Consider the following 144,179-nt stretch of genomic DNA (forward strand, 5'->3'; position numbering starts at 1 on the left):
TTTATTATTTAGCAATGATGAGAAATTTTCTTTTTGAAAACGTATTAAGTTAATTTGAAAAAAAAAAGAGGAGAAATAAGTAAAAATTAGTGCAAATGTTAAAAAGTGTGAAAATGGTACGGTCAGTCACTTCAGTTGCTCAGTTGCGTGTTACTCTTTGTGACCCCATGGACTGCAGCACGCCAGGCTTCCCTGACCATCACCAATCCCTCAGCTTACTGAAACTCATGTCCATTGAATCAGTGATGCCATCCAACCATCTCATCCTCTGTAGTCCCCTTCTCCTCCCTCCTTCAATCTTTCCCAACATCAAGGTGTTTTCAAATGAAAAGATCAGTTTTTGGCCTCAGGTTGCCAAAACATTGGAGTTTCAGCTTCAGCATCAGTCCTTCCAGTGAATATTCAGGACTGATCTCCTTTAGGATGGACTGGTTTGATCTCCTTGCAGTGCAAGGGACTCTCAAGAGTCTTCTCCAACACCACAGTTCAAAAGCATCAATTCTTTGGCGATCAGCTTCCTTCACAGTCCAACTCTCACATCCATACATGACCACGGGAAAAACCATTGCCTTGACTAGACGGACCTTGGTTGGCAAAGTAATGTCTCTGCTTTTTAATATGCTATCTAGATTGGTCATAGATTTCCTTCCAAGAAGCAAGCATCTTTTAATTTCATAACTGCAGTCACCATCTGCAGTGATTTTGGAAACAAAGTCTCTCACTGTTTCCATTGTTTCCCCATCTATTTGCCATGAAGAGATGGGATGGATGCCATGATCTTAGTTTTCTGGATGTTGAGTTTTAAGCCAACTTTTTCACTCTCCTCTTTAACTTTCATGAAGAGGCTCTTTAGTTCTTTTTCACTTTCTGCCATAAGGGTGGTGCTATCTGAATACCTAATGTTATTATTTTTCCCATCAATCTTGATTCCAGGTTGTGCTTCATCCAGCCCAGCATTTGGCATGTACTCTGAGTACTGGAAAAGGTCAGTCTTCATTCCAATCCCAAAGAAAGGCAATGCCAAAGAATGCTCAAACTACCGCACAATTGCACTCATCTCACAAGCTAGTAGGAGAAGGCAATGGCAAGCCACTTCAGTACTCTTGCCTGGAGGATCCCATGGATGGGGGAGCCTGGTGGGATGCAGTCCGTGGGGTCGCTATGGGTCGGACACGACTGAGCCACTTCACTTTCACTTTTCACTTTCACACATTGGAGAAGGAAATGGCAACCCACTCCAGTGTTCTTGCCTGGAGAATCCCAGGGACGGGGGAGCCTGGTGGGCTTCTGTCTATGGGGTCACACAAAGTCGGACACGACTGAAGTGACGCAGGAGCAGCAGCACAAGCTAGTAAAGTCATGCTCAAAATTCTCCAAGCCAGGCTTCAGCAGTATGTAAACCGTGAACTCCCAGATGTTCAAGCAGGTTTTAGAAAAGGCAGAGGCACCAGAGATCAAATTGCCAACATCTGCTGGATCATGGAGAAAGCAAGAGAGTTTCAGAAAAACATCTATTTCTGCTTCATTGACTATGCCAAAGCCTTTGACTGTGTAGATCACAATAAACTGTGGAACATTCTGAAAGAGATGGGAATCCCAGACCACCTGACCTGCCTCTTGAGAAACCTGTATGCAGGTCAGGAAGCAACAGTCAGAACTGGACATGGAACAACAGACTGGTTCCAAATAGGAAAAGGTGTATGTCAAGGTTGTATATTGTCACCTTGTTTATTTAACTTATATGCAGAGTACATCATGAGGAACGCTGGGCTGAAGAAGCACAAGCTGGAATCAAGATTGCTGTGAGAAATATCAATAACCTCAGATATGCAGATGACACTACCCTTATGGCAGAAAGTGAAGAGGAACTCAAAAGCCTCTTGATGAAAGTGAAAGAGGAGAGTGAAAAAGTTGGCTTGAAGCTCAACATTCAGAAAACAAAGATCATGGCATCTGGTCCCATCACTTCATGGGAAACAGATGGACAGACAGTGGAAACAGTGTCAGACTTTATTTTTTTGGGCTCCAAAATCACTGTAGATGCTGATTGCAGCCGTGAAATTAAAAGACGCTTTCTCCTTGGAAGGAAAGTTATGACCAACCTTGATAGTATATTAAAAAGCAGAGAGGAAGTGGTAACCGTCAATCACGAGGGGGAGACTCCAAACACTGAGCCTTGAGCTGGAGCGCAGCGTTTACCGGCGGGGCGGCCGGTTTTGTGAATGAAGCAATGGCTACAGACTCCCCTTTTAGTAAAAAAAAAAAAAAAAAAGCAGAGACATTACTTTGCCAACCAAGGTCCGTCTAGTCAAGGCAATGGTTTTTCCCGTGGTCATGTATGGATGTGAGAGTTGGACTGTGAAGGAAGCTGATTGCCAAAGAATTGATGCTTTTGAACTGTGGTGTTGGAGAAGACTCTTGAGAGTCCCTTATACTGCAAGGAGATCCAACCAGTCCATTCTAAAGGAGATCAATCCTGCATGTTCATTGGAGGGACTGATGCTAAAGCTGAAACTGCAATACTTTGGCCACCTCATGCGACGAGTTGACTCACTGGAAAAGACTCTGATGCTGGGAAAGTTTGGGGGCGGGAGGACAAGGGCACGACGGAGAATGAGATGGCTGGATGGCATCACCAACTCTGTGGACATGAGTTTGAGTGTACTCCGGGAGTTGGTGATGGACAGGGAGGCCTGGCGTGTTGTGATTCATGGGGTCGTGGAGAGTCGGACACGACTGAGCGACTGAACTGAACTGAACTGAACTGACTCTGAGTATAAATTAAATAAGCAGGGTAACCATATACAACCTTGACATACTCCTTTCCTGATTTGGAATCAGTCTGTTTTTCCATGTCCAGTTCTAAGTGTTGCTTCTTAACCTGTGTACAGATTTCTTAGAAGGTAGATCAGGTGGTCTGGTATTTCCATCTCCTTAAGAATTTTCCACAGTTTGTTGTGATCCACACATTCAAAGGCTTCAACGTAGTCAAAAAACCAGAAGCAGAAGAGAATGGTACAGTACTGGCCAAAATGTGGGAGGCCCTGACTTACCATGGCTTTTTTTTTTTGGAAGTTTGAAAATTCTTTATATTTCCAGATGTTGAGACAATATTGTTGAGAGTTGAGGTTACCTCTAATGGCAAAACCAGAGCCAGCTACTAGGCAGCCAGAATGCTATAGTAATTGAATGCATAGCCATTTCTCATTTAGCACAATCTTTGTTCTCCTCCTCAAGAAGCTATAGACATCTCTTTAGTTTGATTATCTGTCATCTGAACGAAGCTCCATCTACAACTGTCATGTCTTCTGAAGTTCCTTCAGTTGTTGCTTCTATATTTGAAACGCCATACATGGAGTCAGTTCTGATCAGCTGTCCATTTTTGCAACAGCATATTCACTCATAGAGTGCTCTCATTTTAGCCTGACAACTGCATGGATTTCTTGATTTTGAGGGGCTGGAGGAAGTGTTTCTAAATCCAGAAAATTTAGTGGTCTTTCATTTAGCATAAGCACATGAGATGGTGTTTTCAGTGCCAGAGGTTAAAGGGATTTTACTGCATAAGGGCAAGATCTACTGGTCTTGAAAATGGAATATTTTCATTATTTCAAGCTACCACAATTCTCTCTGGAACCTGCATAATCACACTAGCATTTGAAACTCCTTCTTGGAATCCTTGTTACAGGTAAGCATTTGGTTGTGCTACCTTTAATTTTTCCAGACCCTTATTCGCTAACACTTTTGGTGTATTCCATTTTAGACTGAATTTGACTAATTTCAGCCATCTCAGAAGCAATGGGAGAAGGAAAGGCTGCCTTAATTACTAAATGTGTACCAACTACTGCTTGCTTTTTGGCATTATTTGCTTCTGTGCCTCATATTAAATCCTTTAACTTACTTCAATATGCATGTCTCCATTTAGAGTGACTTGTGTGCCCCTGGGCTCTGGAGGGTCCTGGGGAAGGGCCACCACCCACCAGCTCCTGGGGAGCTTGGGTGGGTGGTCTCAAAGGCTGTTGGCCAAGTGCACAGAGGCACCTGGGCAAACCTTACCCTGGCTTCTTAACACAGACCTCTTGTAGGGTCAATAAGAGAGATATCTTGGAGCAAAGAGCCCTTTGGAAATCTATAACATCCTGTTTTAAGAGGTTAGTTTTGCCCTGAAACTACCTGCTTCCAGGACAGATATCTGGAGGGTTACAACCAAAGAAATTTTAAATTAGATTTGAGCCCTGGTTCTACTGCTGGGCTTCCTGGGTAACTCACCTGATAAAGAATATGCCTGCATTGAGGGAGACCTGGGTTTGATCCTTGAGTCGAAAAGATCCTTTAGAGAAGCAAAAGGCTACCCAACCCAGTATTCTGGCCCGGAGAATTCCATGGACTGTATAGTCTGTGGGGTTGCAAAGAGTTGAACATGACTGAGTGACTTTCACTTTCTGCTGCTGGAAGAGGAAATTATGGCTGCTGATATGGGGCCTGTTCACCTGGTTATCTGAGTCACATATCAGAACATCACATTCCCTTTCACATGCTTTGTGGCCTAGATTTCAGAAGATGTACATGGGTACAAGGCAACTGTTCTCAAGTCAGACAACCATATCATATTTAGGGACCTGCAAAATCTCAGAACAAAATTTGGCTGACGTTCTTCAGTTTCTTGTGAAGAAAATCTAAGGTATGGGAAGTCACTCAAAGACATCAAAGCCTTTGGGAGAAAAATCAAAGTCCAATCTGAGGCTCACAGAACTTCAAATCACATGTTCTTTAGCCTATGGGCACTGCAAGCCTGCATCCATTCTATGACTACCAAATCAAAGGTCAAGGCACAGGAGCAATATGCCCTCCCCTTGCATCCAAGAGCAATGCCATGGAAGTAGGTTCAAGTATAACCAACAGTCCTCCCTCTATGGAACTCCAGAAGAAGGTACATTATAGACCACTAAAGAGGAAGTGGTGTGGGGCAGAGAGTTGTGGACACACAGGACCACAAGTGAGCAGGACAAGACAATTTGCTCCTGAAAAAAAAAAAAAAAAACAAACTCTATAAGAGGGCAAGAGATGGTTTGTAAACCCTGTAACTCCACTGTAAGTCTTTTGAGAATTTCACTTGTCGACTTTTACTTACAAATGTGGAAAGCATTCCAAACAAATGAGCCCCTTAGTCCTAGAGATTTCTTTCCAGATCCTTCAAGTTCACCTCCCAGAGGCTTCCTCACCAGCCTACAAAATTCAGATGAGAATTCTGCATGAAGCATTCACCACCAGGCTTACTTGCACTGATGTAAGTGCTACAGCTACTCTTCGGAAAAACTAATGTCACAGAAATTGATACAATTCAATCATCCATGTCATAATTAACTTAGGTCTTCTTTATGGCCAATTCTAAAGAACTTTCCAGCTTTTTCATACACTCCATTTTTGAAACCAGATATAAAAGCGGCAATTAAGGAAAGAATCCATCCCATAATCAGTCATAGGTTCATTGCTTCAAATAGTTCCCCAACAGATTCCTGAGGGGCAACCCTACTCTGATGCCACATGTTACCTTTCTGTCCCCCTCCAACCTTGGACTGCAAGGAGATCTAACCAGTCCATTCTAAAAGAGATCAATTCTGGGTGTTCATTGGAAGGACTGATGCTAAAGCTGAAACTCCAATACTTTGGCCACCTCATGCGACGAGTTGACTCACTGGAAAAGACTCTGATGCTGGGAGGGATTGGGGGTGGGAAGAGACGGGGACGACAGAAAATGAGATGGATGGATGGTATCACCGACTCGATGGACATGAGTTTGAGTGAACTCCGGGAGTTGGTGATGGACAGGGAGGCCTGGTGTGCTGTGATTCATGGGGTCGCAAAGAGTCAGACACGACTGAGCCACTGAACTGTACTGAACCAGCAAATTTCTTGCTGAGTGCTTTCAGTGGCTCAGCACACATCTCTAGACTGCAGGTCTGTCTGTAACCCAACCAAAATGCCATAGATGATCTTGGGAGAGAAAATGAACATCCTGGTTCACTGGATTCTGTCTTAAAAAATAATAATTAGCTGTGCCAATCTTAGTTGCAGCATGCAGGATCTTCAATCTTCATTGTGGCATGTGAAACCTTTAGCTGTCGCATGTGGGATCTAGATCCTGGACCAGGGATTGAACCTGGGCCACCAGAGTTGGGAGCATGGAGTTTTAGCCACTGGACCACCGTGGAATTCCCTCACTGGACTCCATTCTTGCCTTTAGGATAGTTTCCATAGCAAATTTTTTTTAATGTTATAATTCCTCCTACTCTTTCAGTGTCATTTTATGCAGTTGTCGGACAAGACAACTATTTTCCACATCTTTTAGGTGAAATCTGCTGAAGCATCTGATCATGCTCATCTTTCTCCTCTGATTTAGAATTTCCTATTTCCCCTCCACCTCTTTCCATTTTCATCGGATAACATACATGTGTTCTTAGAGGTTCAGTTCTGAACTTATTCTCTGAGGCCACTACCATGACCCACTTGGAGACAAAGTTGGCCAGAAAACTAACAATTTGTGATAGTACATTGTCATTATCTGTGGATGTCTGTTTCTCTTCCACTAGCAAGTGAACAGTTTGAATGAAGCAGTGATATGATCTTAACAAGTAGGGATTTGCAGCACCTGCCTGGTGGTAGATTATTGGTAAATGATTGGTCAATGGAAACAAACCTGTCCTAAACATTTATAACCTGTGATGGTGACCCAGAGACTTCTCCTAGACATGATTGAAATGTGCTTAAACTGCTGCTTTAGATTTGTGAAAATAACCCATAGGTGTCATATGAGCTGTAGGGAGGCAGTTATTGATTAAGTAGTGTGTGTGTGTGTGCTCAGTCCTGTCTGACTCTTTGTGACCCCATGGACTATAGCCCACCAGACTCCTCTGTCTTTGAAATTTTCTAGGCAAGAATACTGGAGTGGGGTGCCATTCCCTCCTGCAGGGATATCTGTCTTGATCACTCACTCTTATTTTCTCTGGACTAGAATTCATGGCCTGATTTCCCAACTCTAGGATTAAATATACTAATACATTCCTAGGCACACTGAGAATAAACCTTCGTGAAAGACAAACATTCAGAAGCATCTCTGGCTGGCAGACCAGCCCAGAGGAGCAAATGGACAAGGAACAGAAGTCATAGGGTCATTACACTGCTTCCCTTCCATGACAATTATGCAAATAAAGTTTTGATTAGCCTTCTCCTCCTTAAAATATATATATAACTGAACCATCTTGCCTTACACCCGAAACTGACACAACATTGTAAACCAACTAGACTTCCATTAAAAAAAAAAAAAAGTGGTTCTTTTTCTCCCTTTGTAATTAGAGGTAGGTTATCCTTTTCTTTCCAGAGGGACTGAAGTCATCTATCCTTCTTACTTTTGCAAATAATGCTATTCTGGCCAATATTTGCCCACAATCCATGGGGCCATTCTTTTTTATGACTTTTCAGTCTGGCAAAAAAGAGCCTAATTACACACCTGTGAGGCTTCCATGTTGGCTGTGTTGATCTGGCTGTGTTTTCAGCTTCCCAGGGTATCAGCTTTTGAGGAGCTTCCTGCTTTGGTGCTCAGGGCTGCTGGCCAATGAAAAGGGTCTTCCCCATGCCATAGAATACAGTCATTCACAGAGACCTGACAATTCAAACAAGACCTTTTCTTGGTATGCTTTTGTTTTTGTTTTTTCCTGTCAGTTTCAAATTTAAAATATCAAATTTGCCAGATATGCGATGCAGTTCAAATGAATCACTGGTAAAAAGGAGACATTTTAATAGGGTTATCACTAAAATGCCCAAAGTGATCTTTGAAGTTACAGCCTAGACAAGCCAAGTGGTTTAATTCTGTCCTGGCAAATCAATACCTTTGTATGAAATTTCTAACAGTCATCAGGACATCAAATGTTTGTTTATTCTAACTTGTTCCCTCTGTCAGTAACTGTCAAGCTTGGCAATGATTATATGCATAAATAAAAAACCAAGTTATTTGAATTCTGACAAATATGACAAAACGGCAGTATCTTCATTTTTATTAATAAAAAATCTATATATTTTAATTCACTACTGTAATATTAGCCCCAGAAACATGTCTAGAATGCATGTTATACTCTGAACAAATATTGGTTGAATTAATTATTTCATTTAACAGATAAGAAAACAAAGCTCCAGTTGAGCTATTTCAAATCCTAAAAGATGATGCTGTGAAAGTGTTGCACAAAATATGCCAGCAAATTTGGAAAACTCAGCAGTGGCCACAGGACTGGAAGAAAACAAACCTTCCATCAAGAAGACTGAAGGTTTTTCACCAGATCTTGATGGCTCCCAATACACAAATGCAAACAAGCGCACACATACACATATAGAGTAAAGTAAAGGGCCTGGCTCACTTTTATGGTTAGGTCAAAGCAGAGGAACTGACCTTACATCTCCATTGGTATCAATTCTATTCTGTTCAGTTCAGTTCAGTCACTCAGTCGTGTCCGACTCTCCGCGACCCCATGAATCACAGCACGCCAGGCCTCCCTGTCCATCACCAACTCCCAGAGTACACTCAAACTCATGTCCACAGAGTCGGTGATGCCATCCAGCCATCTCATTCTCCGTCATGCCCTTCTCCTAACCCCCCCAACCTTTCCCAGCATCAGAGTCTTTTCCAGTGAGTCATCTCGTCGCATGAGGTGGCCAAAGTATTGCAGTTTCAGCTTTAGCATCAGTCCCTCCAATGAACATGCAGGATCTCCTTTAGAATGGACTGGTTGGATCTCCTTGCAGTATAAGGGACTCTCAAGAGTCTTCTCCAACACCACAGTTCAAAAGCATCGATTCTTCGGCGATCAGCCTTCCTCACAGTCCAACTCTCACATCCATACATGACCACGGGAAAAACCATTGCCTTGACTAGACGGACCTTGGTTGGCAAAGTAATGTCTCTGCTTTTTAATATACTATCTAGGTTGGTCATAACCCTCCTTCCAAGGAATAAACGCCTTTTTATTTCATGGCTGCAATCAGCATCTGCAGTGATTCTATTCTGTATGTCCATTAATATAACTTGAGATGGGACATATATTTATGGCTACATCATTGATCATGTTCCAATCTGACCAGCAAAAACTTGTTTTAAAATCAAAGTGTTCCCAAAACTTGCTTTAAAATCAAAAATTTTCACCATCTACTTTTTAAATTTTGTAAATGTAAAGGATACAGACAAGTACCTAGAAAAACACTCTCTATGTCTCACTATCACAAAATGTTGGCAACACACTCTATTTCATACAATAATCTTTTTCTGAATTAAAATGTGTATGCTTGCATTCATCCTTTCTGAATTTCAAGAGTTTGCTTGTTCCCTTATTTCTAGCCTAGCGTGATATTTTGAATATTCTATCCAACAGAACTATTTATCTTCCTCTGTAATACATGTGAATTTGATAAGCTTGCATGATATGTCTTCGCTTGAGTTGTGTCTTAGATTATAGAACAACACAGAACCCTATGGAAGACCACTAGATCATTCTGTCCCATTAAAAAGTGAAATATGCCTTGGGCATTGTTCTTTTAATATCTATAACTCCATGTATTTGCATTATCAACCAGCCAGTGTTTCTCAATCATGTCCCCAAGACTATTTAGAATTATTGTCGAAAAACTGAGAAAATTGTTAAACTGTAAACAGAATTTTGTTTAATGTTTTCTTATGTATTTCCTTATTTTCATGACTCTCCCTGAACGATAGTCCTGGGTTGGTGTTATGTATTCTATATACAGAAGTGTATCCTCAGAAAATGTTCTCTTACCTCTGGACAAGCCTAGGTTTCACTGTCCATCAAATGAGTATAGTAATAATCATCAATATGAGGAGAAATCCCTCATGTTAACAGCCTAGAAATGAGCTCACAATATACTGCGCTCAATACATATCACCATTTTCTTGCCCTTTCCTTTGTTCTCATCACTTCCATGTTTCCCATAAATCCTTAATACCATTTTTGTCTCCAGGACCGTCACTTGATCCAGACATCATAATGATTAGTATTCAGAATTAAACCAAACTAAAAGAGACACTGCTTTTTGCCAAACCAATCCATCCTATGTTTCATAATTGTTTTATTTTTTAATTTATTGTTATTCAATGGCTAAGTCATGTCTGACTCATATTTTTTTAATTTAAGAAGAGTAAAATTAACTCTCCTTGGTGAACAGCTCTACGGGTTTTGATGTGTGCTCAGTTGTATGAAATGTTTTTGTGACATCCTGCTCTATAGCCCTGGAGAATGCAATGCAGTCTATGGGGTCGCTATGGGTCGGACACGACTGAGCGACTTCACTTTCACTTTTCACTTTCACACATTGGAGAAGGAAATGGCAGCCCACTCCAGTGTTCTTGCCTGGAGAATCCCAGGGACGGGGGAGCCTGGTGGGCTTCCGTCTATGGGGTCACACAGAGTCGGACACGACTGAAGTGTCTTAGCAGCAGCAGCAGCACTATAGCCCGCCAGGCTCCTCTGTCCATGATATTCTCCAGGCCAGAATATTGGAGTAGGTTGCCATTCAGTTCTCCAAGGAATCTTCCTTATGCAGGGATTGAACCCATGTCTTCTGTGACTCCTGGAGTGGCAGGTAGATTCTCTACCAATGACCCACCTGGGAAGTCCTTTGATAAATGCATAGAGTCATATATCTACCACCCCACACAAGATACAGATGCATTCCTCACCCCCAAACATTTTCCTCATGCTGTCCCTGTGATTAGAGACTCTCTGGACTTAAATTCTGGCAAACTCTGATGTGTTTTCTCTTCCCATAATTTTTCCTTATGGTAAATCCAAGTAAATCACGGTAATCCAAGTCTATGCCCCAACCAGTAATGCTGAAGAACCTGAAGTTGAATGGTTCTATGAAGACCTACAAGACCTTCTAGAACTAACACCCTAGAGATGTCCTTTTCATTTTAGGAGACTGGAATGCAAAAGTAGGAAGTAAAGAAACACTTGGAGTGATCGGCAAATTTGGCCTTGGAGTACAGAATGAAGCTGGTCAAAGGCTAACAGAGTTCTGCCAGAGAATGCACTGGTCATAGCAAACACCCTCTTCCAACAACAAAAGGGAAGACTCTACACATGGACATCACCAGATGGTCAACACCAAAATCACACTGATTATGTTATTTGCAGCCAAAGATGGAGAAGCTGTATAGAGTCAGCAAAAACAAGACAGGGAGCAGACTGTGGCTCAGACCATGAAATCCTTATTGCCAAATTCACACTTAAATTGAAGAAAGTAGGGAAAACCACTAGACCATTCAAGTATGACCTAAATCAATTACCTAACGATTATACCTTGGAAGTGAGAAATAGATTTAAGGGACTAGATGTGATAGACAAAGTACAAGAAGAACTATGGACAGAGATTTGTAACATTATACAGGAGACAGGGAGCAAGGCCATCCCCAAGAAAAAGAAATGCAATAAAGCAAAATGGCTGTCTTAGGTCTTACAAATAGCTGAGAAAAGAAGAGAAGTGAAAAGCAAAGGAGAAAAGGAAAGATACACCCATTTGAATGCAGAGTTCCAAAGAAGAGCAAGAAGAGATAAGAAAGCTTTCCTCAGTTATCAGTGCAAAGAAATAGAGGAAAACAATAGAATGGGAAAGACTAGAGATCTCTTCAAAAAAATTAGAGATACCAAGGGAACATTTCATGCACAGATGAGTTCAATAAAGGACAGAAATGGCAGGGCCTAACAGAAGCATAAAATTAAAAAGAGGTGGTAAGAATACACAGAAGAACTATATAAAAAAGATCTTCATGACCAAGATAATCACAATGGTTTGATCACTCACCTAGAGTCAGACATCCTGGAATGTGAAGTCAAGTGGGCCTTAGGAAGCATCACTACAACCTAAGCTAGTGGAAGTGATGGAATTCCAGTTGAGCTATTTCAAATCCTAAAAGATGATGCTGTGAAAGTGTTGCACAGAATATGCCAACAAATTTGGAAAACTCAGCAGTGGCCACAGGACTGGAAAAGATCAGTTTTCATTCCAATTCCTAAGAAAGGCAATGCCAAACAATGGAAAACTCAGCAGTGGCCACAGGACTGGAAAAGATCAGTTTTCATTCCAATTCCTAAGAAAGGCAATGCCAAACAATGCTCAAACTACCACACAATTGCACCCATCTCACACACTAGTAAAGTAAGGCTCAAAATTCTCCAAGTCAGGCTTCAACAATATGTGAACCATGAATTTCCAGATGTTCAAGCAGGTTTTAGAAAAGGCAGAGGAACCAGAGATCAAATTGCCAACATCCGCTGGATCATATTACTTACAATTAGAATAGAGAAAGCAAAAGATTCATTTGGACCCACACATAGATCAGGACAGAAAGGCTGTAAGTAACACAAAGGTGAAGTGACATGAAACTTAGCAATCTCTATGGATAGTTCAGTTCCAATCTAGCCAAAATATTCTCTAACATGTCAACCTAAACCTACATAAACGCTAAGTAACTCAAGCATGTATTCAATAGTGATTTCCTTAAGCTCTGTTTAAGACTTTACTTAATGCATCCAGTGATGTACGCTGCCATCTGATATATCAAGATACCACTCTAGATCACGGTAGCTTTGACAGCTAGATTTGCCAGTGCTTCGAAGTACTCCCACCTCTTCCCTTTAAGGCCACAATTACTTGATCCCCATCTCAGATGATATAAAACATCAAAGGCATTAAAAAAATGTCTTGACCCAGCACTGAGATGGAACAAACCCTCTAGAGGGGGAATGATGCAAAAAAAAAAAAAAATCTATCTTAAATATGGTAAATCATAAGATGCAAACCAAGACAATTATAATAGAAGAAGAATATCTCATTTACTTTTAACCCAAAGCACTCAGGTCCCTTTTGCTAACAGAGTCCTGGTAAGTGCAAGGAAGGATTATTTTCTTCTCACTGCTCCTTACTCACCCTTGAAAGAAGCCTTTTCAAAAAATTTTTTAACTTTCTATTTTATTTTGGAGTATTGTTCTTTAACCTATACACTGAGCATATCATGAGAAATGCCTGGCTGGATGAGTTACAAGCTGGAATCAAGACAGACATGTGCAACATCAAAAATCGCAGATATATGGGTGATACCACTCTAGTCGCGGAAAGCTAAGAGGAAATAGACTCTTGATGCGGGTGAAGAAGGAGAGTGAAAGAGCAATCTTAAAACTAAATATTAACAAAACTAAGATCGTGGGACCCGGCCCCATTACTTCATAGCAAATAGAAGGGGGAAATGTAGAAGCAACGACAGATTTCCTCTTCTTGGGCTCTAAAATCACTGCAAATGGTGGCTGTAGTCTCATGAAGTGAGAATGTGATGGCTTCTTGACAGGAAAGCTATGACAAACCTAGACAGTGTGTTGAAAACCAGAGACATTACTCTGCCAACAAAGTCCATATTGTCAAGGCTGTGGTCTTACCAGTAGTGACATATGATTGTGAAAGCTGGACTGTAAAGAAGGCAGAATGCCAAAGAATTGATGCCTTCAAACTGTGGTGTTGGAGAAGACTTTTGAAAGTCCCTTGGACAGCAAGGATATCAAGCCAGTCAATCTTAAGGGAAATCAGCCTTGACTACTCATTGGAATGACTGATGCTGAAGCTGAAGCTCCAGTATTTTGGTCATCTGATATGAACAGCCAACTGTCCCTGATGCTGGGAAAGATTGAGGGCAGAAGGAGAAGAGGGTGTCAGAGGATGAGATGGATGTTTGGCATCTCTGATGCAATAGACATGAACTTGGGCAAACTTTAGGAGATGATAAGGGACAGGGAGACTTAGCAGATAAACTCAAACATGACTGAGTGACTGAACAACAGCAATAAATAGCTGATTAACAATGTTGTGTCCGTGTAGAGCAAAGTGATTCTGTTATACATATAGGAAAATTATTCTTTTTCAATTTTTTTTCCCATTTAGGTTTTTACATAATACTGAGCAGAGCTCCCTATACTATATAGTAGGTCCTTGTAGTAGTCATTGTCATTAATATTGCATGAAACAAGGAAGAGATCATGGAAAATAGAGATTTATCCTGAAAGCTGCAGTATAAGCCATGAGATGGAGGGAGGCCCAGGGAAAGACTGGGCACATGAGGCTGTCAAGGGATTTCAGTGAATTCCATGACCATGTGACATGCCATGTCTTCAAATCAAACTTACCGACCCAGAATAAAACCCAGAAAAAGAAAACAAATTTTATGAGTAGACCCAGATAAATAAAACTGTTTCTAATAGACTGCATTGATCCTGGGTGTTCATTGGCAGGACTGATGCTAAAGCTGAAACTGCAATACTTTGGCCACCTCATGCGACGAGTTGACTCACTGGAAAAGACTCTGATGCTGGGAAAGGTTGGGGGCGGGAGGAGAAGGGGACGACAGAGAATGAGATGGCTGGATGGCATCACCGACTCTGTGGACATGAGTTTGAGTGAACTCCGGGAGTTGGTGATGGACAGGGAGGCCTGGCGTGCTGTGATTCATGGAGTCACGGAGAGTTGAACACGACTGAACGACTGAACTGAACTGAATAGACTGCACATGTTCTATTCATAATGGCAGGGACCATCACTTTTTCAATAAAGATATTTTGCATATACGCCCTTTCTGCAGAACATTCTCTTTCTGTAGCAATTTTCTCATTGCATTTTAGTCCTGAGACATTTGCTTGTTGAGCCTGAAATCTAAGCAGAATGAGGTCGTCTTAAAATACATGTGAATAAGACTGAGATCATTGACTTAGTAAATCATCTCATTTCTCTGTCCTGCCTGAAGCTGGACCCACAAAAACAAAGGTAGTTTATTAAGGTCCCCTTTTAAATTTCTGCCATATTTTATGTTTTATTGAAGTATAGTTGTTTTACAGTCTTGTGTTAATATCTGCTGTACAGCTAAGCAATTCAGCTATTTATAAACATTTTATTTATATTCTTTTCCATTATGGTTATCACAACAAACTATGGAAAATTCTTAAAGAGATGGGAATCCCAGACCACCTGACCTGCCTCCTGAGAAATCAGAATGCAGGTCAAGAAGAAATAGTTAGAACTGGCCATGGAACAACAGACTGGTTCCAAATCAGGAAAGGAGTACAGCAAGGCTGTATATTGTCACCCTGCTTATTTAACTTATATGCAGAGTACATCATGGGAAATGCCAGGATGAATGAAGCACAAGCTGGAATCAAGATTGCCAGGAAAAATATCAATAACCTCAGGTATGCAGATGACATCACCCTTACAGCAGAAAGTGAAGAAGAACTAAAGAGCCTCTTAATGAAAGTGAAAGAAGAGAATGAAAACGTTGACTTAAAACTCAACAGCCAGAAAAATAAGATCATGGCATCTGGTCCCATCACTTCATGGCAAATAGATGGGGAAATAATGGAAACAGTGAGAGATTTTACTTTTGGGGGGGCTCCTAAATCACTGCAGATGGTGACTGAAGTCATGAAATTTAAAGATGCTTTCTCCTTGGAAGAAAAGCTATGACCAACCTAGACAGCATATTAAAAAGTAGAGACATTACTTTGCCAACAAAGGTTCATCTACTCAAAGCTATTGCTTTTCCAGTGGTCATGTATGGATGTGAGAGTTGGACTACAAAGAAAGCTGAGTGACGAAGAATTGATGCTTTTGAACTGTGGTGTTGGAGAAGACTCTTGAGAGTCCCTTGGACTGCAAGGAGATCCAACCAGACCAACCTAAAGGAAATCAGTCCTGAATATTCACTGGAAGGACTGATGCTGAAGCTGAAACTCCAAAACTTTGGCCACCTGATGGGAAAAACTGACTCATTTGAAAGGACCCTGATGCTGGGAAAGATTGAAGGAAGGAGGAGAAGGGGATGACAGAGGATGAGATGGTTGGATGGCATCACTGACTCCATGGACATGAGTTTGAGTAAACTCTGAAAGTTGGTGATGGACAGGGAAGCCTGGTGTGCTGCAGTCCATGGGGTTGCAAAGATTTGTACACAACTGAGCGACTGAACTGAACTGAACTGATGGTTATCACGGTATATTGAATATAGTTCCCTCTACCATACAGTAGGGCCTTGTTATTTATTCTTTACATTATAGTTTGCATCTGCTAATCCCAAACTCCCTCTCCATCCCTTCCCCTCTTATCTCCCCCTTGGAAACCACAAATCTGTTCTTTATATATTTCTATTTTATTCATATCCCTTCCTCTTTCTAGTGACTTATATTTGCTTTTAATTAAAAACATAGGATTATCTAACTTTCAGGCATTGCTTTATAGGCCTTAGGCAGTAGTATCTCCTGGCTGCACCGCCCAGAGTTACCAAACTTATGATTATTTCCTAAATAATCATTAACTTTTGGCTCCTGGATATCTTGAATGCCCAAGAAAATCCAATGCTTCAGGCAATTGTAAAGAACATGCACATTATGATATACTAGATCATTCATTCAATCTGTACTTAATGAGTATTATGTATCAAAAGGACTTCCCATGTAGCTCAGTGGTAAAGAATCCCTCTGACAATGCAGCAGTCACCAGAGGTGCAGGTTTGAGTGCTGGATTGGGAAAATCCCCTAGAAGAGGAAATGGCAACCCACTCATGTATTCTTGCCTGGGAAATCCTATGGACAAAGGGGCCTGGTGCGCTACAGTCCATGGGGTCTCAAAGAGTCAGACATGACTGAGTGACTGAGCACACACATGTATCAGAAACTGGATGATGCAAGAGTGAGTAAATAGTGGGTTTAACTTGAAGATGACCATCCATCAGCACCCAGACCTCAGGGACCTGAATTTCTTGTGGCTCTACCTTCCTCTTGATATGACTTAGCTCAAAGGCTTTTCTTATATCCATTCACAGCAGGAGTCTAGCAGCTAAATTCCTAACATCCACTTTCAGTACAGCTTCCTTCAGCCCTTAATGTATTCATTATGCATATAGATTAATTTTGTTTCTGAGGATTTGGCTTTTATATGTTAGACACTCTGCTTGAAGATAGATCACACTTTTTCTATTTATTTCTTCCATACTGATCACCTTGTAGGTAACCATGTAATTTCAAATGTTATTTTGTAGCTTGAAAGTCTACTCACCCATTTTGGAGAAATATCTTGCCAAAGGAAAGTATTTGGAAACAAGGTTATAAAGGTAAGTTGAGGCCTGGCTTTGTAGAGGACTCAATGATACACTATTGACCCCAAATTTATTTAATAGACAGCAGAGAAATAACTAAAGTTGTGGGGTTTTTTTTTGGCTTGTTTAGTTGTTTTAAGAAAACAGATAATCATGAAGTCTATGGAAAGATAATTTGATGAAAGAATGTAGTCTGGATTTTTGTATTGGAGAGATTATAATTTAGGAAAATTGCAGGTTAAAAGACAATCCCAGTAGTAAATGGATGATTAGTTATAATAGGATAATCTCCACAATCATGAATATTTAAAAAATGAATATAAAAACATTGAGTTAAAAAGTATTTCCTGACTGAATAAATGATAAATTAATTCAGTCAATGCTTTAACCATTCCTCCTATATTTCATTTCCTGATGAGTTTAAAATTTAATGACTATGGAAGACAAAGAACCCTGGAGTTCAGGCTGATCCTCTTTTTTAAATTTTTTAATTAATTTTAATTTTTTTAACTTTTTTATTGAATTACAGTTGATTTATGATGTATTAGTTTCAAATGTAGAGCAAAGTGATTCAGTTTTACATGTATATTTTATTTTTTGTTTCCCTTCTCATTTATTACATGATATTGAGTAGAGTTCCCTATGCTATAGAGGAGGTCCTTGTTGTTTATCTATTTTATACACTTGCGTGCCCTAAATCCCTTAAGTGGTGTCTGACTCTTTGCGAACCCATGGACTGTAACTCACAAGGCTCCTCTATCCATGGGATTCCCCAGGCAAGAATACTAGAGTGAGTTGCCATGCCCTCCTTCAGGGGATCTTCCTGATCCATGTATGAACCCACATCTCTTTCGTCTCCTGCATTGACGGGTGGGTTCTTTACCACTAGCACCACCTAGGATGCCCATTTTATGTACAGTGGTGTGTATATCTGATGACTGAGACACTGATATCTCAGCAAACGTGAAGCAATGTTCCCTCTTTGTCCTCACTAGCCAAATGATGATGCTGTGGCTTAGTAAAAGAATAAGTATCTTCTATTTGTATGCACTGACACTAAAGCAGTGGTCCCCAACGTTTGTGGAACCGGGGTCCAGTTTCATGGACTGGGGAGGGCAGACAGTTTTTTCCATGGACTGGGGAGGGGAGATGGCTTTGGTTACCCCTCCCGCTCACCTCCTGCTGTGTGGCCTGGTTCTTAACTAGCACTGGTCCATGATTGGGGGTTTGGGACCCCCACACTATAGAGTTCAGATAATTTACTTGAAATGCAAAGTTTACTTCTATTTCAGCTGACTTCCAGAACAAATATACAAGAACCAGAGAGAGCAAGGACATGATTTTTTAGCTATTTTTTTCCATAAAGAGGCACACTCTAGCTTCTTGATAGTGAGAAGAATAAAGATGAAATTTAAGAACATGGAGAGGAATGTAAATGATTGAAACAGTTAACATCCAGCTCTGGAATTGGCCCATTCTGACTAATCGTATAAAATCCACTTCCAACGAAGTATTGTTAATGCCTAGCTTCTCATACCATAGTTAGCAGGAGTGTTTGAAATCACAATTAACTGACTAATTTAATTTCTAAAATTGTGATGATATTTTCTTTTTGAGTGGCCCAAGTTTAAGTTATTAACACACTTGCAATTTATTTCTCATACTTTTCTTTTTATGAACAAATGTTCTCTGGTTTCAGAAAGGGCTAATGAACTTAGTGCATTAGATATTTTATGAGTTTATTTCATAGTGTTTTGAACCCTTGATATTCCATGTCCCATTTTGCTAGGCACATTTTCTCCTTCTCTGTAGATTTACAGAGACAATCAAAGTATGCATTGCATCTTAATCGCCAATGTGTAAAGGATCATTGGGTGTCCAGAAAGCCTTTTATTTCTTTTCTATCCTTGCAATTACTTTTTCTCTCCAAATACTATTTTCTAAAATGCTAATGTAGCCATGTGTGACCCAATGGGGTCTTAATATCTCAAGAACAGTGGGTCAGCTCACTTTTCAGGGTCTCAGGGAAGGAACAGGAGGCAGTTTTTTTATCCCCTTTCAGATGATGAGAAGAAATTTGTAAAACCAAGGCTGTGGGGAGAAGGAATTATCAACCGGGAGCTGGGATCTATGTACATCGCTATGAGAAACTAAAAGAAAACAGATAAAACTAAAACCATAACCCAGAAGAACCTCTCCCATATTATGTCAGAATTTAGTGCAGAAAAGAAATTACTATACCCACAGAGTCCAACTGAAAATTAACATTGGCAGAAGCTGTCTCCACCTGGCATTGCATATCTGTTTAAAAATTAATCTTTTAAATTGATATTTCCAAATAAATGTATAGTTAACAACATGCAGACAAAATTCTTTTTCTATGTTTCTTTTTTTTTAAAGACACACAGACACACACACAGCACTCATACAGTCTTCTTGTGTTCTACATTTTTCTAGCTTTTCAATTGCCATAAGCAAAAACTTCGGTGCTCAGTATACCAATCACACACATTGACCACTTAATACTTGAAGTATTTAATTAGACATATATGTAGGCACACATACATGTACGTACACATATACACAGGCTAGCAAAGAATTGGCCCTTTTGCTTGATTTTTAAGAATTGTCAGAAAGATACCTTTCTAGATAGTAATGAAAAATGGAATCGCAGCATAGATGGTTTATTTTAACTAATCTGTGAAATGTAAATTTTCAACTCCTTTACAATGGACCTCTGGAGAAGCAAGGTGGTGTAACTAATAAACCATCAGTGGGAATTAGGAAAAAATGACCTGTAGCAGTCAAAATTATGAGGAGGCCTCTAATCCACCCCTTAGAAATCTTGTAAGTAAATGTCATGTTTGACAAAGTAGTTCACGTTGAGAAACACCATCTGTGAGGAATATCAGAAACTAGGAGGAGATGTCACGCTTGATAAAGCTGGTAATGCCAATGCCCATCAGAAGAGCAGGCTAATATTTCAGAAGCTCAGGGAAAAGAAAGCTGAGGAAAAAAAAAAAAAATCAGTTGGAGGAAAACACCTGAGACCATTGCTAATGAAAACAGGCACTTGAGAAGCATAAGAGACCAAGGATCCTCTCCATACAAATAAACTAATTTTATCTCTATTAGGGGACAATACTTCCTAATGCTTGATATTTACTCCCTGCTTTCAGCTAGCATCTTTATTTGCCCTCTGACACTCATTAAACATTGTTTCTATGTACATACTAATGTACAACAGCCTCAGAGATTAGAAAAATAGGAAGTTAACAAGTCTGACACCTCTATTGTGCATACACTGTTACCATTCGATTCAATACATATATTTTAAGGGTGTTTTCTCTGGCAGGCTCTGAGCTGGGCAACCCAGGCATCCCCGTGTCCTCAGGGAGCTTTCAATCTAGCACAAATGCACATGGAAAATGATATTTCATGATAACCTAGAGCTGTCATTCAGCACAATAAGAATATGTAATCAGAATTGTCTGTGCAGGAGAGCAAGCTGGTCAATATGATAGCAAGACTTCATCAGAGATGTACTATGAAGTAAGTACTTCATCAGGTAGCAGGAATCTAGACAGGGCTATGACACATTCTTCAACTTCCATAAAGGTGTTTTCATATCCATATTTCCCTGAAACTCCAGACAAGTTCCACTAACAATCTTCATCAATGCATTATGCTATTGTACTTATTTTCAAAACAAACGTTAATATTTAGCTGTCTCCACTTAACTACAAATTCCACATTGGTGGTGATAACTGTCTAGTTTAACATTTTATCTGCAGTAATTATGACAAATTCACTTAGTTCAAAATTGGCTCACTAACAAACTGTTCTAGAAGACACTTGGTTTTTCTTCCCTGTACAAGTCTCCTCCTGACGCTCACTCTATGAGCAATGTTCTTTTTTATTTACTCAGAAAAAAAAAAAAAAAGAGAGAGAAAAATCTGAAAAAGGTAAACTAGGCCTGTTAAAAAGTTGTACTGAGACATGTCTCTGTTTCTCTCTTTGGAAAACAAAATTCTTCATGAAACGTTATAAATGTCTTTAATATATGAAACATGGAACACTTGCAGAGTTCCTGCTTAAAAAAAACAAAAACAAAACTTGCTTCAATATTTGCTCAGTGTTTCCTGAAGCTATAAGGATGAATGAGAACCTTGTCTCTCAATGTATCACAAATGAGTTATTGTAGTTTTGAGTAGAATTCAACAAACTAACTACTTCTGCCAAAAGATAGGTTATAAAATGGATTGAAATAACCTTTTCCCCTTGAAGAATTTTCTCCAGTATGAAAGAAAAAGCTTCTGCCTTTGTTTCTCTCCATAACTGGGAGTTGAGAACTGCTCAGACTTTGGGGAAACAAAACAAAAGGCCTCACAAAGCAAAAGGCTAGAACATGTCAAGAGAAGGCTGAATTTAGTGTAAGTATTTTCTGATTGCTCTTGAATATCATTTTGTAAAGGACAAAGGCCAATAGCTATGCACCCATCCTTCTGCTGAAATCCCTTCTGTCATAAAATTACTCTTGATTTCTTATTTTAAAAGAGTCCAAGTTAAATTTGACAAGGATTTTGTCCAAAACTTAATAATTTGAGTAAGTACAAATTACTCAAATTAGTAAATAAAGGACTTAGTAAATAAAGAAAAAATAAAGTAATAAACAGTATTTTCTAAATATGTTCTATTTACCAGAAAATATACTTGCCTTGGAAGGCCAGAATTTACCCTCACCAAGCTGCATTTAGTGATGTAAAAAATTTAAGTACTGTACTGGGTTGAGAAACATTTGGTATGTAAAAAAAAAAAAAAAAAGGTGGAATATTGATAATCTCTATAAAATATAGTGAAATACATGGCTAGTGGGACAAATATAATTGCAAAATCCCAGCCTTGGGACACATGGCTGTCTTGAAAATAGTTTTCTGGATTAGGAAGAAATAAATCATGATCTAACTATTGTGTGATCATGGATGATTTAAAACTAAAAGATGAGCATCTACTATAATTCAACATAAGACCAATTTTACCTTTTAGAAGGCAAACATGCTGACACCAATATTAGGCTTCGTCTTTTAATAATATTTCTAAGCATCATGTTGATGTATTTGTGTATCTTAGAAATAAAGTAAAAGTAGAGTGAAGTTGCCCAGTCACCTCTGACTCTGTGACCCCATAAACTATAGCCTACCAGGCTCCTCCATCCATAGGATTTTCCAGGCAAGAGTACTGGTACTGGAGGGTGTTGCCATTTCCTTCTCCAGGGGATCTTCCCAACCCCGGGATCAAACCCGGGTCTTCCACACTGCAGGCAGACACTTTACCATCTGAGCCACCAGGGAAGCCCTCTTAGAAATAGGATACTGACATATGTTCAGTAACTTGGAGAGAAAGAAAATTGGGAATTTTGGATTATAGTCATTTTTATTTTAGAGCAAAATCTTTTATGGTCAAATAATCCTGTATTTGGATTCCAGCAAATCCACTCGCTAATTTGGTAAGACAATGAGAAATCAAATGTAAATGCCTACTTTACAAATATATTGCATATATTTATGCAAGGACCCAGAGATTACCATACTAAGTGAAGTAAGCCAGACTGAGAATGACAAATACATCATTTATTGGTGGAATCTAAAAATAAGAAAGAAATGAATTTATCTACAAACTAGAAACAGATTCTTATTTACAAAACAGAAACAAAAATAGAAAAAAAAACTAATAATTAACAAAGGTGAAAGGGGGAAGGGATGAATTAGAAGGTTGGGATTAAAGTATGCACACCACTAATTTATCCCTTCTTCCCCTTCCCCTTTGGTAACCAAAAATTTGTTGGGGGACACTGTGATTGGGATTGACGTATATACACTATTGATAGCATGTATAAAATATTAGTGAGACCCTACTGTATAGCTCAGGGAACCCTACTCAGTCCTCTGTGTGACAAAATGGGAAGGAAATCCAAAAAAGAGGGGATATTTGCACAATATAGATGATACACATTGCTGTACAGTAGAAACTAAATGGATCAATGATAGAAAATATACCTTCCAACGCAGGAGACACAGGAGAGGTGAGTTCAGTCTTTGCGTCAGGAAGATCCCCTGGAGGAGGAAATGGCAACCCTCTCCAGTATTCTTGCCTGAAAAAAAAAAAAAAAAAATCCATGAACAGAGGAGCCTGGTGGGCTACAATTTATGTGGTCACAGTCAAATATGACTGAGTGACTGAGCACACACACAGCAGAAACTAACACAACACTGTAAAGCAAATAAACGTCCATAAATTTTTTTTCAGAAACATATACACACTGCTATGTATAAAATAAACAACAAGGTCCTACTGTAGAGCACAGGGAATTACACTCAATATCTTATAACACCTATGATAGAAAAGAATCTGAAAAATAATATATATATATGCATCTGTGTGTGTGTGTGTGTATAAATATACACACTGTTGAAGCCTCACTTGGAGAATTTTGAGCATTACTTTACTAGCGTGTGAGATGAGTACAATTGTGCAGTAGTTTGAACATTCTTTGGCATTGCCTTTCTTAGGGATTGGAATGAAAACTGACTTTTCCAGTCCTGTGGCCACTGCTGAGTTTTCCAAATTTGCTGGCATATTGAGTGCAGCACACTCATAGCATCATCTTTTAGGATTTAATATAGCTCAGCTGGAATTTCATCATCTCCACTAGCTTTATTTGTAGTGAAGCTTTATAAGACCCACTTGACTTCGGACTCCAAGATGTCTGGCTCCAGGTGAGTGATCACACCATCGTGGTTATCTGGGTCATAAAGATCTTATTTGTGTAGTACTTCTGTGTATTCTTGCCACCTCTTCTTAATATCTTCTGCTTCTGTTAGGTCCCTACTATTTCTGTCCTTTATTGTGCTCATCTTTGCATGAAATGTTCCCTTGGTATCTCTAATTTTCTTGACGAGATCTCTAGTCTTTCCCATTCTATTGTGTACCTCTATTTCTTTGCATTGATCACTGAGGAAGGCTTTCTTATCTCTCCTTGCTATTATCTGAACTCTGCATTCAGGTGGGTATGTCTTTCCTTTTGTCCTTGGGCTTTCACTTCACTACTTTTCTCAGGTATTTTTAAAGCCTTCTCAGACAACCATTTTGCCTTTTTGCATTTCTTTTTCTTGGGGATGGTCTTGATCACTGCCTCCTGTACAGTGTCACAAACCTTCATCCATAGTTCTTCAGCACTCTATCAGATCTAATCCCTTGAATCTGTTTGTCACTTCCACTGTATAATCATAAGGGATTTTAATTTAGGTCATACCTGAATAATCTAGTGGTTTTCCCTATTTTCTGCAATTTAAGTCTGCATCTTGCAATAAGGAGTTTATGATCTGAACCACAGTCAGCTTTGGTCTTGTTTTTGCTAACTGTACAGAGCTTCTTCACCTTCAGGTGCAAAGAATATAATCAATCTGATTTCAGTATTCACCATCTGGTGATGTCCTTGTGTATAAAGCTGTATTTTGAAAAGGCAGAGGAACCAGATATCAAATTGCCAACATCTATAGGGTCAAAGAAAAAGCAAAAGAGTTCCAGAAAACGTCTACTTCTGCTTTATTGACTATGCCAAATCCTTAACTATGTGTATCACAACAAACCATCGAAAATTCTTAAAGAGAAGGAAATACCAGACCACCTTACCTGCCTCCTGAGAAATCTGTATGCAGGTCAAGAAGCAACAGTTAGAACGGGACATGGAACAACAGACTGGTTCCAAATTGGGAAATGAGTGTGTCAAGGCTGTATATAGTCATCCTGTTTATTTAACTTATATCCAGAATACATCATACAAAATGACAGGTTGGATGAAGCACAAGCTGGAATCAAGATTGCCAGGAGAAATATCAATAACCTCATATATGCAGATGACACCACCTCTATGGCAGAAAGTGAAGAGGAACTAAAGAGCCTCTTGATGAAAGTGAAAGAGGACAGTGAAAAAAGCTGGCTTAAAACTCAACATTCAAAAAACAAAGATCATGTCATCTGGTCACATCACTTCATGGCAAATAGATGGGGAAACAATGGAAACAGTGACAGACTTTATTTTCATGGGCTCCAAAATTATTGCAGATGGTGACTGCAGCCATGAAATTAAAAGATGCTTGCTCCTTGGAAGAAAAGCTATGACCAACCGAGACAGCATATTCAAAAGCAGAGACATATTTTGCTGACAAATATCCATCTAGTCAAAGCTGTGATTTTTCCAGTAGTCATGTATGGATGTGACAGCTAGACCATAAAGAAAGCTGAGCACCGAAGAAATGATGCATTTGAACTGTGGTGTTGGAGAAGACTTTTGGACTGCAAGGAGATCCAACCAGTCCATCCTAAGGGAAATCAGTCCTGAATATTCACTGGAAGGACTGATGTTGAAGCTGAAATTCCAGTACTTCGGCACCTAATGTAAAGTATTGACTCATTGAAAGAGACCCCGATGCTGGGAAAGATTGAAGGCTTGAGGAGAAAGGGACAATAGAGGATGAGATGGTTGGATGCCATCACCGACTCAATGGATGTGAATTTGAGCAAGCTGCTGGTATTAGTGATGGGCAGGGAAGCCTGGCAGCTGAGACCATGGGGTCGCAGAGTCAGAAATGACTGAACGACTGAACTGAATTGAGTTGATATACATATACACACACACACACACACACACACATAGATTATTATAACTGAATCACTTTACTGTACGGTAGAAATTAACAGAAAATTATAATAAACTATACATGAAAATAAAAATATATTAAAAAGAACAGTATTCTGTAGACCAGTGGCCTCCAGGCTCTGAGTCATTGACAATTATCGGTTCATATCTTATTAGGAACCGGTCTGCACAGGAAGATATGAGTTTCATGCAGACAATTGAGTGAAGCTTCATCTGTATTTACAATCTCTCCCCTTCACTTACTTTACCACCTAAGCTCTGTCTCGTGTAAGTGCAGCAATGACATTAGATTCTCACAGAAGTGTGGGCCCTACTATTACCTGTGCATGTGAGAGATCTAGGTTGCTCGTTTCCCATGAGAATCTAACACATGATGATCTAAGGTGGAGCTGGTGTGGTGGTGCTAGCACTGGGGAGCAGCTGAAAATACAGATTATCATTATCAGAGAGGTTTGACTGCACAGAGATCACAATAAATTAATTGTTTGCAGGCTCATATCAAAACCCTATCAGTGAGTGGCAAGTAACAAGATACAGCTGGTGGCAGGTTTTGAGTCAGAATCTGACACTTATTTTATTCCACACATGGCCTGTCCATTATTTTATTTACCACTTCCATCTGTGCCTTTTTCTGCCACTGTGCACTTGTGTCAGTCACAGTTTTGGTAAGGCCACAAGCTAACCCCATCTAAACTGAGTAAAAAAAAAAGTTGCTGAAGTTCTTTCAAAAGAGGGGAAAGAGCCAATGATGAAACACCAGACTACTTTAAGACTGCCTACACAAAGGAAGCTGCATTTCAAAGAAAATATCAAGCGTCCTACTTAAGTGTTCATTTCAACACGTGATTCTCATTCTCAAAGACCTCTTTGTATATATGTGATGACTGGCTATCCAATGAACCCATGAAACCTTGAAAACTGCTTTGATTCATGGATACCAAGAACCCTGCAGTAAAAGACAAGACTTTGGAGTGTTTCAAAAGAAAAAGCATGAACTTGAAGAACAGGAGCAATTAATGAAGGCCACCACTTCATCAAATCTGTCTGCACTGAGAACATCATTCTTAGTGGCTAACCACATGGCTAAAGCTAAGAAACCCTTTACTATTTTTGAGAAGTTGATGCTGCCTGATGCCAAGGACTTTGTCATGAACTTTCAGGAAAGGCTGAAACTCAAAAGGTAACACATGTTCTTCATTTGACTAGCACCATATCTATACAGATTGATGAAATAACAGAGGATACTGAAGCACAATTGTTCGATAGGATTAATGAGTCACTGTGGTACTCAATCCAATTTGACAAGTTTACCAGTGTTGACAACAAGGCAACCAGGCTTGTCTTTATGGCATATATTTTTCAGGAGGATGAACATGAAGATATGTTATGTGTACTTCTGTTGCCAACCAACACCAAGGCTTCAGAACTATTCAAGTCCTTGAATGATTCAGTTCAGTTCAGTTCAGTCGCTCAGTCGTGTCCAACTCTCTGCGACCCCATGAATCACAGCACGCCAGGCCTCCCTGTCCATCACCAACTCCCGGAGTTCACTCAAACTCATGTCCACAGAGTCGGTGATGCCATCCAGCCATCTCATTCTCTGTCGTCCCCTTCTCCTCCCGCCCCCAACCTTTCCCAGCATCAGAGTCCTTTCCAGTGAGTCAACTCGTCGCATGAGGTGGCCAAAGTATTGCAGTTTCAGCTTTAGCATCAGTCTCTCCAATGAACATCCAGGATTGATCTCCTTTAGAATGGACTGGTTGGATCTGCCTCTTGAGAAACCTGTATGCAGGACAGGAAGTAACAGTTAGAACTGGACATGGAACAACAGACTGGTTCCAAATAGGAAAAGGTGTACGTCAAGGTTGTATATTGTCACCTTGCTTATTTAACTTCTATGCAGAGTACATCATGAGGAACGCTGGACTGGAGGAAGCACAAACTGGAATCAAGATTGCCTGGAGAAATATCAATAACCTCAGATATGCAGATGACACTACCCTTATGGCAGAAAGTGAAGAGGAACTCAAAAGCCTCTTGATGAAAGTGAAAGAGGAGAGTGAAAAGGTTGGCTTGAAGCTCAACATTCAGAAAACAAAGATCATGGCATCTGGTCCCATCACTTCATGGGAAATAGATGGAAAAACAGTGGAATGATTACATATCAGGAAAACTGAGTTAGTCATTTTGTGTTGGTGTATGCAGGGCCAGAGTGGCTGCTATGACTAGAGAGCTTTCTGGTTTCACTACTCAGGTCAAAAAGGTCAGTTCTAAATGTGAGTCTACATACTGTGTCATCCATAGAGAAATGCTGGCTAGCCAAAAAATGTCACCCGATCTTAACATTTTGACAGATATGATTAAAATCATCAACCACATTGAAGTACATGTCCTTAACTCATCTATTCACACAGCTCTGTAAGGAAATGGACACAGAGCAGCTATCTTCTCTTATACACAGAAATAAGATGGATTTCTAAAGGTAGATCACTGACCACAGGTTTTGCTTTACAAAGGCTGCTGCTGAGATTTCTTTTAGAAAAACAATAACCACTGGAAGCTCATTTCAGGGACACAGAATGGGTTTGCAAAACTTGCTTATTTATGTAACATGTTCACCATGCTAAGTGAACTCAAGCTGTCACTTCAGTGGAGAATGGCAACTGACAACTGTGTTCAAGTTCACAGATGAAGTGGCTGCATTCATAGCTGAACTGGAATTATGGGGGTGATGAGAGAACGTGGGGATTTTTGAGATGTTTCAAACATTAGCAGAGATTTTGGAAGAGACTGAGCCAAGGACTTCTTTCTCCCAGGGGGTGCATAATCACCTATCTCAGCTTTCAAAAGAGTTTGAACATTACTTTCCAAGCACAAAATACCCCAGACCTGGAAAGGATTGGATCTGCAACACATTTGTGAATAAGCCAAGTGAATCAACTTTGGTCCTGCTAGAAGAGGATTAACTGCTTGAGATCACAAATGATGGTGGCCTTATTAAAGTCAAAGCAGAATACCCTGAGATTGCCATAAAAAGCACTGAAAAGCCTACTGCTGTTTCCAACATCTGATCTTCGTGAAGCAGGGTTTTCTACAGTGACAACCAAAATGAGATTACAGAGTAGACTGGACATAAGCAACACACTTTGTGTGTCACTGTCTTCCATCACCCCCAGAAGGGACCATCTAGTTGAAGAAAGACAAACTCGGCTCCTACTGATTCTGCATTTTGGTGAATTGTATACTTATTTCATTATTTATCACAAAGTAATAATAATACAAATAAAGTACACAATAACTGTAATGTACATTACATCTGGAATATAATGGAATATAATGTGCCATCCCTCCCCTCTGGTCCATGGAAAACTTGTCTTCCATGTAATCAGTCCCTGGTACCAAAAAGGTTGGGGATGGCTGTCATAGATAGTCAATAAAATTCATAATGGACTGTGCTCCATGAGATAAGGTTATAATCCCCTGCTCTTCGCTTGTTATTATGACCTCATCACCCATCCCCTATTTTTACTTCCTTCCTTTCTTCACTGCTCCTTCCCACCTTGAATTCTGGTACAGCAGAGAGTGGTTAGATAGTAATGATCTTAAGTATTGCTGCCAGGGAAGTGTTTGATGTTTGACCCAGGAAGTAGCCAGAAGAGGGGAGATCTATTTTTGGATCAGAATTGGACACACAAGGGACTCGTCCAGTGAAAGAGGTTAAAAGTGCCTCCTGCTCACCGCATCTCACAGGGTTTATTGACCCACTTAGAGCTCAGCTCACAAAGAGAACAAAGACAAAGGCATGTGATGGAAGAGAGAATGAGGAAGAGAGTTATTAACATTGACCAAAGAACAGGAAATTCACGCTGCAGAGTACATGTGAGAAAAGCAAGTATGCAGTAAAAAGTCTGATAGGGCTCATTGTTCAGACACTGCACATGATGAAAACTAAGACCTTTTAGTTATAAATAATAAAGGCTAAGAAAAAATAAATGAACTTATAAAATGGCCAGACATGTAAACAGTGCACCTTTAAAATGCTGAAAGGGTGTGGAAAAAGGAACATTAATGCGCTTTGGGTGGGAATGTAAATTGGTGAAGCCACTACGGAGAACAGCATGGTGGTTCCTTTAAACTATAAAACTATCTAAAATAGAACGATCATAAGTAGAAGTAATCCCATTACTGGGCATACACCCTGAGAAAACCATAATTCAAAAAGACGCATGCACCCAAATGTTCATTGCAGCACTATTTACAATAGACAGGACATGGAAGCAACCTAAGCATCCACCAACAGATGAATGGATAAAGAAGATGTGACATATATATACAATGAAATATTACGCAGCCAAAAAAGGAATGAAGTTGGGTCATTTGTAAAGATGTGGATAGACACTGAGTCTGTCATACAGAATGAAGTAAGTCAGAAAGAGAAAAGCAAATATATACTAATGTATACATGAAGAACCTAGAAAAATGATACAGATGAACTTATTTACAGGGCAGGAATAGAGACACAAACACAGAGAACAGAATGAACATGTGGACACAGGGTGGGAAGGAGTGGGTGGGATGAATTGGAAGATTAAGAACGACATATGTACACTACCATGTGTAAAATAGATAGTTAGTGGGAACCTGCTGTTTAGCACAGGGAGATCAGCTTGGTGCTCTGTGATGACCTAGGCGAGTGGAATCAAGGGAGGGGGGTGGATGGGAGACCTAAAAGGGAGGGGACATATGTATTCATACAGTTGATTCACTTTGTTGTACAGTGGAAACCAATACAACACTTTTAAGTAGCTATACACCATTTTTTTAAAGGTATGTTCAGTTCAGTTCAGTTCAGTCGCTCAGTCGTGTCCGACTCTCTGCGACCCCATGAATCACAGCACGCCAGGCCTCCCTGTCCATCACCAACTCCCGGAGTTCACTCAAACTCATGTCCACAGAGTCGGTGATGCCATCCAGCCATCTCATTCTCTGTTGTCACCTTCTCCTCCCGCCCCCAACCTTTCCCAGCATCAGAGTCTTTTCCAGTGAGTCTACTCGTCGCATGAGGTGGCCAAAGTATTGCAGTTTCAGCTTTAGCATCAGTCCTTCCAATGAACACCCAGGATTGATGATATGTATTTATTCTACATGGGATTGTTTCACATTAAATGCTTTATCTAGATTCAGTCTGGTACATCAGACATTTCTCTCCTTTCTAGTAATCATTGCCTCAATTTAAGCAGTGTCTGTTCTTCAGCTTATTTTCTAAGTCTATAAAATTTTAGGGATTAGCCTGATGAACTCTATCAACATAAATCACTCAATTCTCAAAGATAATTATTATCTAATTATTACACAGCTAGTTTGGGGGGAGACTACCAATTTTTTAAGAAAATCTTCAAAATGTGGAGATACCAAACATTTTAAATGCCATTCCATCATCTTAAAGCTTCCAGCTTTTCTTCTGAGAAGTTAGTTGTCATTTCATTGTTGATATTTAAAACATGGCAGTATTTTTTTTTTGTTAATCTAGACACTTTTAAGATGTTCACTTTCTCAATGGCTTTCTTCAGCTTTACTGTTGTTGTTTAGCTGCTAAGTTGTGTCTGAGTCTTTCGGACCCCATAGACTACAGCCCACCAGGCTCCTCTGCTTATGGGATTTCCCTGGCAAGAATATTGAGGTGGGCTGCCATTTCCTTCCCAGGTGATCTTCCTGATTCAGGGATCAAACCTGTGTCTCCTGCTTGGCAGGAGGATTCTTTACCACTGAGCCACTAGGGAAACACTCCAGTTTTTTTTTTTAAATATGCCTATATATGCACTCTTTCTCTGTTTGTTTATCCTACTTTGCTTCATAGCAAATATCTTTGTATCTTTCATCAGATTTTGAAAATTCTTACCTGTTACCTCTTCAAACATTTCTGCCCTCGTTTTTCTTTCTAGCTCCTCTCTTTTTGAGAATTCAATTACATCCTTTGAACATTTTTTTCCACCCTCTCACAGAGAAATTTTCCATTTTCTCTCAGTATTTCAATCTTGATGATATCCTGCGAATCTATATTTTGCTTATTAATCCTCTATTCCATTGTGTCCGATTTGCTATTTTACACATCTAGTACAGTCTTAAAGTACTGACATGTTTTATTTATTTATTTATTTTGCTATACTACACATCTTGTGAAATCTTAGTTTCTCGACCAGGGATTGAACCTACCTCTCAGTACTAAAGCATGAAGTCCTAACCACTGGACCACCAGGTTCAGTTCAGTTCAGTTACTCAGTCATGTCCGACTCTTTGCGACCCCGTGAGTCACAAAGGCCCTGGAGTCCAGGCCTCCCTGGACCACCAGGTAATTTCCTAGATTTATTTAATCCTTGGATTCCCACTTGTTCTCTTTGTATAGATTATAATTCTTTGTTTAAGATGTCAATTATTCCCTGTATTTTCTCATATCAATTGTAGTTATTTTAAAGTTACACATGATAACTCCACTATTTAAATCACTTGTGACTGTGTCTATTGTCTGTTTTCTTTCTGGTAGTGCTATTTGATTGTTTTTGATTGTATGGTTAATTGTTTAGTGAAACTGTACTTTTGGACTGAAAAATTGTAGTGGTACCAAAACCTCCTTAGCTTCTGGCAGATAGTTTGAATAATATTGTATTAACCTAATTAGGGCTTGAGTTAGTAAACAAAATGTATCAGTCTTCAAATGGACTGAGCAATTTCTTTTTCTTCCTTACTCCTGAGATGTATACTAGGTTTCTTCTTTCTCGATTGGCCTTAATGTCTAATTTTCATTTTTCTAGCACTGTGAGACTACCAAAAGCCCACCAATCTGGTCATTTTAGCCTTCAATTTGTCCTTGGGTTCTCTATATCTTGCCTTGAGCTGCTTCTGAAACAGTGTAAAAGACTGTTTATTTCAATTTAAAAGTATCTTCCGTTATTTCTTCGTAAAATTTGGCTCCTCAAGTTTTGGTACTCTTGGTAGTTCTTCCATGACTTCAAATAGATGTTTTTCGGTATTTTATCTAACTTTCATGATTGTTCTCAGCAGGTAATGGTTATTCCACAAGCTAATTTATCCAGACTATGTCGTCTGCATACAAATTTTTACACCTAGGTGTATACTAATTTCATGAAAATAATTCACAGGAAATCATTTTTTGTTTCTAATTTTTAACTCTCTTTATTGCTGCACTTGTTTCTAATAATATCTTAGTTGATTTTAGATTTGGAGATTCAGTTTGTTGATAGATGTGGGTGATATCAATTCAGGGCTGTTTCTTTTTGTGTTACTTTCATGGAAAACAAAACATTCATTCAAAACAAGGCATAGTTTTTCGATACCTGAATTTAAAGAGTCTAAACTTTACTAAAGCCACCATTTTCCCCAGCTTAAATGCTTGCATATCTACACTTGTTACTTTTAGAATCACTTCTACTATGATTTGCACTTCAGTTTAATTTAAAGTACATTATTTTTGATGTATAGAATTGGAAATATGGAAAGATCGAAGATTTAGAATACTAGACTGCTGTAGAAAAGGCTGAGATGCACAGAGATGCCTGAAATTCAAACTGATTCCTCTAAGGTCCCTAAACCCTGGAATATCAAAATAAGAATTAAACCCCAAGATTCTCACATACCTCCTTCCTATTTTCTACTTCATCTTCATGGCAATGAAGGAATTAGAAGCAAGTTCGGGTTTTGTATGAGTCTGAAATGAGATAGGTACATGTTTCAAATTATCGCCACATGGTTTACTTCAATTGGTTAATAGCTTGACAATGTTGTTATGTCAAAACCTGGGTCTCGCTTTTATCCAAAGGCCATTATAAGAGGTAGAATCTAGAAAAATATGCACAAAAGACACTAGTCATGTTCCAAGACATATAAATGGTAATGAGTATACACCTTGGGGTGGGACTTTCCAGATTTTAGTGAAAGAGTCTACTGATAGAACAACCACAGCAAAGTGCTATTTTCACTAAACTAGAAAGGTTTTATTCATCTTTCCTCCATGAGACCCTTTTACTTGATCACTGATTTTTTTCAAAATAAACTGAAGAATCATATATAATTTCAGTTTCCCATATAGTTTGTCTTTTAAAAAAATTAATTAAAATGAGGGAGAAAGCAATGGCAAGCCACTCCAATACTCTTGCCTAGAAAATCCTATGGATGGAGGAGCCTTGTAGGCTGCAGTCCTTGGGGTCGCTAAGGGTTGGACACGACTGAGTGACTTCACTTTCACTTTTCACTTTCATGCATTGGAGAAGGAAATGGCAACCCACTCCAGTGTTCTTGCCTGGAGAATCCCAGGGACGGAGGAGCCTGGTGGGCTTCCGTCTATGGGGTCACACAGAATCGGACATGACTGAAGTGACTTAGCAGCTGCAGCAAGCCTCAGTTACTTTATCTTTAAAATGACTAGAAATGATAAAATTATATTGTGTGGATGTTTAGGGATTAAATAATATAAGGAATGTAAAGCTTTAGGCAATACCTAGTACCTGGTAAGCATTGACAAACTACTACCAAATTATTGCTCCATAAATGGTTTCTCCTGAGCCATCATGATCAATACATGTGTGCTTTCTCAGTCGCTCAGTTGTGTCCAAGTCTTTGCAATCCTATGGACTGTAGGGTGCCAGGCTTCTCTGTCCATGGAATTCCCCAGGAAAGAATACTTGAGTGGGTTGCCATTTCTTACTCTATGGTATCTTCCCCATTCAGTGATCAAACCCACATTTCTTCTATCTTCTGCATTGGCAGGCAGATTCTTTACCACCACACCACCTGGGAAGCCCTCTTGACCCTTACTCAAATAGGAAGGCAACTCCCAAACAAATAATCTATATCAACATCTGTTTCTCTGCCTTGGATGTTCATTAAATACTGAGAACTATACTATCCATACTGTCAATATGAAAGTGACAGAACATGCTCAAAGGAACAAAAAACAAAGCATACACACAATTCGTGTTCATTCTATTAATCTTTCCTATTCCATCTACTTTGCTTTTGTCCATTATCTCCTGATGCCACACACCTCTCTCATACACGCATTCTCTACTTCTAAAATAAGGATTCTATTAATTTTCAGAAGCAAATCACATTTCTCACTGTGCCAGATTTTTCAGTGCCAGACCCCCTTGAATGCCAGGCCAAGTTTGTATTCTTGAAAGTTTGAAGAAAAGGACTTGATCTGAGATTTAATATGATCAAAGCTGTGTGTTAGGATCTTCTACTTGACAGCAGTAAACATAGAAAACAGGGAAATGAGGGGAAATAAAGATTGCCTTACTCATGAACCAACATGATGGTCTAAAAATGCAGGAGAAGAAAGAGAAAAGGGAAATCTGTACATGCAAGTCAGGGAAGTATGGACAGAATATTTATGTCATGATGGGGTAAAAGAAAAGGAAATTAGAAGAGATAGCTCTATGAACCCACTCCAGTGTTCTTGCCTGGATAATCCCAGGGATGGGGGAGCCTGGTGGGCTTCCATCTGTGGGGTCACACAGAGTTGGACAAGACTGAGGCGACTTAGCAGCAGCTGTATGTATGTGCATCCAAATAATTGAAAATGTTAGAAGAGTTAGTAACAAGAATCAGAGATGTAAGAGAAATGACTACTTTTGGAGAAATGACTTCCCAGGTGGTTCAGATGGTAAAACATAAGCCTACAATGTGGGAGACCCCGGCCCTATCCCTGGATCAGGAAGATCCCCTGGAGAAGGATATGGCAACCCACTCCAGTGTTCTTGCCTGGAGAATTCCATGGACAGAAGAGCCTGGTAGGCTACAGTCCACGGGGTTGCCAAGAGTTGGAAGTGACTTCACTTTCACTACTTTTGGATGGTGAGATTATTTTGTATATATAACAATCTTTAAGTGTTAAAATATCACCCATAGAAAAGAATAAGCTGTCAATTTGTTGTTCATAGCTATATTGTCAGTGACAGAAATATGGTAAAAATCTATGAACTGGCTGATTGACAGTTTGGGAATAACTTAAGAAAGCGAATATAATTTGACATGCTGTTTGCCTCCCAAAATTCATGTAATTATAATCAAAGAAACTTGACAAACAAAACTTGAATTTAGTTAATAAGTAAATGCTCCAAATATGTGTGATTTGATTTTTTTTGTGAGTGATTTGAATACATGAAAATGGGATACTCTATCAGAGAATAAAATAACAAAGTGTTTAAAAGAAAGGCTAGGAAAATGTGCGCAATATTTAAATTAAAATTAGTATTTGTAATACATGAATGTTCTTATAAGTCACAAATTTAAATATATAACAATGCAGTAGAAAAAGAGCAAAATATCTGAATAAACAATTCATGGTAGAAGCACAAACAACCAATTAGTATTTTAAATAGATCATCAACATTACAAGTGATACCATTTTTGCTTAATGTAATAAAACAAGTAATATATTTATAATGGTGTTAATCAAATTCAAAAAGTAATATAAGCGGTATTTATAAAAAGCTACAATAAATTTAAGGAAAGCAATTTCTCATTATCTTTATAATTTAAAGTGTCTTAGCCATTAAACTCCAAAATTCCACTTCTAAAAATCTGTCCTTTCAAATATTGCAAGATAAGCATCTAAGAAAGTTGATTACAGAGTTATGGTTTGTCAGAGGATATAAATCAGAAGAAATTTAAAATCTATCATTATAGACATAGTTAAAAATTGGAGTATACCCATATGATGCAATACAATGAAAATAATAAATAAAAAATGGATGGGTCTTGACACCTTGATATAAATCATCTCCGAAGATCTATTATATCAATAATGCAAGTTCTTAAGTGCTATGGGTAATACGATCTCATTTATCTAAATATATATAAATATGTACATTCACGTGTGCCTGATGTGATTATGTGGTTGTGCAGGTGTGTCAAAGCCTTTGAATGTGCACACCTGCAGAAAAATACCAGGAAAGATATTCAAGGAACTGAAAACAATAGTTGCTTCAAGAAAAAAGGAAGCCAAAGTTTAAAGGAAAAAAAGTATGCATTTTAAGTGTATATTTCTGTTCTTAAATATTGTTTGTAAAGACTATGTTGGGGAAAAATGAGAGCCTTAAGAGCAAACAAATAAAATAGGTAGTTATTGGAAGAGAGATGACTGTAAAATCTCTGAGTTCAGGAGACATAATTTAGTAGAGAGGTAAGATTTTCATTTCTGCTATTACCCTTACTGGTAAATACATCATAGACTGTTGTAATGAATGTATTTAAAAACATTAATGAACAAAATTTCATGTTCCAACAATCTCTGAATAATTTCTTAGAATACATAATTCATCAAAATTATGGGAACTTTAGTTATCTCTTTTCTGTCCTGTTGGGAGTAATTGTGGCTTCTTTAGATATTTGGTAGTTGCCTTAGAGGCCTCAGTGAATTAAAAATGAGAGTTACATGGACAAGTTAATGCAACTAATTAAAAATGAGAAGGTAATTTTAGGCTAAGCCACTAACTTATGTGGACTCTAGCTTGTTTTACCTATATATTGTGAAAGGGAGACATTATATTGCATATAGAATATGCAATAGAAAATGCATATATTGCATTTAGAATTGCATATTTAAAGAGTTCTAGAATATCAACTATAATCTTCTGAAATTCTTTACCTCTTAAGTGCAATAATTCCCTCAAAATGCAAGCCTAAACTCAGGTTCTCCAGTCTCAACAGATCATTGTCTTAGTGTGAGTTCCTCCAGGAACAGACTCTGAAAAGGGAGATGATTTGAGTGTATGACATTGAAACATATACTTTACTATATGTAAAATAGATAAGCAGTGCAAGTTTGAGGTATGAACAGGTGATCTGTGAAACCTAGGGAGATAGGGTGGGGAGGGTAGTGGGAGGGGATTCAGGATGGAGGGGACACATGTTTACCTACGGCCGATTCATATAGATGTATGGTAAAAGCTATCAGAATATTGTTTAAGTGATTAACCTGCAATTAAAATAAATAAGCAATTAAAATTTTTAAAAAGGGATTTTCATTGCAGCAGTTTATTTGGGAAATAATCTCAGGAAATACCAGCAAAGAAGTGCAGTCTTGAGACACAGAATAGAAGCAAGCCAGGAAGAGTTTGGTTTGTGATCAAGTCAGTCACTACTGTGGGCATTGGAGTTGAGTCCACTGAGGGCTGACTTGAAGCTCTGGTGGTTATACATAAACTGCCTGTTCTTCAATGATAGAAACACTGTGACTGGCATAGTTAATGCTCTGGCATACCTGCCCTGTGCAAAGACCCAGCATGCCCCCACAGCCAGACAAAATGCCCCAAGGAACAGACTCAGATGTTTCTACTTAGGCAGGCTTCAGCTTGTAGAGTTATATGCTCAGGGGAAAACAGCAAGGCCCTGAAGTATCACCTATTTTTGAATAGTCAGGTCAATCACAAATGCTTAACAAAAAATGTTCTATGAGTTTCAGTGGGACTAACTATAGTCCCTGATGGTGCATATGCTCCCAAATCTGTACAGCTCTCCTTGGCATCCACAGGTCACTGTCTGATTCCAGAACTCACTGTGGGTACCAAAATCCAGGGATGCTCAAGTCGTTTACAGCTAGTCCTTAATATTCACAGGTTCTGCTTTTCCAAGTTTCACTAATCACTGGTTCAACCAACAGTGGACTGAACCAGGGAATACAAAAGTTGGGCTATAAGATTTTCTTTCTGTCCATCCTCCACCTTTCATTCTATATTCCTAACATCCTGGACTACTATTTCTGCTGGCAAGGTTTCTGGTGCAAGTGGAGTAACTCAGACCTTTGTTCCTGAGTCTTTGATCTAAACCCTGTCTCTATCAAATTCTCTCTCTTCATGGTAAGAGAGATCACATGGTAAGGATCACAGCTTTTACAGCGTAGTAACTCCTTCCTTTGCCCACAGGTTCCACAGTATGAAGATCCCAAGCTGACCAGGCAATGGTCATGGTATTAGGTATTCAAAGGAGAAGGATGTAATTTATTTACCACCAAGTAGCTTGCTGGTCTTTTGAAGAGGCAGAAGCATCCTGAGGGCTCAGTATTCATCTCTGCTGCTAATAGGTTGATTGCTCAGCCTCAGTAGCAGCCATATTTCCTTTGGTTAATGGGAACTCACACACTTGGATCCACGCATCCTCTCTATTCTGACTAGTACAGCTTTCTTCATAGTCCATTATGAATCACTGGACTTTCTTCTATCCACAAGGTGAGCAGGCTGGAAGATGATTCACCTCCTCTGGAAAAAATATATTATTCATCTTGTTGATTTGTGCCTTGAGAGGTGATCTTTCTTGGACATTGATACAAGTTTCAAAAATCTACAAACTTAATACCCTTTTGTCCAAAGAACTTTGTATCTCTGAAATTCTAATGTTGCTGGTTCCATGCTCCTCTCAATAAGCTGAGACATGTGCCTTCTGTGTTTTGCAGGCATTAAGCTAAAAGCTTAAATGTGGACATGCCAGTACAACTCTTGCACTACTTAGCCATTAAGGATATCACTTATCTGTCATCTCACACATGCTTCTGATTTGCCATTTGGGGTGTGGGTATGAGTATACCCTTTCCCCAGTGATCAATGATACTGGCACATAACTGTATTTTCTTTGAGTAAATCTGGTAGAATTTCTATTGGAGAGGTTTGCTGTAGTTTTCAAAAATGACTCTGGATCTAAGAACTAATTCAGATATGGAAACCCAGCCACGTCCATGCTTTTCCTTTGTAGTAATAATATCTGCAGTCTCTTCCTCTGTTCTTGATCTCTTGGTTCTTTCAGTAAAGCAGTTTCACCAATAGCTGCTCTTTGAGTTTCTAGTAGTGACCTGGTCCCTGTGAATCAATATATTCTTGGCGCTTGACACTGCTTAGGTTCACCTGTTCACTAACAGTTTAGTGCCATATTCTCTGTTGTTCTGTAATAGATGAACTTTAACACAGTTATTTGAGGCATTTTATCCATTTATCAATATTCTTCTACTGCAGTTCTGTCACTTCCACTTCATTTTCAATATGCCGTCATTCCATTTAAAGATCTGTTCCAGCAGTGTACTGAGGCTTGCTCAGCTATCCTTGTCAGGACATTAAACCCCAAGTTACAGAAATGTTCCCCCATATCAACCAAATTTCCATTCTCAATCCTTATCATTTCTCCATCATCAGGGTTCACAAACTCCAAAATAATTCCTGAACTGTTATCCTAGTTTTGCTCATCCTTATTAGACAGTTCCTTCAGTACTTCTGTAAATAATGTCTTTCTTCCTCTATCAGGAGCAGGAAGGCATATTGAGACTACTGCTGCTGCTAAGTCACTTCAGTCATGTCCGACCCTGTGGGACCCCATAGACAGCCTCCTACCAGGCTCCCCCATCCCTGGGATTCTCCAAGCAAGAACACTGGAGTGGGTTGCCATTTCTTTAGCAAGGAGAAGCAAAAATCACTACCTTCTAAGTGATTCAGGGGAACCTAGATGCTTCTGGCTCTCAAGCCCAACCATCAGATATGCACATCCCAGACCTGAGGACTCCATTTTTTCCTATCTGCATCCTGACTTTAGCAAAGAGAGACTTCTTAAGACTGTTCATCCAGCTATCTTTGCAAGTCTGCAACTATCTCATCCAGCTTTAGGAAATGAAAACCTTTAAATTTGAACTTTCATGGAGACATTAAATTGAGAGTTGATTAACCTAAACCAATAATTTTCTTCTGCCAGAGTTTCAGTGACTTTTAACTATAGTCAACCAAGCCTCTTTCTTTTAACTATCATTTACTTCCTATACCTCAAAGTGCTAGGGTTACTGCATAGACCACTGCATCCTCTTCTACCTCAATCCCAACTCTTCAACCATAGACAGAAGTCTTAAACTTTTTAATGTTATAACGTGTCAGGTGTTATCAACCTTGATCTTACACCAGCAATAAGGTCATCATTGCCATTCGGATAGTAGGTAATCCAAAGTTAGAAGGAATTCCTAAGATTTTCTTCTTAGAAATACTTCTAGTGCCAAAAATCTTGGTTTAGGTTTTCACTGGATGGTAGTCCAATTAGTTTATTTGGAAAGTGATTCCAGGAAATACTAGTCAATGTGTGGGAGTTTGAGACAAGGAAGAGAAGGAAACCAGTACAAAGTGGGGGCTTGGATAAAGTGAAAAAAAGGCATATTAAAAGGCAAGGTCAGAGAAATAATAGGGCCAGTTTATATACGGCCTTGTGCATGCATGTATGTTTTGTGACCTTATGTACTATAGCCTGCTAGGGTCCTCAGTCCATGGGTTTCTCCAGGTGAGAATACTGGAATGCATTGCCATGCCCTTCTCCAGGGGGATCCTTCCCTGATCCAGGGACTGAACCCACATTTCCTGCATCTCAGGCAGATTCTTTACTGACTGAGCCACCAGGGAAGACCATAAAGCCTTGTAGGTCATTCAGGATGGGGAACACATGTACACTCATGGAGTATTCAAGTCAATGTATGCAAAGCCAATACAATATTGTAAAGTAAAATAAATTAATTAATTCATTTCAAAAAACTTTGAATGTTGTTTAAGATTGGGAAATGCTATAGAACTTTTATCCGAGAATTAATTAATTTAATTTACATTTTAATAAGGAAACTTTGGCTACTTTAGTGTAAGTTTGGAAACGTTGGTGTAAACTGTGCATTGAATGAATGAGGACAAAGAAAAGCAGGAAGCTGAGTCAGGAGGTTTGAACAGGATGGCAGATGAGATAGGATGGTGGCTTGGCCATGAGCAGTAGCAGGGCCAGCGAAGAGAAGCAGTCATAGTCTGGACATATTTGGAAGCAAACTCCAACATGATTTGTTAATGCATTTGATGTCAGGTTTGAGAGAATAACTGTGCAAGAATTTCTTCAGGGTTTTGGCCAGAACACCTCAACAATTAACTGAGATAGCAAAAAGCAGGTGAAGTTGGGTTTAGTAATGACACAGGTAAAGATGTTCAGGATGCTCTTGGGTGTACAATCACAAAGGGAAGAGGAGTGGTTTGGTGTCGAGAACAACAATTTCAGTCAGAGTAGAAGGAGAGGATGAGGGGAGCACATGGGTCACGGTGTGAGCCCTTGACCATCCTGACTTGATGCCAAAGAGAAGAGAAAGAAGCAGCAGAAGAGAAAGAGAATGAAAAGCCAAGAAAACACATGGAAAATGAGAGTACAGAGCCATATCTTACTGATAAATGGTCAGGAAAGGGTACTTACAATACCATTATAAACTGTTTTGCTTTGTTTTTTTGCTATTGAGTTGTATGAATTGCTTATGTGTATTGGATTTCAATTCTCTATGAGACATGTAATTTTCAATATTGTCCTTTATGTACATTGCTAGATTTACTCTTTTATTTTGTTGAGGATTATTCCATCTATGTTAATTAGGAATATGGGACTCTAATTTCCTTTTCTCATAATATCTTGCTTTGATTTTGGTGTCAGGGTATTACCGACTTCATAGAATCAGTTAGAAAATGTTTTTTCTCTCCTATTTTTTGGAAGAATTTCCAAAATATGAGTATAATTCTTTAGAGGTTTCTTCAAATCAATTTTTCTTTAAATTGGCCACTGAGGCATCTGAGCCTGTCCTATTCTTGTGGGAGTTTCATAATTACTTATTCCATCTTTTTTTTTTTATTTTTATTGGAGGCTAATTATTTTACAATATTATATTGGTTGGTTTTGCCATACATTGACATGAATCCGCCCCAGGTGTGCATGAGTTCCCCCTCCCGAACCTCCCCTCCCACCTCCTTCCTCCCCTGGGTCATCCCCGCATACCAGCCCCGAGCATCCTGTACCATGCATCGACCCTGAACTGCCGATTCGTTTCACATATGATATACATGTTTCAATGCCATTCTCCTGGGCATACACACCAAGGAAACCAGAATTGAAAGAGACACATCTATTGACTTATTATAAATCTATTTTTAGTTTTATTTTTTCTTGATTCACTTTCAGTGGTTTGTGGCTTTCTAGGGATTTGTCCATTTCATCTAGATTATTAGATTGTTGGTTTACAATTTTTTATGGTATTACCTTTTTAAAAAAAAAATTAAGAAATTTGCAATGTCAGTAATAAGGTCCCCTTTTAATTCTTGATTTTCATAAATCAAGTTTTCTTTCTTTTTTTCTGGGGCATTTTAGCTAAACGTCTGTCAATTTTGTTGAACACTTCAAAGAACCAGCTGTGATTTTGTGACATTTACATTATTTTCTATCTCCTTTTGTTTTATTTTCACCCTAAACTTAATTTTTTCTGCTTTATTGGGTTTATTTACTCTTATTTTGCTAGATTTTTGAGGCAGAGAAGTTCAATAATTTATTTGAGATTTTTATATTTAATGTAGCCATTTACTGATACAAACAATCAGATAATGACAATCCTTTTTGAACATTGCTTTTAGGAAGATCCAAACCCATTCTGATTTCACTAGTGCATGCTAGGTTCCTGGCTTTCAGTGTGATTGTGAGAATATTGGTTTTCAAGGCTGCCATGGAGGTGAGGGAAGGGTGATGAGAAAAGGGCAAGTGAAATTCCATAAAGACTTTTGTTATTGCTAAGATTCAGCTATTTTTCTTGAATAAATGTTCCACGATTTTTCAAGCCTTTGACTAATTTACAGACTCCTCTAAAGGAGTTAATTCTGACAGCTTTTGATAATGTTCTCACTGCTTTTAAGGAGAAGTGAATTTTTAGAGGTCCTTGCTCCACCATTCCCACTGATAAAGAAAGGTTCACATACTGAGATATGGAGAAGCCATTCTGGCTTTTACATGAGTTAACGTGAATTTTATACCTGTTTGTGGCTTATCAAATAAACATTGTACGTTTACTTTAATTATTAAAGAAAAGAGTGCATTGGCCAAAAGTAAAGAAAGTCCATGCTAAACATGAAGAGTAAATGCTGGGGTCTCAGTGCTGGTACTTTACTGTTGATCAGACACCCTTCCCAAGTGCCAAAGCCATGCTGACTCACCGTACATATGCTGAGCTGCTTCTTTTTTTTAATCTTTAAGGAATGTATCCCTGCCTTGTTTTGATGTTCTTTGTTCTGACAAGACAGAAAACTTTGTTGACAACCATGCTTCTCCAGGCCAGTTCCTCAGAGTTATCTGAGAAGCTGTCTTCCAGGGTATAGTCCTCAATTTGGCTCATGTAAAACTCTTTCCTGTCCATATTATAGATTGTTTACTGATTATTTTTATCAACACCACTGATCTCAGTGTTTTTTTATTATTAACCGTGATTTGAGTACAGGTATTCCTGCGTGTTAACATTCAAGAGAGAACCTGATGGGAAATCAATGTGATTATTAGTTAGCAAGTAATTTGGGAATAACTACTGAAAATTATTTGTTTGTCATTCTGACTTTCACATGACTTAAACCACAGAAATATGCTTGCAAGTAAAATGTTGTGCAGAAGTTTAATAGATATGAAACATTCATATCAAAACTATCATTTTTTGAGGCAGAGGTGACAGACCCTGCGCATTTCTGCTTGCCCCTCTTTCTGTTTGTGGGCACCCTCAAGAAACCCAGGGATTTATTGGAAAATAAATGCAATCTGAGAAATAAAGTAACAGTTGAATAAAGCAGGTCCATGAAATCATGTGATGGGAAGGTGGCTTCCCTAACATCAACAGATGGAGATGTAGGTACTAGAATTTCTAGTCCAAGCCAATGTTTGGAAGCAGTGTACTTTCAAGGTGGAACAACTCATTACTAATCTTTTTATTTGAAGAATATTATAGGAGACAATATTTCTCATTGTTCAGACTGCCTGAGTAAACATGATATGACTACAATCATTCTTATATAGATAGTACATTTGTAACTAACACTGAACAAAAGTATCCATAACAAGCTGGATGAAAAATACAAAAGACTCCTTTATTTTCAAGGCCACTAAACTGTAAATGAACCACCATTTCAAATTGATCTTGGGAAAATGGCTTTTATTTAGCTTTCCTGTTACTTTGTTTTCCTGTCAGTGTAATAATGAGTAACTGAAAAAGCAGTGATGTTTAATAGCATCCCAGCGCAGAACAATGGAAAATGTATTTCCCTGCACACAGAAAGATGAGTGAGATGACTTGCCTCAATGCTAAAGAGAAATAAATTAATTGGTCTTATTGAAGTTTTTGTTTTCTGTTGTTTTTTTCATATCAGAAATGCCAAATGAGTCTGACATATGTGTCAGTCTCTCTGTTTTGTGTGAGATAGTACTTGGCTTTCTAATCTGCAGAAATAAGCTTTGGTGTGTTCAGTGATGTCAATCAAAGTTGTTTTTATTTATTTTTAAAACATTCAATGGAAAAGTAATCCACAATTCTCTTTCATTTGCCAGATCTTCTAACATCTGTATTTCTACATTGGGAGTTTATATCTTCAAGAAAATAAGTAACTCAAAGGGAGTGCATTTTAAACACCACAGTGGTCAGAGAGAACATGAGGGTTTTGCAATGTGCTTCCTCTATGCCCATATGAGATAAAGTCATGCGTAAGCACAAGGCTCTAAAGTAGGAATCAGAGACAAAGGTCCATGGGAGAAATCCATCCTGGCGCCTGATTTTGTAGGGTCCATGAGTTCAAAATAGTTTTTATGCATTTTAATGGTTTGGAAAAAAAAGAAGAAGCTTATTTGGTGACATATGAAAATTATATAAAATTCAAACTTAAGTTTACGTTCAAAGTGTTTATTGGAACACAGTTATGCTCATTTTTTTAACATATTATCTGTAACAGTTCTGCTACAATGTCAAAATCAAGTAGTTGCTAAAGCTATGATATTTACTATCCATCCCTTTACAGAAAGGGTTTGACAAACTATCCAAAGGTCTCAAATCTAGTAGGGCCACAGGCTGTTTTGACTTCCTTATTCTTTTATATTACCTTATTTTCCATTCACCCTTACATCCTATTGCTTTGATTTCTGCCTATACTATGTTTTATTATATTTGTAATAAATTCCTTTTATAAATCATGGACCCTCTAGATGTGTAGGTTTCTGTTCTTGTATCATTCACCTTCCCTTCTCCTTATGCCTACTACAGCACCAGAGAATACAAAATACGCTGTAAAACTCACTTTGGCTTGATCCTCTGGGTGTTGCTAACTACCAGTCTTGCTCCTTTTCTTTCTATTTTAAAAAGGCTAAAGATACATTTCAAGAAATCATCAAACCTGTCAATTTCTTCATCTCTCCATGTTACCACTATATGTTACCGAACCCTTTCTTCCTGGGGAAAGAGTTGTATCATTTGTACTGTGATTAACACTAGAATGAAGCACCAGTTAGAATCAGTTCAGTTCAGTCACTCAGTTGTGTCCAACTCTTTACGACCCCATGTACTGCAGCAGCCAGGCCTCCCTGTCCATCAACAACTTCCAGAGCCTACCCAAACTCATGTCCATTGTGTCGGTGATGCCATCCAACCATCTCATCCTCTGTTGTCCCCTTCTCCTCCTGCCCTCAATCTTTTCCAGCATCAGGGCCTTTTCCAATGAGTCAGCTCTTCGCATCAAGTTGCCAAAGTATTAGAGTTGCAGCTTCAATATCAGCCCTACCAATGAACACCCAGGACTGATCTCCTTTAGAACGGACTGGTTGGATCTCCCTGTCATCCAAGGGACTCTCAAACATCTTCTCCAACACCACAGTTCAAAAGCATCAATTCTTCATCTCTCAGCTTTCTTTATAGTCCAACTCTCACATCCATACATGACTACAGGAATAACCATAGCCTTGACTAGACAGACCTTTATTGGCAAAGTAATGTCTCTGCTTTTTAATATGCTGTGTAGGTTGGTCATAACTTTCCTTCCAAGGAGTAAGCGTCTTTTAATTTCTGGTTGCAATCACCATCTGCAGTGATTTTGGAGCCCCCAAAATAAAGTCAGCCACTGTTTCCACTGTTTTCCCACCTATTTGCCATGAAGTGATGGGACTGGATACCGTGATCTTAGTTTTCTGAATGTTGAGCTTTAAGCCAATTTTTTCACTCTCTTCCACTTTCATCATGTGGCTCTTTAGTTCTTCTTCACTTTCCCCATAAACAACTAATGCCAGAGAGGGTGTGAAGAAAAAGGGAAACTTTTGACACTATTTGTGGGAATGTAAATTGGTACAGTGACTATGAAAAATAGTATAAGACTTTTCTGTTTGTATTCGAGTAGCTATAATATGCATTCTCATAATGAGCAGAGGAAATTTTTAAGAACAGTATGGAGATTCCTAAAAAAAAAAAAAACTAAAAATAGAGCTACCATATGATCCTGCAATCACAATCCTAAGCATTTAGAAATAGAAAACCATAATTCAAAAAAATACACGCACTCCTGTGTTCATGGCAGCAGCCCTTAAATAGCCAAGATGTGAAAGAAATCTTAGTGTCCACTTACAGATGAACAGATAAAGAACATGTGGTATATATACACAATGAAATATTATTCAACCATAAAAAAGGAGGAAATAATGCTATATGTAGCAACATGGATGGATCTAGAGAATGATAAATATCGTATGATATCACTTACATGTGGAATCTAAATATATATACAGTGTGTCAGTTCCTCAGTCGTGTCCACCTCTTTGCAACCCCATATACTGTAGCCAGCCCTGTTCCTCTGTCCATGGGAGATTCCAGGCAAGAATACTGGAGTGGTTTGGCATTTATATGTAAGCTTATTTACAGAACAAAAGGAGATATATAGGCATAGAAACCAAGTTTATGGTTACCAAAGAGGAAATGGAGAGGGATAAATTAGGAATTGGAGGTTAACATATACACACTACTATAGATGAAATATAGGGAGACAGGGAGGACAGGGAAGACTGGCATGTTGCAGTCCATGGGGCGAGTCTGACATGATTTAGTGACTGAACAACAGCAGCAATATTAAATAGATAACTAACAAGGACCTGCTGTATAGCACCTGAAACTAACATGACATGTAACATTATAAATATCAAGACTGCCGGGAGAAATATCAATAACCTCATATATGCAGATGACACCACCCTTATGGCAGAAAGTGAAGAGGAACTCAAAGGCCTCTTGATGAAAGTGAAAGAGGAGAGTGAAAAGTTTGGCTTGAAGCTCAACATTCAGAAAACGAAGATCATGGCATCTGGTCCCATCACTTCATGGGAAATAGATGGGGAAACAGTGGAAACAGTGTCAGACTTTATTTTTTTGGGCTCCAAAATCACTGCAGATGCTGATTGCAGCCAGGAAATTCAAAGATGCTTACTCCTTGGAAGGAAACTTATGACCAACTTAGATAGTATATTAAAAAGCAGAGACATTACTTTGCCAACCAAGGTCCATCTAGTCAAGGCTATGGTTTTTCCAGTGGTCATGTATGGATGTGAGAGTTGGACTGTGAAGAAAGCTGATCACCGAAGAATTGATGCTTTTGAACTGTGGTGTTGGAGAAGACTCTTGAGAGTCCCTTGGAGTGCAAGGAGATCCAATCAGTTCATTTTAAAGGAGATTAATCCTGGGTGTTCACTGGAGGGACTGATGCTAAAGCTGAAACTCCAATACTTTGGCCACCTCATTGGAAGTGTCGACTCACTGGAAAAGACTCTGATGCTGGGAAAGATTGGGGGCGGGAGGAGAAGGGGACGACAAGGAATGAGATGGCTGGATGGCATCACCGACTCAATGGACATGAGTTTGAGTGAACTCCTGGAGTTGGTGATGGACAGGGAGGCCTGGCGGGCTGTGATTCATGGGGTCGCAAAGAGTCGGACACAACTGAGCTCCTGAACTGAACTGAAACATTTGATAAATAAAAGTTAATTAACTAATTAAAATATCCTTTGTAAAGAATAGTTAAAGCAAAATTTAAATAAAGAGTCACAAATACAGATTTGTTTAACTTATTCTCTTTCTCCTAGGCACAAATGTTCTGAATCCAAGGACTAAGACCTAGAATATAAAATAGAAAGTGGTAGGGGACTAATTTGTGCTTCTAACAGGGAAAGAATAGTTGGATCTTTTTCCACCTTAAAGCCTTCAGAGATCATACTTCCAATCAAGATTTAATGATTTTTCTTTGTTTTTCATCTCCCCATATCAATCATCTTAACATTGATATAAAATTGCAATAACCCATTTCCTTGACATTATAAATGGATTTCCATTTTATATTGACATGGCAAAGTTTTCAAAAATTGCTTATTATTTTTAACACCCATGTTCTTTTTAAGATATATATATAGATTTTCCAATTATGTTTTTCTAGGAGAGGAGTACCTCCAAAAAAATTTTTTAAAGCCTGACTATTGTTTTAATACATTTTCAATTGCAGTCCAGGTTGTATCCCCAAGAAAAAGGCCAAAATCCAATTAGAAATACATCCCTTTGATTATAATCCTGTTTTGCCTTTAAAGAGATGTTAATTTTCCAAATCCCTGCAGATGGATATAGAGCACAGATGTGCACAGCAGTAAGTGAACAATATGTAGGCATGCACCTTATCTTCCAAAGTAGCAGTTGAAAATGGCACTCAACCTAATTAGCTCTCAAAAATGATTTAGAAGGACAGGAATTGGAAGGAGAGTCAGAGCCAGACAATATGTTGCTAAGTTTTGAAATAGAAACATGTCTTTAGTAGAGAGTCTTAAACAAGATTCATATGTGGGAAAGAGAAAGATCAAGCTTCACTCAGAGTTGACCTCGACTGTGATTTCATCAGCCTGTCTTCTCAAGACTCTATAGTTAGCTTGACAGAACTTTCCTTTTGAACCTTAGAACCCTATTTTCACAAAGGTGTATTCTGCCAGTTCTTCTACTTTTGACATCCACCTGTTTAGTCCCAATTCTTTCAGTGCCTCTAGTTCTTGTGTCTGTGATGTGCTCATTGACCCTAACTTCCAACTCCACTGTCTCTGCTCATTAATCTTGACCTTGACTCTAGAGCTTATCGTCTCAGTTAAACTTCTATACTGGGTTTCTTGTTTGGGTTTGGACTTCCAAGAAAGTTGCTAGGGACATAACCTTATCTCCTTAGAAAGGTCTAAATATATAATGATAACAACAAAGTTAGTGATAATATGCATTCATGAGTCCTTGAAAATGCACCATTTTCTTAAAGACATTTTGGGGGTTTTGTTGTTTGTTTTGTTCTAATACAAGAATTTTCAGTAAGGCTGGTTTGACAGCAGAGCTGAACTTGTCTCAAGAGAACAATTTCTGAAAATTATAAGGTTAAAAATAAGAGAGAGAATATTGGGAATTGCTAGAGGAAAAGTCAATGAACTATCATCTCTATCATACCTATATTTGGTGAAAATATTCTCTTTAGCTATTAATAGGACTTCCCTGGTGGCTTAAACAGTAATGAATCTGCCTGCAATGTGCGAGACCTGGGTTCAATCCATGCGTTGGGAAGATCCCCTGGAGGAGGGCATGGCAACCCACTTCTGTATTATTGCCTGGAGAATCCCCAAGACAGAAGTGCTTGGTGGGCTACTGTCCATGGGGTTGCAAAGAGTCAGACACAACTGAACACATAGCTATTAATACATCTTGTGCACCTGTATACACAAAGACCAATGCTATTTAGATATATGTTTATAAAAAGTAAATTGTATAATCTAAACTCTTAACACATGTGGTCATTAATTTCTTCAAGACTTACTTATTTAAAACACTGTAGACACTGGTAAACATACCTATTTTCACTCTTTAATATGTAGAGAAAAAACAGAGTATTTTTGTCCTCACAAATAATTTAAAAGGATTGAAGGAGGCTTTCAGACATGACGAAATTTTCTCTATTCAGCACATCATTCCTTCATTCTTTCAATGCTAGTGCTGATTCTTGGTTCATCTATAAGTTGCTTCCTAGTTCTTCTCAGACATACCCTTCCTGGCTTCTACTTTTTGCTGTTCAAATGACCCATAAATTAGTATTTCAAGGTGACTTACATTTTATAATGAACATAGAGTGATTCCCACTACCAGGAAGTAGCCCATTCCTTCCCCTCTTGCCTCTTTTCTCCCTTCTGCCAGAATATTGTCCTCAACTAGGAAGAAATGTATTCTCTTCATGAAAGAACACAATGTTGAGGTGATTTCTACATTCTGAAGTTTCTCTCAGAGGCATTGACTTGACCAGAATCATATTTTTCCAGTTTTGAAAAAAAATATATGCCCATGTTCTTAAATCAAATTCTGCCCTCTATGCAGCTTAAGACAAACGTGAAGTTTTATGCAAAAGACAACCTTTACATTATTCTCAAACTATCTCTAATTATTGAATTACTTTTGTAACTAAGCAGAGATTGAGAGATTTTCCTTTCTCACCACTCAGATTTGCTTGATCTTATTACTCAGTGATACACCTATCAACCTGATATACGCACAAACAGACACATATACAAATGCAAATGTGTATTTTCTTGCGTGTGTGTGAGAAAAGCAAGGTCTATTTAATTCAGCAAAATGTTTGTAACAATTATTTCTTACAATTTTTTAAAAATAAAAATCCTCTATCAAATAACCTCTCTGAACTAATCTGGAAATGTTTGAAGATGTGGTTATATATTTTTACATTTCTTAATTCTTTTTTCTGATTGGCACAAACTGGGTAGACATTGAGTGTTTTGCCTACAAGCCAGTAATTTGGTAGTCTCTGCATTAGGATTTCACCCAGAAACCCACGGTGGCATTGGCTGCTGCTCAAGAAGAAAAGCAAAAAAAGCAGTTTGCTCCCATCTGGGTAAGTAGAACTTTAGCCTGTCATTTCTGAAAGTGGAAGCATATTAATTACCAAGAAGAGATCTTCCTGCAAACTTCTAAATCAAAGAAGTGGGAAAAGTTTAAAAGCAAAGTACTGATAGTCTATTAATTTGGGAGCCAAAGCTGATGCTCTGCTTTGTCAATACTATCACAACTCTCCTTTCCCAGTCTCCTCAAGCCTGGAAGAAGCAGTGCATCACAGCTAGGCTTCTTTTCTGTTATTTAAAATAGGTTGAAGCTCTTTGCTTTTATAATAAGAAGCTGAGTCTCACAAAATGTATTAACTAGAATCAGAGAGTTTTACTCAGTTTCATCCTGAATGTAAACAGAGTTGGTTTCCCTAAGGAAGGAATCTGGTCACAAATTGATGATCTCGCAATTATGTTCCCACTTTACTTAACTATTATGAAAGCTAAGTACAAAGAATTAGAAGCTTGTGTCACTCTAAGACATGTGTTGAAATCCTAACTCTTAATGTGATGATATTAGGATTGGGTCTTTGAATTGGAGTTCTTATGAGACCCCAAAGTGTCCCCTTACTGTGCTTCCTCGGGCTCTCACAAGAACCTGACCATACTGGAACCCTGATCTCAGACTTTCAGCCTCCAGAACTGTGATAAATAAGTTTGTGTTCTTTATAATGTAGTCAGTCTATAGTATTTTGTTATAGCACCTGAAACTAAGACATTAAGTGTTTATTTTAAATAAAATATTCTGACTTGGCTCGAAAAAGCTGATTGCTTCATTTTTAATCTTTTACCCTGAAATTACACTGAAGACAACATTCTTCCTTGTATACACAAACTAAGTACATGTGTGTGGTTTCTCTTCACAGTATGAGATTCACTTCCACCATCTTGACTTTACCAATTGTGCTTCTCTGCTCAAGATACCCCTTAGCTATAGCAAATCCTCTCTGTATGCTGTTTGTTTCATGAATCAAATCACAGGCTCTTTGAATATTAGGACCAAGGGGCTAGATATTCTATGCCTAGGCATTCATGAAAATATGATAATGAAATTAAGTAACTGATTTTTAAAATCTTGTTGGAAATATTTCAAGAATAGAGCAATCTGGGGACTTCCTTGGTGGGCAAGTGGCTAAGTTTCCATGCTCCCCGTGTGGGGGGCCCAGGTTCATATTCTTGTCAGGGAACTAGATCCCACATGCCAGAAATAAGAACCTGCCTCCTGCAACTAGAGATCCCTCATGCTGCATGAAGATCCTGAGTGCCACAGCTAAGACCTGGCACAGCCAAATATAAATAAATAAATGTTTCAAAAGAACAGAGCAACCTGACAGTTCCCTGAATCCTCCAGTTTCTCCAACCTGTTTGGTAATATATCTGTAATATTGCCCCAATCTGTCAAGATTTATACTCTTCAGTGGTTGGGCGGGTTTGTTTTCCTTCAATAATTCATTCATGCATGTATTTAATGTCTCATAAGTGTTTACTGTGCCTGTGCCAGGCACTGAGGCTACAGTAGTAAACAAGTATAATAGTTATGCCCTCAGATTCCTTGTGTTTGCCGTCTTTACTGTGTCTTGATCCCTTGGTCCACGTTTCCTACCTCTTCCTCCTTTTTTATGGTTATGATCTCTCGCCACTTTGCTCATCATTGGCTTTATATCTGCATCTTTGTTGTGATGTCACTCTTCAAAGATTGACTTGAATTCCATCATGGATGTCATAGGCCCTTACTGCAAACTGACACAGATAGGGTCAGCTTAACTGTTCCAGATCCTCCAATCCTCAGGACCTTTCTTAGCTGAAGCAAAATGCCCTAGGCTCCACACTGTCATCACAGAGGAGGTTTGTGGAAGAGTTGAGAACCTGGGCTCCTGTTTATGCAAGTGTTCAGGTCTAGGGTCTACCAGCAGGCTCTTCTCACATCTGCTGCAGAGATTTCAGCTCCTGAAATCTCTGTGAAATAGAAACATTTGCACCTTCCTGATGATATAACTAACTGGGCTTCCCTGGTGGCTCAGAGGTTAAAGCGTCTGCCTCCAATGCGGGAGACCCGGGTTCGATCCCTGGGTCGGGAAGATCCCCTGGAGAAGGAAACGGTAGTCCACTCCAATATTCTTGCCTGGAGAATCCCATGGACGGAGACGCCTGGTAGGCTACAGTCCACGGGGTCACATAGAGTCGGACACGACTGAGCGACTGAACGGAACGGAACGGATGATATAACTAAAGCCCACTTTCTTCTATGACTGATGTTTTTCTTGACACCCTCCTTCCTAAATAAAAACCACTTTGTCTGAGACATTTTTGGGATCACAAAAAATTATTCCTTAGGAATACAGAATCAACTTTATATCCCAACCTTTGCATCTGTGAAATCAAATGCCATTCTGGAAATATTGGTTATTGTGTTGGTAACCAGATATAATACTTTAGGTAAAGCCTAGACACTTTCAGAAATGGCAACCCACTCCAGTGTTCTTGCCTGGAGAATCCCAGGGATGGGGGAGTCTGGTGGGCTGGCGTCTATGGGGTGGCACAGAGTCAGACACGACTGAAGCAACTTAGCAGCAGCAGCAGACATTCATTAGAAAGTAGATAACTTCAATCCACAGTTCTAATGAGGGAGATGGAGAATAAAAAACAATTGATGAGGAGCTGTCTTGGGATCCAATTTTTGACAGTTTATTGATCTTATTTGTGGTTCATTAAAAGTCACTATTTTCTTTTAGTTCATCCAATGATGTAATTAAAAGGCAAGATTTTGGAGGTCATTGAACAGTTTCTTGACAATGGAAAGTCTGAGCAGCTGAAACAAAGGGTCCTACATATATGAAGTATGATATACAGAATCTAAAACTTGTGATAAGAGATAAAAAGAAACTAATAGCTCTTGAGTTAGTTGTGAACAATCATGGCACCTCTCTTTTCGAAGGCATTTGAGGGAGACTAGAAATTATACTACATGCATTCTTTTGAATATACTAACTTAAAATAAATTCTAATATTAAAATTACCTTTGCACTTTTTGCCCATATAAAAGGAAGTACCAACTTTCTGTCACTCATATCTTCCACAAATAAGTAAGAATATATGAGAATAGTGCTGAGACTGAGGCACTAAAACATAAATTTTTTTCTGAGAAATGAAAATATGATCAGAAAAGACATCTTTCTCCAGAGAGTAACTTCAGGATGAGTGATACTGACTAAAGATGTAAGAGTTTCAGAATGAAAATGTACAAAGGAAAACACATCAAGAGATGATAGGCCTCTATCTACCATACAGAGAAGAAAACATCTAGATTAATCTTCTTTCCTTAGAAAGCACTTCATTAAATATGTGAATTTAAATGTTGGTCAATCATGAGAAACTTGTTTAGGTCACAAGATAAATTCGGGTGAAGTCATTTCTTTTCCTCTTTTAATTTATTACAGCTTGGGGGCCAGATTGTCATTTAAATGTTGGGTGCTGCTGCTGCTGCTGCTAAATCACTTCAGTCGTGTCCGACTCTGTGTGACCCCATAGACAGAAGCCCACCAGGCTCCCCCTTCCCTGGGATTCTCCAGGCAAGAACACAGGAGTGGGTTGCCATTTCCTTCTCCAATGCGTGAAAGTGAAAAGTGAAAGTGAAGTCGCTCAGCCACATCCGACCCTTAGCGACCCCACGGACTGCAGCCTACCAGGCTCCTCCATCCATGGAATTTTCTAGGCAAGAGTACTGGAGTGGCTTGCCATTGCCTTCTCCAAAATGTTGGGTAGGTAGGGAATAATGGAGTGAAAAAACCAGGCAGCAGGATTAAGGTGTTAGGCAGGTGTTGACTGAGCAATGACTCAGTGCCTGAAGGAAATTCACTTGGAGAGAAGGATGCCCTCCATCGGCAGGTGCTGGCAGAGCTTAAACCCCACAAGCACACTGTCCAAACCCCTACCAGCACCAGCACCAAAGGACAGGAGTGGGTTAGCTCTGAATGTTCTTCCACAATAGGATCATAGAACCTGATTTTAGTGGGTTGGTCATTCTTGTTGCTTTGTCTGTAACAGTCCCATTTGATGCCTCTTATGATTTCCCAGATGGTGCTACTGGTACAAAACCCGCCTAACAGTGCAGGAGATGTAAGAGATACAGGTTTGATCGCTGAGTTAAGAAGATCTCCTGGAGAAGGGCATGGCAGCCCACTTCAGTGTTCTTGTCTGGAGAATCCCATGGACAGAGGGGCCTGGCGGACTCTAGTCCATAGTGTCCCAAAGAGTCAGACACGACTGAACCTACTTAGCACACACACAGCACATCATGGCATTAAAAATTGCTTTTTTCCCCCTCAATTTAAAAATATTCTGGTTTGTATCTTAATTTTCTGAGGTCTTCATTTTTCTCTAGTATTGTGTTTGATATTCATTACAAATTTTTAAAAAATTGATAGAGGGACATTTAGAAGTTTGTAGTTATATATAGACCACTACACATAAAATAGACAGGAAACAAGGATTTACTGTATAGCACAGGGACCTATATTCAATATCTTGCAGTAACTAGTAATGAGAAAATAATCTGATATGTGTATATATATATATAGGCATATAACTGAATCATTTTGTTGTACGACTGAAATTAACACAGTATTATAAATTGGCTATACGTCAATCAAAAATTTTTAGAGTGGGATATTTTGCAACAAAATCTTTTTAAATAGGTAGGTTCTGCAAATGTCACTCATAAAATTGTACATGGCTGTTCATAAGACTTTTTTATTTTTTTATTTTTTTTGAACAGAGGAAAATTTATGCGTCGAACCTGGACTGGTCACTTATGATAATATACATGCTACAATTCCATTCTCCCCAATCATTCCACCTTCACCCTCTCCCACAGAGTCCCAAAGACTGTTCTAAATGCCTATGTCTCTTTTGCAGTCTCTTATACAGGGTTCAGGTTACCATTTTTCTAAATTCCATATATATGCGTTAATATACGGTATTGATGTTCTTCTTTCTGGCTTACTTCACTCTGTATCATTGGCTCCAATTTCATCCACCTCATTAAAACTGATTCAAATGCATTCTTTTTGATGGCTGAGAAATACTCCATTGTGTATATGTACCAAAGCTTTCTTATCCATTCATCTGCAGATGGACATCTAGGTTGCTTCCATGTCCTGGCTATTATAAACAGTGCTGCAATGAACATTGGAGTACATGTGTCTCTTTCAATTCTGGTTTCCTCAGTGTGTATGCCCAGGAGTGCGATCGCTGGATCATATGGCAGTTCTATTTCCAGTTTTCTGAGGAATCTCCACACTGTTCTCCATAGTGGCTGTACTAGTTTGCATTCCCACCAACAGTGGAAGAGGGTTCCCTTCTCTCCACACCCTCTCCAGCACTTATTGCATGTAGACTTTTGGATAGCAGCCATTCTGACTGGTGTGAAATGGTATCTCATTGTGGTTTTGATTTGCATTTCTCTGATGATGAGGGATGTTGAGCATTTTTTCATGTGTTTATTAGCCATCTTTATGTCTTCTTTGGAGAAATGTCTGTTTAGTTCTTTGGCCCATTTTTTGATTGGGTCACTTAGTTTTCTGGAATTAAGCTGCAGGCTTGTATAATTTGGAGATTAATCCTTTATCAGTTGCTTCATTTGCTATTATTTTCTCCCATTCTGAAGGCTGTCTTCTCACCTTGCTTAGAGTTTCCTTTGCTGTGCAGAAGCTTTTGATTTTAATTAGGTCCCATTTGTTTATTTTTGCTTTTATTTCCAATATTCTGGGAGGTGGGTCTTGGAGGATCCTGCTGTGATTTATGTCAGAGAGTGTTTTGCCTACGTTCTCCTCTAGGAGTTTTATAGTTTCTGGTCTTACATTTAGATCTTTAATCCATTTTGAGTTTATTTTGGTGTATGGTGTTAGGAAGTATTCTAGCTTCATTCTTTTACAAGTGGCTGACCAGTTTTCCCAGCACCACTTGTTAAAGAGACTGTCTTTTCTCCATTTTATATTCTTGCCTCCTTTGTCGAAGATAAGGTGTCCATAGGAGCGTGGTTTATCTCTGGGCTTTCTATTTTGTTCCATTGATCTATATTTCTGTCTTTATGCCAGTACCATACTGTCTTGATGACTGTGGCTTTGTAATAGAGCCTGAAGTCCGGCAGGTTAATTCCCCCAGTTCCATTCTTCTTCCTCAAGATTGCTTTGGCTATTCGAGGTTTTTTGTATTTCCATACAAATTGTGAGATTATTTGTTCTAGTTCTGTGAAAAATATTGTTGGTAGCTTGATAGGGATTGCATTGAATGTATAAATTACTTTGGGTAGTATACTCATTTTTACAATATTTATTCTTCCAATCCACGAACACGGTATATTTCTCCATCTATTTGTGTCCTCTTTGATTACTTTCACTAGTGTTTTATAGTTTTCTATGTACAAGTCTTTTGTTTCCTTAGGTAGATATATTCCTAAGTATTTAATTGTTTTCATTGCAACAGTGAATGGAATAGTTTCCTTAATTTCTCTTTCTATTTTCTCATTATTAGTGTATAGGAATGCAAGGGATTTCTGTGTGTTGATTTTATATCCTGCAACTTTACTGTAATCATTGATTAGCTCTAGTAGTTTTCTGGTAGAGTCTTTAGGGTTTTCTGTGTAGAGGATCATGTCATCAGCGAACAGTGAAAGCTTTACTTCTTCTTTTCCAATTTCTATTCCTTTTATGTCTTTTTCTGCTCTGATTGCTGTAGCCAAAACTTCCAGAACTATGTTGAATAGTAGTGGTGAGAGTGGGCACCCTTGTCTTGTTCCTGACTTTAGGGGAAATGCTTTCAGTTTTTCACCATTGAGGATAATGTTTGCTGTGGGTTTGTCATATACAGCTTTTATTATGTTGGGGTATGTCCCTTCAATTCCCACTTTCTGGAGGGTTTTTATCAAAAATGGATGTTGAATTTTGTCGAAGGCTTTCTCTGCATCTATTGAGATAATCATATGATTTTTATTTTTCAGTTTGTTAATGTGGTGTATTACGTTGATTGATTTGCGTATATTGAAGAATCCTTGCATTCCTGGGATAAAGCCCACTTGGTCATGATGTATGATCTTCTTAATGTGTTGTTGGATTCTGATTGCTAGAATTTTGTTAAGGATTTTTGCATCTATGTTCATCAGTGATATTGGCCTATAGTTTTCTTTTTTTGTGGGGTCTTTACCAGGTTTTGGGATTAGGGTGATGGTGGCCTCATAGAATGAGTTTGGAAGTTTCCCTTCCTCAGCTATTTTCTGGAAGAGTTTGAGTAGAATAGGTGTTAGCTCTTCTCTAAATTTTTGGTAGAATTCAGCTGTGAAGCCGTCTGGACCTGGGCTTTTGTTTGCTGGGAGATTTTTGATTACAGTTTCAATTTCCGTGCTTGTGATGGGTTTGTTCAGATTTTCTATTTCTTCCTGGTTCAGTTTTGGAAAGTTGTACTTTTCTAGGAATTTGTCCATTTCTTCCAGGTTATTCATTTTATTGCCATATAATTGCTGATAGTATTCTCTAATAATCCTTTGTATTTCTGTGTTGTCAGTTGTGATCTCTCCATTTTCATTTCTAATTTTATTGATTTGGTTCTTCTCCCTTTGTTTCTTGAAATTTTAATTAATTGTGTTTGTGTAAATAAAGTAAGTGTGTAAAATATGTGTGTCTAAATATTTGTGTATATATTATAAATATATAACATATTGTGTCTGTGTGTGTGTGTGTGTGCGCTCAGTCTTGTCTGACTGTTTGCAACCCCATAGACTATAGCCCACCAGGCTCCTCTGTACATATAAATTTCCAGGAAGAATAATGGAGTGGCTTGTTATTTCCTCTTGCAGGGGATCTTCCAATCCCAGGGATCAAACCCATATCTCTTGCATCTCCTGCACTAGCAAGCAAATTCTTTACACTAGCACCATCTAGGAAATCCATATAACACACTATATGACATATAAAGCTGTTATATATCATACTTTGTACTTCATATGTACATGTCTAGATAAAAACACATATATACGAACATGTCTTCACAGTTATACATAAACACACATAGCATACACACATATACCATAAAAATGATGTGTGATTCATTTAAAATAAACTACTATACATTCATTATTCAATTTAAAGGGTAAAGGTTATAGGTTTTTTGTTTTATTAATTTATTTATTTGATGGATAACTGTTTTACAATATTGTGTTGCTTTCTACCACATACATCAACATGAGTCAGCCATAGGTATACATACGTCCCCTCCCTCTTGAACCTCCCTCTCATCTCCCACCCCATCCCACCCCTCTATGTTGTCACAGCCCTGGTTTCAGCTCCCTGAGTCATACAGCAAATTCCCACTGGTTATCTGTTTTACATATGGCAATGTATATTTCCTTACTACTCTCTCCATCCTCCCATCCTCCCCTACCCTCTCAGTGTCCACAAATCTGTTCTGTTTCTGCATTTCCAGGACTGCTCTGCAAATTGGTTCACCAGTACCATATTTCTAGATTCCATATACAGGCACTGCTGCTGCTGTTGCTGCTAAGTCACTTCAGTCGTGTCCGACTCTGTGTGACCCCATAGACGGAAGCCCACCAGGCTCCCCTGTCCCTGGGATTCTCCAGGCAAGAACACTGGAGTGGGTTGCCATTTCCTTTTCCAATGTGTGAAAGTGAAAAGTGAAAGTGAAGTCGCTCACTTGTGTCCGACCCTTAGCGACCCCACGGACTGCAGCCTACCAGGCTCCTCTGTCCATGGGATTAGTACTGGAGTGGTTTGCCATTGCCTTCTCCGGCTCCTTGGCCTAATATATGATATTTGTTTTTATCTTTCTGACTTACTGCACTGTCTATAACAGGCTCTAGGTTCATCCACCTCATTCAGTTCAGTTCAGTTCAGTTCAGTCACTCAGTCGTGTCAGACTCTCCACGAACCCATGAATCACAGCACGCCAGGCCTCCCTGTCCATCACCAACTCCCGGAGTACACTCAAACGCAGGTCCACAGAGTCAGTGATGCCATCCAGCCATCTCATTCTCTGTCATCCCCTTCTCCTCCTGCCCCAAACCTTTCCCAGCATCAGAGTCTTTTCCAGTGAGTCAACTCGTCGCATGAGGTGGCCAAAGTATTGCAGTTTCAGCTTTAGCATCAGTCCTTCCAATGAACACCCAGGATTGATCTCCTTTAGAATGGACTGGTTGGATCTCCTTGCAGTCCAAGGGACTCTCAAGAGTCTTCTCCAACACCACAGTTCAAAAGCATCAATTCTTCAGCGATCAGCTTTCTTCACAGTCCAACTCTCACATCCATACATGACCACGGGAAAAACCATAGCCTTGACTAGACGGACCTTGATTGGCAAAGTAATGTCTCTGCTTTTTAATGTACTATCAAGGTTGGTCATAACTTTCCTTCCAAGGAATAAGTGTCTTTTAATTTCATGGCTGCAATCAGCATCTGCAGTGATTTTGGAGCCCAAAAAAATAAAGTCTGACACGGTTTCCACTGTTTTTCCATCTATTTCCCATGAAGTGATGGGACCAGATGCCATGATCTTCGTTTTCTGAATGTTGAGCTTCAAGCCAACCTTTTCACTCTCCTCTTTCACTTTCATCAAGAGGCTTTTGAGTTCCTCCTCACTTTCTGCCATAAGGGTAATGTCATCTGCATGTCTGAGGTTATTGATATTCCTCCCAGCAATGTTGATTCCAGCTTGTGCTTCTTCGAGCCCAGCATTCCTCATGATGTACTCTGCATATAAGTTAAATAAGCAAGGTGACAATATACAGCCTTGACGTAATCCTTTTCCTATTTGGAACCAGTCTGTTGTTCCATGTCCGGGTCTAACTGTTGCTTCCTGACCTGCATACAGGTTTCTCAAGAGGCAGGTCAGGTGGTCTGGTATTCTCATCTCTTTCAGAATGTTCCACAGTTTATTGTGATCCACATAGTCAAAGGTTTTGCATAGTCAATGAAGCAGAAATAGATGTTTTTCTGGAACTCTCATTAGAACTTACTCAAATGAGTTCCTTTTATGGCTAAGTAATATTCTATTGTATACATGTACCATCGCTTCTTTATCCATTCATCTGTCGATGGACATCTAGGTTGCTTCCATGTCCTAGCTATTATAAATAGTGCTGCAATGAACATTGAATGAGGAAATATTTCACATAAGAGTTAGTCTGTAATTGACCTGTTTTCTTCAAATACAGACATGCAGAATCCTTTCTATACAACACATAGAGAAGAATTTTCTGGATAAATTAATGTTGAAACTGTATGTGTATTTATAAGATTATAAAAGAATGACAACTCTATCTTTTCTTCTACAACTTTTTTTTAAAGTGAGAGAAGAGTGACTAGTGCTATAAAAGAAGTATTAATACAGGTTCTAGGTAAAGATTAAATTTGGGGGAGCTGTAAAAATTTTGAGAATATGCTACAATTAGTATTTCGGTAATATTTCAAAAGTATTCCCAGCTCCATGTGAATGTGAATTACAGGTGGCATGAAATAACAAAATCCATGTGTAATACAGATTCAGATACTTGGCAAATAGATTCCTGATCAGATGATTTATCTGTTCTCTGGTGTGGTAAAAACAACTGGAGCAATAGTTATGCTGTCAGTAAGATATATGACTATGAGCGAACACACATTTACTTGTGAGTATATAAATGCATACACATACATTACATATGAAGGGATTTGTGCGCATCAATACAGATAATTTAACTGCACTTGGTACTAAATGCAGAGAATGCCTCTTAAAACTGGTGTGCTGTTTCTTCATGATCTTCTATTCAATTGATAAAAAGAACATTTATTTAGTTCAATATGGTTTAAAACTTTATCCAAATCAGTAGTCTAAGTAACCCTTTTAAGTCACATTGTCTTGAAAGTACTTGCTTAGCCTCATAGATTCTGTCCCTTCTCCTGTGTGTACCCAGTGTGGCTTCTGACTATGTGGAGGAAAGAAGGCTCTTGTGACTTTGTAGAATTAAATGACAGGTTTGACTGGCTTGATCTTTGAGATCACGATCCCGTGCAGTCCAAGGGACTCTCAAAAGTCTTCTCTAGAACTACAAATTGAAAACATCAATTCTTTGGTGCTAAACCAAAGAGTTTTATGGCTCAACTCTTACATTTATACATTACTACTGGGAAAAAAAACATAGATTTGACTTTACAGACCCCTGTCAGCAAAGTGATATCTCTGCTTTTTAATACTTAGTCTAGGTTTGGCATTACTTTCCTTCCAAGGAGGACGTGTCTTTACTTTCATGGCTCCAGTCACCATACACAATGATTTTGGAGCCTAAGAAAATAAAATCTGTCACCACTTCCATTGTTCCTCCTTATGGGAGAACAATGGGAGAAGGAAAAGGCAACCCACTCCAGTCCTCTTGCCTGGAAAATCCCATGGATGGAGGAACCTGGTAGGCTACAGTTCATTGGGTCGCAAAGAGTCAGACACAGCTGAGCGACTTCACTTCATTCACTTCTTACTTTATCGTTGGAGAAGGAAATGGCAACCCAGTCCAGTATTCTTGCCTGGAGAATGCCATGGACAGAGGAGCCTGTTGGGTCATGGTCCATGGGGTTGCAGAGGGTCAGACACTACTGAAGTGACTAAGCAGCAGCAGCAGCATAGTTGATATTAAGTGACTGATCAGGATGCTATGACCTTAGTTTTTTGAATGCTGAGTTTCAAGACAGCTTTTTCACTCTCTTCTTTCATCATCATCAATAAGCTCTTGAGGTCCTCTTCACTTTCTGCCATTAGAGTGGTATAATCTGTTCATCTGAGGTTGTTGATATTTCTCCCTGCAAGTTTGATTTGTGCTTGTGATTCATTCAGCCCAGCATTTCACATGATGTGCTCTGCATATAAGTTAAATAAGCATGGTAACAAGTTATAGCTTTGTCATACTCCTCTCCCAATTTTGAACCTGTCATTTCTTCCATGTCCAATTCTAACTGTTTTGTTGTTACTGTTGTTGCTGTCATTATTGATGTTTTACCTACACACAGATTCTGTAGGACTCAGGTAAGGTGGTCTGAGTCTTAAATATTTAAAAGGTCTTAAAATATTCCCATCACTTTAAGAACTTTCCACAGTTTGTTGGGATCCATATAGTCAAAGTCTTTAATGTAATAAAAGAAGCAGAAATATATGTTTTTCTGGAAATCTCCCTTGCTTTCTCCATGATCCAACAAATGTTGATCTTGATTCCTCTGCCTCTTTGAAACACAGATTACACATCTGGAAATTTTTGATTCACGTACCTTTGTAACCTACCTTGAAGGATTTTGAACATCACATTGCTAGCATGTGAAATGTGCACAAATGTGTGGTAGTTTGAACGTTCTTTTTCATTGCCTTTCTCTGGGATTGGAATGAAACCTGACTTTTTTCAGTCCTGTGACCACTGCTGATTTTTCCAAATATGTTGAAATATTTAGTGCAGCACTTAGTATCATCTTTTATGATTTTCAATAACTCAGTGGGAACTCCATCACCTCTATTAGCTTTGTTCACAGTAATATGTTATAAGGCCCACTTGACTTCACACTCCAGGATGTCCATCTCTAGGTGAATGAATATATCATCATCATTATCCTGTTCATTAAGACCTTTCTTCTATAGTTCTGTGTATTCTTGCCACCTCTTCTTAATATCTTCTGTTTATGTTAGTTCCTTACCACTTCTGTCCTTTATTGTGCTTACCCCTGAATGAAATATTCCCTTGATAGCTCCAATTTTCTTGAAGAGATCTCTAGTCTTTCCCATTCTATTGTTTTCCTCTATTTCTTTGCATTGGTCTCTTAAGAAGGCTGCCTTTTCCCTCTTTGCTATTCTTTGGAACTCTGCATTCACTTTGGTATATCATTCCCTTTTTCCATTGCCTTTCTCTTCTCTTCTTTCCTCAGCTCGTTTTAAAGCCTCTTCAGGCAACCACTTTCCCTTCTTGCCTTTCTCTTTCTTTTGGAGGATTTTGGTCACTGACTCCTGTACAGTATCATGAACCTGCACCCATAATTCTCCAAGCATTCTGTCTACCAGAGCTAATCCCTTAAATCTATTTGTCATCTTCATTGTATAATCATAAGGAATTTAATTTAGGTCATACCTGAATCACTCAGGTAATACCTGCATAACCAAGTGATTTTCCCTACTTTCTTCAAAACTGAATTTTGTGAATCGGAGCTATTTTATACTTTTATCACCTATTTCAAACTAATAACAAGTTGATTTTATTAGAATTGTGTAAGGAATACCGTATTATTCTATGTATAGTTATTTTTGCTATGTTCTTAACTTTTAAATTAGGGTTGTAAGTTAGTTTGCATCACTATTGATTGCAGCCATGAAATTAAAGATGCTTACTCCTTGGAAGGAAAGTTATGACTAATATAGACAGCATATTAAAAAGCAGAGACATTACTTTGTCAACAAAGGTCCTTCTAGTAAAGGCTATGGTTTATCCAGTAGTCATATATGGATGTAAGAGTTGAAGTATAAAGAAAGCTGAGTGCCAAAGAATTGATGCTTTTGAACTGTGGTGTTGGAGAAGACTCTTGAGAGTCCCTTGGACTGCAAGGAGATTCAACCAGTCCATCCTAAAGGAGATCAGTCCTGGGTGTTCATTGGAAAGACAGATGTTGAAGCTGAAACTCCAAAACTTTGGCCACATGATGCAAAGAGCTGACTCATTGGAAAAGACCCTGACGCTGGGAAAGATTGAGGTCAGTACAAGAAGGGGACAACAGAGGATGAGATGGTGGATGGCATCACCGACTCAATGGACATGAGTTTGAGTAAACTCCGGGAGTTGGTGATGGACAGGGAGGCCTGGCGTGCTGCGGTTCCTGGGGTCACAAAGAGTCTGACATGACTGAGCAACTGAACTGAACTGAACTGATTGCCACATTACAAGAGTTAACTAAGACTATATATTCAAAATCACTGGTAAGATTTATGTTAACTTTTTGTGTTTTTGTGATTACAGTTAGTATTCTTTCACTTCCATTCAAAATGAACTCCTTTAACATTTTGGTAAGGCAGTTCTTGTGGTAATGAAGTCCCACAGCTTTTGTTGATTTGAGACAGTTTTTCACTTTTGAAAATATTTTTATTTTTGGAAATAGCTGTGCAGGGTATGATATTCTTGGTTGACACATATTTTCTTTCAATATTTTAAATGTAATCCCTTCCTCTATTCATCTCAAAAATTTGCATTGATAAATCTGCTGACAATTGTATGGGGGTTTCCCTATATGTAATCTCTCTTTTTTCTTGCTGTTTTGATTGTTTTCTTTATCTTTCAATTTGTCAATTTGATTATAATGTGTGTTGGTACAGCTCTAGTGAGGTTCAGTCTATTTGAGATCCTTTGAGACTGATAGATCTGGATATTCATTTCTCTTCTCAGCTTCATAATATTTTTAGTTATTATTCCTTTAAATACACTTTCTAATCTTTTCTCTTACCTTTCTCTTGGGATTCTCATAATGTAAGTATTGTTTCTTTTTATTGTGTCTCATAAGTCTGGTAGGGTTTCTTTATTTTTTAGTCTTTTTCTCTTTTTATTTCTCTTACTGGAAATTTCCAATATCAGTCCTCCACATTGCTGATTTTTTTCTTCTGCATAGTCATTTGCTTTGGAACTCTCTATTTAATTTTATAGTTCAATTACTACATTTTTTCACTATAGGATTTCTATTTTGTTGTTTTGTTTTGATGGTTTCTTCTGCTATGCCAAATGTTTTGTTTTGTCCTTCAATATGTCCCTAATTTCATTTAGTTGTAAGTCTGTGTTCCTATAGTTCATGAAACTTCTTTAAGAGGATTAATTGGAATCCTTTGTCTGGAATTCACAGATCACCATTTTTTAGTATCAGATTTTGGAGCTTGATTAACTTTCTCTGGTGGTATCATATTTATCTGGGTTTGTGTGTGTATGTGATCCTTAATTTTTTACATTGGTATCTGCACATTTGAGTAAGCAAGTTCCCCTTCCAGGTTTGCTTTGGAAGAAACACATTTTTACAGTCAGCTCAGTTTGGGTTTCTGGGATGTCTCCTGATAATATTTTGGGAAGGTGGGGCCTGCCATAATGGTCTATCTTTGGTGAAGTAGTGTTCAGGCTCTGAGGTTGGGAACAGAGTGTGTCGCTGACTGAGAACAGCTGGACTGATCTGCTGACTTGGCTTCCTATTTACCTGAGACTATAGGATGAATTCTGTGGTTTCCTCTGTTCTTTGGTGTGGCTTACTAAATGATTGGGACAGCATGCTGTATGTATTTAATGAATAGGAAGTGTATTAGCTTCCTTGCCCTTTGGAGAGCAAGAGAGGACCTAGGACCTGTACAGCTCATTGTTTCAGGCCCTAAATTAGGCAGGCCTGAGGCCAGGGCCGGCGGCCGAGAGGAGCTACCCCACGTCCAACAGGCGGTGGATGCGCAGGGGCAGGAGGGCCGAGAGGAGCTACTCCGCCTTCAAGGTCAGGAGGGGCGGCCTTGAGGAGATACCCCTCGTCCAAGGTAAGATACAGCGGCTGCACTTTGCTGGAGCGGCTGTGAAGAGATTTTCCACGACCAAGGTAAGAGAAACCCAAATAAGATGGTAGGTATTGCTAGGGGGCATCAGAGGGCAGACACACTGAAATCATAATCACAGGAAACTAGTCAATCTGATCACATGGACCACAGCCGAATGTGGTCCACTGGAGAAGGGAATGGCAAACCACTTCAGTATACTTGCCTTGAGAACCCCATGAACAGTAACAAAGGGCAAAATGATAGGATACTGAATGAGGAATTCCCCAGGTTGGTAGGTGCCCAGTATGCTACCGGAGTTCAGTGGAGAAATAACTATAGAAGGAATAAAGGGATGGAGCAAAAGCAAAACCAATACCCAGCTGTGGATGTGACCAGTGATAGAAGCAAGTACCGGTGCTGTAAAGAGCAATATTGCATAGGAACCTGGAATGTTAGGCCCATGAATCAAGGCAAATTGGAAGTGGTCAAACAGGAGATGGCAAGAGTGAACGTCGACATTCTAGGAATCAGTGAATTAAAATGGACTGGAATGGGTGAATTTAACTCGGATGACCACTATATCTACTACTGTGGTCAGGAAACTCTTAGAAGAAATGGAGTAGCCATCATGGTCAACAAAAGAGTCCGAAATGCAGTACTTGGATGCAATCTTAAAAATGACAGGATGATTTCTGTTCGTTTCCAAGGCAAACCATTCAATATTACAGTAGTCCAGGCCTATTCCCCAACCAGTAATGCTGAAGAAGCCGAAGTTAATTGGTTCTATGAAGACCTACAAGACCTTTTAGAACTAACACCCAAAAAAGATGTCCTTTTCATTATAGGGACTGGAATGCAAAAGTAGGAAGTCAAGAAACACCTGGAGTAACTGGCAAATTGGCCTTGGAGCACGGAATGAAGCAGGGCAAAGGCTAATAGAGTTTTGTCAAGAGAATGCACTGGTCATAGCAAACACCCTCTTCCAACAACACAAGAGAAGACTCTACACATGGACATCACCAGATGGTCAACACCGAAATCAGATTGATTATATTCTTTGCAGCCAAAGATGGAGAAGCTGTATACAGTTAGCAAAAATAAGACCAGGAGCTGACTGTGGCTCAGATCATGAACACCTTATTGCGAAATTCAGACTTAAATTGAAGAAAGTAGGGAAAACCACTAGACCATTCAGATATGACCTTAATCAAATCCCTTATGATTATACAGTGGAAGTGAGAAATAGATTTAAGGGACTAGATCTGATTGATAGAGTGCCTAATGAACTCTGGACGGAGGTTCGTGACATTGTGCAGGAGACAGGGACCAAGACCATCCCCATGGAAAAGAAATGCAAAAGAGCGAAATGGCTGTCTGAGGAGGCCTTACAAACAGCTGTGAAAAGAAGAGAGGTGAAAAGCAAAGGAGAAAAGGAAAGATACAAGCATCTGAATGCAGAGTTCCAAAGAATACCAAGGAGAGATAAGAAAGACTTCCTCAGTGATCAATGCAAAGAAATAGAGGAAAACAACAGAATAGGAAAAACAAGAGACCTCTTCAAGAAAATTAGAGATTCCAAGGGAACATTTCATGCAAAGATGGGCTCATAAAGGAAAGAAATGGTATGGACCTAACAGAAGCAGAAGATATTAAGAAGAGGTGGTAGGAATACACAGAAGAACTGTACAAAAAAGATCTTCACTACCAAGATAGTCACGATAACGTGATCAATGACCTAGAGCCAGACATCTTGGAATGTGAAGTCAAGTGGGCCTTGGAAAGCATCACTACTAACAAAGCTAGTGGAGGTGATGGAATTCCAGTTGAGCTATTTCAAGTCTTGAAAGATGATGCTGTGAAAGTGCTGCATTCAATATGCCAGCAGATTTGGAAAACTCAGCGCTGGCCACAGGACTGGAAGAGGTCAGTCTTCATTCCAATCCCAAAGAAAGGCAATGCCAAAGAATGCTCAAACTACCGCACAATTGCCCTCATCTCACACGCTAGTAAAGTCATGCTCAAAATTCTCCAAGCCAGGCTTCAGCAGTATGTAAACCGTGAACTCCCAGATGTTCAAGCAGGTTTTAGAAAAGGCAGAGGCACCAGAGATCAAATTGCCAACATCCGCTGGATCATGGAGAAAGCAAGAGAGTTTCAGAAAAACATCTATTTCTGCTTCATTGACTATGCCAAAGCCTTTGACTGTGTGGATCACAATAAACTGTGGAACATTCTGAAAGAGATGGGCATCCCAGACCACCTGACCTGCCGCTTGAGAAACCTGTATGCAGGTCAGGAAGCAACAGTTAGACCTGGACATGGAACAACAGACTGGTTCCAAATAGGAAAAGGAGTACGTCAAGGTTGTATATTGTCACCTTGCTTATTTAACTTATATGCAGAGTACATCATGAGGAACGCTGGGCTGGAAGAAGCACAAGCTGGAATCAAGATTGCTGGGAGAAATATCAATAACCTCAGACATGCAGATGACACTACCCTTATGGCAGAAAGTGAAGAGGAACTCAAAAGCCTCTTGATGAAAGTGAAAGAGGAGAGTGAAAAGGTTGGCTTGAAGCTCAACATTCAGAAAACGAAGATCATGGCATTGGTCCCATCACTTCATGGGAAATAGATGGAAAAACAGTGGAAACAGTGTCAGACTTTATTTTTTTGGGCTCCAAAATCACTGCAGATGCTGATTGCAGCCATGAAATTAAAAGACGCTTACTCCTTGGAAGGAAAGTTATGACCAACCTTGACAGTATATTAAAAAGCAGAGACATTACTTTGCCAACCAAGGTCCGTCTAGTCAAGGCAATGGTTTTTCCCGTGGTCATGTATGGATGTGAGAGTTGGACTGTGAAGAAAGCTGATCGCCGAAGAATCGATGCTTTTGAACTGTGGTGTTGGAGAAGACTCTTGAGAGTCCCTTATACTGCAAGGAGATCCAACCAGTCCATTCTAAAGGAGATCAATCCTGGGTGTTCATTGGAGGGACTGATGCTAAAGCTGAAACTGCAATACTTTGGCCACCTCATGCGACGAGTTGACTCACTGGAAAAGACTCTGATGCTGGGAAAGGTTGGGGGCGGGAGGAGAAGGGGACGACGGAGAATGAGATGGCTGGGTGGCATCACCGACTCTGTGGACATGAGTTTGAGTGTACTCCGGGAGTTGGTGATGGACAGGGAGGCCTGGCGTGCTGTAATTCATGGGGTCGCGGAGAGTCGGACACGACTGAGTGACTGAACTGAACTGAACTGAACTGATGCACTAAATTCCATGGTTTGAGGAAGCCATCAGTTTTGTTTCGCAAACAGAAAAGCTACAGGCTGTGCTCTCTTTTCAAATGCCACTGTAAGCAGGGCTATTGGATGGGATAACAGAGATTTCCACTTACACTGGTTAGATTTCCTAGTTGAGCAGGTTGGAGGCTGAATTCAACCTTGAATTAATGTCCGGGTGCAGTGGAAGAAAAAGCTCTAAAGCTGGTAAAACTCTCTGAATGGTGCTGCACTGGCCTAGGGGAAGGGTAAAGTGGTATATGTTCATCTCCTTCTCTTACTCTTTTAATGTGGTCTCTGTGGTTCAAAGGTGTCCTTCAGCATAATCCTCAAGTTCTAGGATTCTCTCAGTAGTATCTTGTTCTTGAATAGTTGTTAGCTGTTCTGCTCATGGAAAGGAGAAAATTCATGAGTGAGCTATATTGTATAATGGTAATGTCACTCTCCTGGCAGTCTTTTGGTTATGGTATGTCTGATGTTATTTTGTGGCATTCTGCTAACATATGCTGCTAACATTGTTCTTGAAAGGGTCATGACCTTTTTAATCTTGACTTGGCCATTGCCAGTTTGTTAGGGAATTAAATGAAAGTAGTACTTTTCACTTTCACACATTGGAGAAGGAAATGGCAACCCACTCCAGTGTTCTTGCCTGGAGAATCCCAGGGATGGGGGACCCTGGTTGGCTTCTGTCTATGGGGTCACACAGAGTTGGACATGACTGAAGTGATGCAGCAGCAGCAGCAGCAGTACTGTTCTGTCTTCAGAGACAAGAAAGCAGAGCAGGCCTCTGATCTTGCTTCTGGCCTGCCTGGACACTGCCCTGACTGCTTGCCAGCTGCAACACCATAGATAAGATAGAGGGTGAATATTGGAATTGTTGAGCACCTGGAGAATGTTTGTCCAACCATGCCAGGGGATTAACAACATTCCAAGATTTGCAAGACAAAACAAATAGCATTGTATTTAAAAAAAATTAACATAAAACCAGAGCTGCAATTTGCTGGAAAATTGATAATGATATCAGTTTGTGGCTTGGGATTATAAGCAGGAACTCCCAAATGGCAATTTTGAAATCTAACTCTTGGAGTGGTTGCACTGCCTAAGATCTCTACCCAACTGGGACTCCAGATTGCTGTCGTAGGGGATTTCCCACTGCTGTTTGAGTCTGGATGTTGGTCAGCCCAATTCGGTAAAATTTGTGCTATTACTCTCCTTCACTGTTTCTCTTTCTCTTTTCATTTAATGATTATATACTGAAAATTAATTAGCTAATTCTTCATTAAATACCTAAATTGTTTATTTGTGTATAACAAGTGGTTTCTTTTGTTAACAAATCATTTGAACCTGAAATGAAAGTTAAAACTTGCAGCAAAACACAGTTGCTTCTATCTGCAGAAATGCTCCCAAACATTTGCTTACTCTGTCTCAACCCCTCTGAGTCCCCATCTATTACCCTTTGTTCCCCTGATTCCAACAGACTCTCTTTGATGCCTGGATGTCATTGCCTTTGTCATATATTGTCCATGTGCACAAATATTAACTTTTTAAAATTTTATTTTTAATTTGACAAAACACATTTTCGTTTGATTGCTGATAGATGAGTTATTTTAGAATTTTGCTTGTTGGGAACACTAAGATTAGTGGAAATAACTTTATCTGTTTAAAATGCAAAATAAAATTAGGCTTATCATTTATATAAGAGTAAATTAGTTCTAAAAAGATTATTTTTTAATCTTAAGATTTTTGTTCTCTTTCTCTCCAGATACATGTACTCATAGTAAGCTAACAGATTTTTTATGCACCTCATTTCAATCATTTGCACTGTAAGAGTCTAATACAATTGAAAGAACATTAAATTTTACTTTGCACTTATTGCTCTGGTAACCTTGGGAAATTAATTTAGCCTTGGTTAATTGGCCTTGGTCTGCTAATTTGTAAAATGGGCATAATGCCTGCCTCACAACATAACTGTGACTATCAAATATACAAAAGACTTAGCACATGACAAATAGTGTACTTTATTTCATTTTCTTATTTATGTTGAAACCTAATAAATATATACTTTGATATATGCCTTATAGATTACCTTTTAATAAAATTGATCTCTAAAATAGGAAGAAAAATCTTCCTACCATATCAACAATTTAATGTTTTTTTTTTCACATTTTTTCTATATACATATAGTTTTAGATATGACCAGAGTACAGATAGTTTATATTTTCCATTTTTAACATTAAGTGATAACTGTTTTAACATTGTTGTATAACCTTTATATCAACTAAATGGCTTCATATATTGAAGGATCATTATTAATATTTTCCTGATATTGAACTTCTGTTGTTTTTCAGTAACTAGGATATGTCCAACTCTTTGTGACAGTCATGGACTGTAGTGATCCAGGCTTCCCTATCTTATTTTAAAATTTTGTCTTAAGGTTTGTAATAACCAAAAGAGTCTGTTTTGAGAGTATCTTACACAAACACACACACATGCATACCCACATGTACATAAAAGCTTTTCTCTTCTATATACAATACACACAAGCACCCTGCACGGAAAGATTTATGAAGTGTTGCATCTCTGCACAGGAAACTATGACCTGTTTGTCCTGTATACAGGTATCTCTAAAGCCCCCAGATACTCTTGAGTTTTTCATGATCATCTATGATGCTAACTGTAGTTTCAGCAGTAGGACAAACATCTGATTTGGAATTTCACCACTGCCTAAAAGCAGGCCAATCACTGGATGTTCCTTGGCCTTAATCAGTTCAGTTCAGTTCATTTCAGTCGCTCAGTCGTGTCCGACTCTCCACGACCCCCTGAATCACAGCACGCCAGGCCTCCCTGTCCATCACCAACTCCCGGAGTACACTCAAACTCATGTCCACAGAGTCGGTGATACCATCCAGCCATCTCATTCTCTGTCGTCCCCTTCTCCTCCCGCCCCCAACCTTTCCCAGCATCAGAGTCTTTTCCAGTGAGTCAGCTCGTCGCATGAGGTGGCCAAAGTATTGCAGTTTCAGCTTTAGCATCAGTCCCTCCAATGAACACCCAGGATTGATCTCCTTTAGAATGGACTGGTTGGATCTCCTTGCAGTATAAGGGACTCTCAAGAGTCTTCTCCAGCACCACAGTTCAAAAGCATCGATTCTTCGGCGATCAGCCTTCTTCACAGTCCAACTCTCACATCCATACATGACCACTGGAAAAACCATTGTCTTGACTAGATGGACCTTGGTTGGCAAAGTAATGTCTTTGCTTTTTAATATACTATCAAGGTTGGTCATAACTTTCCTTCCAAGGAGTAAGCGTCTTTTAATTTCATGGCTGCAATCAGCATCTGCAGTGATTTTGGAGCCCAAAAAAATAAAGTCTGACACTGTTTCCACTGTTTTTCCATCTATTTCCCATGAAGCGATGGGACCAGATGCCATGATCTTTGTTTTCTGAATGTTGAGCTTCAAGCCAACCTTTTCACTCTCTTCTTTCACTTTCATCAAGAGGTCTTTGAGTTCCTCTTCACTTTCTGCCATAAGGGTAGTGTCATCTGCATATCTGAGGTTATTGATATTTCTCCCAGCAATCTTGATTCCAGCTTGTGCTTCTTCCAGCCCAGCGTTCCTCATGATGTATGTACTCTGCATATAAGTTAAATAAGCAAGGTGACAATATACAACCTTGACGTACACCTTTTCCTATTTGGAGCCAGTTTGTTGTTCCATGTACAGTTCTAACTGTTGCCTCCTGACCTGCATACAGGTTTCTCAAGAGGCAGGTCAGGTGGTCTGGGATGCCCATCTCTTTCAGAATTTTCCACAGTTTATTGTGATCCACACAGTCAAAGGCTTTGGCATAGTCAATGAAGCAGAAATAGATGTTTTTCTGAAACTCTCTTGCTTCTCCATGATCCAGCAGATGTTGGCAATTTGATTTCTGGTGCCTCTGCCTTTTCTATAACCTGCTTGAACATCTGGGAGTTCACGGTTTACATACTGCTGAAGCCTGGCTTGGAGAATTTTGAGCATGACTTTACTAGCGTGTGAGATGTTGTCAAAACCCTGGTGAAACTTATCCAATCCACCATTGTACAAAGGCTGGAGGTTGAATGGGAAGGAAATAACTGTCAGCACTAGACTGAATAGCAGCCCTTCATTCTGCAGACCAAAAGACTTCAACTCTAGAAAGAAACTGATGAAGTTGTTAAAAAGACACATGGTGCCATATGTTACCTCACTAGCTGAGCACGAGTTCACAATGCCCTTCCCTAAGTGCAAGCACATTGGAGTTCACCTGCAAGGCCTCAGACATCTGTGCATCAGTAGGAAGAGACTGAGGATGTCCAAATGGCCAACCAGGCAGCTGGGCCTTGTCTGCAGCTGACACACCTAGTATTCCTAGTTAAGTAAGTGTCCTTTGGGTTAAACATAATTAATCTTCTTCTCAGTGTGAGGATTAGGATGGTTACATGTGTTTTTAAGCAAGAACATAAAAGGACAAGATAATGTAGTAAAGAGTAGATTAAATCAGCTATAAGGCCCATGGAAATAAAAAGAGAAGGCCTTATTGAACAGAGATTAGAGGCTGTGTAGAAAGATATAAGAACATCCCATTCGTATAGCATTTTACTTTTTTAAAAAAATGCTGTAAAATCACCTAAAGAGGTTCCAAAAATAGTTTCCATCAGCAACAGAAAACAAACTCCCTAAGAAAAAATATCTGACTTTTATAACTGTAAAGTAAAACTGTTTTAATTTTTATGTACTTATAAACTTTTAAGGTTAAGAATTGTGCCCTCCATCCCAGACAAACTATCCAACAGAATTTTTTGAGGTGGAAGTAATTGGGAAATAACTTATTTCCAACTCCAAACACATTTTTAGAGCTAAGGCATCTGAAGTCCAGAAATTTATAATTGGTTAGATGACTTAATCTCAGTCACATACATGCTTTTTTCAGAAAAGTTGTGCAAAATTTGCTTTTTAAAATAAAATATTGTTCAGTCACTAAGTTGTGTTCAACTCTTTGCAACCCCATGGACTGTAGCATGCCAGGCTCCTCTGTCCTCTACTATCTCCTGAAGTTTGCTCAAATTCATGTCCTAAAGATGATCTAACTGGGAAAACTTTCCTGTCATTTTTCACAATGACCTCACTTTTTTAAACTACAGTTTTCACTTTTTACCTTCATGTAGTATTTGTGCCCATTTGCACATGGGCTGAGAAAGGCTGGTATTAATCCTTCCCTAAATGTTTGATAGGATCTATCGTTATTAGCATTGGGTCTTAGACTTTTATCTATTAGGAAGTTTTTGACTGTTAATTCGATTGTAATTGATCTATTCAGATTTTCTTTCTCTTCAGTGGTTTAGTTTTGGTAGGTTGTATATTTCTAGGAATTCATCCATTTCTTCTAAGCTATAAGGTTTGTTGGTGTATAATTGTTTGTAATAGTCTTTCATTATCCTTTGTAACTCAATGATATCATTTGTAATATTTCTTCTTTCATTTCTGATTTTATTTGAGTCTTCTGTCTTCTTTTCTTAGTCAAACTAAAGTTTTTCAAATTTGTTCATCTTTAAAAGATTACCTTTACTTTTATTAATAGTTTATATCTTTTTGCTGATCTCTATTTAATTATTTCTTCTTTGATCTTTGTCAGTTCCTTCTTTGTGCTAACTTTGGGCTTAGTTTATTTTCTTTTTCTAGTTTATTAAAGTTCTTCATTTGAAATCTTTCTTTTTCTTAATGTTGGCATTTATTCTAATGAATTTCAATTTCTGAGGTGTTTGTGAATCATCCCATAGGCTTTGATATGCTGTTTCCATTTTATTTTGTTTCAATATATCTCTTATTTTCCTTTCAATTTATTCTTGACTCATTGGCTGGTCAGGAATATGTTGCTTATTTTCACTCATTTATGTATTTTCCAATTTCCTTCTGTTGCTGATTTGGAGTTTCATATTATTGTAACAAGAAGATACTTTATATGTTTTTAGTATTCTTAAATTTGCTAAGACTTGTATTGTGACCGATCATATGCTCTATCATGGAGCTTCGTCTGTGTGTGCTTGCGGGGGAAAAAAATGTGTATTCTGATCCCCTTGGATGGAAGGGTTCTGTATGTCTATTAGGTTCATTTGGTATAAAGTGTGGTTCAAATCTAATGTTTCCTTGTTGATTTTCTGTCTGATTGATCTATCCATTATTGAAAGTGCAATATTGAACTCCCCAGCTAGTATTGTAGTCTATTTCTCCTTTCACATATATTCAGTTGAGTTCAGTTTAGTCGCTCAGTCGTGGCCGACTCTCCGCGACTCTATGAATCACAGCACGCCAGGACTCCCTGTCCATCACCAACTCCCGGAGTCCACTCAAACTCATGTCCACAGAGTCGGTGATGCCATCCAGCCATCTCATTCTCTGTCGTCCCCTTCTCCTCCCGCCCCCAACCTTTCCCAGCATCAGAGTCTTTTTCAGTGAGTCAACTCGTCGCATGAGGTGGCCGAAGTATTGCAGTTTCAGCTTTAGTATCAGTCCTTCCAATGAACACCCAGGATTGATCTCCTTTAGAATGGACTGGTTGGATCTCCTTGCAGTCCAAGGGACTCTCAAGAGTCTTCTCCAACACCACAGTTCAAAAGCATCAATTCTTCAGTGGTCAGCTTTATTAGTATTTATTTAACTTATATTTAGGTACTCCAATGTTGAGTACATATATATTTACATTTGTTATATTTTCTTAATGAATTAACAACCTTATCATTATATAATAACATTTTTTGTCTTCTTCTGTTTTTGACTTATAGTTTATTTTGTCTGATATAGATATCCCCATTCCTACTCTCTTTTGATTTCTCCTCTCATGAATTTTTTTTTTAATCCCTTCACTTTGAGGATATTTCTATTCTTAAAGCTGAAATAAGTCTCTTGGGGTCAACACATAGTACACAGTCTTGTTTTGTCATTCATTCAACCACTTAATTGTCTCTTAATTGGAAAATACAATGCATTTACATATAGAGTAATTAAAAGTCCCATGGATGGAGGAGCCTGATGGGCTGCAGTCCATGGGATCGCTGAGTCCGACGCGAATGAGTGGCTTCACTTTCACTTTTCCCTTTCATGCATTGGAGAAGGAAATGGCAACCCACTCCGGTGTTCTTGCCTGGAGAATCCCATGGACAGGGGACCTGGTGGGCTGTCGTCTACACGACTGAAGTGACTTAGCAGCAGCAGCATCAACGACTTACTAATACTGTCTTACTAACTACTTTCTGGGGATTTGTATTTCCACTGTTCCTTTCTTTCTCTCTTGCTGCTTTCATTTGTGAATTGATGATTTATTCCCTTAGTAGGGTGTTTTGACTTTCTTCTGTTTATATTTTATGAATTACTATAGGCGTTTACTTTGTGGTTACAATGAAGTTTATATAAAAATTATTAAAGTTATAAAAGTCTATTTTATACTAATAACACTTTAACTTGATTTGCATCCAAAAACTTCACTATTTTATTCCCCTCTTTTGTTTTTGATGTCATAATTTACATCTTTTTACGCTGTTTCTCAATTAACAATTATTATAGATATAGACATTTTATACTTTTGTTTTTTAACCTTAATATAGTGAAATAGTTAACACAACACCATAATGAGGTATTAGAGTATTCTGACTCTTACTATAGGCTTAAAAATATACAACACTTGTAAGTACTTACAAGTGTTGTATATTTTTCTATGATGACATTATTATAAATTTGTGGAGAGTTTGCACAATCTATACTATAGATTAAGTTAAGGCCAGTGTCAATATTTTCTAACAAACCAATATTTTCTAACAAACCCTTGATTCAAAAATTTGGGAGATATCTTGGCCCGTAGAACTGCTCATTGTTATAGAAAGAGTCAATTTTCTGATCATGAGGACAAAGTCTAAAACAGTTAATTTCATACAGGTCTTAGTTTCTGAATATATACATGAAAGATGCCAGGAAAAAATTATATGAAATGCTCAATACATAGTGAGAATGAAATAAATATTTCTTTAATTTAATTGGATTTTAGCCAAAGGCAGGTATCATGTTCAACAACAGGAAAAAAAAGCCCACAACATTGCTTGGAGCATGTGAAAGGTTGACCTGACAACTCTCACCTATTTAGTGGTCACATTGATCCTACATCATGTTGATTTCATGCAGAGTTAATTTCTCACTTATTTTCATATTGTAATGTCAGCACAGTTGTACACCTTATTGCTTCTTACCTAAAAATATCATCAGAGTTTTTATCCCCATAGCTAAAATACATAAAACCTATGAATCAATTGAAACTCTGTTCCATTTTGACAACTGTAAGAAACGTTAGTAAGTTAGAAAATCCCTTTGCAATATAACTTCAGTTCAGTTCAGTCACTCAGTCATGTCCTATTCTTTGCAAGCCTATGAACCACAGCACACCAGGCCTCCCGGCCCATCACCAACTCCTGGAAGTTACCCAAACTCATGTCAATTGAGTCAGTGATGCCATCCAACCATCTCATCCTCTGTCGTCCCTCTCTCATACTGACCTCAATCTTTCTCAGCATCAGGGTCTTTTCCAATGAGTCAAATCTTCGCATCAGGTGGCCAAAGTATTGGAGTTTCAGCTTCAACATCAGTCTTTCCAATGAACACCCAGGACTGATCTCCTTTAGGATGGACTGGTTGGATATCCTTGCAGTCCAAGGGACTCTCAAGAGTCTTCTCCAACACAACAGTTCAAAAGCATCAATTCTTTGGTGCTCAGCTTACTTTATATTCCAACTCTCACATCCAAACGTGACTAATGGAAAAACCATAGCCTTGACTGCTGCTGCTGCTGCTGCTAAGTTGCTTTAGTCATGTCCGACTCTGTGTGACATGACTCTCCCATCCCTGGGATTCTGCAGGCAAGAAAACTGGAGTGGGTTGCCATTTCCTTCTCCAGTGCTTGAAAGTGAAAAGTGAAAGTGAAGTCGCTTAGTAATGTCAGACTCTTCGTGACCCCATGAACTGCAGCCTACCAGGCTCCTCTTTCCATGGGATTTTCCAGGCAAGAGCACTACAGTGTAGTGCCAATAGCCTTGACTAGATGATTCCAAGTAGGAAAAGAAGTATGTCAAGGCTGTATATTGTCCCCCTGCTTATTTAACTTATATGCAGAGTACATCATGAGAAATGCTGGGCTGGAAGAAGCACAAGCTGGAATCAAGATTGCCGGGAGAAATGTCAATAACCTCAGATAGGCAGATGACACCACCCTTATGGCAGAAAGTGAAGAGGAGCTAAAAGTCCTCTTGAAAGTGAAAGGGGAGAGGAGAAGGAACAAGACGGCGGAGGAATAGGACGGCGAGACCACTCTCTCCCCCACAAATTCATCAAAAGAACATTTGAACGTGGAGTAAAGTCCACAAAACAACTTCTGAATGCTGGCAGAGGACATCAGGCACCCAGAAAAGCAGCCCATTGTCTTCGAAAGGAGGTAGGAAAAAAAGATAAAAGATAAAAAGAGACACAAAAGAAGTAAGGATGGAGCTCCATCCCAGGAAGGGAGGCTTTAAAAAGAGAGAAGTTTCCAAACACCAGGAAACACTCTCACTGGTGAATCTGTGGCGAGCCTTGGAAGCTCAGCGGGCCACATAACCAGGAGGAAAAACAAAGAAATAATTAAAACCCACAGGTCAGTTCAGTTCAGTTCAGTCACTCAGTCATGTCCGACTCTCCGCGACACCGTGAATTACAGCACGCCAGGCCTCCCTGTCCATCACCAACTCCTGGAGTTCACTCAAACTCATGTCCACAGAGTCGGTGATGCCATCCAGCCATCTCATTCTCTGTCGTCCCCTTCTCCTCTTGCCCCCAACCTTTCCCAGCATCAGAGTCTTTTCCAGTGAGTCAGCTCGTCGCATGAGGTGGCCAAAGTATTGCAGTTTCAGCTTTAGCATCAGTCCTTCCAATGAACATCCAGGATTGATCTCCTTTAGAATGGACTGGTTGGATCTCCTTGCAATCCAAGGGACTCTCAAGAGTCTTCTCCAACACCACAGTTCAAAGCATCGATTCTTCGGTGATCAACTTTCTTCACAGTCCAACTCTCACATCCATACATAACCACGGGAAAAACCATAGCCTCAACTAGACGGACCTTTGAGACGCCGGCCCAGGTGGTGCAGACGCGGGAGACGCTGGCACAACCGACCATGCAAAGAGGCGCCGCTGTGAGGAGCTACCCCATGCCTGAGGCCAGGGCCAGCGGCCGAGAGGAGCTACCCCACGTCCAATAGGCGGTGGCTGCCCGGGAGCAGGAGGGCCGAGAGGAGCTACTCCACGTTCAAGGTCAGGAGGGGCGGCCTTGAGGAGATACCCCTCATCCAAGGTAAGGTGCAGCAGCTGCGCTTTCTTGGAGCAGCTGTGAAGAGATATCCCACGCCCAAGGTAAGAGAAACCCAAATAAGACGGTAGGTATTGCGAGGGGACATCAGAGGGCAGACACACTGAAACCCCACAGATTACCAGCCAAACGGTAACTCCCAGCAGAGAAGCAGCGCAGACGCCTGCATACGCCATTAGCAAGCGGGGGCTCAGCAGGGAGGAGCCGGCTGAACTGCTTAGCGAGAGGACTGGGTTTGAATGCTGCGAGAACAATCTGAGAGATCTAACAGGGGATAGTAAAGCAGACTGGGATAGCTTCCCCACGAAAAGGTGAAAAGCTGTAACCTAAGACTCCACCAGCCCCGCTCACAGAACAAAGGACTGAGCAGAGTGAGCCGGCTGCAGTCGGCCGATCCCCCATCCCCCACCGAGACAGGCAGGGAGGTCAGCCAGAGCCAGAGGGGGCAACTGTGGCCCCAGAAAGGCATCCGATACAAACTGCAGGCAAGCTTGTTGCTAATCAAGACTTCTTGGGCTCAGGCCAGTCGATATCTGCCTGAGAAGGTGCACCGGTTGTACACCCAGAAAACTGAGTGGCAGGGACAGGGGAGGCGATAATTCACAGCGACCACACTCGCCAAACACCTGGTCACCTGAGCTGCTCAGACCGAGGAAGGCACAAAACGCAGGCCCAAACAAATCTGTGCCTTTGTGGAGTACCCGAGAACCTGAACTTGAGCCGCTCAGACCTGGGAAGTGCATACAACCCAGCGCCAGCCTCGGACAGTTCCTGGCAGAGCAACCTAGAGCCTGTGCAGTGTAGACAGGGACAGCACACGCGCTGTGAGTGGGGGCAAACCCAGTGTGACCGAGATGCTGCGAGCACTACCCATAGACGCCAGAGATATTTGTCTGCAGCATTCCTCCCTTCCCAGAACAGGACTGAACAACTGAGCGTTAAAAAGTGTCCACCCGCCCCCTAGTATAGGGTGGAAATTAGACACTGAAGAGACCAGCAAACAGAAGCTAAAACAGAGGGAACCACCTTGGAAATGACAGATAAAGAAATCTAGAGGCTACTCCAAGAATAAGACCAAAAACCAGAGGCAAGAGGCTTAAGCCTGAATCCTGAGAACACCAGAGAACTCCTGACTCCAGGGAACATTAATCAATAAGAGCTGATCAAACATCTCCATACCTACACTAAAACCAAACACCACCCAAGGGTCAACAAGTTCCAGAGCAAGACATGCCACACAAATTCTCCAGCAACACAGGAAAATAACCCTGAGCTTCAATATACAGGCTGCCCAAAGTCACTCCAAACCCACTGACATCTCATAACTCATTACTGGACACTTCATTGCACTCCAGAGAGAAGAAATCCAGCTCCACCCACCAGAACACCGGCACAAGCTTCCCTAACCAGGGAACCTTGACAAGTCACCCATCCAACCCCACACACAGCGAGGAAACTACATAATAAAGAGAACTCCACAAACGGCCATAAGAGGGAAAGGCCACCCCTAGCAAAGCAATTTAAGCAAGATGAAGAGGCAGAGAAATACCCAGCAAGTACAGGAACAAGATAAATGCCCACCAACACAAACAAAAGAGGAAGACATAGGGAATCTACCTGATAAAGAATTTCGAATTTTGGTGGTGAAAATGATTCAAAATCTTGAAAGCAAAATGGAGTTACAGATAAATAACCTGGAGAAAAGGATTGAGAAGATGGAAGAAAGGTTTTATAAGGACTTAGAGGAAATAAAAAAGAGTCAGTATACAATGAATAATGCAATAGATGAGATCAGAAACACTCTGGAGGAAACAAACAGTAGAATAACAGAGGCAGAAGACAGGATAAGTGAGCTAGAAGATAGAATTGTAGAAATAAATGAAACGGAGAGGAAAAAAGAAGAACGAATTAAAAGAAATGAGGACAATATTAGAGAGCTCTGGGACAATGTTAAATACTCCAATATTCGAATCATGGGAGTCCCAGAAGAAGAAGACAAAAAGAAAGACCATGAGAGAATACTTGAGGAGATAATAGTTGAAAACTTCCCTAAAATGGGGAAAGAAATAATCACCCAAGTCCAAGAAACCCAGAGAGTCCCCAACAGGATAAACCCAAGGCGAAATACTCCAAGACATATATTAATCAAATTAACAAAGATCAAACACAAAGAACAAATATTAAAAGCAGCAAGGGAAAAACAGCAAATAACACACAAGGGGATTCCCATAAGGATAACAGCTGATCTTTCAAAAGAAACTCTTAAGGCCAGGAGGGAATGGCAAGACATAATTAAAATGATGAAAGAAAATAACCTACAGCCGAGATTATTGTACCCAGCAAGGATCTCATTCAAATGTGAAGGAGAAATCAAAAGCTTTACAGACAAGCAAAAGCTGAGAGAATTCAGCATCACCAAACCAGCTCTCCAACAAATGCTAAAGGATCTTCTCTAGACAGGAAACACAGAAAGGGTGTATAAACTCGAACCCAAAGCAATAAAGAAAATGGCAATGGGATCATACTTATCAATTATTACATTAAACGTAAATGGGTTGAATCAACCAAAAGACAAAGGCTGGCTGAACGAATTAAAAAACAAGACTCCCATATATGTTGTCTACAAGAGACCCACCTCAAAATGAGGGACACAAACAGACTGAAAGTGAAGGGCAGGAAAAAGATATTGCATGTAATTAGAGACCAAAAGAAAGCAGGAGGAGCAATACTCATATCAGATAAAATAGACTTTAAAACAAAGGCTGTGAAAAGAGACAAAGAAGGAAACTACATAATGACCAAAGGATCAATCCAAGAAGAAGATATAACAATTATAAATATTTATGCACCCAACATAGGAGCACCACAATATGTAAGACAATTACTAACAAGTATGAAAGGGGAAATTAACAACAATGCAATAATAGTAGGAGATTTTAATACCTCACTTACATCTGTGGATAGATCAACTAAACAGAAAATTAACAAGGAAACACAAACTTTAAATGATACAATAGACCAGTTAGACCTAATCTATAGGACATTTCACCCCAAAACCATGAATTTCACCTTTTTCTCAAGCGCACACGGAAACTTTTCCAGGATAGATCACATCCTGGGCCATATATCTAGCCTTGGTAAATTCAAAAAAATTGAAATCATTCCAAGCATCTTTTCTGACCACAATGCAATAAGATTAGATCTCAATTACAGGAGAAAAACTATTAAAAATGCCAACATATGGAGGCTGAACAACACGCTACTGAATAATGAACAAATCATAGAAGAAATCAAAAGACAAATCAAAATATGCATAGAAATGAATGAAAATGAAAACACAACAACCCAAAACCTCTGGGACACTGTAAAAGCAGTGCTAAGGGGGAAGTTCATAGCAATACAGGCACACCTCAAGAAACAACAGAAAAGTCAACTAAATAACCTAACTCTACATCTAAAGCAACTAGAAAAGGAAGAAATGAAGAACCCCAGGGTCAGTAGAAGGAAAGAAATCGTAAAAATTAGGGCAGAGATAAATGCAAAAGAAACAAAAGAGACCATAGCAAAAATCAACAAAGCCAAAAGCTGGTTCTTTGAGAAGGTAAATAAAATTGACAAACCACTAGCCAGACTCATCAAGAAACAAAGGGAGAAGAACCAAGTAAATAAAATTAGAAATGAAAATGGAGAGATCACAACCAACAACACAGAAATACAAAAGATTATTAGAGAATACTATCAGCAATTATATGGCAATAAAACGAATAACCTGGAAGAAATAGACAAATTCCTAGAAAAGTATAACTTTCCAAAACTGAACCAGGAAGAAATAGAAAATCGGAACAGAACGATCACAAGCACGTAACTAGAGGAAGTAATCGGAAAACTTCCAGCAAACAAAAGCCCAGGTCCAGAGGGCTTCACATCTGAATTCTACCAAAAATTTAGAGAAGAGCTAACACCTATTCTACTCAAACTCTTCCAGAAAATTGCTGAGGAAGGGAAACTTCCAAACTCATTCTCTGAGGCCACCATCACCCTAATCCCAAAACCTGGTAAAGACCCCACAAAAAAAGAAAACTACAGGCCAATATCACTGATGAACATAGATGCAAAAATCCTTAACAAAATTCTAGCAATCAGAATCCAACAACACATCAAGAAGATCATACATCATGACCAAGTGGGCTTTATCCCAGGAATGCAAGAATTCTTCAATATCCGCAAATCAATCAACGTAATACACCACATTAACAAACTGAAAAATAAAAATCATATGATTATCTCAATAGATGCAGAGAAAGCCTTCAACAAAATTCAACATCCATTTATGATAAAAACCCTCCAGAAAGTGGGAATAGAAGGGACATATCCCAATATAATAAAAGCTATATATGACAAACCCACAGCAAACATTATCCTCAATGGTGAAAAACTGAAAGCATTTCCCCTAAAGTCAGGAACAAGACCAGGGTGCCCACTCTCACCACTACTATTCAACATAGTTCTGGAAGTTTTGACCACAGCAATCAGAGCAGAAAAAGACATAAAAGGAATACAAATTGGAAAAGAAGAAATAAAACTTTCACTGTTCGCTGATGACATGATCCTCTACACAGAAAACCCTAAAGACTCTACCAGAAAACTACTAGAGCTAATCAATGAATACAGTAAAGTTTCAGGATATAAAATCAACACACAGAAATCCCTTGCATTCCTATACACTAATAATGAGAAAATAGAAAGAGAAATTAAGGAAACTATTCCATTCACTGTTGCAACGAAAAGAATTAAATACTTAGGAATATATCTACCTAAGGAAATGAAAGACTTGTACATAGAAAACTATAAAACACTGGTGAAAGTAATCAAAGAGGACACTAATAGATCGAGAAATATTCCATGTTCGTGGATTGGAAGAATAAATATTGTAAAAATGAGCATACTACCCAAAGTAATTTATACATTCAATGTAATCCGTATCAAGCTACCAACGATATTTTTCACAGAGCTAGAACAAATAATCTCACAATTTGTATGGAAATACAAAAAACCTCGAATAGCCAAAGCAATCTTGAGGAAGAAGAATGGAACTGGGGGAATTAACCTGCCGGACTTCAGGCTCTACTACAAAGCCAGTCATCAAGACAGTATGGTACTGGCATAAAGACAGAAATATAGATCAATGGAACAAAATAGAAAGCCCAGAGATAAATCCACGCACCTATGGACACCTTATCTTTGACAAAGGAGGCAAGAATATAAAATGGAGAAAAGACAGTCTCTTTAACAAGTGGTGCTGGGAAAACTGGTCAGCCACTTGTAAAAGAATGAAACTAGAACACTTCCTAACACCATACACCAAAATAAACTCAAAATAGATTAGAGAGCTAAATATAAGACCAGATTCTATAAAAATCCTAGAGGAGAATGTAGGCAAAACACTCTCTGACATAAATCACAGCAGGATCCTCCATGACCCACCTCCCAGAATATTGGAAATAAAAGCAAAAATAAACAAATGGGACCTAATTAAAATCAAAAGCTTCTGCACAGCAAAGGAAACTATAAGCAAGGTGAAAAGACAGCCTTCAGAATGGGAGAAAATAATAGCAAATGAAGCAACTGATAAAGGATTAATCTCCAAAATATACAAGCAGCTCCTGAAGCTCAATTCCAGAAAAATAAATGACCCAATCAAAAAATGGGCCAAGGAACTAAACAGACATTTCTCTAAAGAAGACATAAAGATGGCTAACAAACACACGAAAAAATGCTCAACATCCCTCATAATCAGAGTAATGCATTCAAAACCACAATGAGATACCATTCATACCAGTCAGAATGGCTGCTATCCAAAAGTCTACATGCAATAAATGCTGGAGAGGGTGTGGAGAGAAGGGAACCCTCTTACACTGTTGGTGGGAATGCAAACTAGTACAGCCACTATGGAGAACAGTGGGGAGATTCCTCAAAAACCTGGAAATAGAACTGCCATATGATCCAGCAATCGCACTCCTGGGTATACACACTGAGGAAACCAGAATTGAAAGAGACACATGTACTCCAATATTCATTGCAGCACTGTTTATAATAGCCAGGACATGGAAGCAACCTAGATGTCCATCTGCAGACAAATTGATAAGAAAGCTTTGGTACATATACACAAGGGAGTACTACTCAGCCATTAAAAAGAATACATTTGAATCAGTTATAATGAGATGGATGAAACTGAAGCCCATTATACAGAGTGAAGTAAGCCAGAAAGAAAAACACCAATACAGTATGCTAACGCATATATATGGAATTTAGAAAGATGCAAATGATAACCCTGTATACGAGACAGCAAAAGAGACACAGATATATAGAACAGTCTTTGGGACACTGTGGGAGAGGGTGAGGTGGGATGATTTGGGAGAATGGCATTGAAACATGTATGTTGTCATATGTGAAACGAATCACCAGTTCAGGGTCGATGCATGTTACAGGATGCTCGGGGCTGGTGTGCAGGGATGACCCGGAGGGAGAATAAAGGGAGGAGGGAGGTGGGAGGGGGGTTCAGGAGGGGGACTCATGTGCACCCGGGGTGGATTCATGTCAAAGTATGGCAAAACCAACCAATATAATATTGTAAAATAATTAGCCTCCAATTAAAAAAAAAAAGAGAGAGAGAGAGAAAATTAAATAAAAATGAAAAGAAAGTGAAAGAGGAGAGTGAAAATGTTGGCTTAAAACTCAACATTCAGAAAACTAAGATCATGACATCTGGTCCCATCACTTCATGTGAAATAGATGGGGAAACAGTGGAAACAGTGTCAGAATTTATTATTTTAGGCTCCAAAATCACTGCAGTTGGTGATGCAGCCATCAAATTAAAAGACACTCCTTGGAAGGAAAGTTATGACCAACCTAGATAGCATATTAAAAAGCAGAGACATTACTTTGCCAACGAAGGTCCGTCTAGTCAAGGCTATGGTTTTTCCAATGGTCATGTATGGATGTGAGAGTTGGACTGTGAAGAAAGCTGATCGCCCAAGAATTGATGCTTTTGAACTGTGGTGTTGGAGAAGATTCTTGAGAGTCCCTTGGACTGCAAGGAGATCCAACCAGTCTATCCTAAAGGAGATCAGTCCTGGGTGTTCATTGGAAGAACTGATGTTGAAGCTGAAACTCCAATACTTTGTCCAACTGATGTGAAGAGCTGACTCACTGGAAAAGACCCTGATGCTGGGAGGGATTGGGGGCAGGAAGAGAAGGGGACGACAGAGGATGAGATGGCTGGATGGCATCACCAACTCAATGGACATGAGTTTGAGTGAACTCTGGGAGTTGGTGATGGGCAGGGAGGCCCGGCATGCTTTGATTCATGGGGTCACAAAGAGTCGGACACGACTAAGCGACTGAACTGAACTGACTAGATGGACCTTTGTTGACAAAGTAATGTCTCTGCTTTTTAATATGCTGTCTAGGTTGGTCAGAACTTTCTCTCCAAGAAGTAAGTGTCTTTTAATTTCATGGCTGCAATCACCATCCGAGTGATTTTGGAGCCCAGAAAAGTAAAGTCAGCCACTGTTTCCACTGTTTCCACTGTTTCCCCATCTGTTTTCCATGAAGTGATGGGACTGGATGTCATGATCTTAGTTTTCTGAATGTTGATCTTTAAGTCAATTTTTTCACTCTCCTCTTTCACTTTCATCAAGAGGCTCTTCAGTTCTTTTTCACTTTAAGGTTGTTTTATTTTATATCTTTGCATAATAAAAGTACAAAACAATGATAAAATTTGATATTTAGACTATGAGTGTAGATAATGCTTCTAGACTAAAGAGGTAATAACAGAGATTATAAGACTTAGTTGAGAAGGAAGATTTGAGAATCAACAAGTCTTAGGAATCCTAAAAACATCTAGCCTTTCCCCTAATCATGTCCATTTGCATGTGGTTTTAGCACTGCAAGCAGAAAGTTGTATGATATTTGGAAAATTATGACTTTTCTGGGCATGAATTTCAACTGCTTTCAAAGAAGCACAAACCTCAAGATTGTTGGGAGAATATAATGAGATACCCTTCTTATCAGCCAAAACACAATAGAAAATAAAAATAATAATATGACTAAAGTTGCTGGTAAATATTCATAACTCCAAGCCCTCTTAGTGTTTACATCCATCCTCTGGTCAAGTGCACTTTCCCCTGGGGACTCTTCTAATCACTGTGCATAACCAAGAATTGTTCAACATTGTGATTATTACTTCTTTATAACAATGTAATATACATAGTATATACCCAGTAAATGATTGCTCACTGGTTAGTAATCCACATGGAAGTACTTTCAATAGTTAGACATGACATATAATTACTAAGCATTATTCTATATTTTCAAATATGTAATCATTTTGAAATTGTTTTCCTTTAAAAATGTATTATAATTAATGTGATTTCTCTCTCTTTCCAAATATATATGAGGCATTAATGAAAAAACATAAGAACACAGGTCACACTAACTAAAATACAGAATTTCAACCATTTGCTAGATTTGGAGAGTGCCATGGATCTGCCAAAATAGCTTTTAAAAATCCAGGTGTCACTGCTGGAGAAATAGTTTCCACTTCTGCTCATTTAATTCTTACATTACTAATTAGCTTTAACCCACAGAGAACTAAAATTATTCACTGAGAAAATATGTCTTGACTTTCAGTTATATTTAAATTTCACACTTTTTGCTACTAATTTTGTTGGTATATCCTTTCTTCCTGTTCATTCTTCCTCTCTGCTTGCCTTCCCTCTACTCAACATTCAGGTATCAGTTCAGTTCAGTCGCTCTGTCGTGTCCGACTCTTTGCGACCCAATGAATCACAGCACGCCCAACATTCAGTATAGAGTTAGTCAAATATTCCTGCTTTCATCTGGGTGTCAGCAGTCACCTCAAATTTTCCAAGTCCAGATCCCTATCCGTGTTCTGAATTGTTCCCTCCCTTAGTAAACAACAGGGGTTTCTCTGGTGGCTCAGACAATAAAGTATCTGCCTTCAATGTGGGAGATCCGGGCTCAATCCCTGGGTCAGGATGATCCTCTGAAGAAGGAAATGGCAACTGGCTCCAGTACTTTTGCCTGCAAAATCCCATGGATGGATGAGCCTAGTAAGCTACAGTCCATGGGGTCTCAAAGAGTTGGATATGACTGAGCAACTTCTTTCTTTTAGTAAACAACTGCATTTTCATTCCCAGTTTTCAGAAACAGTGTTAAATAAATTAAAATGGAGGTGGTCTTGTTCAGGCTTCAGAAGTAGGGGAGCGGAGCTCTGACTGACTTCTGACTTTGCCTATGCTCTGCCTGGACTACATGCCTGCCTGCAAGCACTAGTTGTTACCAGCAAGTCAAGCAGCACCTTAGATAGGAAAGGGAGTGGGTCTTGGAATTTTTTAAGCTCCACAGGGCCTGGCCAGTCCCCAGGGTCTAAGAAATCTTATGACTAACAAGGTGAAACAAATAGCACTGTAAAAATTAAAGAAAACCAGAATAGAATTTTTGCTTGCAAATTGATGATGATACCAGTTTGCAGCCTGAGATTATAAGCAGGAGTCCCCAAAGCTGCAATGTGAAGTCTCACCCACTGGGCGGATGCATGGTATGGGACTCTTTCCCAATTGGACTCCAGATTGCAGTCATTCAGGAATTCCCAGAGCTGTTCAAGTCTGGATGTATATGTCACCAGCTTGGGGTATATGCTGTTACTTAGGGCTTCCCAGGTGGCAAAGAACTGGTAAAGAACTGGCCTGCCAGTGCAGGAGACATAAGAGATGACAGTTCAATCCCTGGGTCAGGAAGATCCCCTGGAGGAGAGCATGGCAACCAACTCCAGTATTCTTGCCTGGAGAATCCCGTAGACAGAGGAATCTGGTGGGCTGTAGTCCATGGGGTCGCAAAGAGTCGGACATGAGTGAAGCAACTTAGCATGCATGCACACACACTGTTACTTCTTTCTATTGCTTCTATTTCTTTTCTTTTAATGACTGCATATTGAAATCAAATCAAATAATCTACAAAAATTGAAATTGTATATATGTGTATAATTGTATATATGTGTATATATGTTAACAAATTCTTTGAACCTAAAATGAAAGTAAAACTCAGCAAAACAAACAGCAAGTCTCTTGAAGAATCCTTGTTTTCTCTTTCTTTCCCAATCAAAAGAACACATCCAAACATTTGACTCTGCAAAGTATTCTAGAAACTTAAAACTTCTTTTGCCATGATCTCTTGTCTGGATTATTGCAAGAAGATCTTTAGTGAGTTCCCAAACACTGCCCTCATGCTCCAGCATCTACACTCAAAATATCAGCCTTTGAATATTTTGGTGCCTCCACCCCATTCTTCTTCCCACAGTCCTCACTTGGCGTCCCTTCTCACTGAGAGGAGGGATCAAATCCTTTATCGTTGTCTATGAGACTCTTCTCTGCTGTCTCTCACTATCTTTCTTTCCTTTTGTAATGTCTCCTTGTTCCTCCTAAAACTAGCTAAGCACAATCCTTGATACTTACTGTTTCCTGTATTGGATGTTCTTCTCCAAAATAGAGTCATTTCTCTGGTATCCACTTAAATGTCAAAGTTAAGGCCTTTGTTTTCTTCCTATATAAAAGAGCAATCTTCACATTGAACATGGATCACCCTCCCCAGACTTTATCTTTTCTGCAATACTTATCACTATCTGAAATATTATATAAGTATTAATAATTAAAAAAAAATTCTCTGCTCTAACAGAAGCCAAAGGAAGTCCAGCAATATATTGTTAAATGCCTGAGTCAAGTGTCTATAACATATTAAGCACATTCCTTGATACTATTGATACAGATATTTTAGAAAATGACTGTCTTTCTCAGAGTTCTCATAGCTTTCTCTCCCAAGGCCTGGACTAGGGACAGAAGGAATATATCCTACTATACACTGAGTTAGCTTTCTCAAAGTATATTTACTTCATGTATATTCTCTCAAGTAAGTAGGGCTGAGATTCGATACTGTTCCATCCTGAAAGTGAGTGAGAATCTTGGATAATTCTGAAGTGTGAAAGTTGGAAAATGATTAAATTCACCCTTTCTTATAAACATGTTCATAAAATTGATTAATTCTAAATATGCTCAATAATAGTCACTAATTAGAAAAATAATACAAAAGATTGCAATAAATGAAAACTGCATGTTTACTTACAAAGAAAGTTAAAAGGAAAAAAGGAATGTGAATGCTTAATCCTGGCTCTGAATGTGCTTTTCCACAAAGTTTTTTCTATAGCCACTGACACTGATTGTGGGGAATTTCAACTCAAAATACTAGGAGAAGGTTTGTGGGGGTAATGGGTTGTATAGAACCAGAAAGAACTGGACCCAGTTGCACATGTAGAAATCACACTTAAAACGCTTTAATTTGCCATCCAATGTTTGAATTTGTATTAGTAGTTCAATTAAGAAACATGTCTTAAAACCCAACTGTGATGACAAATCATTATTTTTATTTTTATTATTTTTTAGTCTTTCTTTTTCTATAAAAATTATTCAAGTACAGTTGATTTACAATGTTATATAAGTTTCAAGTGTATAGCAAATTGAGTCATATATATATATATATATCTCCACTTTTTTTAGATTCTTTTCCTATATAGACCTTTTCAGATTACTGAGTAGGGTTCCCTATGCTATACAGTTGGTTTTTATTAGTTATCTATTTTATATATAGTACTGTGTATTCATCAGTCCTAATCTCCCAATGTTCATTTTTTCCTAAGCATTTTCACCAAATAGGCAATGTCTGAAATAAGCTTATGCAACATAAATATTAATCTGGAAGATAAATTCTCTTTGTCATTATTCCTAAGTGAAGATTTATAAAATTTCCATTTTACATTGCCAATGAATTCTACAAATCAAAATAAAATTACTTGAGATGCAAATGTTATTCAGTATTCCTGATTAAGTCAACCAGATTAATTTTGCACTTATTTGCAATTTATAGCAAAATCTGTATTCATTTTGGCCCCTCAGTCTACTTGGTACAGTTGCTAAACATTCCTATCAATATTTCAGACAATATGGAGCATCTGATTAATCCAAATACCTAAACATAATTTGCCTGATCTTAGCTAATGCATCTTGCATTGACAAAATCAAAATACTTAAGGAATAAGCATACAAAATGTTACTCACCATCTTGTAAATGTCAACGTTATCAGAAGGCAATATTATGTGTGAAATGCTTGCTTGATTTAAATTTCCCAGCATAATTGAGAATATAGTTTAATAAATCCTACATATTAAAAATAATCTGGTTATAACAGGACAAGAAAAATTAGACTCATTTGATAACATTCTCATTTAAATACTTAGTACTGTGCTTCTATTCAATGATTATATCAAGTAAATCCTCCAAATTGTCAGTAAAAATGTAATTGCCTGAGAAATAATAGAATACTGAACTACAAATATATGAAGTCTACATAATAATTCCAGAACAAGTCAATAACAAAAAAATTGATAGTGTTTTGTTCTTGATATTTTAGAGTTCTCATTTGAGACTGTTTATGTTGCAGCTATGTAAGTTGATGGCTTAGTATAAAAAATGCAGTGTTGGAGAATTTACTCCTTTTGCTTAAAAGCACAGAATAAAATTATGAAATCAAATTCTTTATTTTGAATTAATTAAAGAAGAGAAAATCTCCCTAGGAAAATGTAGATTCAAAATGATTCCCTGTATTTTCTCCAGTTCTAACCTATGTATCTGTTCCTTGATCATTGCTTTTCATGTTGAAAGAGACTCATTTCTTATTAACACCTTGAAAGCAGATTTCATTCTCAGTTTTTACTACCTTGCTAATCTCACTTTGCAGCTGGAGTTTGGGTCAACAGTACATCCCTCAAAACCCTTCATTTGAGTCTTTCAGAGAGAATCACACCTCTTTATTGACTCTGTAAAGGTGCAATTATTAAAGTGCCATTTGCACATTAAGAGACACTGGCCCAGGCGGCGCAGACGCGACAGACGCCGGCCCGGCGCAACCGACCAGGCAAAGAGGCGTGGCCGAGAGGAGCTACCCCATGCCTGAGGCCAGGGCGGGCGGCCGAGAGGAGCTGCCCCACGTCCAACAGGCGGTGGCTGCAGGCGCAGGAGGGCCGAGAGGAGCTACTCCACTTTCAAGGTCAGGAGGGGCGGCCTTGAGGAGATACCCCTCGTCCAAGGTAAGGTACAGCGGCTGCACTTTGCTGGAGCGGCTGTGAAGAGATTTTCCACGACCAAGGTAAAAGAAACCCAAATAAGACGGTAGGTATTGCGAGGGGACATCAGAGGGCAGACACACTGAAAAAAAATAATAAGGTGATCTATTTCTTCACTTGACAGTGAGATCTTTGAAAGTGTGGATCAAGCATTCATCATCAATGAAACCACAGAACCTCAGTTTTTGACACATAGGGAAGATTCAATACATACTTGTTGAATTTAGTGAAATAGAATAGAATTGAGCTTACAAAGCAAAAGTTCCTTAATTTCTATTTATCCATTTTAACTTCTCTGTGCCAAAGATTGTGGACTCATTACAATGAAAAGGCATCTTGCAGACTCAAGTGATAGAATGAAAAATTGCAAAGAGAAAACTGTCAATAAGGACCACTGTCATTCACTCATATATCCATTTATAAAGCTCTTGCCAAGTAGCTAATATATGTATGACAGTTCATTTCTGGCAATACAAAGACATCCCTTTCCTCAAGAATTTTCGAACCTAGTAGGCTGTTTGCAGTCCTATTAGAGTAGGGATACTGAATTTCTTCTACCAAACAGTTATGTCCACAGTATCTGATTTCTTACAACCTGGTTGTACAAAATCATGTGGAAAAGCTAAATTAATGAGGTGTGTGTTGGTCGCTCAGTCGTGGCTGACTCTGTGCGACCCCATGGACTGCAGCCCACCAGTCTTCTCTGTCCATGAGATTTTCCAGACAAGGATCCTGGAGTGGGTTGCCATTTCCTTCTCCAGAGGATCTTCATGACCCAGGGATCGAACTCAGGTCTCCTGCACTGCAGGCAGATTCTTTACCAACTGAGCTACAAGGGGAACTCACAAATTAATGAGGACAACACATTAATAAGGACATTGCTGCTACTGCTAAGTCACTTCAGTTGTGTCCGACTCTGTGCGACCCCATAGACGGCAGCCCACCAGGCTCCCCCGTCCCTGGGATTCTCCAGGCAAGAACACTGGAGTGGGTTGCCATTTCCTTCTCTGAAATAAGGACATCGAACACAACATAAATGAATAGCCTGATTGTAGAAGCTGACAATTCCCAGTGAAGTTTTAAGTTTTCAATAACCATTGGCTTTGCCAACACATAAGCTGAATTGTCATGTGCTGCCTTTTTTATTTCTGGATCAGAAGCTCCCAGCCCTTTGGTTGGCAGGAACTGGATCCCAGTCAGCACCATCTCAACATGAAGCTCTCTCTGACCTTCTAGTTGATCTTACGGAGGGAGCAGGAGAGTATCCTCAGATTTCTCCCCTAACCCTCTACCGCAAAGACACTTTATCTTCATGCTAGAACATGGCCTCTGGTGCTCTGAGACTTGGAACAGTTATTGGTGTCATGATTTGGGAGCAGTTTTCCTACAGCTGTATTATGTTTGTTACCGAACATTCACTGCTTCCATGTTAGATCACCTGTCCTTTTCAAGAAACAATTGCTGAGTATACATAGAGAATTGAGCAGTGTAAGACATGCCCTCTGCTGTTACTCAGTTTACGTTCCCTGAACACAGAGTACATTCGAGGTCCATGTGGCTTTGTTCATGCTGTTTTCTGTCTACCCCTTGCAGTCTTCAAAAGGCTAAGCATGAATGCTCACTGCTTTTAGAAGTGTTTGGGTGTGCATGGGTGTGTGTTTGACATGTCCATCATTCAAAGACATGCAAACACACACACACACACACACATATACACACAAATGTCCCCTTAATAGAGTAAATATCTTTTTTATTTTTATCAGAAATTTTCTTGCTACATGTATATGACATTTTCTTTCTCTCTTTGACACTCACAAGCCATAGCACAGTATCTTGACGAGTAATATATAAATAAAAAATGAGCAATTGATGAACCCAATTTTGCAGCCACCCACATAAATGGGACAAATTTTAAATAACTTAGAAACATGCTACTTTGTGATACATTACTATTTTTTAGCTTGGAAATTTCCTTTATTTTGGCTAGATCTGATAAATTATATTGTGATTACTTCAAATACTTTCCTGTTCTATCTGCAAATGAGAGAAGATAGGAGTAAAGAAGTTGGTTAATAGCAAAGAAAAACCAATGCTCTTTACTAGTCATTCAATGTTTCTTTTCTTGCTCCTCATTTCTACTTTTATTTTTTGTTTTAAATTTTTATTGTAGCATATTGATTTACAGTAGTGTGTTAGTTTCAAGCATATAGCAAAGTGAGTCAGTTATATATATACATGTATGCCCTCTTTTTTAGATTCTTTTCCCATATAGCTAGACCATTACAAAGTATTGAATAGTGTTCCCTGTGCAATACAGCAGGTTGTTGTTAGTTACTATTTTATATACAGTAGTGTTTATATGCCAATCCCAACCTCCCAATTTATCCCTACACCCCATCTCATGGTAACCTTAAGTTTGTTTTTAAAATCTGCGAGTCTGTTTCTGTTTTGATATAAAGAAGATTTATATCACTTCTTTTTTGTATTCTGCCTATAGGCAATATCATATGATAGTTCTCTTTGCTTGATCTGTTTCACTTAGTAGAATCACCACTAGGTCCATCCATGTTGCTGCAAATGGCATTTCATTCTTTTCATGGCTGAGTAATATTCCATTTTATGTACGCACCACATTTTCTTTATTCATTTCTCTGTTGATTAACATTTAGGTTGCTTCCCTGGCTATAGTAAATAGTGCTGCAATGAACACTGTGGTACATGCAGATAGATTACTATTTTTAAATATTGACCATCTCTGCCTATATGATGATTATACTTCCCCAACCCCTTGACGTGAGGCTAATTCAAATGACATGCTTTACCCAATAAAATTGAGCAGAAGTGATATTTCCAATTCTTGAGAAGAAATGTGAAGAGTCTTATATTTCCCTAATCTCTCTTTTTCCCTTGTTCCCTGAGACCAGTATATCCCAGATGGGGGCTTTGTCTTCAGTCTGACTCTAGGATGTAAGAGATACAGAATACTATCTCAGTATATACAGGAGGGCAACAAGTCAACCTTTGCTGTTTTAAGCCATTGAAATTTGTGAGGGTTTTTATCATTATTATTATTATAGTGCAATTGAGTCTAAGCAAAATGACTAGTGGAATATCAAGAACTTGTTTATTTGATGGAGGAATTATCCAGATCTGAGACCCTGAAACTACGTCAAAGAAGAATACATCATCATTCCCAGAGAATGAATTGAGCATCAAGCATTAATCACTCTTATATTTAGAGTTCTTCCAACCACATTGAGGTAGTGATACTAAGTCCAAGCTTGTACTACTCACCACATGACAGGCCAATAAATTGAAAGACAAGTTGGGGCAAGGAATAATGACTTTACGTGGAAAGCCAGAGGATTGGGAAAATGATAGACTATTGTCGAAAAGAACTATCTTCCTGGATTTAGAATTCAGACTTTGTTTTTATTACAAGTGGAGGGGTATGATTGGTTGTTGCAAACTTCTTAGTGCTGTATTGATTCCTTTTTCCTTGCAGCTGTCATTAAAGGTCTGGTTAAGATGTTCCTTAAATCTTCAGCAAATCACATAGCAAAATGTCATTCACTATTCCACAACTTTTTAATAGAAAGCTGTTATACCTTTAAGTCAGAGCCTTAAGAATGGGTTGCCTGTATATTTTAGGCTATAGGCAATATTCCTTTACAAAACTGTAGAGCCAGCATGACTAAGCACAGAAACAAAGTACAAAATCTAGAACTCAAGGAATAGATCCTATATGGAAGTAAGTTTGTTCTTCTCTGTTTCAGTAGGACCGATCAGAATTTATAGATGAGAAAGGAGGCAAAATTAATAAAAACAATTGCCTTTGTTGAGCTTTTACTATCCTCCTGCTCTACATAGTGTTGTGATTCTTACAGGTATTCTAGGCAGAGATGATGACTTACATAAATATAGAGATTTTACTTCTTGACTCTTCATTTTGTGTGTTTGGGAGGTGTGTGTGTTACTGTGGTCATGTACACTGGCAGGGTAAGTGATTATGAGAGGAAGTATAGAACTATGACTCTTGTACCCATAACAACACCTGTGGGTTTTGTAGAGTAGTTCAGTTTCCTATTCTGTAACATATTTTCTCATTTGCAAAATGGGCGTTGATGCTCAATACATCATAATGTGTTTGTGTGCTAATTGTGCTAAGTCACCTCAGTCATGTCTGACTCTTTGCGACCCTATGGACAGTAGCCTATAAGGCTCCTCTGTCCATGGGATTCTCCAGTCAAGAATCCTGGAGTGGACTGCCGTGCTTTCTTCCAGGGGATCTTCCTGACTCAGGGATCAAACCTGTGTTTCTTATGTTTCCTGCATTGGCAGGTGGGTTCTTTACCACAAGTGCCATCTGGGAAAATAAATATCAAATACTACATGCAAAACTGCTTTGAAGGATTTCAATTTCTTCTATGTATGTTCAATTCCTCTGTTATTATTAACAGAGGAGAAGGAGACTCTCACTTCTGATTTTTTCCTAATGAGTCAGCAGGGCATAGATGGAAGAAGGCAAACATTTTTACATGTGCATGTCCCTGGTGGAGTAAGAGAGAAAGGTAAATACAATTTAAATTTAAAATTAGTTCCAAGTGCTCATAATTTCCCAGTATCAAACAGATAGGAAAAGATTTATGAACTCTTTCTTATTAAATGAAAAAAAATGGGAAATCAGAAAGCAAATAAAAATGTAACATTTGACTTCATGGTAACTGAAAGAAATCTCACTTGGAATTAACAATGTGCAGAATTGCAAAGTATCTTAGAGATTCAGAGATCAGGATCATCACTTCATGGTGTGGAAAACTGATGCACACAGAGTTGAATGTGTCTTGCCTGAGATGATTCTAGTATTTAGTTCTCCTAAGATGGTTTAACAAGTTTTAGGATGTCAGGGTTTGAAAGAGTTGAAATTTTGCCCTCAAAAAAAAAAAAATAATAGCATTAATGTAAATTTTATTTTTCTGTTTCTGATTTTAATGCAGGCAGTGGTTAGAACTTATCTGGATTCTCTACTTGAAATCTAAATCTTACAATCCATATCTTTTATTTGCTTTAACATTTGTCTAGTTAACATTCTAATTTATTCCATCATGCAGGGAACTGAACTCTGCTAAGCAAATGGTATCATATCAGGAGGTAAAGGGAATTGTAGGAGAATAATTCTCTTTGGTTTACTTTTTATAAGCATGTCCTTCAAAACTTGATTACATTAGATTAATGGTCTAACTTTAGAGCTTGGAGGACAAAACCATTATAAGCCATCATAGCTAACAGGCCACCTAAACAGAGGCTAAAGTTTTAATGAGCATTACGCAGGTTCCTCTGAATTAAACTCTATGAAAAGTATTCATGAGTGCTTTAAGTGAACAATGTTTGCTTTGATTAAAGAGAAGATTCAGTTACCTGATTCCCTTTGAATTTTACAAGGTATTTGGAGCATGGAGGAGAAACATTAGACTGCAGCAAAAACATATTATTTGCAAAAGTTCAAATATGTTAAAAGATGTCTCTTTAAGACAGGAATTTCAAAGCAAATATAATAGGAAGCATCAGTGGACATTCATTAATACTTTAGTATAAATTCATCTATTCTGCTAAAGTACTAATAAAACCTCAAAAGTTGGATTTTCAAAGGGAAGTAAGTACAGGACCTTTTAGTAAATGGAAATATGGATCAGATTCTAGGATGAAGGTCATTGCAAGGTATAGAGAGCAAATTCCAGGACATAGGAGAGGACCATAAAAGAGAAATAAGAAGTGAACAAATGAAAAACTTCAGAGATTTTACTAATCCATATCTATATGAGGAAAAGTATACTAAGATAAGTGAACAACAAAACATTCAAGTAGGCATTCTGCAGTTTTGCCATCAAAGCAAGACTAGACAAAGACGTATTCCTGTCATTTCCAAAACCAAGAAAATGGGAAAAAAAAAAAAAAGACAAACAAGAACCTAGGACTATTTAGGAGCTTTCTCTGTTGGATACAGTATCACTCATTCTTTTGAAAATATTTAGTGATTTACTCTAAATATAAAACAGCCATGAGGCACATGTCAAGAACCCCCAATACAAAATGATGATGAATAAGTATTTGGTGAAAGCAGAATGCTCAGTGAATTCAGAGGAGATGCAGAACCATCTATATGGATAAATTGGGGATGCTGTGCCGTGCTGTGCTTAGTTGCTCAGTCGTGTCCTACTCTTTTTGCAACCCCATGAGCTGTAGCCCGCCAGGCACCTCTGTCCATGAGGATTCTACAGACAAGAATATTGGAGAGAATTGCCCTTCTCCAGGGAATCATCCTAACCCAGGAATCAAACCCGGGTCTCCTGCATTGCATGTGAATTCTTTACTGTATGAGCCACCAGGGAAGCCCAAGAATACCAAAGTGGGTAGCCTATACCTTTTCCAAAGGATTTTCCCAACCCAGGAATCAAACTGCAGTTTCCTGCACTGCAGACAGATTCTTCACCTGCTGAGTTACCAGAGAAGCCCCAAATTGGGGATAATTTATGATTACAAGGCATCAAAGAGACATGATGATGTATATTTTAAGTATATAGGCTTGAAGATCAGACTCTGTAGGTCAGATACTGACTCCGTAAGTCACTAGCTGGACAAATTGAATTAGTTGATACCTGCAAAGTCCTTAGAACTGTGTCAAGCATTTTTCCATTTCATTAGAATAAACTTCTACCAGTCTGAAAAGGTGATAAAGGTTTTAGAAAAAAGGGAGGGAATGAAAATCTGTATGAATATGCCCTGAGCAGAGTCACAAGACAGAACTGAGCAGGAGAAGAAACTGGCAGGCCCATCCTGTGGTCTCTGAACCCCTACAGCATGTATCTGCTTCTGTCTAATGGGACAGATCACTTACTTCACATCACATCAGTTTATGGACATGTCATATTCACACTTGGCGTCTGAGAAAAGTGGTTAAATGCTCATTGACTACACCAGTGGGTGTTGGTTAAACAACACAGTAGAACACAGGCATGCCACGCACAACCTCCAAAACTGAGATCTGGGCTCTCTCTGGGCCTCTCTGTCGATGTGCAGAATTTCATTCTCCCTATTTGTTGGTCTCGCATGCCATAGTCAGTTCCTCTCTTTGCCTTCTTGTGTTAATTTGTCAATTCTTCCAAATCTCCTTTTAGGTATATTTCACTCTCTTTCTTGCCAAATTATAAGCCTATCCTCATAGATTGGGTGACATCCATTGTTTTCCAGGATGACTGCATTTCATGCTTATCTTCTTGCAGTCACATATCTCCAGAATAAATTTTTATATAACATGAGTATTGACAAATATATCTAAGGACTTCCCTAGTGGTCCAGTGGTTAAGAATCTACTTTCCAATGCAGGAGACACAGGTTCAATCCCTGGTGGGGAAATTAAAACCCACATGCTGTGGGGCAACACCCTGTGCCACAGTTAGAGAAGCTCATGCACCACAGTGAGTAGTCCATGCACTGTGATGAAGACAGTACAGTCAAAAAGCAAACAAGCAAACACAAAAAAAAAGAGAAATAAAAGCACACATATATCCACATTCATCATTATTTGTGACTCATATGATGCCTGTTAAATAAGCAAGGTGACAATATACAACCTTGACGTACTCCTTTTCCTATTTGGAACCAGTCTGTTGTTCCATGCCCAGGTCTAACTGTTGCTTCCTGACCTGCATACAGGTTTCTCAAGAGGCAGGTCAGGTGGTCTTGGATTCCCATCTCTTTCAGAATGTTCCACAGTTTATTGTGATCCACACAGTCAAAGGCTTTGGCATAGTCAATGAAGCAGAAATAGATGTTTTTCTGAAACTCTCTTGCTTTCTCCATGATCCAGCGGATGTTGGCAATTTGATCTCTGGTGCCTCTGCCTTTTCTAAAACCTGCTTGAACATCTGGGAGTTCACGGTTTACATACTGCTGAAGCCTGGCTTGGAGAATTTTGAGCATGACTTTACTAGCGTGTGAGATGAGTGCAATTGTGCGGTAGTTTGAGCATTCTTTGGCATTGCCTTTCTTTGGGATTGGAATGAAGACTGACCTCTTCCAGTCCTGTGGCCACTGCTGAGTTTTCCAAATCTGCTGGCATATTGAGTGCAGCACTTTCACAGCATCATCTTTCAAGACTTGAAATAGCTCAACTGTAATTCCATCACCTCCACTAGCTTTGTTCGTAGTGATGCTTTCTAAGGCCCACTTGACTTATATGCAGAGTACATTATGAGAAACGCTGGGCTGGAAGAAGCACAAGCTGGAATCAAGATTGCTGGGAGAAATATCAATAACCTCAGATATGCAGATGACACTACCCTTATGGCAGAAAGTGAAGAGGAACTCAAAAGCCTCTTGATGAAAGTGAAAGAGGAGAGTGAAAAGGTTGGCTTGAAGCTCAACATTCAGAAAACAAAAATCATGGCATCTGGTCCCATCACTTCATGGGAAATAGATGGAAAAACAGTGGAAACAGTGTCAGACTTTATATTTTGGGGCTCCAAAATCACTGCAGATGCTGATTGTAGCCATGAAATTAAAAGACGCTTGCTCCTTGGAAGGAAAGTTATGACCAACCTTGATAGTATATTAAAAAGCAGAGACATTACTTTGCCAACCAAGGTCCATCTAGTCAAGGCAATGGTTTTTCCCGTGGTCATGTATGGCTGTGAGAGTTGGACTGTGAAGAAGGCTGATCGCCGAAGAATCGATGCTTTTGAACTGTGGTGTTGGAGAAGACTCTTGAGAGTCCCTTGGACTGCAAGGAGATCCAACCAGTCCTTTCTAAGAGAGATCAATCCTGGGTGTTCATTGGAGGGACTGATGCTAAAGCTGAAACTGCAATACTTTGGCCACCTCATGCGACGAGTTGACTCACTGGAAAAGACTCTGATGCTGGGAAAGGTTGGGGGCGGGAGGAGAAGGGGACGAAGGAGAATGAGATGGCTGGATGGCATCACTGACTCTGTGGACATGAGTTTGAGTGTACTCCGGGAGTTGGTGATGGACAGGGAGGCCTGGCGTGCTGTGATTCATGGGGTCGCAGAGAGTCGGACACGACTGAGTGACTGAACTGAACTGAACTGAACTGATGATGCCTGTACCTGTGACTGACCTCCTTGAAGGGTTATGTGTGAATTTCCTTTCAGGAATTCTCTAGTAGGGATACCAGGACAGCTTGGCTCAGAGATAAATGGGAAATATCTAATTATCTGTTTCCTCAGTAATTCTGCTGGAGACCAGCAGTAACATTTTAGGATAGAATTTCAAATTTCAGTAGCATCTCAATATATAAGAGCTCTAAAATGTTTAGCCATCTTCAATGCTGATTCAAATGAGACCTATAACGTTAAGTATAGGACCTTGCAATCAGTTCAGTTCAGTTCAGTCACTCAGTCATGTCAGACTTTTTGCAACCCCATGGACTGCAGCACGTCAGGCTTCCCTGTCTATCACCAACTCCTGGAGCTTGCTCAAACTCATGCCTGTCGAGTCGGTGATGCCATCCAACCATCTCATCCTCTGTTGTCCCCTTCTCCTCCTGCCTTCAATCTTTTCCAGCATCAAGATCTTTTCTAATGAGTCACTTCTTTGCATCAGGTGGCCAAAGCATTGGAGCTTCAGCTTCAGCATCAGTCCTTCCAATGAATATTTAGGATGGATTTCCTTTAGGATGAGCTTCCCTGGTGGCTCAGATGGTAAAGCGTCTGCCTGCAATGAGGGAGACCCAGGTTCGATCCCTGGGTTGGGAAGATCTCCTGGAGAAGGAAACGGAAACTCACTCCAGTACTCTTGCCTGGAGAATTCCACAGACTGAAGAGCCTGGTAGGCTACAGTCCATTGACTGGTTTGATCTCCAAAGACTATCAAGAGTCTTCTGTGACACCACAGTTCAAAAAGCAAGACTGGGAGCTGATTGTGGTCCTTATTGAAAAATTTAACCTTACATTAAAGAAAGTAGGGAAAACCACTAGACCATTCAGGTATGACCTAAATCAAATCCCTTATGATTATACAGTGGAAGTGACAAATAGATTCAAGGAATTAGATCTGATAGACAGAGTGCCTGAAGAACTATGGACAGAGATTCATGATATTGCACAGGAGGCAGTAATTAAGACCATCTCCAAGAAAAAGAAATGCAAAAAGGCAAAATGGTTGTGTGAGGAGGCCTAAAAATAGCTGATAAAAGAGAAACTATAGGCAAAGGAGAAAAAGATGTACCCATCTGAATGCAGAGCTCCAAAGAATAGCAAGGAGAGGTAAGAAAGCCTTCCTCAGTGATCAATGCAAAGAAATAAAGGAAAATAATAGAATGGGAAAGACTAGAGATCTCTTCATGAAAATTAGAGATAGCAAGGGAACATTTTATGCAAAGATGGACACAATCAATGACAGAAATGTTATGGACCTAACAGAAGCAGAAGATATTAAGAAGAGGTGGCAAGAAAACACAGAAGTATACAAAAAATTCTTAATGACATTGCATTCAGACACCATAGATGCTGCCCCCCAAATCACAAGCATACGGGTCCAACTGTTATGCCAGGGGTTCAGGAAGACCCAGGAGAGTGTGGGTTATCTCTTGGAGTGCCAAAAAGTTGGGGCAGACTGTTATTTCTTTTATTAAAATTTTAAAAAGATTTGTTAATAGTATCTAATGCAAAATGTATGTAAATAAAAATTTAACCTGAAGATGTCCGTAGATTCCAACAGTTGATTCAGGAAATTACCCCATGTGCTCTGGAGTTAATTTGTTCCCCTTCAACAGGGAAAAAAGAAGTTGAGGAGAATCCCACAGAGACACCTCCTTCATACAGAGTGTGCACTAAATCTCCAGATAGACCACGTCCATCATGTGACTGGTACCTGGACAATGTTTGCAAGAATATTTCTTTCCCTAAAAGAGAATTTCTGAGGGAAGAACCTTCAAGAAAAAATATACTGTGTCCTGCCTTGCCATTGTAATTAGTCAAACTGTTTTGTTTAATTAGAGTAAATGTGTTTGGAATGCTATAATTACTTGTTAGAGGGGAAAAACATTTGCTCTAATTAGGTATTTCATTAGAAATTCAAAAATCACTTAATATTAGCAATTAAAACTGGAACTGTACTTTGAGATTGAATTTACCACATCAGTAACCTAAACAGTCCAACATGGACTGGTTCTGCATTTTGCTTAATTGATAACAATTCTGAGGAGTACAGAAGAAGAGGGTGCTCAGTCATTTCAGTCATGTCTGACTTTTTGCAACCCTATTGACTGTAGCCCACCAGGCTCCTCTGTCCATGGGATCCTCTAGGCAGAAAACTGGAGTGGGTTGCCATTTTCTCCTACAGGGGATCTTCTTGACCAAGGGACTGAACCCACATCTCCTGTGTCTCCTGCATTGGCAGATGGCTTCTTTATAACTAGTCCCACCTGGGAAGCCCAAAGAAGAGAGTAGCAGACTTAACTGGAAAACTCGGGGTGGGGTGACTGAGATCTGGAATAGCCAATCCTCTCAGAAGTAACTGACACAGAGGGCTGAGTGAAAAATCTGGTGAACCATTTGTTTAGAACAGAGCTTATCAAAAGGAGGTCAGGAAGGAAGTGAAAAGGAAGAAAGGAAGAAGGCAAGTTTTTCATTCAACAAATAACTGAATGTGCAAGAGCAGCCCATGTTCATACAGAGAACAGACTTCTGAGGTAATCAAGGGTTGGGCAAAACAACGGCAAACAAAATGATAGCTAAAATTTAGGGGGAAAAATCACAGTACAATATTATACACTGCATTAAGCAAAATGGTAAAATGTCACATAAATGATCAAGAGTATGAGGCTCAACCAGTATTTCAAAGGAGCGATAGTCCCTCAGGCAGGAATTTATCAAGCAGCTTTGTCTAATGCGTAGGGTGTTTGCTTGTTCCTCTATTTGACAGAGAGAAGGATATTGCATTTCTAAGTAAGAACACAGGGTCACGGATATAAAACATTTTTAAAACATGTATCTTGGGTTTCATTAAGAATGCAATGTTGTACAATTTTGCCCAGATGGGTTTTTGCTACCTTGTTTGAAAAAAATTTTTGGATTATTTTTTGAAGTGCCATTGAAGCTATTTTCCTACATGAAATAAAACAGTAGTGAGGTCTAAATCAAGGTCAAGGCAATGGTGTTTGATTATGAGCTGACTCACACATCTCCTTTTAGAGATCTTAACTTCCCTATTCATTTTTTCCCTTCTTTTCCATAAAAGCTTCCAAAATTGTATGTTTCAATCTCTGGAATAAAATTAGCATAGTTTGGTTTCTTTTAAAGCTATTCCAAGCTTCAGTGACAATTCCCACTCAATAAACAGTACTTTTTCACTTTAGACAGATGCCACATCTTTCATATACAGGGTGCTATTGTTCTATTTTCTAACTCATCCCTGTCCACAACATCAATCTTGCAAAGAAAGGCTGTGTCTACTTGTACAACTCATTTGACTATTTTGACTGAACTGAAGGGCTATTACCTGCTTGCTGATAACTTGTTAAATAACTAGCTGTCAAAATGATTACACTGGCTGGATGTTACAGCACAGCAAGAGTGGTTGAGAGAGACTGTTATTTTACTGCTAGGTAAGGACTCCAGCAACAACAGAACCACGGGTTCTATAGCAGTTTGTCCTTCCCTGGAGGTATTAGCTTAAGCACCACTTATTTCAATTTCCTCGTTGATTAAATGAGCATAATAGTGTTTACAATTGGTCTTGGTTTTGGAAAAAATGATTAAGAAATATTTATATACTCATGTTCATAACAGCATTATTCACAATAGCCAAAATGTGGAAGCAATGCAAATGTCAACTGACAGATGAATGGACAAATAAAATAAGGCATACACATACAATGGAAATGTCTCGGTTTTGGAAAATTGCTTTGCTCACACACTCACGCATCTGCTCTTTCAATGAACACTTTTTCATCTACTTCCCACATTGCAGATTCTATGCCTGCTTCAAGGCTCTCACCATTAACTGGCAAGAGAGACTGGCTCCTTCTTCTCTGCCTCTATCGCATTCTATACATGATCTGCTCATTCTCCAAATCCCTGGACGTCTCAGGATTACCTTCTCAGTCTTGTCTTCTCAATTTAAATTTCCTTCCTTGGTCATTTCCACATATCAGGTTACCAACTCAATGAAAATGCCTCTAAAATTTGTCTCCACCCCTCGGCTCTTTTATAGACCCAATTGTCTCAAGAGCATTGCTTTCTGTATATTTCTGAGGCACCTAAATCTAAGAGCTCAGGCCTCTCCTTGTCTTTCCCTGCAAACGTGTGCTTCGTCTACCAGTTCCTGCCTCAGTGAATAGCCTGTACCCAGGCCATTGCCTCCGCCTCATCTTGCATCAACAGCCTTAAGTCCTTTCTCAGCTTCAGGCAGCACTTATAATGAATCCGTATGAAAAGTTTTACCATAGTCCCTTTTCATGCCTCATATCTATGTGCTGCTTTCCATATCACTGGTTTAGAACAGGCAATCGCTCAGTTTCAGGCAACCTAAAATTTATCTTAGAACATAAGAAACTTCAAATATAAAGAGATCTTTAGAGCCTATTTCCCTCTAACCCATTGTCCCCTGTGCAGACAGGAGATTTTCTCATGTGTTTAAAACAATAAATTTACATTATATTTATAAACAAAATGCTTGATATTCATGAATACCTTAAGTCTCTCACAAGCAAATCTTAAGTCAAAAGGTAGATAAATCCAAATTGCAAATTTTCTAGGTAAAAAAGTGATAATGAGAACACTACATTTCAGAATCAAAATTTAACAAAAAAATGACCAGAGGAAATATTGTTTTAAAGACTCATATAAATCGATTAGAAATAATAAAGTGAATAATTAAGCATTTTATTGAAATTTAGGGAAAAATGTGAAAAATAACAGAGAAATTATACTGAAGAAGAGAAGACATAATTGAAGATAAAATATAAATTATTTGGGAAAGAAACTAATAAGAAACCACTAATAAATAAATAACTTACTCTTGTAGCAATATAAAATGAATAATAACTTTTCTGATTAAAAGGTAAAACAAAAAATAAACACACATAATCACTGAAAGAGGAAGCATAGAATAAAAAAAAAAATAAGAGTCTTTTTTTTTTTTGCAAGCTGAAAACAAATACACAGAATCTGTATGAAGCAAGGTGCTCAGGGCTTGTGCACTGGGACAGCCCTAAGGGATGGGATGGGGAGGGAGGTGGGAGGGGGGTCAGGATGGTGAACACAGGTACACCCATGGCTGATTCATGTCAAAGTATGGCAAAAACCACTACAATATTGTAAAGTAATTAACCTTCAATTAAAATAAATTAATTTACAGAAAAAAAGAATCTGGATAAAATATTTATCTAAATGTCTTCATGAGAGAAGAAACTAAATAGATTGATTTGCTTCCGTAGAAGTAAATAAATACATAGAAGTAGAAAGCTTTGACTACAGTAAATACACAGGAGAACTGTACAAAAAAGATCTTCATGAGCAAGATAGTCACGATAACATGATCACTGACCTAGAGCCAGACATCTTGGAATGTGAAGTCAAGTGGGCCTTAGAAAGCATCACTACGAACAAAGCTAGTGGAGGTGATGGAATTACAGTTGAGCTATTTCAAGTCTTGAAAGATGATGCTGTGAAAGTGCTGCACTCAATATGCCAGCAGATTTGGAAAACTCAGCAGTGGCCACAGGACTGGAAGAGGTCAGTCTTCATTCCAATCCCAAAGAAAGGCAATGCCAAAGAATGCTCAAACTACCACACAATTGCACTCATCTCACACGCTAGTAAAGTCATGCTCAAAATTCTCCAAGCCAGGCTTCAGCAGTATGTAAACCGTGAACTCCCAGATGTTCAAGCAGGTTTTAGAAAAGGCAGAGGCACCAGAGATCAAATTGCCAGCATCCGCTGGATCATGGAGAAAGCAAGAGAGTTTCAGAAAAACATCTATTTCTGCTTCATTGACTATGCCAAAGCCTTTGACTGTGTGGATCACAATAAACTGTGGAACATTCTGAAAGAGATGGGAATCCCAGACCACCTGACCTGCCTCTTGAGAAACCTGTATGCAGGTCAGGAAGCAACAGTTAGAACTGGACATGGAACAACAGACTGGTTCCAAATAGGAAAAGGTGTACGTCAAGGTTGTATATTGTCACCTTGCTTATTTAACTTATATGCAGAGTACATCATGAGGAACGCTGGGCTGGAAGAAGCACAAGCTGGAATCAAGATTGCTGGGAGAAATATCAATAACCTCAGATATGCAGATGACGCTACCCTTATGGCAGAAAGTGAAGAGGAACTCAAAAGCCTCTTGATGAAAGTGAAAGAGGAGAGTGAAAAGTTTAGCTTGAAGCTCAACATTCAGAAAACAAAGATCATGGCATCTGGTCCCATCACTTCATGGGAAATAGATGGAAAAACAGTGGAAAGAGTGTCAGACTTTATTTTTTTGGGCTGCAGAATCACTGTGGATGCTGATTGCAGCCATGAAATTAAAAGACGTTTGCTCCTTGGAAGGAAAGTTATGACCAACCTTGATAGTATATTAAAAAGCAGAGACATTACTTTGCCAACCAAGGTCCGTCTAGTCAAGGCAATGGTTTTTCCCGTGGTCATGTATGGATGTGAGAGTTGGACTGTGAAGAAGGCTGATCTCCAAAGAATCGATGCTTTTGAACTGTGGTGTTGGAGAAGACTCTTGAGAGTCCCTTATACTGCAAGGAGATCCAACCAGTCCATTCTAAGGGAGATCAATCCTGGATGTTCATTGGAGGGACTGATGCTAAAGCTGAAACTGCAATACTTTGGCCACCTCATGCGACGAGTTGACTCACTGGAAATGACTCTGATGCTGGGAAAGGTTGGGGGTGGGAGGAGAAGGGGACGACGGAGAATGAGATGGCTGGATGGCATCACTGACTCTGTGGACATGAGTTTGAGTGAACCCCGGGAGTTGGTGATGGACAGGGAGGCCTGGCGTGCTGTGATTCATGGGGTCGCGGAGAGTTGGACACGACTGAGCGACTGAACTGAAACTGAACTGCTAACAGAATGTCAAAAACACATACCTTCGAAGCAGAATTATACCAAACAAACACATAATTCTAATAATAAACTATTTCAGATTATAGAGGGTATAAAAGTCATCAGCAAATTACTTTAATAAAAAAATATTGATTCAAAATATAAAGATGATAGCACCAAAAGAAGACAGAACAAAATCCCATTTCAGAAATTCAAGGATGGTTCACCACCAAGAAATTTGTTAATGCAATTGATATAATAATTTTATTTAATTGCAGAATTTATATAAACCTCTCCAGAGAAAGTAAAAGAAATTATAGTTTTCAACTATAGTCTTGAGAAATAATCCACAACTGCAATATGGTAGAAATTGATGATTACATGTTTAAATATGATGTACACACACACATATACATCTCAAATCCAGCTTAATGAAAGGACAGACTCTGATGACGTTATCACTTTTTAAAGTCAAGAACAAGACACAGATGCCTACTGTCTCCTAACTTCTAAAATTATTTAACTTTTAACTGAAGGCATTTTCATACAAGCAAAAGACATTAGAGAACTCAAAGTGGTAGGGAGAAAGTTAAAACAGACGTGCCTAACCCCTGCCTCTGGATTTCTCTGGGGCCAGCAGCCACTGACTACTGGTCCACGGACACAGTTGATGACCATGGGCTTTGTGCAAACCAGGAGCTTGAAGGTGGCTGAGCTAAAGTGCATGGGGAGCTGCCACCCACTGCCTACATCTGTAAGTGGTTCAAAGTGTGCACAGGGTTAGGCCTACTGTCCAAGACTGCCTGTACCGAAGTTGCACTCACCCCCCGCCCCAACCCCATGGATGTTTTGTGCTGCTTCCAGAGCCTGAAAGAAAATAAGGCTGTGAAGTTCACCTTCAAGAATTCTGCCAAGGAATGTATCCCGAGTTACTGGACCTGGTGGGGTGTTCTGTATTCACAGCGAAACACGGAAATGCAGCTCAAAATGAAGAATATGCTGAAACAGATAAAAGGGAGGGAAGTGAGGACTTCCTTGGCAGTCCAGTGGCTAAGACTCTGGGCTCCCCAAACAGGTCTCCCAAGCTCCTTCCATTTGGATTCCTGGTCAGGGAACTAGGTCCTCTGTGCAGCAAGTAAGACTCATGCAGCTAAATAAATACATAAATAAAAATTTTAAGGGCTTCCCTGGTAGTTCAGCTGGTAAAGAATCCACCTACAATGCAGAAGACCCCGGTTCCATTCCTGGATCAGAAAGTTCTCCTGGAGAAGGGATAGGTTACCCACTCTAGTATGCTTGGGCTTCTCTGATGGCTCAGCTGGTAAAGAATCTGCCTGAAATGTGGGAGACCCGGGTTCAATCCCTGGGTTGGGAAGATCCCCTGGAGAAGAGAACAACTACTCCCTCCAGTATTCTGGCCTGGAGAATTCCATGGACTGTACACTCCGTGGGATCTCAAAGACTGTGGCCCCATGGTCAGGTGGCTGCTAGCCCCAGAGAAGTCCAGAGGCAGAGGCCAGCTATGTCTGTTTTAACTTTCTCCCTACCACTTTGAATTTTCTAATGTCTTTTCCTTGTCTGATAATGCCTTCAGTTAAAAGTTAAATAATTTTGGAAGTTAGGAGACAATGGGTATCAGTGTCTTGTTCTTAACTTTAAAAAGTGATAATGTCATCAGAGTCTGTCCTTTCATTAAGCTGGATTTGAGATGTGTGTGTATGATTTTTTAATTTTTTTTTAAAAGAGAGACAGGTGCTACAGCTGTGGAGGTCTAGAGTATAATGCCAAGGAATGCAAACTGGCACCGCAGCCTGAGAAGTACCACTTCTGCCAGAGCATCAACCATAGGGTAGCCTTGGGTCTGCTGAAGGCTGCAAGCTCCCAGATCAAAGAGAAAGTCAGCCTATTTTAGGAGGAAGAAGTAGAGATCCATAGCCCTGCCACCATGCTCCCAGAGGCCCAGGACTGAGCCACAGTAGGTGGGGGATATCCTTTTTGTAATCAGGAAATTTCGAGGAGCAAGCATCAATCGGCAGATGTGTTCTTCTTCCCTTATTTCCTATTCTGAATAAGATCTTCTGTCCTTAATACTAGATTCCTACTCCCTCCTGTTTCCAACTTCATGAGCCCGAAATAGCCCATATACTTGTATGTTTAATTTGTGGCGTGCCTGCAATGAAATCATTTGTGCAAAAATAGTGAAAGAGCTAAGAAGTCTCCATCCCTTACTCCCAGTCTCCTGAGTCATGACCATTCCTTAATGTGATTCCTGTCAAACAGTCTTTGGATGGATTAAAACCTAATTTAATCTCTAATTCTAGAGTAGAAAGGAGCAATGAGGAGAACTTGCATAGAAAATGGGGTTGGGAGACCGTAAAGGGAAAGATGAATGTATATCCAAGTCACTCAGTTCAGTTCAGTCACTCAGTCGTGTCAGACTCTTTGCGACCCCATGAATCACAGCACGCCAGGCCTCCCTGTCCATCACCGACTCCCAGAGTTCACTCAAACTCATGTCCATCCAGTCGGTGATGTCATCCAGCCATCTCATTCTCTGTCGTCCCCTTCTCCTCCCGCCCCTAATCCCTCCCAGCATCAGACTCTTTTACAGTGAGTCAGCTCTTCACATGAGGTGGCCAAAGGATTGGAGTTTCAGCTTTAGCATCAGTCCTTCCAAGAACACCCAGAATTGATCTCCTTTAGAATGGACTGGTTGGATCTCCTTGCAGTATAAGGGACTCTCAAGAGTCTTCTCCAGCACCACAGTTTAAAAGCATCAATTCTTCGGCGATCAGCTTTCTTCACAGTCCAACTCTCACATCCATACATGACCACTTGTATGGTCATGTAAACCATAGCCTTGACTAGACAGACCTTTGTTGGCAAAGTAATGTATCTTCTTTTTAATATGCTATCTAGGTTGGTCATAACTTTCCTTCCAAGGAGTAAGCATCTTTTAATTTCCTGGCTGCAATCAGCATCTGCAGTGATTTTGGTAGCCCAAGTCACTCAGGAACTTTTAAAATGTAAGTGCAAGAAACTTATGTCCAAGTGGCCACAAGATTGTTTAATAGGAAATGGATGAATGTAACTCCATGTTTACTGCTAGAAACCAAAGCTTGTGTGAACTCTTGAGTTTATGGGGTACAAGGAAAGGATGGAAAAACAGGTAGCTGTCTGTGCTTTGCCTCATTCATTCTTCTCATTCCTGAACTGCAGAAAACATAGCCCCTTGGGCTCTGATGACCCCATCTTGGCAGCATTTATTTGATGGCTGATTTTGCTGTGCCAGGCCTTCCTTCCCATTTGATATCATTTTGTAACACACAGGCTGACCCTTTTCCCTTCCCCTTCTTTTCCTTGAGAAAATACAATGTATAAAGTCTTGGTACTGAAAAAAAAAAGACCCACCCACACCATCAGCATCCCCTACACACACTACCTAAATATGATGTGACTGTAAACAGAAAACCCCTAAAGAGTCTACAAGAAAAATAAAAAACTACTAAGCTCCATAAATTAACTCAATGGATAGCAGGTTATTGAGTCAATATTCAAAGGTCAGTATCCTTAATATTATATATGTAACTGATAAGATAGGAAAAAAGACTTCATCTTTAATAGCAGAAAAAAGCCTAGGAATAAATATAACAAGAAGTGTGCAAAAAACAACTATATGCAGAAACTTAAAAACATTTCTAAGAACTCAAAAGTAGACCTGATGAATAGAATTATAAAAATAAAACATGTTCATAATAGAATGACTCAATCTCATAAAGATGTCTATTCTAAATAATTTATAAACTAACGTTGTCAGTGAAAATGTCAAGACTTATTTCCAGAGTAAGATAATTCTAAATCTTATATAATATATGAACAAGTATGGCTTTAATACCATTGGAAGTAAAAAGGAAAGAAGGGCATACAATTTAAGAGATATTAATGCACTATAAAGACTCAACAATTTTAAAATGTAGTGCTGGCAAATGAATAGAAAACCAAAGTAAGAAACAAGATACGAATTTCACAAAGAGACCCAAATATTTATGAAAAATTTACATATAACATACAAGGTATCTCAAGCCAGAAAATTATAACTTGGCTAAATGTAAAGGAACAATTTTATGTATGGTCTTGAAAAAGCATGTAAAGATAGTGAGGAACTGGGAAAGCATTGTTGTTTTATTCAGAGCAACATGTTTGTGATAGCAAAAATCAGAAATCATGCAAGTGATCAATCGGGGTAGTTAGCTACTTAGATTCAGCTGTATCCACACAGTAGATTCCTAAACAGTTGGAAATTAATGAACCTGTACAGGCAGATGTCCAGAATATATTGTTAATTTAACAAAGGAAGGGTGCAAATGGGATGCATATGTTTCTACCTTTTGAGGAAACAAGAAGTTTACATGTCTCTGTACATTTGCATCAAGAAATCCTGGAAGACTACACTATACTCTTATTGTTGGGTTTTGCACATGACATTCCTCTGGATGAATTTCTCCTGATTTTCTTGCAGATCATTCCTTTCATCCTTCAGGTCTCCCTTACTATGTAACTCTGGAAAATTTTATAGTCTCTGTGATCTGGGAATTTGTTGAAACTCTTCCCTTGTGCTCATCTACTCAAACTTAATTTAACTTTATAAAAAAAACAAAACAAAAAATTGCCTGTTTGTTTATTCCTTAAGTCTTTTGAATAGATGACTATCCTGTGGTGTTTCTTTTATTTTACCCACCCAACTGCATTGTGAAAAGATTGAATAAATTCAGTGAATTGCCACACAATAAATGATACAATGTACATTAAGTGTAATCATCAGTTCAGTTCAGTTCAGTCTCTCAGTCGTGTCCGATTCTCTGCAACCCCATGAATCACAGCACGCCAGGCCTCCCTGTCCATCACCAACTCCCGGAGTTCACTCAAACTCATGTCCATCCAGTCAGTGATGCCATCCAGCCATCTCATTCTCTGTCGTCGCCGTCTCCTCCCGCCCAATCACTCCCAGCATCAGAGTCTTTTCCAGTGAGTCAACTCGTCGCATGAGGTGGCCAAAGTATTGGAGTTTCAGCTTTAGCACCAGTCCTTCCAATGAACACCCAGGATTGATCTCCTTTAGAATGGACTGGTTGGATCTCCTTGCAGTCCAAGGGACTCTGAAGAGTCTTCTCCAGCACCACAATTCAAAAGCATCAATCCTTTGGCAATCAGCTTTCTTCACAGTCCAACTCTCACATCCATACATGACCACGGGAAAAACCATAGCCTTGACTAGATGGACCTTTGTTGGCAAAGTAATGTCTCTGCTTTTTAATATGCTATCTAGGTTGGTCATAACTTTCCTTCCAAGGAGTAAGCGTCATAGGAAAAGCTATATCTTAGCATTCTTGTGGGAAGCAAAGAATCCACAGAGGATTTACTTAGTATTTTTTCCCTTTACTGCCAATCTCATTCTTTTCTACAGAATATCCCCATGCTTTTTATCTTCTTTAAAGAGATTTAGTCTTATTGAAGAGATAGAAGTTGAGTATATATTTGGCAAAAAACATTTTAAATCCATCAAGATATGTATGTAAAATAAGCCTATGTCTCTTCCCAAAAGATGAAATGCAGTATATTTGTTTAAGGTGAGAAAATAATGGTCATTAATTAGGCCCATGCTACATTCTAGGAGCATTACCAGGTCTCTGGCCTAAGTCTTCTCTCCAAATGAGAAGGCAGTGTACCAAAATGAAAAGAGAAAGGGTATTCTAGTCACAGTGGTAAGCTAGTTGACATGTGATGGAAAAAAAAAAAAAAAACTTTAAGCAGATACATCACCATTCTGGTTTTTTTCGGAGTAAATAACATTTTGCTTCTTCCCTTGACTCATCTACAACTTATGAGTGTCTCCTGCTGCTGCAGACTCTCAATAGCCATGAGATGAGAAAAATGGCATTATTAGGAACCAAAATAATTTATCTGATATTATCTGAGGTTCTCCCCTTGACTTATCAGAGACCCAGTGGAATTTTGAAGGTCTCAGATATGGTGTCCTGGGGGACTAGTTCAGTGTCCAAGACATCATTCAGACATTTGTAAAACTAGATCCTTAGGGAAATGATCATAACAGTGCTTCCAGGTCAGTGTCAATGATACAAAAAGCTACATTAGTGTGTGATCATGTTATTACCTATGTTAAAAAAATAAAATATAAACCCTCCCTTTTATACCACAAGGTACCACTGCACATGCCCTAGGTTAATGCTCTCATACAAAGTTTTACCATTGCCTCAATATATTTTCAAGTTTTTTAAATGGTTTTTTAAAATTCTTTTATCCAGCTGTTTATGGTAATTTTCAGTAGCAAGCTTGCTCTTAGTGATACAGCCCAACATTTGCAGAAAAGGGAGATATCTATGCTAGCATCCTTGGAACAAAGTGTTACTCTTGCATTATTAGATCTGGTTCTTCCTCCATTCCAGGAAAAAAAGTTACCATTTTGTACCTTTGAATATGATTTTGTTCCATTTCTGGACATCTGTAATTCAGGGACAAGAATGAAGAATGCACTTTCCTTTGTCCTTGCAATAAAAATTGAAATCTACCTTTGTTGTTACTATTGTTGTCTGATTGTGTGAACTTGCTCATGTTTATCTTGCCTAGAAAACCCCATGGATGGAGGAGCCTGGTGGGCTGCAGTCCGTGGGGTCGCTAAGGGTCGGACACGACGGAGCGACTTCACTTTCACTTTCACACATTGGAGAAGGAAATGGCAACCCACTCCAGTGTTCCTGCCTGGAGAATCCCAGGGACGGGGGAGCCTGGTGGGCTTCCGTCTATGGGGTCACACAGAGTCGGACACGACTGAAGTGACTTAGCAGCAGCAGCAGCAGATCATGTTTATAATGACTAGACTCCTTTCACCCAAGACCTGATTTTCTTCTCCAATGAGCTAAAACTTGAGTAATCTAAAGACCGTAGCTATTGACTGAAATGGTGTAGGAAAGAGATAAGGGGCTGGGTTGGGACCAACATCCACTTCCACAAACAGCAGTGAAAATGATGAACTTGATTTGAGTTATGTGGGAAAGATCCAGCTGGATGCACCTCTAAAGTGATGTTCCCTGACAGGGTCCCCTTAGGGTTGAGGAAGAGTGGAATGGGGCTGCCTCAAAATGCACTGGGTGGGTGGACTGCAGAATCATTGTGTGAACCTCTGGGAAGCGACATCACCCACATCAGAAGACTCACAGTGGAAATTTTCCTGTGTGGGATCACTGAGAAAGTCATGGAAGGACCTGGGGAGAGTGAAGCCACCTCCGGACTACCACGTACCCAAGAGTCCCAGCCGTCATGGCGGACATATCACAATGATTGTGTTCTTCCCTCCTGCCTCTTCCCACCTACCTGAGGAGTCAGACAGGAACTACATACAAGGAGACAGGGAGACGACATAAAATAATTAATATTTAAGTCCAGGTCAGTCTCAAGCCTGGGCCCCCAAAGCCTGGCCCCCTTAATCAGTTCAGTTCAGTTCAGTCGCTCAGTCGTGTCCGACTCTCCGCGACCCCATAAATCACAGCACGCCAGGCCTCCCTGTCCATCACCAACTCCCGGAGTTCACTCAAACTCATGTCCACAGAGTTGGTGATGCCATCCAGCCATCTCATTCTCGGTCGTCCCCTTCTCCTCCCGCCCCCAACCCTTCCCAGCATCAGAGTCTTTTCCAGTGAGTCAACTCGTCGCATGAGGTGGCCAAAGTATTGCAGTTTCAGCTTTAGCATCAGTCCTTCCAATGAACACCCAGGATTGATCTTCTTTAGGATGGACTGGTTGGATCTCCTTGCGGTACAAGGGACTCTCAAGAGTCTTCTCCAACACCACAGTTCAAAAGCATCAATTTTTCAGCGATCAGCCTTCTTCACAGTCCAACTCTCACATCCATACATGACCACAGGAAAAACCATAGCCTTGACTAGACGGACCTTTGTTGGCAAAGTAATGTCTCTGCTTTTTAATATATTATCAAGATTGATCATAACTTTCCTTCCAAGGAGTAAGCGTCTTTTAATTTCATGGCTGCAATTACCATCTGCAGTGATTTTGGAGCCAAAAAAAAATAAAGTCTGACACTGTTTCCATTGTTTTTCCATCTATTTCCCATGAAGTGATGGGACCAGATGCCATGATCTTTGTTTTCGGCCCCCTTAATAATGTTACATAAATCTCTGTACATCCAAGGTTCCCCTTTGACGTGTGGCCATGGTCTTCATCTATGGCTCCTTCCTAAGGAGGTGGAAGAATGATGAAGAAACAGGCAGACCTCAAATTTCAAGGAAGTATGAGGAGCCTTGCCCAATGCACACTGGACATAGTTCCACTTGTGTGCCCTAGCTCTCAACAAGAAGCTAAGACGCTCCAGGGCAGGACCAGGATCCCAGTATCTCTGCCTTTCAGGTCCTACCAGGTGGTTTGACCTGTGAGAGACACCAAGTTCATGTTTAATTAAATGTCTTTAAAGTAAGCTTTCATCCTAAACTGAGGTATCCACTGCATGGTCTTTTTCTCCCTTGCAGAAGGGCCAATAGGTTCAGCATTTTGAAATAAAGGAAACAGCACATTTGAATGGTCTAAAACCCCCATATTTTTGCCATCATTTACCAAAGAGGCAAAAAGGAAGAATGAGATTCATAGCACACGAGTAGCCTGCAATAGATTCCCTGGCCTGTGTCTAAGACACTAGGTGGCTTTGAAGGAATCATAAAATTTTATCTTGACTTAAATCTAGCTTCATATGAAATAGAAATCCCAGTTTTAAAAATGAGTTGGTTTGGAGTTCAATCCCCAAAGAGTGAAGGGAAAAGAAGATAAAAATTCTTTGAAGCACTCTCCATGAGACAATTTTTCTCCGCAGATTTCTAAACACATTTCTCATAGCACAACTTCAGAGTGTAACAAGAGTTTGTCTAGCTTTCCCTTCTCCTTGAATTATCTGGAAATTACCCTGCACAATCTCGACTCTGAGCCTTGAACTCATCAGGGTTCTGAAGCTGTTACAAGGCATTCACTCTGTTATCTCCTAGCAAAAATAAAACAGCTCAGGTGTCCAGCAGCTGCCATCAATTCTGACTGCTGAGGCTGCACAGCTATGGGAAAAGAGAGCCTGCTCTCTGATAGAGATAAATGGTCCAACTCAAGATGCTTCTTGCATAGTTGTCAGAGAGAACTACTAATAGGGGAGTGATTTGCCAAAGTCAGAATGGTACTTCCTCCCCCCAGTTTTCTCTACCTCCAGCCTTGCTGGTGGCATCCTTAGTGGGAGAGCCTAGCCTAGGTGATAAGAGTCCTATTTGGTTGGGCTCTGTCATTTCTTAGCTGTGTAAACTCAGGCAACCTCTTTAAACCCTGAATATGTGTTTCTCTAAGTGGAAAACAAAAGCAATTTATAACTACTTCAAATAGATTGTTGTGAAAATTATATCAGACACTCTTTCTGAAAATCTTCCTCAGGGAAGCAATCCATCAGGCTTTGGAGAAGGAAATGACAACCTACTCCAGTATTCTTGCCTGGAAAATCCCATGGACAGAGGAGTCTGGCAGGCTATATAGTCTATGGGGTCACAAGAGTTGGACATGATTTAGCAACTAAACCACCAGAGCTTCTCCCTTTGACAATGTTCCTAGGCTTTCATGAATGATAATTTGTTTAGGTCATCATCTTTGAAGTTTTTTGATTCCTCATTTACAATTCAAAATCTCCTAGGTGGAACAATACTTAAGATCAGAAGCATCCACACTTAAAAAAAAATTATTGGATTATAACTGCTTTACAATACTGTGTTATCTTTCGCTGTACAGCAAAATGAATCAGTCAAATGTATACATGTGTGTGCGTGCCAAGTTGTGTATCCTTGAGACCCTATGGACTATATACCTCTAGGCTCCTCTGTCCATGGGATTCTCCAGGGAAGGATACTGAAGTGGGTTGCCATGCCACTCCTATCCATCCTGGATAGGGATATCTTCCCTATCCAAGGATCGAACCCACATATCCTGCCACTCCTGCATTGTAAGTGGACTGTTTATCGCTGAGGCACCAGAGAAGCCCATGTATACATATATCCCCACTTTTTTGGATTTCCTTCACTATTGAGAACAGTGTAGAGGTTTCTTAAAAAGCTAAAAGTAAAACTACTGTATGATCCAGCAATCCCACTCCTGGCATATACTGAGAGAAAACCATAATTCCATAAGATTCATGCATCCCAATGTCGATTGCAGCACTATTTGCAATAGCCAGGACATGGAAGCAAACTAAATGTCCACTGACAGAGAAATGAATAAAGACGTAGTCACACACACAATGGAATATTACTCAGCCATAAAAGGGAATGAAATTGTGCCACTTGAAGAGATGTGGATTGACCTAGAGACTGTTGTAAAGAGTGAAGTAAGTCAAAAGAGAAAAGCAAATACCATATACATCCATATGCTTTTAATTGTATCTCAAATTTCAAAATGTCTGTATGTGAGGGAACATTTTATCAGTATCTGGTAAATTAAGAAGGTTTGTATTTTCATGCACAGAATACCTCGACCCTTTAGAGACTGACTTTCATGCTCTACCGACTGAGCTAGCTGGGCACATAATAACATTTGAAAGGGGAATGTGAGCCAAAGATATTTGATTTCATTGAAAGTACTTTTTCCTTTATCAATTGGTGAAGGGAGTCAAAACGTTCACTTATAAAACAGATACTTTATGGGAATATATAGCATGGGGACTAAAGTTAATAACACTGTATTGTATATTGGAAAATTGCTAAAAGAGTAGGTCTTAAAAGTTCACAAGAAAAACTTCTGTAACTATGCTTGTTAACAGATACTAACTGGATTTATTGTGGCAATCATTTCAAAATACATACAAATATTTAATGATGATGCTATATACCTGAAACTAATATAATATTATATATTATACCTCAAAATATCCCATCCCCTATAGTGCATTTTGAGGCTTCCCAGGTGGTGTCAGTGGTAAAGAATCTACCTGCTCATGCAGAAGACTTAAGAGACATGGGTTCGTGGGTTGTGAAAATGCCTGGAGAAGGTCATGGCAGCCCACCTAGTATTCTTGTGGGAAGAAGCCCATGGACAGAGGAACCTGGTGGGCTACAGTCGATAGGGTTGCAAAGAGTCAAACATGACTGAGACGACTTAGCATGTACTCATGCACGCACGTAGTACATTTTTAATGAAACCCGAGAGTCCCTTGGACTGCAAGGAGATCCAACCAGTCCATTCTAAAGGAGATCAGTCATGGGTGTTCACTGGAAGGACTGATGCTAAATCTGAAACTCCAATACTTTGGCCACCTCATGTGAAGAGCTGACGCATTGGAAAATACCTTGATGCTAGGAGGAATTGGGGGCAGGAGGAGAAGGGGACGACAGAGGATGAGATGGCTGGATGGCATCATCGACTCAATGCACATGGATTTGGGTGAACTCTGGGAGTTGGTGATGGACAGGGAGGCCTGGCGTGCTGTGATTCATGGGGTCACAAAGAGTCGGACACGACTGAACGACTGAACTGAACTGACTGAGGCTCCTACCTTAGCCTTTAAGACTCCACCTGCCTCCAGGTGATGTCACCCAGCACCATAGTCTGTCACACTTTGCAACATGTAAACTGCTCTGCCCTATTTCTAGAGGATTCTGTCTCCAAATCCTCACATAACTGCCTCACGCTCAGCATTTAATACCCACTTCGAATACCTACTCTTTGATAACACCTTCTCAAAACATTTAACATAAACTAACCTGGTCACTTTATCAGAGTTTATTTTCATCACAGAACTTGTGACTACCTGAAATTTGCTTGCCATTTAGCTTATTTTTTTAAATCTACTGTGTTTTCTACCCTTATAAAAATATGCATAGTACAAGTAACTGTGTAAGTTCTCAAAAAAAAAAAAAAAAATTAGTTATTTTATCATTGTACCCAAGTTTCTGTGAATTTATAAAATCTTCAAATCTATGAACATATATTTGTTAAACTTACATTTTGGGAATGCTGAATTTTCAAAGTGTGATTATGGTAAGATAATAAAACTAACAGGGTCTATTGGTTTTAAACAGCAAAATCAGCTCTCCTTAATTTTCTTCAGAGGTAGAAAAACACAGGGAAAAAGAAAAGCAATAGCTGAAATTCACTTTTTCTTGACCCTGGAAACCACTAGGTATGTAACATACTGGAGAAAAGAATGAGAAGTGCCGCATGGCTTCTCAGGTAGTATGTAGTCTGGGGACCCACTGAGGAACAACACTTAAAAGCTCAGATGCTGGACCTGATTTGTATGATCATTTATAATGTTTTTTTGACTTCTTAGTGTCTGCATATAAATCAAATGCTTTTCTACCACAGGCCTGATCCTATGCTAGTTTTAGAAATTAATCCAATTGTCGGGTTTGTAGACATGTAAAAGCTCATTCTGCTTATACAAAAACTCTGTTAGACTTTTGCCATCCTAATGTCCTTAAACCATGACAACAGTCTGCTTCTAAATTAGAAAATTAAAAACAATAGCTGGAAATCAGAGTCAGGGCTATGGGAAATCCAAGATGGCTGCTTGGCTTCTCCCAGCTCCCTGACAAACCTCAATTTTTATTTGATGGGTTAAAGCCTCCCTGGCTACAGAGCCTCCATAATGAAAAATCATGGAATATTAAGTTTTGTAAATTGTTAAATTAAGTTTCTAGTTTTGTTAATGTCTAGTGTTTACTAAGACTCACTGCTGAGACAGTTCCTTGTTACGTGATATTGCTAAAAGATTTAATTAAGTTATTAAAAAGGACACTCTAGGTTAGTTTCTAAGGCTTATCTCAGTAACCAATCTTCAGATAAAGGTCGGATGCTCCATAATGTACAACCAGGAGATTAACACCAGACTATAATCATTTAACGAAAGAAGTCAGGTGACTTGGGGTGTACCAGGCTTTATCTAATGAAAGTTCTTGACTTATAATTCTTATTTTACTAATAACTGCTAGCTATGGCTATATTATTTTCTATGTCACTTGTTTCACTGAGCCTGTGATATAATGCTGAACTGACAGTTCCATATGAGATCAATAATTGTAATAATGTGACTCTGGGTATGGGAAAAAGCAACAAGAGGAAATATTTTCCTGGACCAGGAGGCTAGTAAGACAGTGGTCCAGAGACTTTTGCTACTTGCAAGGCCTGGTCCAATTTTAGCACACTGAGTGGCCCATCACTTCCCTAGACCTGGGAATGAGCCTTCCCAGCACCGCAGGACACAATGGCCATGAAATTGTGTCACATGGTCAGATATGCTATGAAGGGACCCTGCTGACTGGAAGTTGGTACCTGCCAACTGCCTCTACAAAGATTACATCATGACCATTGCAAGCTGCTGACCTTCAACACCCCCTGAAAAAAGTTCAGGATGAAAATCAGGAATGAGGCACTCTGTGTCTGGGGAGAAAAAAAAAAACAAAACTGTCAGAACAGGCCTTCAGATAGTTAGATCTTTTCAGAAAAAGGTTTTATGAGTTCCAATTCTTGCATCTTCTCATACCTAGAAAAACACTGACGTCATTAATTGTGAAATCTGATTTGGCTATTAAAAAATTTTTTTTTTTTTTTTACAATTAAAAGTCAAAATAGAGTAGCTATGGTTCAGACATCCTGGGAAATAACTATTTCCCAGATATCCTGAAAAATGATATTACGGGTGTGATTTCAGATTAGACGCTGTGACCTAATGTAGAACTTAATGCTCCTGTAATGCATTTTTGCTTCTGTACTTTGCTTGTTGCTCGTAAAACCAAAGTTACTCAGTTTTAAGATAAGGTTGTTTTTAAGTTCAGTTCAGTTCAGTTCAGTCTCTCAGTCGTGTCCGACTCTCCACAACCCCATGAATTATAGCACGCCAGGCCTCCCTGTCCATCACCAACTCCCGGAGTTCACTCAAACTCATGTCCACAGAGTTGGTGATGCCATCCAGCCAGTAAAGATTCCTAGAATTGTTTTTGAAAAAATAAAAATATGAATGAAAATAACAGCCTTTATGGAGCTAGTTTGGCACCAGGAATAACAAGAGGAGGTGGGGAACACAGGAGGGAGCACGGAACCGATCGATACTTCTAAGAGGCAGCCTTTGGGTAAAGGGTGAAGTGAGGGGTGAGAAACACTGTGGATTATGAAGAGACCGACCACCTTTGCTCAGCTAACTAAGGGGTCACACAGACAATTAAAACCTATTACCCTTGACCATAGTGTTGGATTTTCACATGTATCTCCTGCAAATGTGGTTCAGGATATTTCATTTGATTCAGGATGAATTATAATAAGTACTAGATTTAGAAGAGGTGCTACAATTTACACCCATATGTATACACATTTGCCAGAAAAGAAAAAAATGCTGCAATGGAGTAGATGAAAATTGTTGCTATAACTATAAAACAAAAGGAAAAATAAAGATTCAATAAAGTACTCTTCTAGGGAAAAAAAAAAAAACAAGGACTCAAATCTAAAGAAAAACATGTAAGAGGGAACATTGTGGAAGAAAAGAGGACTTAAATAGCAGAACTAAAAAGCAAAAGAACAAAGCTAAACTAAACTTAAAAAGTGAAATGAAAAAGTAAAATCAATAAACAAAGATAAATTTTGAAAGTAGTTTATAATACGGGGATGGATATTACAGAAAATATTACAGTATTACAGAAAAACCAGTGGCTTCTATATACAGCACAAGATTAAGAAAAATAAGCAAAGATTAAAAGAGTTTAAAAGTAATGAAATGATAATACAATATGTGATTGAAGTAATAATAATAGTTATAGAAGCCAGATTCTTAAATAGGTGTTTCTGAAGAAAAATAGTTATTTCTGAAGAAAACAAAAGAAACAAAAAAAAGGTATAATTTAACATTTTACCAGATAGAAAACTCAATTTTAAATAATAAAGAGTGCACTGAGTACTGGAGGAAACTGACACGTAATAACTAACCCTGAAACATATCCTAATAAAGTTATTGAACAGTAAATTAAATAAAGAGTCTTTTAAGCTAGCATTTCTAGAACTGGTAGAAAAGAGCAGCTGCTGCTGCCAAGTCACTTCAGTCGTGTCCGACTCTGGGCGACCCCATAGACGGCAGCCCACCAGGCTCCTCCTTCCCTGGGATACTCCAGGCAAGAACAGTGGAGTGTGTTGCAGAGCAATTCCTAATTTTTATATGAACACAAATTTCCCAGGAATTTTATATTAAGTATAAAGGGATTTAGGAATAAAAGCAATCAGTTCAGTTCAGTTCAGTCACTCAGTTGCGTCCGACTCTTTGCGACCCCATGAATCACAGCACGCCAGGCCTCCTTGTCCATCACCAACTCCCGGAGTTCACTCAAACTCATGTCCATCGAGCTGGTGATGCCATCCGACATATATTATTTAGAGTTTCCAAGAACAGAATAAAGATATCCAATGGAGACTTCTTAAGGTAAATATTATGGAATGAACTTTTGAGTCAAACAAAGGTATGCAGATAAATCATATTTAAGGGTTAATGCTGAGCATTGATTCCATTTGGTTATAGAACAAAAACTAAATAAATGTAGAATTATGACTTTAATAAAAAATGTGAACATTAAAAATACTGGTGCCATAGAAATTATATAACTAATAAGTTGATGAGGGTAAGAAGGTATGTAGTAGCATAAGCATGACATTTCCAGATATTTTTAAACAGGGGTGAAAAAAAATTACTTGAAGGATATAAAATAATTGAGAATATTTAAAGGCGTAAGCCTTAACACACACACACACACATACACTATAATCACCTAGAATTTGGAGCTGAAGAGAGTGATAGAAGCAAGTTCAGTTCAGTTCAGTTCAGTTCAGTCGGTCAGTCGTGTCCGACTCTTTGCAACCTGTATGCCAGGCCTCCCTGTCCATCACCAACTCCCAGAGTTCACTCAAACTCACCTCCATCGAGTCGGTGATGCCATCCAGCTATCTCATTCTCTGTCGTCCCCTTCTCCTCCTGCCCCCAATCCCTCCCAGCATCAGAGTCTTTTCCAGTGAGTCAACTCTTCGCATGAGATGGCCAAAGTATTGGAGTTTCAGCTTTAGCATCAGTCCTTCCAATGAACACCCATGACTGATCTCCTTTAGAATGGACTGGTTGGATCTCCTTGTAGTCCAAGGGCCTCTCAAGAGTCTTCTCCAACAAACACCACAGTTTAAACACCTCAATTCTTCGGCAATCAGCTTTCTTCACAGTCCAACACTCACATCCATACATGACCACTGGAAAAACCATAGCCTTGACCAGACGGACCCTGGTTGGCAAAGCAATGTCTCTGCTTTCCAACATGCCTTCTAGGCTGGTCATAACTTTCCTTCCAAGTAGTAAGTGTCTTTTAATTTCATGGCTGCAATCAGCATCCGCAGTGATTTTGGAGCCCAAAAAAATAAAGTCTGACACTGTTTCCACTGTTCCCCCATTGATTTCCCATGAAGTGATGGGACCAGATGCCGTGATCTTCGTTTTCAGAGTGTTGAGCTTTAAGCCAACTTTTTCACTCTCCTCTTTCACTTTCATCAAGAGGCTTTGCAGTTCCTCTTCACTTTCTGCCATAAGGGTGGTGTTATCTGCATATCTGAGGTTACTGATATTTCTCCCATCAATCTTGATAGAAGCAGAGTGTACAGTTTTTTTCTATTATATGAAAAGGAAATATAGAAAATGATTAATGAAAGAGATATACAATGTATATATGACCACTGTTGCTAAGTTAAAAACTAGCTAAAAAACATAATGAAGTAAAGAAGGAATCACAGAGATGGATAATAAGGTCAGAGATGTGGTATAATCACGGCTCATACCATCGGGTAGGTGACCCACATAAAGGAGAATAATCACAATTGTAGAGGTTCCCCCGAAGGAGCAAAGGGTCTGAACCAGCTCAGGGACCCTGCCCCAGAAGGAAGCCCCGGAATATCTGGCACTGAATGGCAGTGGAGTTTGCATGTAGGAGGGACAAAGGCTGTAGCAAACAGACTCTACTCTTAAAGGACACATACAAAATGTCACATGCACTGAGGCTGAGTGCAGAAGCAATAATTTGAGAGAGGCCCAGCTTCTCAAGAGGTCCAGACCTATTTGTGATTCTAGAGAGCCTCCAAGAGACGTAGCCATAAAAAGAATGAAATCTTACCATTTGCCACAAAATGGATGAACCTAGAGGGAATTATGCCAATTGAAGTAAGTCAGAGAGAGAAAGACATATACTGTCCAAGTTCACGTATATGTAAAATCTAGAAAAGAAAACAAATGAGCAAACATAAAAACGAAATAGACTCATAGATAAAGAAATCAAATAAGTGGCTACCAGGAAAGAAGGATATTATATGAGATAGAAAACTGAAATCAATTAAACAATTAAAATATGGAGAAACTTATGAAAAGTCTCCTCTATCAAAGAAAAAAATAACAAAGATAAAAATTGGCAGACTATTTCACAGGAGCTTTTTACTTAATATTTACGAAACAATAAAAATAAACAAAATACTCTGATTTATTTACACTCTTCTGTGCTGTAGAAAAAGAGAAAACTATTCAAATAATTCTTGTGAAGTTAGCTAAATATTCCTGCCAAAACTCAACAAGGATGACATCAAAAGGAACTTAAGATCAATCTCTTATTTAAATATTGATTTTAAAAATCCCTAAACAAAATCATTGCAAACTCTGTCAGTTCACTTAAAAACAGCATAATAAATCCAAGAAAGTTTGATTCCATGAAAGCAGTATGCTTATATTAGAAAAGAATTCAGTCTAGTTCATTTGATTTATAGATCAAAAGTGAAAATGGTCTTCAAAAACTACCAATAGCTTTTGATAGAAATCATCATCATTTCTTGGTAAAATGACACCAATAATACCTTATATTAGTGATGCATATTTATTGAGCTCATACTATATGCATGGCTTCATTTCAAGTACTTTGTGTGTATTAACTCACTTTATCATTTATGGCCACAATTATACAGAACGATAAACAGCTGGATACCTCCTAAATATAGCCATATAATTTCTTCATTGCAAAGAGTTTACTGTGAGCCAGGAACTGTTCTAAGTGCTTCACTTACATTATCTCTGAATTCTCATAACACCCTATGAGGTAGATATTACTATCTTTTCTTTATACACATATGCACATGACTATATAATCATACTTAATATATCAACTCAAAAGCTCCCCTCTGGGTTTAACAGAGAGGTATTAAATGTCTTACCATTAAATGCAGGAAGAAGACATGGTTTCCATAAGCGCCACTATTATTTCACCAGATTCTGCCGTTGTGAGTAAATATAACTACAGAAGAAAAAAAAATTAAAATGTAGGGGAAAAATTGGCAAAATCATTTGCAGAATTTTAACCTTATACATGTAATATCTTTGAGATTCAATTGAAAAAACTAATGCAAATGTTTGAATGATCAAGAAACTCAGAACTATTGCTATAAATTTAATATATGGGAGTAAATACTTCCTAACTAACTGGTCAGAAGCAATAATGGAAGGGAAAAAAAGCACATTTACAATAATACTGATTATAGAAAGATATGATAGGGAGCCCGACCTAACTTGGTAGGTAACAGGTCTATATCAAAGTAAGACCTTATTGATAATGAGTGCCACAATTGAAAATGACAATGAGAGCCATAAAAAGAGAAATACAAGGACTTTATCCAACAAGAAGCCTTACTATATTTAAAGAAAAATAACCATGTAAATAATCTCTGCTAACATAAAAATTTAATACTAATTAATAAAATGACAAACATGTTTTTGGAGTAAAGCTCTGTTTTCAAGATCCTTACAAAAATGGCTTGAAAATTCTGAAAAAGTAAGATAATGAGAGATGATTAGCCCCAGTTGACAGCAAACATAGGCAACTTCAAAAGGGTAAAGAGTATGATTCTTATATGCAGAGACAGACAAATGAGAGACACTGGAAAGTTGACAAGAAAGCTAAAAGTTGCTAAGAGCACCCAGGCAGCAAAGGCCAATTCAGTTATTCACTCTGCACTTTCCTTTCTTTGCTTGGAGAATAAAATGAACAGTAGCAACCCCTTGATCACTACAAACAAACACTGCATACAGGAAAGGTAAGTCTGTATCTCGAGGATCTGTTACTATAAAACAAGCCATCATCCTTTCTGATATAGAAGTGGCCCATTATAATCCACTTACTACCAGATAGCTGAACAGTTACGCTAGAGAAAGGTGCCATGTCACAGGCATAATGTTAGTTTCTGCTGCTGGCAGATGGGCACCCAGTGGTGGCCACAGCCAGTTTGGCCTTTATGTGTGAAACTCTTTTCATCTGAATCCATTCCTGGGTTGGAAAGATCCCCTGGAGGAAGAAGTGGCAACCAACTCCAGTATTCTTACCTGGGAAATTCTGTGGACAGAGTAGCCTGGCAGGCTACAGTCTAGGGGGTCACAAAAGAGTCAGACGTGACTGAGCAACCAAGTTCCATGCCTAACCTCTATCCCTGCAACCATGGTTACTTCACAATGTGTTCTTTGTGTAATGACAAGAATATCTGGGGGAAGGCCTGACTGGATCCACAGAATGAGTCATTCTATCCACTTGATATTAAATTTCCCCGCTGCTGAAGGAACTCGGATAAGCACTCACACAGGACGTAAATATCTTCCTATTTTTCCTCATTCAGAGAGGTCTATCCATACGCCTCTTACCTATATCTCCTTTCCCCTAATTTTCCAATCATGCAATTTACAAGTCCCTGACCATTCAGCCATGGACCACAGTCCTATAATTTGTACATAATTGTATGTTTGGCCTTCCAAGATGAGTGAACAGCCAGATGCATCAGGTGCCCTGCCCACTAGGAAGATTTCCATTTGTCACTGTACTTCTGTATGTCCCAGACATATGCTAGTTTTGCAGCTGCCCACTCATGGGTGGTGCCTGCATATTATGCAGAGCCATCTGTAAATAACACACATGTGTTTTCTTCCTCTACCAGCAGACCTTAGGAAACTCCTCATGAGGCTATTAGTGCAGGCTGGGAGAGAGAAGGTAATGTAGCAGAAGTGAAGACCATGGCATTTGAGCCACTTCTTCATGTAACTTACCTGTACCTTCAGGCTCTGATTGGGCCAATTTACACATATCCCTGTTCATTTGATGACAGAGTGCTACCATAAACACCCAGCTTTATAGTTTTGTGGATCACACACATCCAGTCCATGACAAGCCAATCAGGTTGGGAACCTGGTGGACCACTGTCACTTGGTTTAGTAGGCTTTGTATCATTCAGCCTCTAATAAGTCTCAGTAACAGACCAAGATCCATTTCAGAAAATAGATGTCAGTTTCAAAACACAATTTCAAAAAACCAAGAGCTTTTTTTCATTCGCTCAAAGAAAGAGTAGTTATCTACAGAACATGACAGGACTTTGCTCCAAAATCCTAGGGGCCTTTGCTGTGAATCAGCTTTAAGGGACTGGCAAAGTTTTTCAACAGCATCTGTATTTGCTACTACACTTCAAGCCCCATTGGATCTGCTATGTATCATATGGCCTCTTGACCGAGCAACTTGTACAGTAACTTGAACCAATGACAGAACTTTCTCTTGTTTTGAGAACAAATCAAAACCAGCAGCTTTTCAGGTACTTGATAAATGAACCAGAGTAACACAGTCAAATGAGGAATATGTTGGCTCAAATATCCCAAGAAGCCTGAGTACTCTGCCACTTTTTCATATGTTGGGGGGAGCCAGATTCAACAATTTATCTCTCATCTTAGAAGGCTATCAATTTTCTCAAGCCACTGAACCTCTAGATATTTCACTAGGTGGAAGCTCCCTGAATTTTTGTTAGGTTCATTTCCCATCTTCTGACATGCAAATGCATTACCAATGAGTCTGGAACAGTTTTGTTATTTTCTTTTTTCTCACTATCTCCAACAAGCACATCATCAATGTAATGAATCCATGTCATATCTTGTGGAAGGGAAAGGCAATCAAGATCTTTGAGAACTAAACTATAACATAGTTGCTAAAAAGTAGATGTATCCCTGAAGTCAGAGTAAAGGTGTATTGCTTGCCTTGCCAGCTGAAAGAACACTATTTTGGATAGTCTTTTCTAATAGGTACGGAGAAAAAGACATTTGCCAGATGGATAGCTAGATGGATAGCCAGATACCAGGTACCAAGAGACACATTAATTTGTCCTGGCAATGAAACCAAATCTGGTACAGTAACTGTAGTTGGAATCACCATCTCATTTAACTACAGATAATCTGTTCTTGGGCTTCCCTGGTGGCTCAATCAGTAAAGAATCCACCTGCAATACAGGAGACCCTCTGCCATGCAGGAGACCCAGGTTCAATTCCTGGGTTGAGATGATCCCCTGGAGAAGGAAATGGCTACCCACTCCAGTATTCTTTCCTAGGAAATCCAATGGACAGACGTTTGGGGCTACTGTCCGTGGGGTCGCAAGAGTCAAACATGACTTAGAGACTAAACCACCACCACCACCATTCTCTTGTTATCTGAGATCCATGTGTTTTCTATACAAATAAACAAGTTGAATGGGGGTTATTGTGGGAATTACCATCCCTGCATCCTTCAAATCCTTGATGGTGGCATTAATCTATAGCCTCTCATGAGTGAGATGCTGCTTTTGGTTTATAATTTTCCAAAGGAGAGGGTTTCTAATGGTTTTACTTGGTCTTTCCCACCATACTAGCTTTCACTCCACAGGTCAAAGAACCAATGTAGAGTTTCTGTAAATTACTAATTGTGTCTATTCAAAGTAAGCATTCCAGAACTGTGCTTATGGATTAATGAACTCACTGGATGCATGTTAAGATGGAATTGAGCTAAAACTTCATTGATCACTTGACCTCTACATATCCCCTCTCAGTGTGCTAGAGTACTGTTTTGGATCCCCTGAAATTAGTTCAGAGTCAGTATTTGATAATCTCTGTAAGGCCTGATATATCTTTATCCCAATACTGAGTCACCATGATAAAAGACTGTATACCGCAGGGAACTTTGTTCAATATTATGCAGCATCCAAGGTAAGAAGAGAGTTTGAAGGGAAGTGGATGCATGTGTATATGTGGCTGAGTCATTTTGCTGTGCACATAAAACTAACACAGCATTGCTAGTCAACTAGACTCCAGTATAAAATAAAAAGTTTTTAAAAACCCATAGCTCCCTTTGGGTAAGACTGAGAGAACGATGGAGAATATATATTTCTGACAGGGTACTGGGTTCTTCTCTAGGGGACTCCATATTCCCTTCATACAAGGGGCTCTAGGTCTGTAAACTGGATCAAGTTCAGGAATTGACTTGAGGGGCCATGACTCTAGATGATTCAAATTAGAGTTTTGTTCATTTGATATGGAATTCCTTCACTGATGCAGCTGAAGAACTTAGTAGGCCTCACATCTATTTCACTTCTAGGAACACCATAATCACCTAGCCAAAACCGTAGGTCTTTGTGAGCCAGACTATTTTGATCGCTACTCTGCTGTCCTCTGTGATAACTCTGTCCATCATGATTTGGACAGTCAATGCCACCATTTGGCCCTGCTACCCCAGTGTCTGATTATTTTCATTGCATTAAGTTTTCCATTTATTTAGTGGCAACAATTCTCACTTCGATTTTTATATCTGTAGAAAAGAGTGACCTCAGAGCTCTTGCAAATATTCTGGGGCTCCCCTCACAAATTTAGTCCTTATAGTACTGGTAGCATATATGTCCACTGGAACCTCCCAGTTGGGTGAGCAAGACTTACATGACAAATTCACTCTGACATTCCAATCTCTCTAAACCTTTGAATTCCTTCCTCTCATAGTATACCTAGCATTTCAAATTTATTTAACTCAGGCCACCTTTGATTCATGTTTTAACATCCAACCAAAACTGTTAGAGACTTTTCTAACACCCTGAGCTGCAACATTAAATCCAGAATTTCTGCTTAGGGTGCCCATATTCATAAATTCAGCCTGATACAACATTATATTCCTTCTACCATTATCCTCATGGGCCATAATTTTTACCTCCCTTTCAAAGCCTGCTAGGGCTTGAGTCTAGTTATAGGACTAGAAGCAAAGAGAGGTGATGAGGGTGACTCCTGAGGAGAATCTGTAGTGTCTTGACAGGTATTATTTCAGGGGAGGCCATTACTGTTTCCTCAGGTGAAGCAAGGTTCATTTCCTCCGATGGGATAGATCAGCTACTTCTACTGGCAAAAAAAATTCATCAGAATTTGGGGGTTTAGTGTCTCCAGTTTCATCAGAATCTTCCTATACACCCCTATGCCACTTTCCAGGATCTAACTCTTCCCTGATCAATGACCTCATTTTAACAGTAGACATACCATGAAATTGGGAATTCACTTTGTGTTGTCATTCAGTCACTCACGGGATGACTTTCTGATTTTGGTTTTTCAGATATCTCTGCTCTGAAGCTGTAGTTGATAAGGGTCTCTTTCAGGGCAGACAGAAACTTTCAGGTCATTTATATAGCACTTCACTGGGAATTGAATTCTTGAGTTCATACTCCCCACCCCCATTTTTTCCAGTGGTATAGGAGCAGCTAGTCAATTTCATTATACTCATTATTTCAACAAAAATCTTCAAAGGTATCATGTGCACGACAACACAGAACTTTGCCTTTTGTAAGTGTTTGATTGTGAATATTATGGTGATATCTTGTTTACCTCTACTGTCACATCACATGGACTATAAGTATCCTCTTTACCACTGGAAATAGAGCCATTAGTGCCTCTAAATGTCATCAGGTTAGAAAAACAATTCCAGAAAAACTAGAATCAATTTAGAAAACTTGTTCTTAAGACTGTGTTTCCCAAGAACACTCTCTGTATCAAAATCTGTAGTAGTCAGAGTTCCCCAGAGAAACACAATAGGTTGTGGGTATATAACACACATATATGTAAATATAGATATTATATGTATGTCTTTATCTTTCTATATCCTCTATCTATATATATATTAAGAGAGATTTTGTTAGGGGAAGCACACTGACTGAAACCGCCCACCCTGGCCAGGCTCTCTAGTAACTATTTGCATTTGTTTTACGACAAGGAGGTCCTAGTAAGGAGTACAGAACTAATAAGCCACCACCAACTGAAAGAGTTTGGGAAAGGTCAAAAGGAGACACCACATGTCTGTCCACCTCCCAGAGTCCCTCTTGCTAGCATACCTCTTGGCTGAATGATACGTGTGCCACCAAGAAGAACTCTGAGTCAGAATGATTGGCCAAAAACAACCCGGAAACTAAACCCATCAATATGAAACTCGAGACCACGAGCCATGTGGCAGAGCAGTTCTCCTGGGTTTCCTTACCCTACTGCTTTCCGCCTGGGTGCCCTCTTCCAATAAAGTCTCTTGCTTTGTCAGCACGTGTCTCCTTGGACAATTCTTTTCCAAGTTTTAGACAAGAGCCCTCTCTTGGGGCCCTGGAGGAGGTGCCCCCTTCCTACAACAATTTCATGTAAGGAACTGGCTCACTGATGGGAAGGTTGGCAAATCCAAAACATGCAGGGAGACTGGTAACCTGGAGACCAAGGGAAGCCTTGCAGTTTGAGTTCAAAAGGTTATCTGCTGCAAGAATTCCCTCTTCTTCAGGGGAGGTCAGTCTGTTTTAAGACCTTCACTGATTGAATAAGGTCAATTCACATGATGAAGGGCTTTACTTAAAGTCCACTGATTGAAATGTTCACCTCTCCAAAAATATATCTCCATAGAAACATCTAAAATAGTATTTGACTAAATATCTGAGTACCATAATCCAGCAAAGTTGGCACATAAAATTAACCATCTAACAGACATGAAAATAAATGAGTCATTTTAAGTGAATTTTCTCATTGAACGTGAAAAAAATAATACTTATTAAGTCTTGTTTTTTGATTTAAATGAGATAATAAATGCAAGGTACAGTTCCAGGCTTAAGTTCATATTTAATAAACTGATAATTAGCCATATATTTACATAATTTTCATATGTATATTTCAAACTAATTTTATTAAAACGGTAAATAAAATTTCATGTCCTGCTTTTCTATGTACTGTTATAAGATTTTTAAATGTATTATTATACATTAGTTATTATATACATTATACATTATTAGTTACTATTATACATTATGTAGCTAATAACTATAATTTCCATCTAGTGGTTATACCAAAATTACTTATCTTCTCTTTTACATTTAATTTGTATCCAATTTTTAATTATAAACTATGTCATAAACTTTGAATTAGACATGCCCTGCTTTTTATTTTTACTATTATTCTTTATACAACATTTACATCCTCACAAAAAACACATTTTATTCTAATGTTTTTATTTTGAATGCAGATTTTCACTTTAAATATAAAGGCTGAATTCAAGGTGCACCTTGGACTTCAACCCAATTTCATGTCTTTCCAATATAACAAGCAAGACATTAATTTCCTTGGAGAATGGTATGGATTTATGTATGCCTCCTCTTCAAGAAAATGGTTAAGTGACCTTTTCTAATAATCTTTGCTTTGAGGAAAAAGAAAAGGTTTTACAGGTGCCTTGAGAACATTTCAGAATTACATCAAGCACTTCCTGGACTTCAAATATAACCTCTGAGTGCAGAGAAGTATCTCTGGGCATCCAGCACATATTAGTGGTCAGAGAGGAGTTAATACATGAATGTGTGATGGATTATACAGTGACTATATCAGCAGGGTAGTTTGGTAAAGTGAATGGTAACTTGTTAAAAGGAAACTTGGTACAAAGTCTCACTGATTTCATATTTGCCTTTGTCTTCTGTCTTACAGCTTGAAAGACCCACAGAAATCACTTTACCTATGTCTCATGGACCTTAGCGATCATCTCTTCCAAAGAGGAAGAGGATAAGTTAAAATCCTTTAGGGACTGGTTTTAAAGTGTGCGTGTCAGTTTCCACACTACCACCTCTGGGATTCTGTCATAACTTGAAGCTTACAGATGAAATAATGTAGGTATAATATACTGGGGAAAAAAAAAAAAAAGCATTCTCAGGTGATTTTGATAACTGTGTGCCCAATTCTGCTTCCATATTCAACTGAGATCACAGATCATGCCAAATGCCAAATTCTGACATTGTATTGTAAAAACAATTAGTTGCTGCTCTGTGATTAGAGTTAGAAACAAAGCTGGAAGGGAAATGCAGGTCATTTCTTTTATTCTGATTCTCTTTTCATAAGGAAATTGTATTCAATGCCTCATTTGAAATTTGAAACATTTTCTTAGTTTCAGTATTAAAATATTAAGAAGGGTCAGTTTTTCCATCCCTGGAGAAGGGCATGTTAACCCACACCAGTATTTTTGCCTGGAGAATCCCCGTGGACAGAGGAGCCTGGCAGGCTACAGTCCATGGGGTTGCAAAGAGTTGGACATGACTGAGTGACTAAGCACAGCACAGCACAGCACAGTTTCTCCACATTTCTGAAGATAGACTAACATTCTACAAACGTTGAAAGAGGTTGGAAGAAAAGGGAAAGATCAGAAAGGAGCGTATTCTCATATCCTCAAACATACCAGATACTATGGGAAAACAATGGACTTTGGAAATAGTTATCTTGAAGATCAAACCCAACATAACAAGTTACCAGTTATAGGAACTTGAGTAAACTGCTTAACCTTCCTCTTTGTTTCCTTACTGGGGATAACAAAACTTATATCACAGTGTCATCGAGAGAGTTAAATAATATACTTTATAGAAAGGATTTCTCACTAAGCAATAGTGAAAATGATAGTAGCTATAATTGTGTTGTAATTAATAATTTCGATATTCCCTCCTTTTTAACATAGTAGTAGGGTGGAGGAGGGGTAGCATTTGTTCAGTGGGCCAGCAGAAGGCATAAAAATGTTTATTTTGAAGATGATAAGAAACTATCATGCACTTCATGTTTCATCAAAATATCAAAATTATGCCCTATCCCTTTTTCAAATTGTTGGAGAAAACACTTCTATGGAGGGAGGGGAAATGAGAGATAGGAAGAGGATGAGGGAGAGAGAGAGTTTTCAGAGCTCAAGTTTATTTTGCTTGATTCCAGAACACTCTGGTCTGGTGGACACATACTATATTGTGTGAACTTGGACAAGTAATTTATTCTTTTTTTTTACTTTTCTTCCCTAGCTGTAAAGGGGGTAGTTAGTGGAACTCAGTACACAATGGTCCCTTTTTTTCTATGGTTATTTGACTCTTTAAGATTATGGTGACCCCAAGTAAGTGTTCTTGTCATAAATACAGTTGACCTTATTATTTTTACTTTAATGGAGTTTGTCTAATTGGCAATCACTAGATAATGTGCCAGCAAAAACCATAGTAAGAAGGAGGAAGGCAACTTGCTCACAGGTAACAGAGATCCCATCTAACCTTTCCCCACAACTCAGGTCAGAAGCACAGCTGTAGTACTCTGTGCTCTTCTGTATTTATGGAGTCAGAAAAATATGCCTGTCAACGAGTATATAATGAAAGTCCAGGTGGATTTGGACTCACATTTAATTCTTTATGAAATTGTACATTTCTACCATGATATCACTGCTATAGGAAAGAAAGGATGGAAGACCAACCGTTCCTCCTCCTCCACATGCCCCATTCTTAAAAGCATGTCAATCCATAGAGACAGCAGAAGGGTCTTCCTTGTCTCCCGCAAACCAGTGACTAACCAAAGAAAATCCATCACAGATGTTTGTTTAGATCTCTTCTACACAATAAAATAGCCACTAGCCACATAGAACTATTAATATTTAGATTGGATACTGATAGTAAATGAGAATGACTTGATGCAACGTATGCCCTAAGAGTCTTGGCACCTTGTATTGCTTCTGGTATAGCATCCCGGGCAGATGGTCATGTAGAGCTTCTGATAGAACCTGTGTAGGCACCAAATCAGGGGGGTGGGTACAAAAAGTTTGATCAAGGGGACCCAGAACACTACTGAACTGTCCCCAACAGAAGGGATGTATTTATTTCCCCGAAAGTATTTGACCATGGCTCTCTTTGTATTTTTTTGTGTGTATATACATATATATTTATATATGTGTGTGTGTGTGTGCATGCATGTATGTGTGTGCATTTGTTGAGGCATAGTTGATTTACAGTGTTATGTTAGTTTCAAGTGTACAGCAAATTGATTAAGTTATACACATACACACACACAACTGAAGCAGTTTAGCACGCATACACATGTATTCTTGCTCAGAGAAGCCCCATGGACAGAGGAGTCTGGTGGACTACAGTCCATGGGGTTGCAAAGAGTCAGGCACAACTGAGCAACTAAGCACAGCACATATTCTTTTTCAGATTCTTTTCCCTTTTCAGTTATTACAAGATATTGAGTATAGTTCCCTGTGCAATATGTTAGGTCATTTTTGGCTATGTATTTCATATATAGCAGTGTGCATATACTGAGGAAGGGATAAATTAGGAGTTTGGAATTACCATTGCTCTTTTTGAAATAGAAATATCTTTCATTATTTATAGAACACATTTTGGGGGACGATTTTCTCTACAGAACATACAACTTTGGGTTACTCAAGCTACTTATCTTCACTGAATTTAAATCTGGATTGGATTTACAATAGACCTAAAAGAACTATTAAAAAGAGCTGTTAAATACTTCTTTGTACAGATAGAAGAAATTGAGATAGACTCTCTCAACTTCTTGAGGGTAGAAGGAAAAACAACAGTTATAATCAGGGCACAAATCAACCAAGGCATTAAGTTTTACCCCGAGTAAACAACTTGTGTCACTATTTTATGTCATTTACATTTAATTTACTCAAACGTTTCCTCATATCAGCTTATTTGCCTGTTGACATATTTTATAACAGAAACAATATGAACTTATTCACTTTTAGTAACCCTAGGTACAAAAAAACTTTTGTGTTTTACATCGAAACCTCTAAAGACATCTAAAAGATAAATCTATATTAATGAATCCAAATTTATATGAGTCATTACTTTTAATACATAATACAACCTTGTTTTTTCTTTTCACAAGCCTAATGAAGTTCTGTAGATGAAGAATGTTAGACTCTCCAGAAAATGCTCTTTTTCTCTGTCATGTCAGTATTTATTTTGCTGCAGGTTGATGCTTCCCTTGTGATTGGTGATGATTGACATGCAAAAAATAATAATAATAACTGTTCATATCAAGGCTGGTCAAGTTAATGTTGACTTTAAGCATCACTGTTTGAAGCTCCATTGGATGAAACTTCAAAAAGATAGGAAAAGGTGAATATAGTGACTTGAGCAATTTACAATCTTAAGTTAGGACATTTAATAGAACACCAGTATTTAGGAAACATAGTTTGTTTACTGTTACCATTTCCATTTTAAAAGGCTTGAGGGCCTGCTGGCACACCATGGACATATTTACCTTGTTATCCTGAAGCATTTTCTAACACAATATTCCAATATTCCACTGCAACAGCTGTGGCTCTACAAAGACTTAATGTATCAAAGATTGATTGTCAGTGTGGCATACAAGTTTGGCATTAGTTTCTTATTGCTACTGTAACAAAATGACTACAAATTTAGTGGCTTAAAATAACACAAATTCATTCTCTTACAATTCCAGAGGCTGGAAATCTTAGCATCAAGATTTCAGCAGAATTACATTCCACTTTGTCAGTCTAGAGAAAAATCCATTTTTCTTGCTTATTCCAGCTTCTAGAGGTGGCCCACCTTCCTTAGTCTGTAGATCTGTCTCCATCTTCAAAACCATCAATATGGCATCCTCAAATCTCTCTGTCACTCTTTTATCTACTGCTGTCTCCAGATATTTTCTCAGACTCCAACTCTCCCTCCCTCTTGCAAAGATCCTTGTGATTACATCAGTCTCACTCAGATAAACTAGGATTTTCTTTCCATCTCAAGCTCATTAACTTAACCTCACCTGCAAAGTCTCTTTTGACATGTAAGATAATATATTCACAGATTCCTAATATTAGAATGTGTACATCTTTGGAGGGATCATTAGGTAGCTTATTATACCTTGACTCCGAATCACAGAATTTGTTTCTTTGTTCCTATTGGTCCTCCTGAGGGAATTCTTACTAGATTAGTAACTAATTAACACTTCTTTGATTGGGTCCATAAAGCAACACTCAATTAAAAGTCGTTTAAACTTGTTTCAGCCATGGAACCATATGTTTGTGAGACTTGCTTTAAAGAATGTTTTAAAAATATGTGGGGCCTAGAGATTGTCTTACTGAATACAGTAAGTCAGAGAAACAAAAATATCATATGCTATTGCTTACATGTGGAATCTAAGAAAAAATACAAATGAACTTATTTACAAACCAGAAACAGACTCACAGACTGAGAGAATAAACTTATGATTACCAGGGGAAAAGGTGGAGGGGAGGAGTTAGGGAGTTTGGGACAGACATATACACAATGCTATATTTAAAATGGATAACCTGTAGGATCTACTTGTATAGCACAGGGGACTCTGCTCAATTTATGTAATAACCTAAATGGGAAGAGAACTTGAAAAAGAATAGCTCCATGTATATGTATAACTGAATCACTTTGCTGTATGCTTGAAACTAACACATTGTTAATCAATTATACTCCAATATAAAATAAAGAGCTAAATTTTTTTTTTAAATATGACTTGAGAATTGAGACTTAACTGGATGACGTTAAAGGAAGTCATGGCAAAGGGTAACACGCTTTTAAAGGCTGACTTTTAATGCCTGGGTTTGCATCAGTTTGAGCCATTTATTGGGATCTGAGCCATTTATTTTCTCACTGGGATCCCCAGTATAAGAGGGAAAAGTAATTATGGCCTGTCCTACGAAGTACAAAAAAGAGGCATGTTTTTATACATATAATACTTGTTTGAGCTTCTAGAAGGCAACTTTCACACGCCACATGAGAAAATGGGAGTTCTGCAGAGTGATGGAGGGCAGACGATGAGAATTTCCCGGAACAGAGGATGGATTTCACAGCTTTGCCTAAGGCCATCCCTGAAGGACATTTGATGCCAGAGATCAAAGTAAATTAATGGATAAGAGAAAGATGACCTGGAAGAAAGCAAGCTTTCTTCATACTCAGAAATATTCATTCATTTCCAGTGTCTACAGCTTGTACTACAAAACAATAAATTAAATATACAGAGTAACCAGCTACATGCTCCCACCTTGCCCTTTCACCACTTCCATAAGGGATGGAGGTATGGCTAAACTTGTACCCTAATAAGACTTCCCCAGGCATTGACTGTGTTGGCTAGTAGCTCAGAAGTTGGCATGAGACTACTGTGAAAAACACAGAAGACTGGGGTACTAGGAGAGTTCTACAACCAAACATCATGTGATGTTGGGTGTCATAGTTCACCCCTTGAAAGACAAACGATACAATGGAAATAATATGAGAATTGATATTTACTGGGTTAATTTTGATTCTAGAAGTTAACAACACTTTTGAGAAAATCACTAAGGCTACCTCAGTGCCTCTTCCGAATAAATAACAGAATTGACATGAGAAGTGAATGGAATAATGCATTAATGCATGCAAATCCCTGATAAGAAGGAAGTGTTAAACATTAGTTTTTCACTAAACTGCTTGTGTGAAGCTTGTGAGAATTTTTAAGAATTTTATAGTCACTTTTTTCCTTCCTGCTATCACCTCTTAATGAAGAGTGTGCCATTGAGGTGTCGGCAGGTTAATAAGATAATACCTATAGAAGGTTTAATAGGAACTTAATGGAGAAGAGCTAAATCTTTAGTTAATCTGCTTTAATCATGGGCAATGTAGCTTGTTTGTTCCATGGTCTCTCAGCTGTTGGTATAGTTCCATAAGAGCTGCTCTGATTGCAACTCCATAATTTCCTCTTTTAAGTGAGGCAAGGTAACCAAGGACACCTTGAAGATGAGTGTTATGAGGGAGCCGCTTAGTTCATGTTTCCAGGATCTCCCATCTTGCTCTAGGCTCTCAGCAGCTACTTGAGTGCATGTGTGATTGACCTCAATGTTCAAACATGCCTTATATATCCCTGCCCTGCTGCTGCTGCTGTTAACTCACTTCAGTCGTGTCCAACTCTGTGTGACCCCATAGATGGAAGCCCACCAGGTTCCCCCATCCATGGGATTTTCTAGGCAAGAACACTGGAGTGGGTTGCCATTTCATTCTCCAATGTGTTAAAGTGAAAAGTGAAAAGTGAAGTTGCTCAGTCGTGTCCGACGCTTAGCGACCCCACAGACTGCAGCCTACCAGGCTCCTCCATCCATGGGATTTTCTAGGCAATAGTACTGGAGTGGCTTGCCATTGCCTTCTCCGCTCCCTGCCCTGTTCAGTTCAGTTCAGTTCAGTCGCTCAGTCGTGTCCAACTCTCCGCGACCCCATGAATCACAGCACACCAGGCCTCCCTGTCCATCACCAACTCCCGGAGTACACTCAAACTCATGTCCACAGAGTCGGTCATGCCATCCAGCCATCTCATTCTCTGTCGTCCCCTTCTCCTCCCACCCCCAACCTTTCCCAGCATCAGAGTCTTTTCCAGTGAGTCAACTCGTCCATGAGGTGGCCAAAGTATTTGAGTTTCAGCTTCAGCATCAGTCCTTCCAATGAACACCCAGGATTGATCTCCTCTAGAATGGACTGGTTGGATCTCCTTGCAGTATAAGGGACTCTCAAGAGTCTTCTCCAACACCACAGTTCAAAAGCATCGATTCTTCGGCGATCAGCTTTCTTCACAGTCCAACTCTCACATCCATACATGACCACAGGAAAAACCATAGCCTTGACTAGACAGACCTTGGTTGGCAAAGTAATGTCTCTGCTTTTTAATATACTATCTAGGCTAGTCATAACTTTCCTTCCAAGGAGTAAGCGTCTTTTAATTTCATGGCTGCAATCAGCATCTGCAGTGATTTTGGAGCCCAAAAAAATAAAGTCTGACACTGTTTCCACTGTTTTTCCATCTATTTCCCATGAAGTGATGGGACCAGATGCCATGATCTTTGTTTTCTGAATGTTAAGCTTCAAGCCAACCTTTTCACTCTCCTCTTTCACTTTCATCAAGAGGCTTTTGAGTTCCTCTTCACTTTCTGCCATAAGGGTAGTGTCATCTGCATATCTGATGTTATTGATATTTCTCCCGGCAATCTTGATTCCAGCTTGTGCTTCTTCCAGCCCAGTGGTCCTCATGATGTACTCTGCATATAAGTTAAATAAGCAAGGTGACAATATACAACCTTGACGTACACCTTTTCCTATTTGGAACCAGTCTGTTGTTCCATGTACAGTTCTAACTGTTGCTTCCTGACCTGCATACAGGTTTCTCAAGAGGCAGGTCAGGTGGTCTGGGGTGCCCATCTCTTTCAGAATGTTCCACAGTTTATTGTGAGCCACACAGTCAAAGGCTTTGGCATAGTCAATGAAGCAGAAATAGATGTTTTTCTGGAACTCTCTTGCTTTCTCCATGATCCAGCAGATGCTGGAAATTTGATCTCTGGTGCCTCTGCCTTTTCTAAAACCTGCTTGAACATCTGGGAGTTCACGGTTCACATACTGCTGAAGCCTGGCTTGGAGAATTTTGAGCATGACTTTACTAGCATGTGAGGTGAGTGCAATTGTGCCGTAGTTTGAGCATTCTTGGGCATTGCCTTTCTTTGGGATTGGAATGAAGACTGACCTCTTCCAGTCCTGCGGCCACTGCTGAGTTTTCCAAATCTGCTGGCATATTGAGTGTAGCACTTTCACAGCATCATCTTTCAAGACTTGAAATAGCTCAACTGGAATTCCATCACCTCCACTAGCTTTGTTAGTAGTGATGCTTTCTAAGACCCACTTGACTTCACATTC

At 39.1% G+C, this 144,179-nt stretch overlaps 1 pseudogene; it reads right to left on the bottom strand.

Moving 5' to 3' along the window:
* Window positions 1-3,135: 3,135 nt before the first annotated feature.
* LOC129538539 (mitochondrial fission factor pseudogene) lies at window positions 3,136-4,041 on the bottom strand (annotated as a pseudogene).
* Window positions 4,042-144,179: the final 140,138 nt, after the last annotated feature.

The sequence above is a fragment of the Moschus berezovskii genome, chromosome 2 (genome assembly GCF_049115385.1).
Source record: "Moschus berezovskii isolate FMDL1 chromosome 2, NW_MosBer_1.0, whole genome shotgun sequence".
NCBI classification, from domain to species: domain Eukaryota; kingdom Metazoa; phylum Chordata; class Mammalia; order Artiodactyla; family Moschidae; genus Moschus; species Moschus berezovskii.